We start from the raw sequence: 121,896 nt of genomic DNA, 5'->3' as shown, positions 1-121,896 counted from the left end.
ATATTGTATTTGTTTTGGGATTTGAGGTAGTACTAACCTCATTAGCTTCAAAATTTTGACCTAAATACCAACCGGAAATCATTTATGGGTTGCATCCGTAGGGAACAAATAGGATGAAGAGTTGTGCGATCACCTTCAAACCATCCTTACTTACTGATAATTTTAATTAGAGCCGTTTAATTAGAACAATAGAAGATTTTTTTTAAGTGCTTAAAAAACTTTAGCGTAAAGAGCGAGGTGTTGAGGAGGGGTAATCCCCTTAATACACATAATAATTTCTCCTCGTTCTAAGTTTTAATGTACCTCCTTACTTTCAGTTAAAAAAACTTACTTTCAGGTGATAAGTACCAAATCTTTCATTAGACAATGTGTAATATACATGATTTACATACATCACCCCTAGGGTGAGATGGGGGGGGGGGGTAGGGACATAATTTTCTATAGGGTAGGGAGAGGACAGGTCTTTACTTGAGCAGCCTAAACGAGCATCTAGTGGAAAAATAGCTACAAACTATTTTATTTAAGTTGCTCGTATTTAAATTTGTGTGTAAAAAAATGTTTAATGTATAGACTTGGTATTTTGGTTAGGTTAGGTATTTAATATATCGCGTCCTCGTCAGCCTGCTTTCCATAATTCTTTATATAAAAATAACTAAAAACCCATACCCATCCTGTGGAAAACAGGCCCCGTATCCAGGTTTTTTTTTTTTTTTTGGGGGGGGGTTGAAAAATATATTTTTGTGCGGGGGGGGGGGGGGGTACAAAAACATTAAAAAACAAACAAAAAATTTGTTTCTGCACATTTTTACGAGTTGAACAAACATTTCAGGGGGGAGGGGTTCAAACCCCCTTTGGATTCAGCTTTGTTTACATTGTTTTGTTCTAGACCCTTATATTACATTGTTACCCATATTATCAACAAGTTCAGCAGTGGTGTCAATTAAAGGGGGCAGGGGTCCCCAGCTATGTTTTTCGCCTCCACTAGATTGAAAAAACATTTTTCACACCCTTTTTGGTATTTTTGTTGAGATAATCGAAAAAATCCAAAACGGCCTCCGCTTAATTAAAAAATACAGTGTGCCCCTCCCTCAATTTTCATGATTCGGCTGAAGCTGAGACAAAAGTTGAATACAAATTGTGGTGGAAATTGAAAGCCATTAGTTCAGGACCGTATCCAGGGGGGTTTCTTACTGGCTTTGGACCCCCCTCTCCCACAAGAACAAAATTATCCCCACCTCCCGATCCCTAACAAAATTCTTGATAAATCCTTGCATTTGTCAGTTACGCAGGTTATATATTGTATTTTGTTTTGGGAGTTGAGGTAGTTCTAGCTTCATTAACTTCAAAATTTTGACCTAAATACGAACCAGAAATCCTTTATAGGTTGCATCCGTGGGGAGCTAATAGGATGAGGAGTTGTGCGATCACCTTAAAACCATCCTTAGCTACTGATTACTATTGCTATCAATTTGAATATGTCACTCTTTTAACACATCTATACCCATGAATTAAATTAATTGTTGCAGCTTTAAATAGACCCCTGAGCGATTTGGCAAAGGACTGCTAAAAATCGAGCATTTTAAGTTTTTTCGTCCATGTTTACCACTTTCTATTTAGTATTAATTGAACATTCGTTCGTGAAGTACTAGCTTATAGCTACAAAATGATTATAAGCCCTGTTGATTCCGATTTAAGTAAGAAAAATTCCCTATAGTTTGAACTGAAATTTTGCAATAAATTTCTATACCAGTGAAGTTTATGCCCTTTCTTCAACTAAGTAACGAAATTCAAAATATTCCTCTTTATTTGATTTAATGGGTCATTTCAAATAACTCGAAGTTGTAGTTGAAGTCATTATAATTTTATGCGATAAAGAAATAATCAGGGGCATAAGGAGAGTAAGGGCCACCACATATTTCTTACATCCCTAGATTTAAAAACAATACCTTTTTTGAGGTTTGTATTTTCATTAGTAAATGTCTTTCATAATTTTATTGAAAAAACTGAGTTTGGCAGGGGCGGGATGCTAGTGTTGAGGTCAGAAGAGAACATTAACATTTGATACCTTCAATTTAATGTACTACTCATTCTCCAAACAAGTAGTCGAATCTACGAGTTTTACTCACAGGGGTCTAGGCGGTTCCCTTGGATATTTCCCGGGATTGTTCTCCCCCCATTTCCCCCAGACGTGATCAATTAAAATGTTGAGGTAGCCTTTTTGTTAAATAGTCCAAAGGTTAAATTACCATGCCTCCGCGTTTAAAAACCCCCTTCCAGTCCCCTGGACAAAGGCTGTAGACTATGAAAGTTGTCTATTGTTAAGACATAAGGTTTTTATGGGAAGGATGGTCGTATCCTCTTTAGAGGGAGGCAGCTACCTCAAAGTGTCCATTTTACTACCGAACAACCTAACTCCCATTGAGGCAAGTAAATACAGAATTAGTTCTAAGGAAGGGGTGGGGGTGGAGTTAGCAGTTGATATTTAATTGCTATTGATTTCTGGGAATATTTTGGGCCTACACTATTATTATAAAAGTAAAGAGTAACATTAAACCCCCAAAATTAGCAAAATTTATTCTGTACTAGAGGTGAGCTGCCCATTCCTCATCCTCAACCTCCCCCTCTTGGTCGTAGAAAATTTGGAAGATACACATTTGATCGAAAATTGTAAGTTTAAGTCCTTTTTTAAGTCGAAAGTAATTGGAGACCAGCCAGCCTTTGTCCTAAAACTGTTTTTGATATTTGGTTTCCTTTTGTTACCCCTCAGGACATATGATCGACTTTTTGATGTACATATTTTGGACTTTCTCTGTGGCTACTCAATTTTGCGCCTAAAGGAATTTTAGGGGGGACTCAGGCTCCCATTCATAGACATATTAACTTGAACAAAAGTGTCATAATACTTTTGACTGTACTAGGCGTGCCCAAATTTATAGTTATTCTATGCTACCAATAACTACCAGCTATCAAACAATTTTAAGCTTTATAGGCTATATATATATATATATATATATATATATATATATATATATATATATATATATATATATATATATATAATAATCGCTTCTACCTTAAATTTAGGCACTTTTTTAGCTCTTAAAAATGACGAATTTCCAAAAAAATTATGACAGTTCATATAACTGACTTACTAATAAAGTGAAAATACCACTTGATGCTTATTTTTATGTTCTTTACGAATATAATAATCGCTTCTACTACAAATTCAAATTTAAGCACTTTTTTTAGCTCTTAAAAATGACGAATTTTCAATTAAAGTACGAATTATCCGTCGTTTCCGACAAAATAATACTTCGTTTTCTCAGTGCAAAAATTATTTATAATTTGGTTAGGTTAGGTTGAGTTAGGTTAAAAAGTGCTTAAATTTGAACTTAGGTAGAAGCGCTAATTATATCGTTAAGAGCATAAGAAAAGGCATCGAGTGGTATGTTCACTTTATACGAAAGCCAGTTATATGATTTGCTATAAATTTACCATAAAAAGTATCACATGAATCACCGTAGTGAAAACTCAAACTAAAAGACAGGCCTTAAGTAGTGGATGATTACCAGGTTTGAACCCCCATCCCCCTGGTATTACTGTCTGACTCATGAAAAGTAATAAAATGCGTCTTTATTTGCGATGCTTTTTGTAAGGTGATTTTTCACCAACCTTACCGAGCGACTGGGTACACCCTGGGCTGTAGAATCATATTCACTTATTTAGTTTCACCACCTAATTTAAACAATGATCTTTTTACAAGGTCAATGAACAAGGTTATGCTTGAAGTTACAAGGTTATTTACAAGGTTATGCTTGAAGTTACACAAAAACGATCATGACATCAATTCATTTTTTTACTGAAGTGAATAGCAATGGCGAAAACTTAAACTAACAAAAATTATTGTTACTTCACAGAATACACAAGACATATCTACAAAAATTGCGCAAATCAACTGAATCATAATAGTCTCAAACATCAGTAGGATACCAAACACTAGCGCTTTGCTGAAAACACAAAATCAAACCCACGAAAATGGATGTTTTCTTTAGAGCAAAAAAACATGAGTAAACAACAGAAAATAAAATACTAATTTATAAGTTTCTTGATAGTCTTTACCGACCATGGTATCGGTCAGTTTTAGTATATATCGAAATTCTCTATATAAGCTAAAGGAAGCTCAGTTTTATAGATACTTTAAAACCTTTTTAGTCAGTTGTTTAAAGGGATGACTTGGTTTTTCGGTGAGGCAGTAATTTTTATTCGTTTTAGGTTTCTACTTTTGTCTTTATTCCGTGACAAAAATTTCTTTTTTTCTCATTAAATTTATGTGCACAAATAAAAAAAAATATAGTATAAGAATGTTCTTTAAGGTAATGCTGAATTTATATAGGTCTGTTTTCAAGCTTGTCAACAAAAATGGGGAGGGGGGAATCAGGATGATTTCAGTCCTTTAGAAGAACAAAAATTATGAAGATATCAATCCTTATGATTGAAAATCCCTCTCCCCTTCCACCCTGAAATTTAAAATAAAACGATTATTTAAGAACTTCCACCCCAAAAAATTGTTTTTATGTTTTGACGAAAGACTCAAATTTTGCCTAAATTGTAATTACGACCCAAAAAACCCTTACAGAAATCTACATTGTAGACTCTATAGACATGTAAACTCTACAGAGTCTACATTTTTACATTTGAATTATTTTAGTTTATTATAAGTAGTTTCCCCTATTTTGTTTTAGTGATTCTTTCTTTCTATCCAGTGTACAATGATCAGCCCAGTTCAATCTAGTAAGATATATTTCTATTAAAAAGCAAATCATTCAATAAACAATCGTTGATCCCCATCGAGGCTCCATGATCTGTAAAGGAGGGGGACATGAAACAAGCTTTTAAACATAAAACTTCTTAGGTTTTTTTATTGTCAGATATATTGACCAAAACAAAAATTTTGTAATGTATTGATTTTGTAGCGTATTAAAGTGTATTGTTTTGTAGTGAATTACAAGTTTAAACACTTCGGCTTCAAATATAATTCGTCATACAAATATAACAAATATAACACTTGTCTATAATCGGTTTCAAATAAATAACCGATTTTAAGCCAGAGCAGTTCCTTATAATTCCAACTGAATTTTTTATTACCATATCAAATGTAAAAGCATAATCTGTTCCTAGCCGGGAACTTTTTTTTCAAACAGTTCGTGGTAACGAACTGTAGTAAGGAGCAACCCGGCTCAATAGTAAACGAAACTCTAAAAAAAAGGAATTTCGATGCTAAAACATATATCAAAAGAATCGGATTTTTATTTTGATTTTAAATATATAAGTTTCATCAAATTTAGTCTTTGTCATCAAAAATTACGAGCCTGAGAAAATTTGCTTATTTTGGAAAATAGGGGGAAACACCCCCTAAAAGTCATAGAATCTTAACGAAAATCACACCATCGCATTCAGCGTATCAGAGAACCCTATAGAATAAATCTCAAGGTCCAATCTACAAAAATGTGGGATTTCGTATTTTTTGCCAGAAGACAAATCACGGGTGCGTGTTTATTTGTTTGTTTGTTTGTTTTTTGTTTTTTTCCCCAGGGGTCATCGTATCGACCAAGTGGTCCTAGAATGTTGCAAGAGGGCTCATTCTAACGGAAATGAAAAGTTCTAGTGCCCTTTTTAAGTGACCAAAAAAATTGGAGGGCACCTAGGGCCCCTCCCACGCTCATTTTTTCCCAAAGTCAACGGATCAAAATTTTGAGATAACCATTTTGTTCCGCGTAGTCAAAAAATATAATAACTATGTCTTTGGGGATGACTTACCCCCCCTCCCACAGTCCCTGGGGGAGGGGCTGCAAGTTACAAACTTTGGCCAATGTTTGCATACAGTAATGGTTATTGGGAAGTGTACCGACGTTTTCAGGGGGATGTTTTTGGTATGGGTGTGGGGTTCAGGGGAGGGGGCTATATGGGAGGATCTTTCCTTGGAGGAATATTTCATGGGGGAAGAGAAATTCAATGAAAAGGGCGCAGGATTTCTAGCATTGCTATTTAAAAAAAAACAATGAAAATATAAACATGAATAAGTTTTTACAATTGAAAGTAAGGAGAAGCGTTAAAACTTAAAACGAACAGAGACTGTTACGCATATGAGGGGATCTAAAAATACTTTAGCATAAAGAGCGAGGTATTTAGGAGGAGATAAATACTTCGCTATTTATGCTAAATTATTTTTAGTAATTTCAACTATTTATTCTACGGCCTTTCTGATTCAGGGGTCATTCTTAAAGAATTGGGACAAAACTTAAGATTTAGTGTGAAGAGCGAGGTATTAACGAGGGGACAAACCCCCTCATATATATAATCAGAAATATAAGAATCTAAAAGTTTGTTACACTAAGTTAATTGTTAAATTACGTATATTTTTTACTAATAAAAACGTTCGTTAAAAATTAAAAGTTCTAGTTGCCTTTTTAAGTAACCGAAAAATTGGAGGGCAACTGGACCTCCTTCCCCACCTCTTATTTCTCAAAATCGTCTGATCAAAACTAAGAGAAAGCCATTTAGCCAAAAAAAGAATTAATATGCAAATTTCATTTTGATAATTTATGTACGGAGAGCAAAAATCAGACATGCATTAATTCAAAAACTTTCAGAAATTAAATAAAAAAAACAAGTTTTTTGAAATGAAAGTAAGGAGCGACATTAAAACTTAAAACGAACAGAAATTACTCTGTATATGAAAGGGGCTTTTTCTCCTCGACACCCCGCTCTTTGCGCTAAAGTTTGATTCTTTCTCGGACCTCAACTTTTTAAAAGAATAAAAAACTTTAGCGTAAAGAGCGGGGTGTCGAGGAGGAAAAGCCCCTTTCATATACAGAGTAATTTCTGTTCGTTTTGAGTTTTAATGTCACTCCTTACTTTCATTTCAAAAAACTTGTTTTTTTTATTTAATTGAATAGAAGAAACGAATTTGAGGACCAGTGCTTCCACTTTTCGATTTCAATTTTCCTTATTTTATATCAATTATCCCAAAAATTCCTTGTCGTTAGGTCTGATTTCTCCCTAAGAAAAAGGGATATTTTGCCTTAGATTTTCATATAATCTGCATGAAAAACATAACACAACATCAAGTTGTTACTTTTTACCTTAGATAACGATATACATAACATCTTTAACACTACCGGCAACACATAAAATAGTTCAAGTAAGCGTCATCTCCAGCGCTTCATCAGATTTTGTTGAGTTCTGCTTCTAGTGGGTTTGAAACATTTTGCATACCTGATTATGATTTTGATATCTATCATCAAAGAGGATAAAGTTTGACTCTTTCTCTTAATTCTTCTTTTTAAAACAATAAAAAACTTTAGCGTAAAGAGCGGAGGAAGCAGCCCTTTCATATACGAAGTAATTTCTGTTCGTTTTAAGTTTTAATGTCGCTCCTTACTTCCCGTTAAAAAAACTTGTTTTTTTATTTAATTTCTGAACGTTTTTGAATTAATGCATGTTTTGATTTTGGCTCTCCGCAGATGAATTATTAAAACGAAATTTGCATATTTTTTTTTTGGCTAACTGGGTTTTCTCGTAGTTTTGATCGAGTGATTTTGAAAAAAAAGGAGTGGGAGAGGAGGCCTATTTGCCCTCTGATTTTTTGGTTACTTAAAAAGACAACTAGAACTTTTAATTTTTTACGAATATTTATTAGTAAAAGATATACGTAACTTACAAATTAGCTTACGTAACGAACTTCTGTATTCTCATGTTTTTATTACATATATGAAGGGATTCATCCCCTCGTCAGTACCTCGCTCTTTACACTAAAGCTTAAATCTTGTCCCAATTTCTTAAGAATGACCCCTGAATCACAAAAGCTGTAGAATAAATAGTTGAAATTATTAAAAATGCTTTAGCGTAAAGAGCGAGGTATTAGGAGGAGTTGAGCCGATCATGCACGTAATAATTTCTGTTCGTTTTAAGTTTTAATGCTTCTCCTTACTTTCAGTTGAAAAAACTTTTTCATATTTATTTTGTCATTGTTTTTTTAATTATGCTAGAAAATCCTGCTCTCCCTTCATGAAACTCTTCTTCCCCCATGACAAATTCCTCCAAGAAAAGTTCCCCCAACATATCCCCCTCTTCTCAGCCCCCCCCCCAACCTAAAAATCCCCCAGAAAACGTCTGTACTCTTCCAAATAATCATTACCATATGTAAGCACTGGTCAAAGTTTGTAATTTGTTGCCCCTCCCACGGGAACTGTGGGGGAGTAAGTCGTCCCCAAAAACATAGTTATAAGTTTTTTTTTGACTACGCTGAATAAAATGGCTATCTCAAAATTTTGATCCGTTGACTTTGGAAAAAAATAAGCGTGGGAGGGGGCCTACATGCCCTCCAATTTTTTGGTCACTTAAAAGGGCACTAGAACTTTTCATTTCCGTTAGAATGAGCCCTCTTGCGACATTCTAGGACCACTTGGTCAATACGATGATCCCTGGAAAAAAACAAATAAACACGCGCCCATGATCTGTCTTCTGGCAAAAAATGTGAAATTCCACATTTTTGTAGATATGAGCTTGAAATTATTGCTATATGGTTCTCTGATACGCTGAATGCGATGGTGTGATTTTCGTTAAGATTCAATGACTTTTAGGGGTTGTTTCCCCCTATTTTCCAAAACAAGGCAAATATTCTCAGGCTCGTAACTTTTGGTGACAAAGACTAAATTTGATGAAACTTATATATTTAAAATCAGCATGAAAATTCGATTCTTTTGATGTATCTTTTATCATCAAAATTCCGTTTTTTAGAGTTTCGTTTACTATTGAGCCGGGTCGCTCCTTACCACGAACTGTTTGAAACGAACGTTTTACTTTTAACTTGGTCTCTACAATCACTTTATTGTGAAATAACAGGGACCATTAGAAACCGTCTATTAGATAAACGAACGTTTTACTTTTAACTTGGTCTCTACAATCACTTTATTGTGAAGTAACAGGGACAAATGAATACATATCAAACAGTTCGAAACATACTTATTCCTTGTTTTTCATTGCTTGAATCACCGCGTTTATTATATAAACGAACATTTTAATTTTAACTTGGTCTGTACAATCACTTTATTGTGAAATAACAGGGACAAACGAATACATATCAAACAGTTCGAAACATGCTTATTCGTTGTTTTTCATTGCTTGAATTACCGCGTCTATGAGATAAATGAACATTTTACTAATGAGCACCCTCCGAAGTTTCTGCAACCATGAGGTGGAGGTGTGGATAAGGAAGGGGCAGTTCACTTCCTGTGGGGATGAAATTCTGTTCATTTTGGAATTTAATGTCACACTTTAATTTCATACTAACAGTGTAGACCAGCAATCATAAGGGACCCCAACCCCTATTTCCCCGAAAGAATACCCCCATCCCAAAGAAGCCCGGTTACATCCCTGGGGAGTATGTATCAATTTCTACCTCCACTCTTCCCTCGTCTCTCCCTTAGAACTAATTCTGTATTTATCTGATGGCTCAATGAGAGCTGAGAAGTCTTGGCACTAAAATACACCCTTTCGGATATCTCCCTCCCTCCCTAACTACAAAACAATCAGGAACTCAATTTTAGAAGTTTAAGTGCCTTTTTAAGTTTACTAATTTGTCCATTGCTTACAGATAGCATTTGTTATTGGAAAACATACGGTTTTTTTTGCGGGGGGTGGGGGGATGCATCTGTGTGGGGAAATTTTCAGTGGGGAGAAAAATTTTTGGGAATAATTTCCTTTCAGCGACGATGTATTTTCGAGGAGGGGGTATATTCCGCAGGGGGGGGAGGTATTGTTCCGCCAAGGGTATTATCCACTGGGGTATTTCCGGGGAAGTGTTTTCTAGAGAAGGTGGGGGGGGGGTAAATGCCTAGAACCAGACCATGAGAAGGAAATGTTTTTATGCCATTTAAAAGTCACGGTTTGAGATATCAGTTAAACATGTTCCATTTCTAATTGAGCTACTTCGCATGCTAGCACGCAAGCTCATTGATAGTCTTTACTGGATATACACGCAAAATTTGTTAACGGGGCGGGGGAGAGGGTCAATAATATCTGCGTATTTTGGTGCAGAGCAATAACAGGAAAAATTATCTGATAACTAGAATAAAAAGTACCCTAAAAAGATAATTAGAACTTTGGAAGCCGAGGCCCTCAATTTCTCCTGGAAACGCTCCTGTGAAATTCATTAAGTTGTGCGCGTGAAATTTCAACTTTTTTCGTCTTAATGGGGGTGTTAGGGGGTAATTGTTACTCCTATTTCGGCCAGTGATATGTACAAGTGTGGAGTTCTTAGCAGGGACGTCAATTAGGGAGAGCCACATTTACTTCTAGATTCCCCCCAAATTTTGGAAAATTCCCGTTTTAGTACTTTAGTGACGAATCAAAAGATTAGATAATAAGCCCACTACTCTTAGATATTGCGAAATACTGTTTCTTTTTGGGCTTCAGCCTAAATGGTTGTGTGTTCAAGCCTCAAGTTGACATAAAATTAATGTGCAACCCTTTGCATTCTTTTTTCATATACCTGTCTAACCTTTAAACAGTTCTCACCTAAGATAAAGAGTTACCCTAGGATTCTCTTAGGATTTAACCCTCATAACAAGTTTTTTCTATCTACACCCCTTAAAGCAACCATGGCATTGACTTTTATCTAAACTGCTCTGTTGACGTTTGAAACCAAAAATCTCGTAATGAAATTACCAAGGGACTACACCTGTGGCATAACCAGTGGGGTAGACAGGTATGAAGGGATAGGACGCCTTTTGATCAGTTGCTCAAGAAACCTTAAGAATATTACGATTGTTCCTATGGTGTCTTATATTCGCATACTATGCTCTTCCAATCGAAATTGTGCCCCCGACCCCCGCATTCAAACATTCGATCCCCGCAAATAAATTCAGTTTACATATCTACAGATAATCGACGGAGTGTAAGGACCCCTCCTTCCCATCCCGGTAATATGAAAGTATAATGGAATTGTACATTGTTTGATGACACAATAATTGATAGACAAAGGAACATTTCCTAATATTGCCCTAGCGTGTAAACTAGTCGACGGCTCCTGTAGCACTTTTCTCTCAACCGTCAAAATGCCGAAACTTTGAAGATTTCCCCTGCACCTCAGCATATATTTTATACACAAATAATCTGTCCGGATTGGTTTTCTTTTCTAGCATGCTCCACTAAAAACATATTCTTGTTCATGTGCCTGGCTTAACCCCAGCCACCGCAAGAACCAGAAAGTCCTTTGTGTACAATTCTGGCTATGACCTGGCTTGTTGAATAGGTTAGTAGTTCCTAGATGGTATTAAATAAAAAAAACAAGTTTTTTTAACTGAAAGTAAGGAGCGACATTAAAACTTAAAACGAACAGAAATTACTTCGTATATGAAAGAGGCTGCTTCCTCATCAATGCCCCGCTCTTTACGCTAAAGTTTGACTCTGTCTCTCAATTCTTCTTTTTAAAACAGTAAAAAACTTTAGCGTAAAGAGCGGGGCGTTGATGAGGAAGCAGCCTCTTTCATATACGAAGTAATTTCTGTTCGTTTTAGTTTTAATGTCGCTCCTTACTTTCAGTTAAAAAAACTTGTTTTTTTTATTTAATTTCTGAACGTTTTTGAATCAATGCATGTTTTGATTTTGGCTCTCCGCAGAGGAATAATTAAAACGAAATTTGATTTTTTTTTTTTTTTGGCTAAATGGCTTTCTCATAATTTTGATCGAATGATTTTGAGAAAAAAGAGCGGGGGAGGAAGCCTAGGTGCCCTCCGATTTTTTGGTCAATTGAAAAGGCAACTAGAACTTTTAATTTTTTACGAATATTTTTATTAGTAAAAGATTTACGTAACTTATAAATTAGCTTACGTAAAGAACTTTTGTATTCTCATATTTTTATTACATATATGAGGGGGTTCGTCCCCTTGTCAGATCCTCGCTCTTTACATTAAAGCTTAAATTTTGTCCCAATTCATTAAGAATGACCCCAGAATCACAAAAGCCGTAGAATAAATAGTTAAAATTACTAAAAATACTTTAACGTAAAGAGCGAGGTATTAGGAGGAGGTGAGCCCCTCAAATGGGTAATAGTTTCTGTTTGTTTTAAGTTTTAATGCTGTTCCTTACTTCCAGCTGAACGAACTTTTTCATATTTATTTTCTCATTGTGTTTTTAAATAATGCTATTAAATCCTGCGCTCCCTTCATGGAGATTTTCTTCCCCCATGACAAATTATCGATGGAAAGTTCCCCCAGCATATCCCCCTCTTCTCAACCCCTCCCCCAACCAAAAAAATCCTCCTGAAAACGCCTGTACACTTCCCAATAACCATTACTATATGTAAGCATTGGTCAAAGTTTGTAACTTGTTGCCCCTCCCATGGGGACTGTGGGGGAGTAAGTCGTCCCCAAAGACATAGTTATAAGGTTTTTCGACTACGCTGAATAAAATGGCTATCTCAGAATTTTGATCCGTTGACTTTGGTAAAATAATTAGCGTGGGAGGGGGCCTAGGTGCCCTCCAATTTTTTTGGTCACTTAAAAAGGGCACTAGAACTTTTCATTTTCGTTAGAATGAGCCCTCTTGCAACATTCTAGGACAACTGGGTGGATACGATCACTCCTGGGAAAAAGAAAAAAAACAACAAAAAAACAAATAAACACGCATCCGTGATCTGCCTTCTGGCAAAAAATACAAAATTCCACATTTTTGTAGATAGGAGCTTGAAACTTCTACAGTAAGGTTCTCTGATACGCGGAATCTGATGGTGTGATTTTCGTTAAGATTCTAAGACTTCTAGGGGGCGTTTCCCCCTATTTTCTAAAATAACGCAAATTTTCTCAGGCTCGTAACTTTTGATGGGTAAGACTAAACTTGATTAAACTTATATATTTAAAATCAGCATTAAAATGCGATACTTTTGATGTAGGTATTGGTATCAAAATTCCATTTTTTAGAGTTTTGGTTACTACAGAGCCGGGTCGCTCCTTACTACAGTTCGTTACCACGAACTGTTTGATTAAGAGCATTACTTAATTCTAAATAAAGCTGTCAATTACTAAAATAGTTTTTGTTTCTTTTTATGGATAAAATGTTTTTTCATAAAGGAGTTTTGGAAGCATCACCTTAGCCCAGTGGGGTATGGGGTATGGATGCACAGATGCAGGGTTAGACGCGAAGATTTACTGCGGTAAGATAAAAAACCAGTCACTTGATCTAGTACCTTGGTTGTTTATTTTTTATTTTATTATCAAGATCCGATGAATAATTAAATAAATATTTGGTGATAATCCTAATAGATATTAAATAAAAAAAACAAGTTTTTTTAACTGAAAGTAAGGAGCGACATTAAAACTTAAAACGCACAGAAATTACTTCGTATATGAAAGAGGCTGCTTCCTCATCAACGCCCCGCTCTTTACGCTAAAGTTTGACTCTTTCTCTCAATTCTTCTTTTTAAAACAGTAAAAAACTTTAGCGTAAAGAGCGGGGCGTTGATGAGGAAGCAGCCTCTTTCATATACGAAGTAATTTCTGTGCGTTTTAAGTTTTAATGTCGCTCCTTACTTTCAGTTAAAAAAACTTGTTTTTTTTATTTAATTTCTGAACGTTTTTGAATCAATGCATGTTTTGATTTTGGCTCTCCGCAGAGGAATAATCAAAACGAAATTTGCATATTTTTTTTGGCTCAATGGCTTTCTCATAATTTTGATCGAATGATTTTGAGAAAAAAAAGAGCGGGGGACGAAGCCTCGTTGCCCCCCGATTTTTTGGTTAATTAAAAAGGCAACTAGAACTTTTAATTTTTTACGAATCTTTTTATTGGTAAAAGATTTACGTAACTTATAAATTAGCTTACGTAAAGAACTTTTGTATTCTCATGTTTTTATTACATATATGAGGGGATTCGCCCCATCGTCAGTACCTCGCTCTTTACACTAAAGCTTAAATTTTATCCCAATTCATTAAGAATGACCCCCTGAATCACAAAAGCCGTAGAATAAGTAGTTGAAATTACTGAAAATACTTTAGCGTAAAGAGCGAGGTATTAGAAGGAGGTGAGCCCCTCATATGGGTAATAATTTCTGTTTGTTTTAAGTTTTATTGCTGTTCCTTACTTCCAGCTGAAAAAGCTTTTTCACTTTTATTTTTTAATTGTTTTTTTTTTAAATAATGCTAGTAAATCCTGCTCTCCCTTCATGGAAATTTTCTTCTCCCATTACAAATTCTCAAAGGAAAGTTCCCCCAGCATATCCCCCTCTTCTCAACCCCTCCCCCAAACCAAAAAAAATCCTCCTGAAAACGCCTGTATACTTCCCAATAACCATTACTATATGTAAGCACAGGTCAAAGTTTGTAACTTGTTGCCCCTCCCACGGGGACTGTGGGGGAGTATGTCGTCCTCAAAGACATAGTTATAAGGTTTTTCGACTATGCTGAATAAAATGGCTATCTCAGAATTTTGATCCGTTGACCTTGGGAAAATAATTAGCGTGGGAGGGGGCCTAGGTGCCCTCCAATTTTTTTGGTCACTTAAAAAGGGCACTAGAACTTTTCATTTCCGTTAGAATGAGCCCTCTTGCAAAATTCTAGGACAACTGGGTCGATACGATCACCCCTGGGAAAAAAAAAAAAAAAAAAAAAAAAAACAAATAAACACGCATCCGTGATCTGCCTTCTGGCAAAAAATGCAAAATTCCACATTTTTGTAGATAGGAGCTCGAAACTTCTACAGTAGGGTTCTCTGATACGCTGAATCTGATGGTGTTATTTTCGTTAAGATTCTATGACTTTTAGGGGGAGTTTTCCCCTATTTTCTAAAATAACGCAAATTTTCTCAGGCTCGTAACTTTTGATGGGAAAGACAAACTTGATGAAACTTATATATTTAAAACCAGCATTAAAATGCGATTCTTTTGATGTAGCTATTGGTATCAAAATTCCATTTTTTAGAGTTTTGGTTACTATTGAGCCGGGTCGCTCCTTACTACAGTTCGTTACCACGAACTGTTTGATAACTTTTAATAAGTAAATTCACATATTTTGGCCTTGTTGGCTTTGTTCACATGTTCCACAGGTATTTTTGGCCTTGTTGGGGAAGAATTGTTGACTTGCAGGACAAAATGTCAGACATTAATTCTCTACTGTAGCATGATATCTTTTGTGACGAAAAAAGGGGGGAGTGGGGATACTATATCTTAAAATTCGAACGAGCCTTCTTCTGATATAGCTGTTTACCACTACCTATATACAATCAAACTTGAGAAAAATATGTGAAAGGTTTCACATATTTGAAATTAACCTGTGACGTAGATTCTTTCGATTTATGTTTGATAAAACCAAATTTGGGCCGAATTGAAGTCACATGGATGTTTCATTTACGTATGAAATCAAGAAAGGAAAGGATAATATAAATGAAAATTAAATTCAAATCGGTGGGAAAACGTAGATTTTGTCAGCCAGTAGCAAAATATGAAGACGAAAAACAAGCTAATATTTTGACAAGCTAATATTTGACAACTCATCCTCAGTGCTTAAAAAAAATCTAACCTTTCGAAGTGAATTTGACAGGAGGAGAAAAAATACTGAATCAAGAAACATGGCAGAAACCAATCAAAGAGAATTCACCAATTATCCGAGGGAAAAATCCTCGTTTTCTCACCTATTTGATTTTATTTTTCATTCAGTATATCCTTTCCTTTCTTAGTTTCATGCGTCATGTATAGCCAGTGTGGTCTTAGAATGTGTTTATGTTTAATTTGCCTGACTTGACAATTTTCAGATTTGCTCTTGTACTTTTTGCGCCTTGACGGAAAACATAGGTACTTGGTAAAGTGTCAGTTTCATAATTTTTCTTTGACACATACAATACAACCAGATTTGTTCTAGGTATAACTATAATATAGTATACTACCAGATTCTGCGACAGATTAAAGTGCATTAACCAACTGATGTGAGAGTTTTGACCCGTATATCTTTCCGTGTTTAGCGACAAAAAAGGAGAAAAATTTAAAGTCAACGCCCTTTTGAGCCGTTTATGTTTTTAACACTATGAAAAAATCTTACCCTTTTACCGCAGCTCCAGCACAGTAACCTCATAATGACTTGGCAACATTGAAAAATCACTGAAATTGACGTCAGTGATTGAAATGCCTAAAAGTCAAGAAGCCACAAAATATTTAAGATCCGAAATCTGTGTATGAAAGGAGAAAACAAGAAAGGAAAAGTGATTTAAATAGTTTACACAGGATCCAGCCCTGAGTAAAAATAAGTCAAGATCATAATCCTTAGCTCCACAGAAAACATCATATTTTCAAGGTGGTGGTACGAATTCAAAATCAGGGGGGGAATACGTAAAAAAAATGAGTTCCACCAACTTTTGTGAAATCCAGAATTGATCATAGAATACAGCGTAATGCCTAAAAGTTGAGAAGCCGCAAAATAATTTTTTTTTAATCTGAAATCCACTCATGAAAGAAGAAGGAGGAAAAAGAAAATTAATCTGAAGTGGTTTCAACAGGTCATCTAATCCCCAGGTTTCGGTCACAATCTGTCATTCATCTGACTTTGCAAAACATGTTAACCTCCCTATTGCGTTCGTGCAAGTTTGAGTTCTTATGTCCCAAGCTCCGTCCGCGGAATGCTAAAAGTTTTTTCTACTATTTCTATATTTTCATAAAGCTTGCCCTTTTTTGGGGAGGAGGTGGAGTAAACTCATGAGATTTAAGGTCCCATATTACTAATATAGGGGCTCTAAGAAACCGTGGTTTTGATTCTACTATAAATCGATTGCCCCCAAATTTTCACCACCGTTATTAACCACCGTTTGCCCCCAAATTTTCAAAATCACCAGGGGACTAGGTTGAACACAATATCTAGGAGAATTGCAGCAGTAGTAGTCACCAAGAGGATTATTTCGCATACAAGAACTTATTTGAATTTAGTTTATTTCATCCAGTCTCTTAGTGTTCTCATTGAAGCAACTTTATTTAGCTTCTGTGATGCTCAACCGCATAAGCGACAATTTTCTTGGTTTGGATTTTATTTAATTTTAGGTTACTTTAGTTTTTATCTTTGTTCCTTAGCGTTGAAGACGCCTGTTTTATATTGGCGAAATATCCGTGTCGCTTTACTTTTTTTCCTTTTCCTTTACTGACCGTACTCCCGTTTGTCTTCATCTTGAGATTTCTCTCTCCTTTTTTTGTCACATTTCCCTATCAACATTGTGTTGAATTTCTTATTTGGGCTCCAACCGACTATGGAGTTTGTTTTGGTAAACTCGTAACTCAGCGTACCCTCATAGGGAAAAGACAAATTTGGTGCTTTGATGCTGGCTTTAGTACCTCCACACGTATCTTCCTCTGGAAAACTGTTCTTCATTTGTAGTAATCCAAGGACTTGCATTCTGTATTATCAGAAAACCTTAGTAGCCCCCCCCCCAAAAAAAACCTATCCCCCCAACAGCTTACGAGCGATAAGGTAGAAAAGATGCATCTTATTTGAGCCAAATCGCACAACTATTCAAATTATATGATAGGTGGACCAATCATAACCCTGCTCAATTCGCCGGACACCATGTTTATACATAAGGGAAGAAAAGAAGAGAAAATATGAATAGGAGAACATTATGCTTAGCTTATCAGTAATTGGCAAATGATAATCATCGGTCCTTATCTGTGAGGTAGATAGACGGATTGGCTCCAATCTCTTGTTTAGAATGGCTTATGGCCAGCACTTTTATATTTAATATTTTTCTTCATTAGAAAACATTTTTCAATGAGAAAAGAATATAGACTTTTAGAACATATATAGTTTTTTTTTCTAAAATAGTTTATCCATTGGGAAAAGCATCAGAGAAAGAAAATATAAATTTGCTTTTCATGGCAAAATGTTTGTATAAACAAAACTATGGCTTTAGTATCCTTGTCAACTACAAAGAAAACGCTGTTTTCTTTAAATCTATAGGGGGGGGCAATTTTTTTTAGATTTTTTCTAAATCAAAAATAAAAAAAACAATCTCAAAATCTAGAGGGGTAATTCCTCCCCCCTAGAACTCCCCACACTATCCTAACCGCATTAGAAAATCTTATGAATACTGGCCCCTCCCCCCTCCATTGCATCACACTTAGATAAAAATCCATTACTGTGAAGGACACATTTTCTTTTCAAAAAACTGGGCCATTAAAACTGATCGTAGTAGTTGGAATAGGTTTATGGAAATTGTGCTTCTCATTCTGTGCTTTATACTATTCTTATATGTGCTTCCTCCTGTGGTTTCTTATCATTTTCAGGAACTTACCTGTTTTCTACTGTTTAAACGAATCTGCCCTCCCATTGGACTTTGCGTGCCTGTTTTAATTTTTATTTTTTTGGGCGGGGGGGGTGAATGTTTCATCAAAATATGTGCTAAGATTCCTTAAATTGGATAACTTTTAAAATCGATTGTTATGTTTACTGAATAACAGTTACACGCTTGTATTTTTATGACAGGTTTGAAAACGAAGGGGAAACCAAGGGGTCGATAAATAGGATTGACTTTCCTCCATTCTAATGTATAGTAAAATAAACAAAAAAATACAAAAAAAACAATTCATGGTTGAATTTTTATGACAGGTTTGACACTTGTATTGATGACAGGAGGCAAATAGGATTTGTCATTGATGACAAAACTGTCAATCATTGTATTGATTGACAGGTTTGACAGGTTATGACGCTTGTATTTTTATGACAGGTTTGAAAACGAAGGGGAAACCAAGGAGTCGATAAATAGGATTGACTTTCCTCCATTTTAATGTATAGTAAAATAAACAAAAAAATACAAAAAAAAAACAATTCATGGTTGAATCTACCTCCCCCCCAACATCAATCAGAATCCTAAGCACAGTAGTTGTGTTAACTACGTTGGAATGCTGAGGCAAATTTTACGAAATAGCCAAGAACATGAAAAACAAAACATTTTTATCTCCTGAAACCATTTGAAGTCTTTTCATGTATAAATACAGCGGTTTTCGAAGATTTTTCTTTTGGTTGAACAAGTTTTTCCAGTTTTTGGGCGATAACACATTTTCGCCAGTTTTTCCACGTTGAACCGTGTAAATCATTAATCAGAACTAATTAATTAAATTAATTAAATTTAACTAAATTCATTAAATTAATTAAATTTCGCAATGCTTTTTGTCCGCCAAAATTCCAACATTGATAATTTATTGATTCTAAAAAATAATCACCCCCTTCAAAAGAAAGCTAAGTCAAACATAAATAACTAAGTTTTCACTTGACAAATTCAAACAATGAAATTTCAGCTTCACCGTCCATGGTACTTCAAATGGCATGACATAAATGCACTATTGTTTTTAACTCTTGACCAAGTAGTCCGTTGGCTTATTATGTCACTATACAAATGGTTTCACTTTCAAACACTTCCTCAACAATTTTCTCAAGATAGTTATGCTGATTGCTCCACGGAACAGTAAGCATACCTTGCATAAAAATCCGGAATACGCTTTTTCAATTTATGATTTCAAATGCCGAGGTTTTTAACCCGAAAATCAAAGGCGGGCACTAGATTTTGAAAAAAAAACCTCTTCATATATGCCGGAAATAAACCCAAGGTTGTTCTATACCCCAGTTCAGGATTTATTTGTATGCTATTTGCGTATGTGGTTTTGACTGGAAAACTCTAATTTTTTTCAGGAAATCAAATCTGTGATTTTAGAAAGATGGAATCCGACCTAGGTGTGTACACTGTAAAGGATTTAAAGGAATCACTACGTCTTGCAGAGACCCTTGCCAAGATGTCTGTTTCTGTCAGAAGAAAAGCTGATATGAATAATAATAATAATGATGATAACAATGGGGTTTACGTACCTCCCAAACACCTACTTTTATATCTAGTCAGGTATATTTCTTTTTTAATTTTCTTTTATTGTTACTAAAAGCTTGTTGAAGCTTTTAATCACTTTAGGCAGAAATCCTGGAAACCATTTCCTCTCCATCTTAGTGTTTTTTTAACGACTGTTTTTGTCGTCTTTCCACGAACTTACTAATTTTGAGTCCTTTTATCACCTCAATCCAGTCTGTTCCAGGGCTTTCAGTATTCTCTAATAGCATATCTATACAAAAACGGACCTACCACGACAAATCAAAAGAAGAAAATCTTGAAATAACTTTATGGCAGGAAGAAAAAGACGAAGAATCAAATGTAAACGTAGACTATACAAATCAAGCTGTCCTTAGCGTTATCAAAGAACTAATTTAGATTATAACAACTTGAAAAACGAAGGTATCTGAAATAAAAAAAGAATAAAAACAATAGCAGGAGGTTAACAGATTTGAACCCCTATCTTCGAAATTCTTGTCTGAATCTTAAAAACCTAATATAAATGCATGTAAACAAGTTTCCAATGTATTTTTTTTGTGTAAAATAACCCCCTCCCCCCAAGAAACCCACCCCTAACAAAATCATGAACATGCCCTTGGTAATAATCAAGTGGGCACTACTACTGCAACACACACGCAACTTCAATTGCTTTCAGGAACAAAAGCGCAACCACTTTTCTCAGTTGATCTCATATTGTATTGCCTCCTCAAAAAAGCACCTCAAAAGTTAACAAGACAACTACAATAAAATGACTGAAAAAGTAGTCAATTCCCACGCTAAATTTTAGTCTCACTTTCTGTTTTCCCGATCTTAGCAATTTGTAACTGTAGACAATTCACTGAAGCCACAAACTAAAATAAATAATGAAACAGAAGCTAATTCTATGTCATACTCTTGACCATGAATTGCCAAAACTATTGTCAGAATGAACTGGAGAAAGTATATTGTAATTTCACTTTTTTGGCTCGCCGAGTTTATAGTCGTTTTACGCTCGTATGTCATCTGATGCAGCTATTAAACTCTTGTTTGAATCCTGCGTTTGACATATCGTCGCAGCCACGTCTCAAGGTTGTACATAACATCAATGCCGTTCAAAGGGGGAGGGGAGGGGGCAGCCGGGTAAACTGCCCTGGAAACTGCATAGGGGGGGATGCCCACCTTGATCAAATTTTTCATTTTGTTTCGGCTTTTGGCTAATATTTGAGGTAAAAGGGGGCATTGCAATTTATTTTTCCCCGGGTACCACCAACCCTGGGAACAGTTCTGCCTAACATTTTAATATTTTAATTATTTCAGTCACATCTGACTGAAATAATAACCAAAAATCGTTTTGTAGGCTGTTCTCAAAGGGACTATCAACAGAGACTGCAAATCAAGAGGATCAATGTGTAATTGGTCAGTATTTTCCTGCTGATTCTCCCTATGAGGACAGCTTAGCAAGCGGTGTTAGGCAACTATATCACAAATCTTAAATTTTTGGGCTGGACCTTAAGGTGTGCGATATGCTTCTTCCAAGATTCAATACCTTCCAGTCAGGGTGTCACGACATTTTGGGTCGTTCGGAGGTAGCATAAGCGTGTTTTAACCGTCATTCCCTTAACAACAATTTCTTGACTGACTCCGGTTTCAATGTTCTTAAAGAAACCTTGTCGAAAATGCTTATAATCATTGAATTTCCAACTTGTTGAGAAACAAAAATATTGGACTTGTAAAGCCAAATTGAAATACCAATTTGTTTACTGAATTTCCTGTAAAATCAGCCTATTTGGAGATGTTGCATAAACGGTGGCAACTCAAATTAATATAGAATGAATTAAAGCTGCATCTTATGCCCTTGGCAATCCGTGGTATCACATTGATTAACACTTCCACGACCATTTAGATTACATATAGACGTCAGGAACAGTCCTCCATAACTAAGTTCCAACATAAGCACGGTTGCCACTCCAAACAAATTTTGGGTGCTATTCAGGATCTGTAAAAGGTACTCCCACGGCATAAAAAGCACTACCTCCTAAAAAAATTGTCGCGTGTTGTGAAAAGCACAACACACCGCATATACTTCCCATGAATACATTCCACCGGACCCCATCCATAAGGGTGTCTGCCTTCGCATAGCGTGGCCCTGTTCACCAAAGATAAGTAAGCTTTCGTTTTATTGGATCCTTATTTTCGACATGGTACAGTTTCAAAAGGGGGATTTGGCGTTAGCACAGTTCAAGGGATTTCCCTTTTGGCCAATTCGGATTGTTAGCATTACTAGCCAGATCAATTTGCTATGGATCTCATGACTTTTAAAACGAGTTAAAAGCTTTCGGAGGATGAGGACATTCTAGTTGCTTTCGCTGATGACAGTACCATTGGTACTGCAGTAGGAACTGAGACTGAATGCCTTCCCAATGAGTGGACCTTTTTGAGAGAGTCGTTCTTTGGTTTGATGCAAATTGCCTCACCCTAAATGTTGTAAAGTTTTTGAATTTTGGGATCGGTATGTCCGATTTCTCGGAATTCTTCTCGATGAAAACCTTTGATTCAAGCATAATATTCAACTAATTAATATGAAAATTTCATAGAGTGTTGGAAATTTTGAGTATTAAAAATTCTCTTTCATTGCATAGTTCAGTCCTACGTCTCTTATGCCCCTACGTCTCTTACGCCCTAATGTATGGATGTCAGCTTCTTCTTCTTTTTTGAAACCACTATATAGGTTACATGATATGGCAAGAAGGCTTATACAGGAAACATTGTTCTACAACTATCCCACTATCCTTTAGAGTCTACATTTTTTCGTGTGCGTCATTCACTTTTCATCAACTTCATGGTGATGTTCCCACAGCCCTTCAAATTACTCCTTCTTTCATCACTGACAGGTCTACACATCACATTCGCAATCCAAGTAATATTATGATTTTATTTACTCCATTGGTGAGGTTTGACTTTGATCCATTAATTGCTTGTCATATCCTTTGGAATAGCCTAATTGAGACAGCTCAAGAATGTCACTCGTTTGGTATTTTCAAAGGAGTTTAAGAAATTTTTTAACATTTGATTTTTTTATGGTAGGGGGATGGGTGACACTACCCTGGGTTAGAAATGTTTGTTGTCAGGGGTTTTGAGTATGTTTAATGTTTCTTTTGGCCCGGTTTCAAATTATATACATATATATATATATATATATATATATATATATATATATATATATATATATATATATATATATATATATATATATATATATATATATATATATATATGTATATATATATATTTGGGGGGGGGTCTCTTAAAATCTCTTAATATTTGGGTCTTTTAATTATTGTTTTCTTTTTTTTGGGGGGGGGGTGTTGAGTCTTTGGATTGTTGAAACGTATTATATGGATTTCTTTTTTAGTATTTCTTTAAATTTTTTTCTCCCTTGTTTTTTCCTGGCCATAAAGCCTTGCGGGGGAGTCTATGTTGAAGTGTTTTTGTTGTAAATTTATTGGTTGAATAAATTGATTGATTGATCCATTTTACGGCTAACCAGGTGGGAAATGCATAAAAATTATATAGTTTTGGGTATATATTGGTATATTAGTGGGTTTTGGTGGTAAAATACAGTGGACGATCATCCAAATGTGTTAACTGTGAATTTTCTACATATTATGAAGTAAGAATTGTTTTTGTAACGTGTCTTCTTCCGAATATTCCCAATTATATCCCCAAAAATCGTTCTCTTTGGATTATCAGTCATCTCCGGTTAAATAAATGCCCAGGCGGATTTAAATGAGCTGGTACTTTTCTATTAGCTAGTACACACTCGAGAATTTCGATCTACAGGTACGGGGTTGAAACAACTAAGACGCTTGGGAGATAGATATGATATAAATGATTTGGGCTGTATATTTGCACACTATGGGGTGGGGGAGGGTGTGGGTTGAGTATAGCGGGACTACATACAAAATGTAACTTAACCTAAACAAACCAAAATACCAACTAAATATTTATTAAAATATAGCTGCAATGTAGTTTTTCACTGAGCTGAAGCTAATTGTCTCCGTATTCAAAAAGTAATAAACCGGTTACTGTCTGATTTCATGGATCCAATTCTTGAGTTTGTAGTGGCTGATAGATAAATACCAATTTACCAATTTAATTTTTTCACTGAATATACAAAGAAGATTTTTCACTAAATTATCCCTCAAAACATTTTCTTTCAAAATTTAAGGAAAAGTAAGAATCCAAGAAGGGGGTAGCCCATCAATTGATATTTGGCTTTTGTATGATCAAAAATTAACTCACTTTGACAGCCTCTGTCATTTTTAATGTTTCTAAGTAGTAGCTGTTTATAAATCCACTGAAAAACAACACACTTTTGCTTGTAAACTTATATTATGTTCAAGCATTGAGTTAGGGAGGGAGGGAGGTAAACAGTTAAACTGAAAGGGATTTTAAAAAATCTGGTAAAAGACTAAAGTCGAGAAAAACATTTCCTGAATAAAGGCAGTAATAATTTGATCAAACGTATCTGGTCAAGTAATGTTCGAAATATTTTGTAAAACATTCATCAACAAAACAAACAGCGGTATCCTATATAACTACTGGTTTCAGTATCTTTGATTTTAAGAAAGTGTCTTTTTAGTCTAGGATTTCAGGAAAAAGATGAGCATTGAAGCCCCCCCCCCCCCTAGTACTTAAATAATTGAGTGCGTATATTATAATTTTTTTTGAAATAACTTCTGACAGAGGCTGTCAAAGTGAGTTAATTTTCGATCATACAAAAGCCAAATATCAATTGATGGGCTACCCCCTTCTTGGATTCTTACTTTTCCTTAAATTTTGAAAGAAAATGTTTTGAGGGATAATTTAGTGAAAAATCTTCTTTGTATATTCAGTGAAAAAATTAAATTGGTAAATTGGTATTTATCTATCAGCCACTACAAACTCAAGAATTGGATCCATAAAATCAGACAGTAACCGGTTTATTACTTTTTGAATACGGAGACAATTAGCTTCAGCTCAGTGAAAAACTACATTGCAGCTATATTTTAATAAATATTTAGTTGGTATTTTGGTTTGTTTAGGTTAAGTTACATTTTGTATGTAGTCCCGCTATACTCAACCCACACCCTCCCCCACCCCATAGTGTGCAAATATACAGCCCAAATCATTTATATCATATCTATCTCCCAAGCGTCTTAGTTGTTTCAACCCCGTACCTGTAGATCAAAATTATCGAGTGTGTACTAGCTAATAGAAAAGTACCAGCTCATTTAAATCCGCCTGGGCATTTATTTAACCGGAGATGACTGATAATCCAAAGAGAACGATTTTTGGGGATATAATTGGGAATATTCGGAAGAAGACACGTTACAAAAACAATTCTTACTTCATAATATGTAGAAAATTCACAGTTAACACATTTGGATGATCGTCCACTGTATTTTACCACCAAAACCCACTAATATACCAATATATACCCAAAACTATATAATTTTTATGCATTTCCCACCTGGTTAGCCGTAAAATGGATCAATCAATCAATTTATTCAACCAATAAATTTACAACAAAAACACTTCAACATAGACTCTCCCGCAAGGCTTTATGGCCAGGAAAAAACAAGGGAGAAAAAAATTTAAAGAAATACTAAAAAAGAAATCCATATAATACGTTTCAACAATCCAAAGACTCAACACCCCCCCCCCCCCAAAAAAAAGAAAACAATAATTAAAAGACCCAAATATTAAGAGATTTTAAGAGACCCCCCCCCCAAATATATATATATACATATATATATATATATATATATATATATATATATATATATATATATATATATATATATATATATATATATATATATATATATGTATATATATATATTTGGGGGGGGGTCTCTTAAAATCTCTTAATATTTGGGTCTTTTAATTATTGTTTTCTTTTTTTTTGGGGGGGGGGGGGGGTGTTGAGTCTTTGGATTGTTGAAACGTATTATATGGATTTCTTTTTTAGTATTTCTTTAAATTTTTTTCTCCCTTGTTTTTTCCTGGCCATAAAGCCTTGCGGGGGAGTCTATGTTGAAGTGTTTTTGTTGTAAATTTATTGGTTGAATAAATTGATTGATTGATCCATTTTACGGCTAACCAGGTGGGAAATGCATAAAAATTATATAGTTTTGGGTATATATTGGTATATTAGTGGGTTTTGGTGGTAAAATACAGTGGACGATCATCCAAATGTGTTAACTGTGAATTTTCTACATATTATGAAGTAAGAATTGTTTTTGTAACGTGTCTTCTTCCGAATATTCCCAATTATATCCCCAAAAATCGTTCTCTTTGGATTATCAGTCATCTCCGGTTAAATAAATGCCCAGGCGGATTTAAATGAGTTGGTACTTTTCTATTAGCTAGTACACACTCGAGAATTTCGATCTACAGGTACGGGGTTGAAACAACTAAGACGCTTGGGAGATAGATATGATATAAATGATTTGGGCTGTATATTTGCACACTATGGGGTGGGGGAGGGTGTGGGTTGAGTATAGCGGGACTACATACAAAATGTAACTTAACCTAAACAAACCAAAATACCAACTAAATATTTATTAAAATATAGCTGCAATGTAGTTTTTCACTGAGCTGAAGCTAATTGTCTCCGTATTCAAAAAGTAATAAACCGGTTACTGTCTGATTTCATGGATCCAATTCTTGAGTTTGTAGTGGCTGATAGATAAATACCAATTTACCAATTTAATTTTTTCACTGAATATACAAAGAAGATTTTTCACTAAATTATCCCTCAAAACATTTTCTTTCAAAATTTAAGGAAAAGTAAGAATCCAAGAAGGGGGTAGCCCATCAATTGATATTTGGCTTTTGTATGATCGAAAATTAACTCACTTTGACAGCCTCTGTCATTTTTAATGTTTCTAAGTAGTAGCTGTTTATAAATCCACTGAAAAACAACACACTTTTGCTTGTAAACTTATATTATGTTCAAGCATTGAGTTAGGGAGGGAGGGAGGTAAACAGTTAAACTGAAAGGGATTTTAAAAAATCTGGTAAAAGACTAAAGTCGAGAAAAACATTTCCTGAATAAAGGCAGTAATAATTTGATCAAACGTATCTGGTCAAGTAATGTTCGAAATATTTTGTAAAACATTCATCAGCAAAACAAACAGCGGTATCCTATATAACTACTGGTTTCAATATCTTTGATTTTAAGAAAGTGTCTTTTTAGTCTAGGATTTCAGGAAAAAGATGAGCATTGAAGCCCCCCCCCCCCCTAGTACTTAAATAATTGAGTGCGTATATTATAATTTTTTTTTAAATAACTTCTTATAATCTACTTAAAAAAGGCGCTAGGTCTTAAAATAGTCATTTAAATGAGCCCTTTATTAATAATGAAAACTAAAGACTACAGATGGCTCCATGCGTGACCATCCTTCTCTGGAAAAGTAAAACATACCAAATTCTTTCAAAAATGGCTTTAGGGTTCTCGTTTATGCTGTGTTTCGTTAGTTGATTTCCATAAGGCCACACACCGTTTTGTGGGAGTTTAATTCTTATTTAAAAGACTATTAGCATAACTTTAATCAAAAATTCGTTTGTAGAGTTTTCATTTCTATTGACAAGATTCACTCTTTACTAAAAGTTTGTTACCACGAACTGCTACATCCAAGGCTCTCTTTAATGTGAGGCAGGCTACTACTCCCTCCGTCAATCGCAGATTTTTCAATTCGAGTTTAATATTCGACAATAATAGCAATGATTCGATAATGATAATCAACCCTGAAAAAACATACCCTCCGCTTTTTTTTTTTTTTTTGCCGTAAATTGAAAAGCCATGAAAAATTTGGTGCTTTTAAAGTATTTTTAGTGAGCCACTAAAAAAAACGTTGTTTCAGAGTTTGTATATTATTAGTGGTTGCAGTGTCGATGACCAGTAATGAGCGGTCGTTTATATTAGACTTTAGATACTTCAGAGCCAGGAAGGCGCATGGGCGTATACGAAACCTCACCAGACATCAAGGAACTGAGCTACAGCCTTGACCTCCTCCCACTGTGGTCGAGGAAATGTCCCCCCTCTACTTAGATCCTAATCCTACAGTTGTTGCACAGAGAATCTCCGTAGACGTCTTTTGTGCCTCTCTACAGGGTACCACTCATAACATGTACATGGGAGTCGATCCTCTCGTATACGAAGAACGTGGTCAAGGCACGTCCATCTCCTACGTTTCAGAAGGTCTGTAACTAATGGTAGACCGGTGAACTTCTATGTTCCGACCTTTTTCCTGCCATGATATGTTCAGTATCTTTTAAGGCGCATATTTTAAAAAGGTAGGACGCGTTTTTCTAGGGACATTTAATTTTCAGCATTCACTTGTATAGAGCAGAATGGATATCATGAATGGACATCATGGATATCAGAATGGACTATTGATACATGATATCATGTATAGATCATATGATATCATGGATATCATATGATACTATTGATACATGAGGCAGAGCTCCAAGGGCATAGAGTATTTCCTACTGTGCCAAATTGATTTCAACTGATTAAAAGCCGAAGTAGCTTGTGCAATCATCCTTTTGCTTTGGTTTGCTATTTCACCATTATAATTAATCTATGTCCTGAGACACCTAAATTCATTGACCTGTTCAACCGCTTTATCTTTGTATTTTAGTGTCAGCGGAGAGTCAGATGTATCTATGCTCTTTGTCTTACTGACATTCACTGTAAGCTACACTTTTTGGGCTTTTTATGGTGCTTGGTATTAACCAGGTGACATATAGCAATCGCAAATTCTGTCGGTCCGTCTGTCGGTCCCGGTTTTGCTACTTTAGGTACTTCCAGGTAAGCTAGGATAATGAAATTTGGCAGGCGTATCAGGGACCGGACCAGATTAAATTAGAAATTGCCGATTTGACCATCTGGGAGGGGGGAGTGGAGGGGCCGTTAATTCGGAAAAATAGAAAAATTGAAGTATTTTTAACTTACGAAGGGCTGATCAGATCTTAATGAAATTTGATGTTTGGAAGGATATCGTATCTCAGAGCTATTATTTTAAATTCCGACCGGATCTGGTGACATTGGGAGGGGGAGTTGGGAGGGGAAACCTAAAATCTTGGTAAACACTTAGAGTGGGGGGATCGGGATGAAACTTGGTGGAAAAATAAGCACAAGTCTTAGATACATGATTGGCATAACCGGAACGGATCCGCTCTCTTTGGGGTAGTTGGGGGGTGGGGTTAATTATGAAAAATTAGAAAAATTGGGTATTTTTAACTTACGAACGGGTGATCGGATCTCAATGAAGTTTGATATTTAGAAGGATATCGTGTCTCAGAGCTCTTATTTTAAATCCCGCTCGTATCTGGTGACATTGGGGGGGAGGGAAGTTGGGAGGGGAAAACCTAAAATCTTGGAAAACACTTAGAGTGGAGGGATCGGGATGAAACTTGGAGGGAAAAGTAAGCACAAATCCTAGATAAATGATTGACATAACTGTCAATCTCTTTGGGGTAGTTGGGGGGATGGGGTTAATTCAGAAAAATTAGAAAAAATGAGGTATTTTAACTTACGAACGGGTGATCGGATCTCAATGAAATTTGATATTTAGAAGGATTTCATGTCTCAAAGCACTTATTTCAAATCCCTACCAGATCTTTTGACATTGTGGGGGAGTTGGAGGAGGAAATCTTGGAAAACACTTGGAGTGGAGGAATCGGGATGGAGCTTGGAGGATAGAATAAGCAAATGTCCTTGATACGTGATTGACGTAACCGTACTCGATTCGCTCTCTTTGGGGGAATTGGGAGAGGGGTTCAGTCATTTGGCAAGTTTGGTGCTTCTGGACGTGCTAGGACGATGAAAATTGGTAGGCGTGTCAGGGAGCTGCACAAATTGACTCAATAAAGTCGTTTTCCTAGATTCGACCATCTGGGGATCTAAAGGGAGAGGAAAAATTAGGTATTTATAACTTACGAGTGGGTGATTGGATCTTAATGAATTTTGATATTTAGAAGGACATCCTGACTCAGAGCTCTTATTTTAAATCCTGACCGGCATTAAGCCTCTGTTTTTCCTTTTTAATCAATCTATTGATTCTTAGAATTTTGTTAGAGCCCATACCATATGAGCTCTTGGCTCTTAGGTCTTCTTGCCTCGTCACAAGTGCCATATGAGCACTTAGCCCTTGTTCATCTATGGTTTCGAGTAACAGCTGCAGTCGCTGTTTCGGCTCTTCGAGAGGAACAGTGTTGCTCTCGAAAAAATGAGCGTGGGAGGGGGCCTAGGTGCCCTCCAATTTTTTTGGTCACTTAAAAAGGGCACTAGAACTTTTCATTTCCTTAGGATGAGCCCTCTTGCAACACTCTAGGACCACTTGGTCTATATGATGACCCCCTGGGGAAAAAAAAACAAACAAATAAACACGCACGCGTGATTTGTCTTATGGCAAAAAATACGAAATTCCACATTTTTGTAGATTTGACCTTTAAATTTTTTCTATAGGGTTTTCTGATACGCTGAATACGATGGTGTTATTTTCGTTAAGATCCTATGACTTTTAGGGGGGGCTTCCTCCTATTTTCCAAAATAAGGCAAATTTTCTCAGGCTCGTGACTTTTGATGACAAAGACTAAATTCGATGAAACTTATATATTTAAAATCAGCATGAAAATCCAATTCTTCTGATATATCTTTTAGCATTTAAATTCCGTTTTTTAGAGTTCCGTTTACTATTGAGACGGGTCGCTCCTTACTACAGTTCTTTACAACGAACTGTTTGATATAATGATGCATCAAACTCTTCCTTTTTTATTCTTTTACACTTGTTAAGGACTACTGAATGGAATAAAAAAAATTAATTTGAGGCATTGACCTCTCAGGCAGAGAAGCGTCGTAAACTGTAAATAGTAATAAAACAAAAAATTAATATTGTTGGGTGTCGTAATTAAAAACTCTTGCACCGTTATTTGCAGTGCTGTAATATGTTGGGAAACCGTAAACATCGCGTTTTTTCCCATTAATTAGAATGAAATCGAGGATTCTGCTTATCTGCAACAAGTTTTCCTATCATATTATATTTAGGCTGGGGCGTCAGGAAGTGAGGCACGACGAGGCAATTGCTCCTGCCTTGATTTTGAGAGAGCCATTTTTTGTATTTTATTAAAAAAATCAGTAAAAGCTACTCTAGATTTAGATTTTTTTTTATCTGCATTAAAAAAAAGAATAATTTGCAAAATTCTTATTACAAACTAAAGTCATCAGGACGAATATCCGAAATTCTTTTTCAGCTTCCGATTGGCTATAAAAGGAAGACATAATAGTTGTCTGTTTGACTCGTATCAAACTGTTTTCCAATGTACGCCCAATAATGCTTATGCTGGTTTAAGAGCTCTGTTGGAACTTCACATGACTCATTAAAAATTGTTTGATCCAAAAAATGCCATCAGAGGATTGGTATCTTGAGCCGAATTTCAATATCTACCCCCTTGATCATTGACACACACTCTCGCATCCCTGAGAAAAGAAATGTTTTGCCAAACATTAACCTGCCATTCTGAACTCTTTTAGCTTATGATCACCGAGGGAAAATTTGTGGGGTGGTCCATAACAGTCAAGAGTCAATCATGAAAAATAATTATTGTTGCAGTACGACTGTTCTAAATCACAAACAGTGTTCTGTGAATTACAAAAATGAGGCTAAATTTGTGAAATGAAAATTCTAAAACATGTTTGCATATTCCGCAAAGGGCTTTCTAAGACAATTTGCATCAAAGGACTTTTTAGCATCTTGATAACAAATCAGAGGCTTTTATAGTAAAACGGAAATTGAAAGTTATTATATGATAACAGCATATTTTATAAACTGTATTTAAATTGCAACAGAGTTTGTATTCAAGAATGTTTGAGGTCATTGTATTCAAGTAAAGGCTGTCATTGCTATTTAAGCATCTTAAAACAAGGCAAAGTGTGCAGCATATACATGCTAAAGTGCCAGGTGGATTCTGCCGCCCCGCTCCCTATTCGAAAAAAGTGATTTTTAAAAACAACAAGAATTCCGTGGCAACTTATTAAATGTCAGATGTCTCCCAAGAATGACAGCAGGGAGTTCCATACCATCTCTCACTTTCATTACTTTTGGCTCATCAGTTGCGTTCTGTTCAGTGCTTCTACCATCCCCAAATTTTCTGGGATTTCCCCAAAAATCTCTCAAAAACGAAGTGGTGAAAACGCTTGGGCCTAGAACCGTCAAAGCTTTAAGTTTGGCCCTGAGCATGTTTTACTTGTTACATGGCTACCAATTTTAATCACAGCTTGTATCACAGAATGTCCTAGCTTGAATGAGTCGAAACCCTGGGAATGAAAAAAAAAATATAAATAAATGCACACTTAAGAAATCATGTTTTATTTCTACCGAATAGGAAGCTACAACTATCTTCACCGCCCTAAAATGAAATACAGTAGGTAGCCCATTTGTTTTTCTCAAATTTTCACCTAGGTTCAATTTGAAGGATATTCGAGATCTTTGATTTTAAATTTGTGGCTACTATTGCAATATAATAGCTACAGTATAGCACAACATATCAAGAACATAATTTACAAATGATGCTTAATATTTACCAAAGGTGAAATTAACATTTTGAGGTTACTAACTGCAATGGTAATTTGAGCGTTATACAACAAAAGACATTATTCAGCATAATGGTTTCACAGTTTTCCTATATTCACCATAATTTGTATCAAAGAAATTTTGCACTTTTTCATTTCTAATGTGAGACAAATATTACAACATTGAATTCCAGATGCAAAACGTGGATAGTAAGAAGTGGACTGATAGAGTTTTCTTCCCACCAAAGTTGGTAATTAAGAAAATGTTTAAAGCTAGCAATAAAAAGTATCAGGTTTAAATCGAAAAATGAGAATTATAGAACAAAAACAATACATTGGCTGCAACTTTCACAGATGGAATGAAATTTGTAACTACGAATTTCCAAGCTTGTTGACTAAAAACGAGTGAACAATAAGTGAATAATTAGATGGCTCTCCACTATCTATCTTGAAAGTCATCTACCGATTTTCGACCGAGAATTACCGAAGTTTTACAGATCGCTTGAAAAAAAAAAACGAAAACATCGATTCATTTGTTAGTCTACTTTTCCTTTTGTCAAATTATAGCAGTTCAAAAACAAGTTTCTAGAGGATTTTAGATCCTAAATTAAAATCAAGTTTATTCACTAGATAGAACAACTTTTATGTTTAGCAAAGAACGCTGCCGTGCTAGTAAGAACTGTCGAGCTCTTGCTGCTTGTAACGTGTATAATAGTATTATACACTGTTTTAAGCGATTTTCATGCATTTCTTCTTTGTGGTCAGAACACATTTCATTTACAAAGAAGACCTTAGAAGAAAGAAGAACAGCTAAAATATTCCTGTCCCCAGTGGAAATTAAATTTCTGTTATGAAATCACGGTATTCACGGAGAATGAAAAATCTGTCAGCTTTCTCTCTGTCAAAAACGTATCAATGATTCAAACACTTATTTTATTTTGTTTTCACCAGAGCTAGTCTCTGAGAGTTTTTCAACTAATTAATTTCAAAGGCTAGGCATACAATTCAGTTTGGGGCATAAAATTCTTAAAAAAACAGAACGTTTGAAAAAAAAATCAATATCTGTCACAATTTGTATTAAATTATTCCTTAGCTAATTAATATATATATATATATATATATATATATATATATATATATATATATATATATATATATATATATATATATATATATATATATATATATATATATATATATGTAATTTATATAAATACACATAATATATATAAATAATATAGGTTTAATTAATACAATCTGCTTGTTTCACCAGAGATAGGTCAAGTGAATGTACTTCATCTTCAGAAAGAAGATTGGTTTCTGCTTTGAAGTTTGTTGAAGTACTTTTTTAGGGTTTTTAAATTGTTTGCTAGAAAAACAATTCCGTAAAGTCAGTAAGCCCGAGTACTTGTCTCAGTGATCCTAATCCCTCTAGCGTGCAATACTTCGAAACCCTGGTTAATGGCTAGACAGATGTAGAATTTTTCAAACAAAAAATGACCGTGTTTATTCGATGCGGCTGTATTTTATGACAGTTTTTAAACTACCAGTTCCTTCCAGGCTGAAATTTATCTTTAGCGTTTTTAGACTAATTTGTTAGTGTGAAAGACTTTCTCTGTATGCTAGAGTAAATCGAACATAACATTTGTTGAGTTACTTACTAGTTCAATTGATATGATGCTTGATGGCCTAGTATTTATTATACTAAGCTATCATTGTCATTTATGTAGAATCTCCATGTCTTAAAAATGATTCGCCAAGAATCCCCTATCTTTTTTGTGAAAGCCATCTTATTATTCACACCTTTGGGCTCTTGAAACTATTAAAGAAAACGCTGTCTAGTCCATCTGTCTAGCCTTTTAACCCAGTACGACCTTACATCTTTTGACAGAAAACGATTTTAAGGAAATCTTGAGGACTCTGATCATGCTCCTTATGCCGTTCTTTTGTGAACATCTTTCTTCATTCTGCTTTAATCAGTAGTCTAATGACTTTGAATAGATTATCATCTCTTTAATATTCTATTTGACAGTGAGCTGTAAGATCTTAGCATTTTAATGGGTCAAAGAACGGGCTTTAACTCATATATTTTAGAATGAGTCAAATTACAAATTCTACGGATCTTTAGGCTTACTTTCAAACAGTTCGTGGTAACGAACTGTAGTAAGGAGCGACCCGGCTCAATAGTAACCAAAACTCTAAAAAATTAAATTTTGATATCAATAGCTACATCAAAAGAATTGCATTTTAATGCTGATTTTAAATATATAAGTTTCATCAAGTTTAGTCTTACCCATCAAAAGTTACGAGCCTGAGAAAATTTGCCTTATTTAAGAAAATAGGGGGAAACACCCCCTAAAAGTCATAGAATCTTAACGAAAATCACACCATCAGATTCAGCGTATTAGAGAGCCTTAATGTAGAAGTTTCAAGCTCCTATCTACATAAATGTGGAATTTTGTATTTTTTGCCAGAAGACAAATCACGGGTGCGTGTTTATTTGTTTGTTTTTTTTTTGTTCTTTTTTTCTTTTTCCCAGGGGTCATCTTATCGACCAAGCGGTCCTAGAATGTCGCAAGAGGGCTCATTTTAATACATTTCCTACATGCGAAAATAATCCTGTAATAAATAGTCTGCTTATATCTAATAAACAACAATGAATTATTTAGATACAGTGAAATTTTATTAAATAAATATTTCGGCCCTATATCTAAGAGCTGTCATCAATAAAATAAATGGATAAAAATAGAATTACTATAGAAAACTGAAAATCAAAACTAAAATTTAAATAGTCAATGTAAAGCCTGTATAAAGCTTAAATTTTCCGTTTCCTCTTAGTTTTTTTTTTGGTTGATTTGTTTTGCAAAACGGGCCATCAATTTCGGCAATTTCGCATTTCTTATGATTCGGCCGCGTTGCTCACCTAAAAAAAGATTTTTAAATGAGCCACGCGGGTTAGAAATTAGTAATTATAAGCCCAGTGACATGCTTCCTAAATATAAGAGTGCTAGAGAAATGCGTTTTAAAACAAGTAGCTCTCTAGCTAAACTCTCTTTTTCTATTACTATACATTCTGCTGATTATAAGACACAAAACTTGGGTGGTCTTGCTTGTATCTTATAGCCTAGGTCTGGTGCACAAATAAGACAAGAAAACAACTCGGAAGCTTTTCTTAATGATGTTTTTACTGATTTTACCAGAGGCAACACTTTAGTCGCCTATGTTAAAGAGCTCTAAGGCTTCAATGTATTGTTTAAGGATGTAGCCTAGGTCTATCATGGGGGGATGGGAAGATGGTTTGAATTTTAAAAAGTATATCCTTTATAGGTGATATCCTATTATCCTTATAGGCTATCCTATAAATTCTATCCTGTTCACAATCATTACTAAAGAACTACTTAGATTTCTATCTTTCTTGGTGGAGGAGAGTCCTCTAGCCATTGCACTGTAGTAGGCCTAACTGCTAATAGATGAGCTATTCTATGCTTGATGATATTATATATCTGGACATTACCCATGTGGCCTTATTTGTATTTGTCATTAACTATGGAAATATTCTGTTCTCTGTCAAATCTTTTCTTGGAGATTTCAGTTGATATTGCAATCATCTACTTTTCCTCATCTACTTTATTCTAATGATTTTTGACCCTTTGACTAAAAAATTCTTGTTGAATCTATTGTGTAAGAGAAAAATTTTGGAAACAGATCTGTAACAAATGATGAGGCCCAGAGACATACCTTCCATGCATGTTTCTAAACCTTAGAAATAGGGACAAAACATGTAGAAGTTTAAAATATATTCTTAAGGCATAATTTAGACCCTGATTTCATTCCTAAAAGTTTTATTCTCCTAACTCCACTATCCTACTTTATGACATAACAAAAAGTCCCCCATCTAGAACTTTAACCCATTTAACTCATCATTCTTCTCTAATCTTATTGTTGCTGCCATGATAATTGTTTCCCAGCCCCCCTAACCCCATGATGGAAGCAGCTTTTGCCCTATTCTGCAGCTAGGGCAAAGGTACTGATGATTTGACAGTTTTTGTAAAAAAAAGAAACATTTTCTACTCCAAAAAGCTTAATTTAAAGACTTTTGGTTTGAAAAAGATTTCAGTATGTAGGAAAAACAGCTATGAATCTAACTGCCTGATTAGAAGTTTTATCAGAAAAGGATACAAAATTTCAATTTTCTTAAATTAGAGCATTTTCACCTATAAATTTGACAGAACCAAAATGTTACATTTTTTCAATGTAAGTCAGAACCCAATTCAACACATTTTGAAATACTTGTGGGTGAACCCTAAGAACCCTAAGGCTAAGCAGAGTTGTCAAGTTTTGAAGGAAAATTTCAACAACGGTTCTGAAATTGCACTGTTGAATCATCAGTTTCTTTTTCCTATGTACAAAACTTCTGTTACTGTATGAAAAACAATATAATAACACAATTTTTAGTTTATAGAATGCAAAAAAAGTTCTATTAACCTCTTTTTCAGGGTCACCTTTACTTTCATTTGAAATTTGTCTACCATGTTTTCAAACTATTTGAAATGAAATTGTCTTCTGACTGTTCATTTCTATATGTTTTTATTTGAATTTCTTAAGCATTTCAGAGATTAAAGAGCTTGATAAAACTCTTGGAAGTTCTAAAATCTTTTGTAGTTATCTGTGAAAATGTAAGAGAAATAAGTATTTCAAATGCAAAGGCAGAATTGATAAATATGTTATCTCTAAGCTTCAACAAAATCAATAAAAACATCAATTAAAATGAAAGGGAACTTGAAAAGATGACTGATAGAGATTTTCTGTTTATTTTACAGTAACAGTTTTTCATCAGAGGCTAGTGTTTCCTTCATAGTTTTTGTATGGCGACTGGGGCTATATCTTGCTATATTAATGGAGAGGGTATGTGTAACTGTCATGGTAATAACTATTATGTTTAGAGAGAGGGATGAATAGGCAGTCAAATGGTACCACACTTTTGTTATTATATTGTTTCCTTAAAATTGGGAATGAATAGTGTAAATGAATTACACTATTGATTTCAAGCTACCATCCTCATTATGAAGAGCCATTCCTAGTGGGGAAGGGGAATGGGGTCAGCTGTGCTGGGCACCTCAGCTGGGGGATTACCTACTTAGATAAAATTTTTTATTTTGATTTGGCTTTTTTGCTTATATTTGAGTTGGGAGGGGGGCTGTATTTAATTTTTCCCCAGGCACCACCAACCCTAGGAGTAGCTCTGCCATCATGAGGCAGATATATTCTTAGACAGTATTAATTTTTATTTTATTTAGATTTGCTTTATTTGGTATGGTGAACCAATTGCTGATGAAAAACAAGTAAAAAAAAATGGTGTGACTAATTATTTGCTGTGATGTAAAACAATGCAGCAGCACAAGAATTTTAAAGCTGCTTATAAGATTTTTGTGGAATTTTAGAGGCTATAACTGTAACAATATTTGTCAGCTCCAAGAAGTGAGTAGAGAAGCCTCTATTTGCTCAAAATTCGATTGTAAATTAATTGCTATGAAAATTTTCAACAGAAAAATTGTCAAGTTGTCAAGAAAAAAAAAATGCTTGGATTTATTTTAATTTTGACCAAAAATCAAATTTGGCTTATACTCAAATTACACTAACTTGAATCACATGTCCAGCAACATAAGGCGGTGATGATTTTCCTGTAGAAGAGCTTGCTGGTTTTGTGACATGACTATGGTGTGGTATCTAAGGTTAGCCTCCCCTTTCATTTGCCCAGTCAAAATTGGCTCCTTTCTTGAACGCATCTATGGTTTGGGACTGGATAGTGGCTTCAGAGAGGCTGTTACAGTGAGGAATGGTGTATACAGAGAAGAAGCGCTGGCACTCACGTACATGGCAACAGGGGACTTGCAGCTTCTTTTTTAGACCTCTTGTTGTACTTGTGAGGGATGAGGAGAAAACTTGGCTTGAGAGGTCGTTTTCGAGCAGTTAGTGAATAGCGGTTTTGTCTCCTCTCTTCCTTTGATAGACTAGGTTGGGGAGTATGAGGGACAGAAGGTATTCCTCATACAGCTGTCTTGCAAAGCTGGTATGAGCTTTGTTGCTCATCTTTGGATACTCTCCAGTGCTTTGATGTCCATTTTATAATGGGAAGACACCAGGGTCATTCCAAATTCCAGATGTGGATGTATAATAGCTTCACACAGCTTCTTGACCACACACGGCTTCCTGGTGGTAAATGTTTGTTTTATAAGCCATAGGGCTTGGTTTGCTTAGGCAGCCTAAATCTTCTTGCGCTGTTGGGTGATTGGGGCTAATTTGGGCCTCTCCGAGAAGCTTGCAATCATCAGCATATAGTGTCAGTGAGTTGTAAAGTCATTAACATGCATGCTGAATAATGTGGCCCTAGGATTGTGTCCTGTGGAACTCCACCAATGACAGGAATTTCATCAGAATAAACAGTCTTACCAGTGGCATCATTAACTATTACCCTCTAAGTTTTTCCAGTAAGAAAGGCTTCAATCAAGGCAACTAAATCCTCATATGCCCTGTATGCTTCCAGTTTCAGAAGAGGTTGATGCTGTACTTTATCAAAGGCTTTTGCTTGATCAAGCAATATTACATCCACCAGAAGGCTGTCATCCAAGAGTCTGGTCACAAAGTTATATGATTCAATGAAGTTTTTGTTCAGTGACCTTTATGAAAACCATGCTGACTTTTTGAAAGTGACTGATTTCTTTCAAGGTGACAGACCAGTGCATCATCTATGATGCTCTCAAGGACCCTGTATACAACAGAAGTAAGACATGTAGGGCAATAACTACTGGCTCTGTCCTTTCTCCCTTTCTTGAAGATGGACTTGATGTTGGCTTGCTTCTAGTCACTTGGGAGCACTTTGGAAGTGAGTGGCATCTCAAATGGCACTGCTACTGGCTCAACAATGTGTTCATCTGCTTCTTTTAATAGTCTGGGTTGTAGATTATCTGTTCCAGCAGCTTTGTTTGCATCAAGTCTTTTAAGCCTTTTCAAAACATTCTTTATGCTTACAGTTTTCATGTACATTGGTTCTTGGATTAGTTGCTCTGGCAAAGTGGGCAGAGGGTTAGCTAGGGGCTGAGTGGAGAAATTTGTACCAAAGCTAGAGTTGAGCAAATCTACTTTTTCTTTAGCCTCTGAGGCCTTTGTGTCATCCTCTTTTGTGAGATCTGGGATATCACATCTAGAGAGATTAGGTGCTGAGACATGACACCAGAACCCCTTTGGATTCTGCTTCACATCAGCTGCAATTGCCTCCTCATGGTTTTCTATGATCTTCTGAGTCAAATTTCTTAACCTGTTTCTGCATTCCTTGAACATTTCATAAATTTGCACTTTTTGTATTTGGTCCATGATCTTTTTTTCTTCCTTCTAGCCCTTTTTATTTCTTAGGGTAGGAAGAGAAGTATTTTTGGCAGGGGTGACCAGTATACCCAGGTATGTTTATCATGGTAATAATGTTGCCAAGAGCAACCATCCTGTTCTAGCAGACTACCTACCCAATTTGATTTTTTCTTTTTAATTAAGACTGTTCGGTTGATTGACCTGTCTTCACAGAATCTTAAACCTTATAAGTTAGGGAAGGATGGAGACAGGATCTCAGTTGTTAAAGCTGTAGTTCAGCATATAAAAGTTCAGTTTTCAAATTCTGAAAACACTTCTAAGCCCCAAAAAAGTGAATGGACTATTTTCGATTCTGTGTAAATTCTATACAACCATTTGACAAGAAAAAAAAGCGTGGATTTATTTTGATTTTGACCAAAAATTAAATTTGGCTTATACTCAAATCATGGTAATAATGTTGCCAAGAGCAGCAGTCCTTTTGAAGCAGACTACCTACCCAATTTGATTTTTTTTCTTTTTAATTAAGCATGTTACGCTGATTGACCTGTTATCACAGAATCTTTAGTCTTATAAGTAAGGAAAGGATTGATACAGGAACTTTAAAATGCCTTCATGGGATGTAACATAAGCTAATGCCTTCATGGGACTCGACTGGTTTTCAGATAACAAAAAAAAATAATGTTGCTATTATTTAAAATTAAAAGTAGTAAAACTCTAGCAATGCAGCTCCAGGGGCAAGGGCCCTCAACCGTGTATTTAGTCCATTAGAGATTTTATAGATTAAGTTTGGTAAAAAGACAGGCATGTTTCATCTTTTTGAAATCAGACCTACAAAATAGTTCTCCAGCAATGCAACTAGAGGACCCACATTGAGGGCCCTCAGGTCCTTGTCTCTTTAAATTCCTTCCACATCAAATTTGCACATTTAGGCATACTATAGGCTCCCTTTTTCTCGCATTTTTTTATAGGATGTTAGTGAATGGCCTCATGTGATTGATAGTTAGTTATTAAAGATATTTGAGATCAAGGACTAAGTTTCCAAAATCAGATTCTACAATGTTTTTTAATTTCCTCAAAGCTTGTATAAGGCTGATAAAACTCATGATTATAAACCTAAGGCTAATATTACAACATTGTTGTCAAAAACAAATCTTGTTAAGCTTATTTGTAGCAATAATAGATGTATCTTACTTGGTTGAAATTATGGTCATGCAAGGATTTTCAATTTGCTAGAATTATGCTCATTCCTCCTCCCCCCACAAAACGTTACTTTGCACATATAGATGTTATACATATATACATGTAGGCTATACATATTTAGATATGTTGCATATCTTTCAACTTGCAATCAATCAGGGAATATATAGGGAAGTCTCCAAAGTGGCTAAGTATTAGTCAATAGACTGTAGTTACATACTAAATATACATATTTCGTATTACACACCAAACTTTCATATATACATATTACACAAATGATGATTGATTTCCACCACAATTGGTGTATAGGCTTGTCTGAACTTATTGATTAGAAATATTGCAAATATAAAGCTCAACAATAAAGTATACTAAATAAATATTTCATAAATTGTTTTTTAATGTTAAAAAATTTCTGGACTTATTGATGGTAAATCTTACACTAATTCTGCTAGAGATATGTCTGAAATTGAAAGACAGTTGAGGCCCATGCTCTCCTTGTTTGGTTTATGTCTGAAGCTACTATTGCAACATGGGACTCAAAACACATTTGTTATGTGAGTTGCAACTTTACATTCTAAATTAAAAACTGCTGCCCTGGGTTCTCACTGATGCCTTTTCATGCAACCAACAAATTGCATGAACCAAACAAAAATCCCTCTGGTTTTTTGCTGCAAGTTTGTCACAATATGTGTCACAATAGTTGAACAGTTTCATCAGAATATTTCTACTGAGCCATTGAAAGTCATTACCTTAAATTACCTTACCTTAAATTGCTACTAGGAGCAATTGAAGGATTTTCCATCCTGTAGCATTGCTCTTCATTTCTTCAAAAATTGCCATGTGGATCAATTTGGAATTGTTTTGAGTATTAAGTTGGTTTTATTGACTAGGGCTTATGCTCTGGTCTGGGACTCCAAGGTGTCCCAATCCAGCCTCCATTCCTTGTTGCTCCTCTCCCTGTCAAGTGAGACTTTGAATTCTTTGACGGTCTTACTGGATACAGTATGATCACTCAGGGAGTTCCATTGATCCACCCGGTTGGTTAGGAAGTGATGGCGTTCCCTCCTCTGAGCGTTACCTTTATGAGCTTCTTAGAATGACCCCTTGTCCGCTGTGATGAATCGATGAAGAAGAGACCATGAATTGGATTGTTTTGAATTAATTTGTAAGTGTTAATCTTGTCACCCCTTTTTCTTTGGTAAGTCATGCTGCATAAGTTCAGAGTTTGCAGTCTCATTGGGTAAGGATCATATCCATTATTCTGAATTGAAAGGTTTATAGAACCATAGATTGCAAGTAACTAAAAACTAATCATTTTAACTAGAAGTTTTCCATTAATATTTGACAATGAAAATGAGATTCATGTCTTTTTAATTCGAGATTTTAATCCATAGTGCCTGGAGGGATATTTCCAGGGAAATTAATATACAAATAAGCGCAATATTTTTAATTAGGCATAGCTAGCCTAGGCTAATGCAGCTAGCCCTTTTAATGTTGTTCTGGGCTCCTAGTACTTGATTTAGCCTATTACTATTTATTTACTGTTTAGATATCTCATAATATTTCTTGTGCTTCAATGGCTGCAGTGAAGTGTTTCAATGTGAACATTTTTGTGATTTACCTGCATCCATTATCCATGAGCTGTCTTAAAATTCTCCCTTGTTAGTTTTAATTTGTAGTTGTCCACTTTTCTAAAGAAGAAGTTTGTTTCGAATCTACCATTGAAATTTTCTTTCCCACAAATGATTCTAATTGAGATTCCATTTTACTACGTTTAAGCTGTTATCATCCACATTTTCAAAGTCTTCTTTTTTCAATACAACACTGATATTTTCTACCCAGAAGTGATATTTTCTACCCCTACGGTAGATATTTGCTACCCCAGAATTGGGATTTTATCTTGATTTGTTATCATCTAAAATTTAAAGAAACTTTTCTTTTTCAATCTACCATTGAAATTCATGTCCCAGGATTGATTTAACTGCGATTTTATTTATTAAATTTTTGTTGCACCAAAGCAATTTGCAAATTGGCCTACTAACTTGGATTTGCATTTACTTTTGGTAATAAATGAAACGAAAAACAACAAGTAATTTGGAAATAAGGAATCTTCGAAAAATATAAATGGAAATTAAAGTTAAGTAAATAATTTGGTCATGTGACCAAAACTGTCGTCAGTAAATTAGAAAGAAAAAAACTGAAAGGAACTAATAAAAGATGAAACTCATGATCAAAAAGCTCCTCAATAAAATGAAAAAAATAAAGAAAGTTGAAAAAACTCCTCATTTCATATAACTTCTTGTTCTTTTAATAATAGAGGCAGTGTAGTCTTTGTTGTTACTAATATATTCTTACGCTTATCTGTGATTCGTTATACAGGATTATTAAAATAAATTTGCTCTCTGTATTGTCAGTGTTAAAATCTAGGTGGATTTTGTAGCAATATTAGTATATAGAAATTAAAAGCCTAAATGTCAAATTATATTAAATTCCAATGCCTGATTGGCTGCTTATTCAGTTCTATACCTCACAGTATCTTTACCATCGAAATATATTTATAAATACCTTTAGTGAATCAGGATAGCTTATTTTAATTTTACATAGCTTTGAGAAATGAGAATTTGAATTCATGTTAATTTATATTTCCTATGGGTTTATATTATATTGTTTAGGTAATATCTATGAAAGATAGATGGTTTTTATTTATCTCCACTTAAAGTCCGGCTGGAAAACCTTATTCACCAATTTGGAAAATTCATCCTAGCCAATAAGAGCCACCGATCTTTACTACCCGAACCAGCCCCTCCCAATAGCCGAACTCGATTACGAAATAAACTTGTACCCCCTAAAGTACGAACCAATCGATACGCAAACTCATTTATGCCTTTTTTCACATCAGTTTTTAATGCTGAGTTGTAGTGTGTGATTTTTGTTTAAATGTATGATTTTTGTGAAAAAACTGAATTTAGCTCTATGCTACGATAGTTTTTAAATATCTCTCTCATATAGCAATCGCAAATTTAGCAATTTGCTAAGTGACATATAGCAATCGCAAATTTGGTCTGTCTGTCGGTCAGTCTGTCCATGTTTGCTAGTTTAGGCACTTCCAGATAAGCTAGGACGATGCAATTTAGCAGACGTATCAGGGACCAGACCAGATTAAATTAGAAATAGTCGTTTCCCCAATTCGACCCCCTGTGGGTGAGTGGGGGACGGTTAATTTGAAAAATTAGAAAAAATGAGGTATTTTAACTTACGAACGGGTGATCGAATCTTATTGAAATTTGATATTTATAAGGATATCGTGTCTTAGAGCTCTTGTTTAAAATCCTGACCAGATCCGATGACATTGGGGGAAGTTGGAGGCGGAAACCTAAAATCTTGGAAAACGCTTGGAAATCTTGGAGTGGAGGGATTGGAATGAAACTTGGTGGAAAAACTAAGCCTAGATATAAAACTTAGTCCTAGATACGTGATTGACATAACCGGAACGGACCCGTTCTCTGTGGGGGAGTTGGGGGGAGGGTTAATTCTGAAAAATTAGTAAAATGAGGTATTTTTAACTTATGAAGGAGTGATCGGATCTTAATGAAATTTCATATTTAGAAGGACCTCCTAACTCAGATCTCTTATTTAAGTCCTGACCGGATCCAGTGTCTTTGGGGGAGCTGGGGAGGGGGACCAGAAATCTTGGAAAATGGTTAGAGTGAGAGATCAGGATTCAACTTGGTGGGAAGAATAAGCACAGGTCGAAGATACGTGACTGACAAAACCGGACCGGACCCGCTCTCTTTAGGGGAGTTGGGGGGGGGGGTAATTAGGAAAAATTAGAAAAAATGAGGTATTTGTAACTTACAAACGGGTAACCAGATTCTAATGAAATTTGGTATTTAGAAGGATCTTGTACTTAAGAGCTCTCATTATAAATTCCGACCAGATCTGGTGACATTGGGGGGAGTCTGAGGGGGAAACCGGCAATCTTGGAAAATGTGAAAATTGAGGTATCTTTATCTTACGAATGTGTGATCGAATCTTAATGAAACTGGGCATATAGAAATAATTAATGTCTCAGATGTTCCATTTTAAATTAGAATCGCGTTTGGGGACATAGGGGACTGGGGGTGGGGGGTAAACAGAAATCTTGGAAACTGGAAATCTTGGAAAAAGCATAGAGTGGAGAAATCGGGATGAAACTTGATGGGAAGAATAAGTACAAGTTCTGGATGCGTGATTGACATAATTAGAACGGATCCGTTCTCTTTGGGGGAGTTAGGGGGGGGGGGGGGCTGTGTGTTAATAATTTTTTTTTTTAGAAAAACTGAGGTATTTTTAATTTAAGAACGGGTGACCAGATCTTAATGAAATTTGATATTTAGAAGGAACTCATGTCTCAGAGCTCTTATTTTAAATCCTGACCAGATCGGGTGACATTGGGGGAGTTGGAGGGGAACCATAAATCTTGGAAAACGCTTAGAGTGGAGAGATCGGGATGAAACTTGGTGGGTAGAATAAGCAAATGTCGTAGATACGTGATTGACGTAACCCAGCTGGATCTGCTCTCTTTGGGGGAAAGAGAGCAGATCCTCTCCTTTCAGCCCTTTTGGGGCTGAAAGGAGAGGAAAAATTAGAAAAAATGAGGTATTTTTAACTTATGAGTGGGTCATCGGATCTTAATGAATTTTGATATTTAGAAGGACCTTGTGTCTCAGAGCTTTTATTTTAAATCCCGACCAGCATTAAGCCTCTGATTTTCCTTTTAAACCAATCTATTGATTCTTAGAATTTTGCTAGAGCTCATGCCATATGAACTCTTGGCTCTAAGTATAATATGAAGTGTAGTAGTTTGATATAGGATTGTGTTAAAAATTTTATATGTGTTCACTATCGATTAAAAGGTTTCATCCCTATTTTTAACTGTATTATACTTTCGTCATGTGTATATATAAATATATATAAATAGAAATATTTCTTTTTAGAATGGGGAGCTTTCAATCAACGCCAAGATATATAAATGCCGATGCGCAAGATGACTCACTGATATTGGACCCGAAAACCACTTTTGAAAATTTGAAATTAATGTACAGAAAAGAACTTGAAGGTAGACCACCACTTATTGAAAGGAAGTTTGTATCTGTTTGTAACTCTTCTGGTACAAAAGACAAGAATTCTTTTAGGATTCTGCAGTGGAATATTCTGGCCCAAGGTACCATTATTTTTTATGTTGTAAATTTATTAATCTGTGTTTAAGTAAAGGTGATTTTAAAAATCGTTACTTAAGATCCTGATGAGCCCTTGTGTTGGGTAGTCGCCTTTGAACTATTTGTTTGATTTATAGTTTTAAATATTCGGTATAAGACGACTTATACTTACGACACGACTGCCTGTCCATGGATTATTCTTTGCGGTTGATTTTGTATGGCTATGCTGTTTGACCTATGTAATTGGATGGATGAGTAGGGTTAAGGCCTCATTCAAGTACTGATCTATATTAATTACTAAAGTAGGAAAACAGTCTTCCTTTCTCCTTCTGTCTTTTTTTGTTTATCTGATTAATTTTTTTTCTTTTTTTTATACTATCTATTATATATTATTCATTATTTATTATATTTTTGATTATTTAACATTTATTATTTTTTATGATTTTCTATAGTTTATATTTTTTATGTTTTGTTTCATGGTGTGCGTTTGTTTCTGTATTTGTGCTGTTGCACTGGTGATTTCTTTTTTCACTTTAATATAAATAGATGCTTCCTGACTGTTAAGAGGAGGGGGTGGTTTGATGCCTCAAAGGCTCACTCTTTAGCTAAAATCTACACAATAATTATCGGGGTTAGGATCATTTAACACACCTTTTGGGTGAATTCACTATTCCTTCTACGTGAAGGTATTCAACCACAGATAAGTTTTGGAAAAACAATCGGAGAAGTTTTAGAGTGTACCTGCTTCTGAAACCGTTTCTATCTTGTCCCCCATTCGCTGCTTTATCTCCAGATATAGAGGAAAGCCTTTGTCCCCTTCATTACAGAAAGATAAACAAAATATCCCGCTACTTTCTCCTTTTTTTATAGTGGTGCTTCCCAGGTTTTTGTATTTATTCGCTTTTTTTGCCCATTGTCTTAGCCTCCCCCCTTTTTAATGTCTCTTTTAACTTTTTTATAGTTATGCATTCATTCTTTTAGTTTAGTTTGATCAGTTTTTAACTTTTCAACTTTTTAATTGACTTTTCCCAGTTTAATTATTGACTGACGATTGATTATTCATTTTCATTTTGTTTTGTTTTTGCATTCTTTGCCAGTTCTCGAGTTTTTTTTTTTTTGTATTTTGACGCGAAATTCGAATTTGGTCCTTCAGGGCTTGTGATAGTGATTTTCAAAAATATTTATCTTGTGTAATGCATAAGAAAGTATTCTTTTGGTTCTAAGTTTTGATTTTCCTAGATTTCAATATGATTGGTCTTGAGTGCTGTTAGGTCAGAAGGTGGCTCTTAGCCGAGATACCTTCTGTCCTTTTGTAATGACGTGGACCTATATATTGATTTAATAGACCCATGTATAAATGGGGGTGCTTTCAAAAATTGATGAAAACTTCATATCTTCTATAGAAATTTTCTAACCATAGATTTACGTGCACATTTCGGTAAGGGAATTGGTCATATTTTACAAACGATCGACATTAGGCTGCCGGCACATCAGGCAATCCAACTGAAGGTAAACGAGAAATCAGACATCCACAAATGGAAAGAGGTTTTAGACAAGATGTAAGGGAATTGGCAATGTATGGTAGGGAATACATAGGACATCCACTGAGGATTTCTTAGAGAAGATGTAATGGAATCGGGAACATTATGGCAGGGAATACATGGGACATCCACAAATGCAAAGAGGTCTTAGAGAAAATGTAAGGGAATTAGGAATATTATGGTAGGAAATACATTGGACATCCACAAATTTAAAGAGGTCTTAGAGCAAATTTAAGGGAATGAGGAATGGTAGGGAATACGTAGGACATCTACAGATGGAAATATGTCTTTAGACAAGATGTCTTAGAATTGGGAACATTATAGTAGGATGTTATAGTAAGGAATACTTAGGACATCCACAAATTGAAAGAGGTTTTAGAGAAAATGTAACGAAACTAGGAATATTATGGTAGGGAATGTATAGGACATTAAAAAAAATGGAAAGAGGTCTTAGAGAAAATATAAGGGAAATAGGAATATTATGGTAGGGAATACACAGGACGTCCACTGATGGAAAGATGTCTTAGAGAAGATATAAGGGAATACATAGGACATTCAAAAATGGAAAGAGGTCTTAGAGAAGATGTAAGGGAATTGGGAACATTATGGAAGGATATATATATAGGGTATCCACAAATTGAAAGAGGTCTTAGAGAAAATATAAGCGAATTGGGAATATTATGGTAGGGAATACATATTACCTCCACTGATGAAGAGATGTCTTAGAGAAGATATAGGGGAATACATAGAACATCCAAAAATGGACAGAGGTCTTAGAGAAGAGGTAAGGGAATTGGGAACATTATGGCAGTGGATGCATAAGACATCTACAAATGGAATTAGGTATTAGTAAAGATATAAGAGAATTGGGAACATTACGGGAGGGAAGATATAAGACATACACAAATGGAAAGAGGTCTGAAATAAGATGTAAGGGAATTGAGAACATTATGGGAGGGAATACATAGGAAATCAACAAATGGAAAGAGGTCTTAGATAAGATGAAAGGGAATTGGGAACAGCCTTAGGACACCAAAAATGGAAATAGGTCTTAGAGAAGTTGTAAGGGAATTGGAAACATTATGGGAGGGAATACATAGGACATCCATAAATGAAAAGAGTTGCTAGAGACCATGTAAGAGGATTGGGAACAATATGGAAGGGAATATAGAGTAATTTTCTAAATAAAGTGGAATAGAAGATGCTCGCAGCTATATTTGCCTCAGTTGGGTTAATCTTCACTTTTTTCCATTTTCTCATTTTGCCTGCTTTAAACTTCTAAAAACCTCATATGCATCAGTCTAGGACTTTAGAGAGTTTATAGATCAGATTGTTGGTTGTAAAGCCAGCTATTACCTCTGATAAAAGAAAATTGGTGGGAAGCTTCTCAATGTGTTCTCACCACCCCCTGAAAGATTAGGTTTCGCCGTAGGTCAAGCAACTCGAAGAATAAGCGCGGGTATAGCTTGCTCTAATTACCTAGAATTCGTATATGGTTGAGTTTTTGTAAAGCAGCTTTGTTTGATAATTGGCATCGATTTAAAACAGTCTCCCTGAAGCAGCTTTTAGTTAAATGTTAAGTATCGTCAACCTATCCTGCACTTGATGTGTCTGTTCCTGAAAACATTTTTAGAAAAGAACAAGCTTATATACCACTCTATTCAGCCTTGTTCAGTTGTGGAAAGAAATCATTGTAAAAGGAATCCTTCACCTTATAGGTGGAAACATGTCAATCCTTCGGTGGGGAAGGATTCTCGAGGTGGACATCAGAAAGTATACAAGGACATTTTCAAGAGGAGGTTTTTCAATTTTTCTTGGAAAACGTAAAAATGTCCTAGACTTTGATTATGCTGATGGTTTAAGCATCCTGGGTGAATTTGTTAGCAAAATGAATTAATTTTTTTGAGGTTTTGAGAGTTCAGAGTCCAAGCATAGCTTTGAAAATTGTTTTAAATGACTAAGTTGCTAAGACTGGGACTAAGTGACTTTGAAGAGGTGATCCTGGGTAACGAGAAGGTCGATCAAGTGAACAGCTTCACTTATATCAGATCAGATGCTCAAATACAGGTTGAAAATATTGATCGGATGTGCATTTTCTCTAATACAAATAGCATTATTAGTAAAGTGAGTGGGTGCAGTGAAGATGCTAAAAATAGATTAGCCAAGGCCCAGTTTTTTTTTTCACAGTTGAAAAATGTTTGATAGAATAGGAAGATAAGTGCGAACCAAGATTAGAATATTTGAAATTACTATGGTCAAGTGTGATTCTGAAGCCTGGGCGCTCCGAAAGACGGAGGAAGACTTATCAGATATGTCCCAGGGAAATTGTCTACGGATTGTTATGGGTATCCGTCTGACTGACCGTATTTCAAACAGTAAGCTGTAGTAAAATATGGTTCAATCCTGCTTTCTAGGGCTATATTGAAAGAAAGGTTGAGATGCCCAGATCACGTTCTGCAGATAAAGAATGATAGATTGGCAAAGAACGTCCTAGTCGGCCAACCATGTTAGGCCAAACGAAAAGTAGGTTTTCGCCAAATGAGATGGGAGGAGATGGAAAAGAAAGATTTAAGGGAATTGGGAGTTTCTTTAGATGGTATAAAGAGGGGGTATTTGAATAGACAGGGGTTAGAGGCAGAGGAGTGTGCACAGCCATGCACCAAGCCTCAAGCGGCTGCGTGCTGCAGTGAGTTGTTGGTAGTAATAGTGATAAGTAAGGCTTTTGTTTATTTAATCTTTAACATAACACAAAGATAATATTTATGCTACAACTCCGTACTTCTATTTATATCTGTATTTGAAAAGGGGATACAGCGAATTTTGGAAAAAGAAAAATAGAAAGTTCAACCGATATGGGTAGAGTGTATTTCGTTTAATAGGATAGGCTCTAAATACAATTATGAAAAAAAGTGTTACATAACATCTTTTGAGGACATGCATCCGATTTTGCATTCCTCACTTATTCTATTGATTGTTAACGCTGTTTCTATGATATTTGTGATGAACGAAGACACTAGGTTTGGGGTATCTAAAAAGTTTTGATTGGAAATTTACGCCTTCTAAGTGTTTCCTGATTTCCTTTAGTCCTAAATGAAAGAGTTGACTTGAACACTGTGGGCTTGGGTGAGCATTTACTCTCAAATTAACAGTGGGACTATTTGTCAACAAAATTGTGGCTCAATTTTTCTTCTTCTTATTGGCTTAAAATTTTACAATGAAACACAAAAAAGCTAGTTAGGTTTGAAAAGGTGGTGTTGTTTTGCTTCTCTTTTTGGCATACGCTTAAGGAATAATGGTATTGCCGTGCGAAAATAGCCAAGACCAGTTAAATAAAAGGAAATTTTTTTTTTTACCTCGAAACTATATTATTTTTTTTTTTTACCTCGGAATGAAAGTGATGTTTCTATTTCGGTTATGTTTGCTTGTAGGGACTTGAAGTTTCAAGATTTCACTAGAAAACCTTTTTTTTTCGTGAGAATAGATTTTGGTCTTTGAAAATAGTACCAAAAATTTCTATTCTAATTAGACCCAAAACGTGCACATTTTTATTGAGCTTGGGCTTCCCAATCAAAATTAAAATACAAAATAATGATTCTCTAGAGAATCTCCTTTTTTTCAAAATATATCTTTTCCCTTCATTAATTCTTTTCACTAATTCAACTAAAGAAATCTAAAAAAAAGTTTTGCGTCACTAAAATTCATTTTTGAAGTTAGTTCAATAAAATATCTGTTGAACCTGTGGAACCAAAATTTTTCTCATAACATAAAAGCTTTATCAGATAGATCAATACGACGAATATTGGGTTAGAGGTTAATTATTTTTGTTTCTTTTTCGTTTTTTATTAGATGAAGTTCTCTCAGGAATACTTTAAATATTTTTTTTACATATTTGTTGATATCATTTTTTATATACGGCTTATTATTTATGACAAAGCTTTACATTTTATTATTTTGAACAATCTCTTTGTTCAGTTTGTTTCTTCCCTCTCTCTCCATTTATTCCTTTTTCCTCCCATTTCCAATTTTGATGTTTCTTCCCTTTTCAGTTTCTAGTCGAACCCTTTATTACCTATTACTTTTAAACGTATTTAATTTTTGATTAAACTTGAGTTAAAATTTAACTTTAATTAAAATAAACTTTTTACTTTTAAAATAAATCTTGTGTCATCAAACGAATTCTTTATATAATTTCAGAGAAGGTCAAGGCTTGAAAAGCTATTTCATTATTCAGTTATATTATATTATCCCCTACTTTTACCAAAACGGTACCGATGATTCATAGATACATTCACCGAGATTCTTGTAAAATTGAATTTCTCATATCAATTCATAAGTTGGAAAATTTACAGTTATACCTCGTTATTTACAGTTATACTAAAGTTGTACTTCGTTCATTAGTGTTACGAGGACGCGCGAACTTTCAAGAAAGGACAAAATATGACCATGGTACTGTTTATTGTAGTTGTATACCCATTATGATTCTTTTTTGATGTGCGTGTAGTTGAAGGTTCCGTTATCTAAGTAACATACAGTTATGTGACATTGACCGTGAATCTAATTTCAAAGAATCGTTATGATCTGATTGCCACAATGTTCTAAATTAAAAAAAAAAATCACGTATCTACTGTTCTTGGTATGGATGGTTACAGTTAAGAATTTCGACATCAAGAAAGGTAATGGGAAAAGAGAACTTACATCCCCTCCCTAAAACGTTCACTTTGTAGGAAATTGATCTAAAACTATAGAACTTTGTGTTCTGTTAATTATAATAATTCATTTTGATTTTTTACAAAATGAATGGACGTAGATTGACCCATTTTGTTTGCTTCTTCCCTCCAGAAAGCTCATCTCCGCCCTTAAAAAAAGTCAGTCTTAGCTCCTCCCTCAGTCTGCAGGTATGGGTAAAACCCTGTCCCTAGAGCGTTTTGCTTGCCCAAGTACTTTTTGCCCAATTGGGCAAGAATTGTTTGCCCAATTCGTTGAAAAGTCCTTGAAAACCTTGAAACCTTTTGCGTGAAAACAAAACAAGCATATCAAACCTTTGGTAGGTATAAGCTTGAGTCTGGGGGCCATGGATAGAGTAAATATAGCAGAAAAGAAATCTGAAGTCTCTTAATACAAATAATGGAAAAGCTAGTTAGAAAATTTCATTGTGTCACAATAAGTAGAGCCCGCGCCAAAGTAAAGCAGTGCCATCTTCATAAGGGTAATGATCGTGCTTCCACTTCCAGTGACGTTGGGTCTTGTGTTCAGTGTAAAAGGACTCGTGACCATTGCTCGTGCTTGGACAAAAATATTCGGAGCTGCGAAAGTAAATTGTAATTTGTTGTGGATAGCAAACTTTGGTAGCACTGTCTTGGTTTTGTAGGGAGGGTGTCATTTTGCCACCTGAAAAGATGTCCATTCATTTTTGAGCCACAAAAGATGATTTCTTCGGCAATTGTTATAAATAAGGATATTGTGTAAGTTGAATTTGTGCAATTTGCAAGAAAGCCTTAGACTTTTTTTCTAACAGAAAAAAAAAAAATCCGTACTTCAGTAAAATGATGATGGCCATATTCCCTCTCGATAATTAAATTTAGAATAGTCTTCCGAGCTCGTATGTTCTGGTCTTAACGTGAATACCAACGCACAGGTTGCCATCAAACGCAAAGATTAACGCCTTTGCAAGTGGAAGCATGGCAATCACCTTTATATAGATAGCGCTGTTTTTTTAAATTTTCTTTTCTTATACGTTCACTCTATACATGGGCTTATAAGGATTGAAACAGGTAGAAAAATATGTCCTCCATTAAAAAAAATGGAATGTTTATAAGTAAAAATAAAATTTGACTTAGAATAGGTCTCAAAACGTGGTAACCAACTTGACAAGACCTACAGTCCAAGAGAAACATACAAGCCTATAGTTATTCATTTATCAGGCATATTTTATTGGGCATAAAATATTTTATTAAGTATATTCTTAGACCGCCTTGTTATCACCTAATGAAAGAGCTTAAAAATATTTAATATGTGTTACAACTGATAGTAATCAGAGTTTTGTTTTCTAAATTTTTTATGACACATCCATCTCCCCCCGCCTTTTCCCACAATTTGGATTCTTACATCTCTTTAGTTGGTGACTGTCTAATCATAGCAAGGATAGGAATAATTTCTTAAGATTGAAATTAGAGCCACACAGTACGTTAACACGCCAAAAACGTTATGTGTCAAGTTTTGTGGAGAATGTAGTCAGTAGGAGAAGCTACAACGATTGTTCTCCTTATATTAACTCTAACTAAGACCAAATTGTTTGTAAAACTGATAAGAAAGTAAACTCACGTTTGCCTTGGAGAAAAACTAATGAACACCATCTAGGATTACCAAGAAAAATGGTACATTTAATTACAAAGAGAATAAGGTGGATACAATGATTTTCTTCATATCTCTTGCTTTTGTAACATGGTAAGAATTTAAAATAAGTATTTTGTGAAAAACCCACAATCAATGTATCTGTGCGATTTTTTTTTTACTTGTAGTTTCAGATTTTGCAAATTTATAGTGAACATTCTCTAATTTACGTTGAACCTTGAAAGTTTCTGTTCTTCGCCTTCTATTCTGTATAATCACCCAAACCTAAAATTTTGATTAGTAAGGGGAATCCATACTTTAAATTCCTCTTTCAAAATTACTGCACTAACGATTTTAAGTGTTTCTTTACTTCAATTTCTACTCTATACATGGGTTCAAACTCAATATTTCGCTTAGTAAGGGAGGAAGGGAGCACGGGCTACAAAATGAACATAATGCTAACAAAGTTTTGTTTTCTTGAATTTACTTGAATTAACCTTCCTAGCATAGGTTATTTTCTCCCTGAGACAATCTTTAAGGCGTTACTTCGAAAATATGTCGTATATATATGGGGAAAACGAGGAAGTGAAAGCTTTTTTTCTATTCCTTATTCCATATTCGAAAATACGGGGAAATTAGACCGACCGAAATGAGACCGACCCCCATAAAATATGGGGAAATGAGACCGATCGATCATATGGAATTATCGAATATTTTCATTTTCGAAAATATGGGGAAATGATACTGACCGAAATGAGACCGACCCCCATAAAATATGGGGAAATGGCACCGATCGACCATATGGAAATATCGAATGTTTCCATATTCGAAAACATAGGGAAATGAAACCGACCGATATGAGACCGACCCCCATAAAATATGGGGAAATGAGACCGATAGACCATATGGAAATATCGAATGTTTTCATATTCGGAAACATAGGGAAATGAGACCGACCCCCATAAAATATGGGGAAATGAGACCGATCGACCATATGGAAATATCGAATATTTCCTTTTTCGAAAGTATGGGGAAATGAGACCGACCGAAATGAGACCGACCCCCATAAAATATGGGGAAATGACACCGACCGACCATATGGAAATATCGAATATTTTAATGTTCGAAAATATGGGGAAATGAGACCGACCCCCGTAAAATATGGGGAAATGAGACCGATCGACCATATGGAAATATCGAATGTTTCCATACTCGAAAATATGGGAAGACGAGACCGACCGAAATGAGACCGACCCCATAAAATATGGGGAAATGAGACCGACAGATTATATGGAAATATTGAATATTTCCATGTTCGAAAGTATGGGGAAATGAGACCGACCCCCATAAAATATGGGGAAATGACACCGACTGACCATACGGAAATATCGAATATTTTAATGTTCGAAAATATGGGGAAATGAGACCGACCCCCATAAAATATGGGGAAATGAGACCGATCGACTATATGGAAATATCGAATGTTTCCATACTCGAAAATATGGGAAAATGAGACCGACCGAAATGAGACCGACCCCATAAAACTTGGGGAAATGAGACCGACCGATTATATGGAAATATCGAATATTTCCATTTTCGAAAGTATGGGGAAATGAGACCGACCGAAATGAAACCGACCCCCATAAAATATGGGGAAATGACACCGACCGACCATATGGAAATATCGAATATTTCAAGTTCAAAAATATGGGGAAATGAGACCGACCCCCATAAAATATGGGGAAATGAGACCGACCAAGTGAATATCTCTATGCTCAACATTTCGTTTTACAATTAGAAGAAACGAAAGACTTTGCCACTTTCATTGGAAATTTGTTTTACTTTTAGGCTCTATTAAAGAGGGAAATTTACATCAACACTTTGAATGAATTTTTCAATGAGCTGTCACTGGAAAATAATCCAGTGAATAATCCGGAAGCACGTTATTATGTGAATTACTCGAAAAGCTATTTATTTTTTGTGTGTATAAATATGCTAGTTTCAATTATATTAGTTTAGTAATGCTACTGATGACGATTGCTGTATATGTGATTGAAACACCTGGACTTTTGTACCTGTTTTTTTCACTGTCTAAATAAATGGATTTATCCCCATTTGAAAAAAAAATTGTTTTTTCACGATCATAGCTATTCACCCTTCTCGTTACATTAATTTAAGAAAGAATTCGAAAAGAATAAAATTGAATTTACGCTGAAACACTAGAATACGCGGGGGAATACTCAGAGAAGCTGTTGTTCTAGTTCATAAATCTGACACTTTCGTATAGAGTAGAGGAATTTTTAGCTGTTTCAAACTCTTTTTTTTCACCTATTCCTTCCAACTGATAATCACTAAAGAAAAAATCGAAAAAAGTTGTGTTTGTTGATCGTGAAAATTGTGTTGGGGATCGACGCTATCCCCATACTGATAAAGTGATACGGTTTCGTTATTACGTTGTCAAAGAGAAAACGTTCCAGAAACATTCCAAAAACGTTGACAGAAACAAGCTCTGTTGCACCGCTGTCAACGCTCGTCACTATTCGAAGGTTTGAACCACAGACAAATTGGCCCTATTCCAGTTCAGTGCCACTAATACTATTAATTAAGTACCGCTCATACTTCTTTCTGATTCTAAATTCTTTCTGATTAGCTCTTCTGTGTGGAATTTTGAGCCAGTGAAGGAATCGAAATACTTTTGAGGCTCGTGGTTTTTTATAGGTAGACCCTCTAGTTCTATGCGTAAACTTTTGCGATAGTATCCACTCCTTCTACAGAATTCACAGAGAACTTCAGTTGGCATAGCTGTCTGGATTTTCTTAATATATATATTACATTCAAGGGATAGCAAGTGGCCACATTTATCACAACTGTAATAAAGTGATTGCGTTGTACTCTGCGCAGCAACAAATTTAGTAATAGAGGGTTTCACTGATTCTTTGGTATACCAGCCAAAGTCTTCAATAGGGTAAAAGAAGATAAGTCGCGGGAATATGCACTCTTCATATTTACATTGTCAGTTTGTTGTGTGCCACCAGAGGTGGATACAGAAATATTGTCCAGGGGCACCAACAAAACTTGGGCCCCTTCATTAGTATTAATACTAATACATATGATACATATATATATATGTATATGTATATATATGTATATGTATATATATATATATATATATATATATATATATATATATATATATATATATATATATATATATATATATATATATATATATATATATATATATATATATATATATATATATATATATATATATATATATATATATATATATATATATATATATATATATATATATATATATATATATACATACATATATATATATATACATACATATATATATATATATACATACATATATACCTATATATACATATATATATATATATATATATATATATATATATATATATATATATATATATATATATATATATATATATATATATATATATATATGTATATACATATATATATATATATATATATATATATATATATATATATATATATATATATATATATATGTATATATATACATATACATATATATATATATATATATATATATATATATATATATATATATATATATATATATATATATATATATATATATATATATATATATATATATATATATGTGTTTGTATTGTCTGTCTGTGTCTGTCAGGTGACGTCATGTTTCTGTGTCGACTGACGTCATGAAGTTAGTTGTCGTCATTTTTGCTATGCCGGTGACGTCATTAAAGATATTTAAGACATATATGTTCACGTAGAAATCTATTAATGTTTAAGTTTAAAATGACTGACGAACTTACAATGGCAAAAGCCGATGAAGATGCTCAAAGAGTCTATGCCAAAAAACTTGCTGCTGATAGAGAAAGTCAGAAAAGAAAGCGTGCCGAGGAATCAAAAGAACAGCAAGGAAACAGGCTTGAAGCTAAAGAACGCAAAACCGCGCAGTTAGATGAAGATCCACCTGGACAGCGAGAGTCAAAACATATCAAAACTGAAAATGATAGCGATGATGATTGGGTTTGGGATTTTGACTTGGATAAGGTCATCAATGCCTACCAGATTTTAGTTAAAAAAACAAAGGTTCGGCGATATGTATTTCATAGTGAAGCTGAAAAATAAAGAAGAAAAAGAAAACTGAAAAAAGAAAAAATGTAAAAAACTAAAAAATACTAAAAAGAAAAAACACTCAAAGAGAAATTACAGACCGGGACACAATTGCGACCGGGACAGAGGGAATATAAATAACGACCGGGACACTCAAAGAGAAATTACAGACTGGGATACCGGGACATAAATGACGACCGGGGACACAGGGAATATAAATGACGACCAGGACACAGGTATTTAAGAATATCGTTCAAAGACAAATTTTTAATTGTAAGAAGACCGTTGAAAGAGAAATTTCTAATTGTAAAATGACTGAAGAACCTACAATGGCAACACCCGAGGAAGCTGCTCAAAACGAATGTATTCAAGCCGAAGTAGCTGAGTTGGTAAAGCGTTATGTTTCAGGTTCTAGGTCCGAGAGGCTCCAGGCTTGAACCTTGGCTTTAGCATTAATACAAAAGAAGAAAAAAACTAAAAAAGGTAAAAACTACAAAAAAACTAAAAAGAAAATATATATATATATATATATATATATATATATATATATATATATATATATATATATACACATATATATATATATCTTCTATATATATATAAATAAGTTGTCTGTCAGGTGACGTCATGTTTCTGTGTCGACTGACGTCATGAAGTTAGTTGTCGTCATTTTTGCTATGACGGTGACGTCATTAAAGATATTTAAGACATATATGTTCACGTAGAAATCTATTAATGTTTAAGTTTAAAATGACTGATGAACTTACAATGGCAAAAGCCGATGAAGATGGTCAAAGAGTCTATGCCAAAAAACTTGCTGCTGATAGAGAAAGTCAGAAAAGAAAGCGTGCCGAGGAATCAAAAGAACAGCAAGGAAACAGGCTTGAGGCTGATAGAGAAAGATAGAACAGAAAGCGTGCCGAGGAACTACCAGAGCAACGTGAAAGCAGACTTGCTGCTAAAAGAGAAAGTGAAAAAAGAAGGCGTGCCGAGGAATCACAAAAACAGCAAGAAATCAGGCTTGCTGCTGATAGAGAAAGTAAGAAAAGAAAGCGTGCCGAGGAATCACAAGAACAGCAAGAAACCAGGCTTGCTGCTGATAGAGAAAGTAAGAAAAGAAAGCGTGCCGAGGAATCAGAGCAACCTGAAAGTTATCGCCTGGCATTCAGGTACAGCCCAGTCGATGATTATAGCTTGAGTAGATGTGTTCAAATCGGGACAATGTCTAAAATTTGTCCCTATTGCAAGGCCTTGAAATTCAATGGTGAAACAATGGGAATGTGTTGCGCCTCAGGAAAAGTTAAACTTCCTCTATTGGCTGCACCACCAGAGCCATTGAAGACTTTCCTTACTGGAACTACGTCAGAATCTAAGCGTTTTTTTGTCACAAATAAGAAAATACAACTCATGTTTCCAAATGACGTCGTTTGGAGCCCAAATCGAAAATCCAGATCAATTTATGTCTACTTTCAAAGTAAAAGGGCAAATTTATCATAGAGCAGGGTCCCTTCTACCATTCTCAGGCGAGAATCATAAATTTTTACAATTGTACTTCATCAGTGATAGAAATTCTGAATTGAATGCACGTTGCGAAATTTCTCCCAACGTTGAAAGGACAATCGTTTCCCAATTGCAACATCTTTTCACGAAAATAATAATTTAGTGCGTCTGTTCAAAACAGCCATCGATTTGATGCCTACTGATACGCATAAAATTGTTACTTCCGCTGACAAAACGCCTCCTGGCCAACATGTGCGTAGATACAATGCTCCAACTATTGACGAAGTGGCAATCGCTATGGTCGGTGATCAGTTTTTACCTCGAGATATTATTCTTCATAAGCGAAACGCTCAGTTGTTAAGAATTGCTGAAACTCATCGATGCTACGATGCCCTACAATATCCTATCATTTTTTGGGATGGAGCCGACGGCTATCACTTTAATATTAAATTGATGAATCCAGCCACTAACAAAGAAATGAATAAGAAATGCAGTGCAATGCATTATTATTCCTATAGACTAATGGTTCGTCAGGATGAAGAAAATTATATTTTAAAATGCCGTGAATTGTTTTACCAATTTGTCGTTGATATGTATGCTAAAATTGAATCAGAACGTTTGCTATATATCCGCCTGAATCAGACCAAGCTCCGCTCTGAACAATACATTCATTTGCGAGATGCAGTTATAAATGACGGTAATTCTTATTCCTCGCATTCCCATGATTCCAACTGATCTGCCTTTTCAATTTAAAAGATTGCAATTCCCAATTCGATTAGCATTTGCAATCACCATTAACAAAGCTCAAGGTCAATCATTAGAAAAATGTGGTATAGATCTTAATACTGATTGTTGTTCCCATACGTTGCATGTTCGAGGGTCGGTAAACCTGACAATCTATTTATATGCAGCGACAATTGGACAGCGAAGAATGTTGTATATTCGCAAGTTTTACGCAGTTAATTTGTATTGTATCTATCTATCTATCTATCTATATAAAAACGAGTTGTGTGTATGCATGTTTGTTTGTTTGTAAAAAGAGCGTTTGCATATGACTTCATTATTAGTACATACGGCTTTGTATATGCACAGACAATGGGAAAGCCAAGAATGTTGTATATTCGCAATTTTTACGTAGTTTAACTCCTGCAGACGAAATGAATGCTTGCCTGAAAAATTCTAATGTATGGGCACACGTAAAAATATTAAAATTAACTACAAATATGCGTGTCCGATTGCAAAACGATGACTCTGGTCAAACATTTTCAGATCAATTGCTGGCAATTGGAAACGGAAAGCTCCCAGTAGTGGGAAAGCCAAGAATGTTGTATATTCGCAATTTTTACGTAGTTTAGCTCCTGCAGACGAAATGAATGCTTGCCTGAAAAATTCTAATTTATGGGCACACGTAAAAATATTAAAATTAACTACAAATATGCGTGTCCGATTGCAAAACGATGACTCTGGTCAAACATTTTCAGATCAATTGCTGGCAATTGGAAACGGAAAGCTCCCAGTAGTGGGAAAGCCAAGAATGTTGTATATTCGCAATTTTTACGTAGTTTGAAACACATATATAAATCTATCTATATTCACAGGTGGGATACAGGGACACAACTACAATGGCGCGTAACTAATATGGCGCGTAACGACTTACGCGCGCGGGGGGCTTGGGGTGGCACGAAGCGCCACCCCAACAGCTAGTTTATATATATATATATATATATATATATATATATATATATATATATATATATATATATATGTATATAACACACGTGTGGTTTTAGGACGGGAAATCGCCCCTCTCCCCTTTGAAGAATCTATACTTCTATGATTGTTCATATATTTCCTTGTATTTTATTCAAAAATCATTTGTTTTTGGAGATTTATCCCTCCTTATTATTTGGAAAAAAATCATACGCTTATGCCTGATCAAATATGTGTAGACGGGGCTTGCATATTTATTTTTAAATTTCTGACTTTGTTTTTTAGCTCTTGGTGAATATACCGACCGTTTTGTCTTATGTCCTCCTGAGGCTATGGAATGGAATTTCAGAAGATTCAGAATTCTTGAAGGAATATTAGAATATGATCCAGATATTGTTGTTATGCAAGTAAGTCGATTGTCAATTTATCCTGTTCCTAAGCTCTTTTTCAAAACTGGTATATTTTTTTGGGGAGAGGGGGATAAATTTACACACAGTATATGAAACAGAGTCTGTCATTGTAGTGTCTTCTTAGTTTATCTTTTTTTTATCCAAATGCTTCATCTATCTTTTTAACGGAAAATAATTTTTTGTAAAATTTCACTTTTGAGGTTGGGCTGTTCCAGGCACTTGGTAGAAAATATCTGCTAAGCATAAAAGAAGGGGAAAAAAGTTGAGAAACTAAAAATTTTGAAGAATGCCATTAGTAGGCATAGAATTTATTTGTGGAATCATCCTCAGTTTTGGGGCTGGGAGTCAACCAAAAACAGATTAAACCTTCATCTATTAAAGCAGGGAAGAAACCAAAGCTCATCCTCATGTGCCTCTGTACTTTGCTGGTTCTGACTTCCCTAGGTTTTATAGAATAACATTTTTTTTCTTACATTCCAAGACTTTAGATGGACATGCAACACCCCTTTAATTTACCATTTAATTAATATTAAATTATTATTCAAATTTCCGTTATTACCATTAAATCACCATTTAATTATAAATACCATTTAAATTGTTCTCGAGAGTAAAAAAGAATCCTTTGGACGTCAGTCAGATATGATAGTGCTCATTGGGTACATTAATTAATTAATTAATACTCATTGGGTAATTAATTAATTAAACACATTTTGGACTTTTTTGGACAAGGGCACTAAGTCATTTAAATTACCATTTAATTGATTTTAACTTACTATTTAAAATTTCCGTTAGTACCAATAAATCACCATTTAATTATAATTACCATTTAAATTGATCTCGAGAGTAAAGACGAATCCTTTGGACTTCAGTCAGACATGATAGTGCTCATTGAGTACATTAATTAATTAATTAATGCTCATTGGGTACATTAATTAATTAATTAATGCTCATTGGGTACATTGGGTAATTAATTAATTAAACACATTTTGGACATTTTTGGACAAGGGCACTATGTCATTTGAATTACCATTTAATTTATATTAAACCTCTATTTAAAGTTCCATTAGTACCATTAAATCATCCTTTAATTATAATTACTATTTGAATTGCTCTCGAGAGTAAAGATGAATCCTTTGGACGGCAGTCAGACATGATAGTGCACTTGGGTACATCCGAAGTTATTCGCTTTGGTTTGATACCCCACAACTGGTCGACAAGATCACTCCAGAGGTTTATACAGCATTCACTCAGATTACGGTGGCTTCAAGAAGTATAGACGAAGATGGGCTAAGTCCTGGCTCGAATTGATTGAACCGTACTTAATTGGTATGAACCGTACTTGCGAGTGATAACAATGAATCCTTTGGACGCCAGATTGTGAAGACGCCGGTTCTAGGCCCCCCCAAGACTGTTTTTTAAGTGCTGTTTTTCATATTTTTCCTCTGTCGGATTGATGTCAGTGTCCCTACGAGTTTGTCTTGTCGCCCTGACAACAGGTGACACAAGAGGAGAAATCTTCTGGGAAGGAGGCGAAGGGATGTACTCGTAAAAGAAAGTCAGTGACAGGATATCAACATTCTATTTAAAAGCACACCCTGTCATGGATGTGCATCCTGTCATGGATGTGCATCCTGTCATGGATGTGCATCCTGTCATGGATGTGCATCCTGTCATGGATGTGCATCCTGTCATGGATGTGCATCCTGTCATGGATGTGCATCCTGTCATGATTACCTCCTGCAGAATCCTCTGAGACGCTCAATGGGAACATTGCGATCTGTTTATCATGTTTTCTTGCACTGCTCTTTGTCGACAGAGGGTTCCAGGTGGCTATGTGGCACTCGCCTTAGATTACTGCTTATCACCTTGCCCGCGAGAAGGATGAATCCAATGGACGCCGATGAGTGAAGATAGTTGGCTCCAGTTTCCCCCAAAGCCTTTTTTAGTACTTATTTTTTTTTTATGTTCCCCCCTGTCGGACTGTTATCAATGTCTTTAAGAGTGTGTCTTGTTGTTCTGACAAACGTTGGCACAAGAAGAGAAATCTCCTCCGAAGGAGGTAAAGGGATGCATTTGTAAAAGACAGTCAGTGACAGCACATTAACATTTCATTTAAAAGTTCCAGTTGGTCTTTGTTATTGTTACATACTGTAATGATAACCTCCTTCGGAATCCTCTGAGACGCTTAACGGGAACATCCTGATCTGGATTCTCCTCGGAAGAAGGTGAAGGGATGCACTCGTAAAAGACAGTCAGTGACAGCACGTCCACATTTCATTTAAAAGTAGCAGTTGGTCTTTGGTATTGTTACATCCTGTCTGGATAAGCTCCTGCAGAATCCTCTGGGACGCTCAACGGGAACATCCCGATCTGTTTACCATGTTTTCTTGCACTGCTCTTTGTCGACAGAGGGTTCCAGGTGGGTATATAGCACTCGCCATAGATTACTGCAAATCAACTTGACCGTGAGAAGGATGAATCCTATGGACGCCAGTGAGTGAAGATAGTGGCTCCAGTTCCCCCTAAGCCTTCTTTTAGTACTTTTCTTATATTCCCCTCTGTCGGACTGTTATCAATGTCTCTAGAAGTTCGTCTTGCTGTTCTGACAAACGTTAGCACAAGAAGAGAAATCTCCTTGGAAGGAGGTGAAGGGAAGCACTCGTAAAAGACAGTCAGTCACTACACATCAACATTTCATTCAAAAGTAGCTGTTTGTCTTTGATCTTGATACATCCTGCCATATTAGCCCTCTGGAGAAAGATCTCGCGGTGTTGTAAAGTAATTTATGGAAGTCAGGAGCGAATCCAGGGGGGCCGGGGACCTCCCTCCGAGATTTTTCTGCTGCCCTCATCTATTTTCTTTTTTTTTTTAAATAAACCTGTCAATTCGGTCAGTTATTGGCGTCCTTGTCATATTCCTGCCCCCAAGATTTTGCTCTAGTTTTGCCTTTATTGGGAGCCCCCAATAAAGAAATGACTGAGTTGAATGAAAAAAAAACAACAACAAAAAAACAACTGATAATCTTTTCCAAAATGCGCATGAAGATCGGTTCTTATTTCACCAAAAATAAGGTGATTTAAGTGTCATACGTAAAACATTCCGGTTATCTACAGAGTATATCTCTAGCTTTTTCGGAGAGTTGAACATTCTTTTTTGCCATCTTTTCAGGGATAATAAAAATCACTCAAAACTTCTAAGAGAAGCTCATCAACAGTATTGAGAATTGGAGTTTATTCATCAAAAAATAAGGTGATTTTACCGCCATATATAAAACATTTTAGTTGTACCTACAGATCCATAAGTGGTATTTTTCTTTCGGAGAAGTGAATATTTTTTTGCCAACTTTTTAGAGGTGGAAATAATTACAAAAAATATCTACGAAAAGATCGTTAACAGTATTGAAGATCGGGCCTCACCCAAATAAAGTGATTTATTTGTCATATATGGAACGTTCTATTTGCACCTACAGATTCATAAGGGATTGAATTATCATTTTGTCGGAGAAGTGAACTTTTTTTCGCCAACTTTTCAGAAATGGAAATAATCGCCTGAAATTTCCAAAAGGAAAGTTCACTAACGATAACGGTAATATTCATATACAATTTCCAATATTTTTAACACCTTTACTACAAATTTCTCGAATGAACTATCTAAGAAAAGCGGTGATGTATTGGTAAAACCACAACGATAACGACTTCATAATTGTGTAATTTATTGAAATCCTGAGAAAAAACGAACTGTTCTTTCTTCTTTTGCGTCACAGCCACGTCCTTGGTAACCGGAATGTGACGTTTTTGATGTCAACACATACGGTTTAATTCTTCAATAAAGATGATTTTTTAATACCTGTGTTAAGTGGAACCTCAAGACACCCGAAAATTTCTCTGCCGTAGGGTATGCTCGTGCTTAGTGAAGGCTTTACTTTGTGGCACTCATTAAGATGACATTAAGATGACATTAAGATCATTAAGATGACACATGGACATGTTTATGTTTTGTGTCTTGCTATTTTAAAGATCTGGGATTTGTCACGGGGAGGGGGTCAAAAACACGAAAAGGATATGTTTTGTGGTTACATTGTTTTCTGCAATATGATTCCTTTAGCTCATTCTCTTTGGTAAATCTCCCCCGTCCGCATTTGTGGGTATATTTATTGAAAGGCAAATACGCAAGAGTTAATTTCTGGGGAAAGGGCGGCAAAACCTTCTATAAAGAGCCAACAGGGTTAGTTTTCAGAATTTGCTAAAAATGGTAAGGGAAACTCATTAAATTCTTTTTTTTTTTGGGGGGGGGGGCATAGACGTGGATGCGGGTTTCATCTATAACCAAGGATTTAACCTTCTCTGTGAGTAGTGGGGGCTTTTAAGGCCGGAAAACATTCCCATCCCTTCGAGTCCCGATCCCGACACTTTTTTAAGCTTCTTCAAGACCCAGGTGCATGTTGCGTCAAAGGGAATGTTTTATAAGAGACGCGGGTGCTTGTTATGTAATGAAAAATATTTTTTAGGAGTTGCAGGTGTCTGCTACGTAATAAGGAGGGTTCACTTTGGTTTTTACGTAATAGGGAGGGTTTAACTTGGTTCTTACGTTTGGAGGTTTGGAGTTTTATGTTTAGGGATTGGGGTGTTACATAATAGGGTTTGTTAGACTCCATTTGTCAAGCAGGGAAGTTTGTTTTAAGATATTTTTTCATGACGTTTCTAAGTATTTCAAAACGTTTTTTAACACATTTCTCTTCAAGACGTTTCAAGACATCCCAATATATTTATTAAAAAAAAAAAACTAAAAAGACGAAAGAATAAAAAAATAAAATTAAAAAACAAGGCATTACAAGAATTCAAAACCTTAAAAAAGAAAACCAAAACTTTGAAACTTAGTAGATATCATGGTCGGAAATTGGACTTGCCTTAATAATCAAATACCTTTGAAAAAACTGCAATAGAACACAAGGGACAATGAGAATCCATATATATATATATATATATATATATATATATATATATATATATATATATACTAGCTGTTGGGGTGGCGCTTCGCGCCACCCCAACACCTAGTTGGTGGGGGCGCTTCGCGCCCCCCCCAAGCCCCCCCGCGCGCGTAAGTCGTTACGCGCCATAATAGTTACGCGCCATTGTAGTTGTGTCCCTATGTCCCACCTGTGAATATAGATATATATATATATATATGGTTTTAACTACGTAAAACTTGCGAATATACAACATTCTTTGCTGTCCCATTGTCTTTGCATTTAAATAGATTGTCAGGTTATCCCCCTGTTTCCCCCGGTGTCCCCGTTGTAGTTGTGTCCCTGTGTCCCGGTCGTCATTTATATTCCCTGTGTCCCGGGTCCCGGTCATCATTTGTATCCCGGTGTCCCGGTCTGTATATACATTCGTTTTTTAGTTTTGTTTTTCTCCTTTATTTTTTTCCTTTTTTTTTCTTTTTTAGCTTATTTAGATTTTTAGATTTTTTAGTTTTTTATTAGTTTTTAGTTTTTATTTCTTTTTAGTTTTTTTGTCCCGGTCGTCATTTATATCCCCCTGTTTCCCCCGGTGTCCCCGTTGTAGTTGTGTCCCTGTGTCCCGGTCGTTATTTATATTCCCTGTGTCCCGGTCGTCATTTGTATCCCGGTGTACCGGTCTGTATATACATTCGTTTTTTAGTTTTGTTTTTCTCCTTTATTTTTTTCCTTTTTTTTTCTTTTTTAGTTTATTTAGATTTTTAGATTTTTTAGTTTTTTTATTAGTTTTTAGTTTTTTTTTCTTTTTAGTTTTTTTGTAGTTTTTACCTTCTTTTTAGTTTTGTTAATTTTTTTTTTTACTTGTGTCCTGGTCGTCATTTATACTCCCTGTGTCCCGGTGCTTTGTTGATTGCTAATCGAACATTCCTTTTGTCCTGGTCGCTTTCTCTTTGAGTGTCGTCATTTATTTTTTTCTTTTTTAGTTCTTTTAGTTTTTACCTTTTTTAGTTTTTTTTTAGTTTTTAGTTTTTTTAGTTTTTTACCTTTTTTTAGTTTTTTTAGTTTTTTAGCTTTTTTATTTTTTTTATTAGTTTTTAGTTTTTTTGTAGTTTTTGCCTTTTTTTTTAGTTTTTTGTCCTGGTCGCTTTCTCTTTGAGTGTCGTCATTTATTAGTTTTTTCCTTTTTTTTTTTAGTTTTTTATTGGTTTTTACCTTTATTTTAGCTTATTTTTCAGTTTTTTCCTTTTTTTTAGTTTTTTTTTATTTTTTATTTTTTTTAGTTTTTTACCTTTTTTTAGTTTTTTTAGTTTTTTTAGTTTTTTAGCTTTTTTACTTTTTTTATTAGTTTTTAGTTTTTTTTTGTAGTTTTTGCCTTTTTTTAGTTTTTTCAGTTTTTTTTTTAGTTTTTTATTGGTTTTTACCTTTATAGTTTTTTTAGTTTTTTAGCTTTTTTATTTTTTTTATTAGTTTTTAGTTTTTTTTGTAGTTTTTGCCTTTTTTTAGTTTTTTCAGTTTTGACGTCACCTAATCCAGTTTTTTCAGGTGACGTCACCTGACACATCCATCCACACATCCATCCACACATCCACAGACAGACAACTTATTTTTATATATATAGATATATATATATATATATATATATATATATATATATATATCTATATATATCTATATATATATATATATATATATATATATATATATATATATATATATATATATATATATATATATAAATAAGTTGTCTGTGTGTGTGTGTGTGTGTCGAGTGACGTCATGTTTGTGTGTCGACTGACGTCATGTTTGTCGACTGACGTCATTATAAGGATTGAGCTGTATGCGTCATGAAGTTGTTTGTTGACTGACGTCATGTTTGTCAACTGATGAAATTACATACCGGGACACAAATGACGACCGGGACACAGGGAATATAAATGACGACCGGGAACCTCAAAGAGAAATTACAGACTGGGACACCCGGACACAAATAACGACCGGGACACAGGGAATATAAATGACGACCGGGACATAGGGACACAACTACAACGGGGACGCCGGGGGCACAGGCGGGATATATAAATGACGACCGGGACACAGGGATTGTTCGAATAGAAATTACAGACTGGGACACAAATGACGACCGGGACACCGGGACACAGGGAATATAAATGACGACCGGGACACTCAAAGAGAAATTACAAACTGGGATACCGGGACACAATGACGACCGGGACACAGGGAATATAAATGACGACCGGGACACAGGGACACATCATTAGAATAATGAGGTATAGATCTGAATACAGATTGTTTTTCCCATGGACAATTATATGTTGCATGTTCAAGAGTCAGTTAACCTGACAATATATTTATATGCACAGACAATGGGATGCGCCTCAGCAACACGTGTGCAAGTTGCTTAATTTTTAACTGCATAAAACTTGCGGATATGGTAATTCCTCTGATATACTCTGGTAATTCCTCAACACGCTTATTTTTACTTTCTCTTTCAGCCGCAAGTCAGGTTTCTCGTTGCTCTCGTAATACGTCGATACACTTTCTTTTGGTAATTTCTCTCTAAGCCACAAGCCTAAGCCCCTCCCCCTAAAGCAACGCGTTTGCAAGGTGCTAATTTTTAGCTGCGTAAAACTTGTAAATATGCAACATTCTTCGCAGTCCCATTGTCTGTGCATATAAATAGATTGTCCGTTTACCGACTCTAGAACATGCAACATATAATTGTCCATGGGAAAAACAATCTGTATTAAGATCTATACCACATTTTCTAACGATTGCTCTTGAGTTTCGTTGGTGGTGATTGCATATGCTAATCGAATTGCAAATTGCAATCTTTTAAATTGAAAAGGCAGATCCGTTGGAATCATGGAAATGCGAGGAAAAAGAACAGTCTCACCCTCGGAAGGCCCTGTCAAGATTGTCACCTCTATTACTCGTAAAGCCGCAAGCCTGGTTTTGCGTTGGTCTGGTGATTCCTCGACACGCCTTCTTTTTTACTATCTCTGTCAGCTGGAAGCCTGGTTTCGCGTTGCTCTGGTGGTTCCTCGACACGCCTTCGTTGACGTAAAGCCGCGAGCCTGGTCCCGCGTTGCTCTGGTGATTCCTCGACACGCCTTCTTTTTACTATCTCTGTCAGCTGCAAGCCTGGTTTCGCGTTGCTCTGGTGGTTCCTCGACGTCATATTGTGACAGACAGCAGATAACAGACAACAGCCAGTACATATATATATATATATATATATATATATATATATATATATACATATATATATATATATATATATATATATATATATATAAATCTAAAGGGAACGGTGTGTGAAAGCACAGAATGGTTGGCCCCCAACCCCCCATTTCACTCTCTGGCTGAAGGGCCAAGTAACGGAGATCAGCACCGCCGGTAGGGTCTGTAAAGTCTAATGGCATATTTTTTACCTTTATATATATATATATATATATATATATATATATATATATATATATATATATATACTAGCTGTTGGGGTGGCGCTTCGCGCCACCCCAACACCTAGTTGGTGGGGGCGCTTCGCGCCCCCCCCAAGCCCCCCCGCGCGCGTAAGTCGTTACGCGCCATAATAGTTACGCGCCATTGTAGTTGTGTCCCTATGTCCCACCTGTGAATATAGATATATATATATATATGGTTTTAACTACGTAAAACTTGCGAATATACAACATTCTTTGCTGTCCCATTGTCTTTGCATATAAATAGATTGTCAGGTTATCCCCCTGTTTCCCCCGGTGTCCCCGTTGTAGTTGTGTCCCTGTGTCCCGGTCGTCATTTATATTCCCTGTGTCCCGGGTCCCGGTCATCATTTGTATCCCGGTGTCCCGGTCTGTATATACATTCGTTTTTTAGTTTTGTTTTTCTCCTTTATTTTTTTCCTTTTTTTTTCTTTTTTAGCTTATTTAGATTTTTAGATTTTTTAGTTTTTTTTATTAGTTTTTAGTTTTTATTTCTTTTTAGTTTTTTTGTCCCGGTCGTCATTTATATCCCCCTGTTTCCCCCGGTGTCCCCGTTGTAGTTGTGTCCCTGTGTCCCGGTCGTTATTTATTTTTTAGTTTTTTACCTTTTTTTAGTTTTTTTAGTTTTTTAGCTTTTTTATTTTTTTTATTAGTTTTTAGTTTTTTTGTAGTTTTTGCCTTTTTTTTAGTTTTTTTAGTTTTTTAGCTTTTTTATTAGTTTTTAGTTTTTTTTGTAGTTTTTGCCTTTTTTTAGTTTTTTTAGTTTTTTAGCTTTTTTATTTTTTTTATTAGTTTTTAGTTTTTTTTGTAGTTTTTGCCTTTTTTTAGTTTTTTCAGTTTTGACGTCACCTGATCCAGTTTTTTCAGGTGACGTCACCTGATCCACGATCCACAGATCCACAGACAACTTATTTTTATATATATAGATAGTTTTTTTTTTTTACTTATGTCCTGGTCGTCATTTATACTCCCTGTGTCCCGGTGCTTTGTTGATTGCTAATCGAACATTCCTTTTGTCCTGGTCGCTTTCTCTTTGAGTGTCGTCATTTATTAGTTTTTTCCTTTTTTTTTTTAGTTTTTTATTGGTTTTTACCTTTATTTTAGCTTATTTTTCAGTTTTTTCCTTTTTTTTAGTTTTTTTTTATTTTTTATTTTTTTTAGTTTTTTACCTTTTTTTAGTTTTTTTAGTTTTTTTAGTTTTTTAGCTTTTTTACTTTTTTTATTAGTTTTTAGTTTTTTTTGTAGTTTTTGCCTTTTTTTAGTTTTTTCAGTTTTTTTTTAGTTTTTTATTGGTTTTTACCTTTATAGTTTTTTTAGTTTTTTAGCTTTTTTATTTTTTTTATTAGTTTTTAGTTTTTTTTTGTAGTTTTTGCCTTTTTTTAGTTTTTTCAGTTTTGACGTCACCTAATCCAGTTTTTTCAGGTGACGTCACCTGACACATCCATCCATCCATCCACAGACAGACAACTTATTTTTATATATATAGATATATATATTTATATATATATATATACATATATATATATATATATATATATATATATATATATATATATATATATATATATATATATATATATATTTATATATATATATATATATATATATATATATATATATATATATATATATATATATATATATATATATATATATATATATATATATATATTTTGAATCAATAAACATTAGTTGTACTTGGGTGTATTGAATTATTATTTTCTCCGAAAAAATGATGTGGCATTACCCTGCTGGTTTGATAGTAAATTTGCTAATCGATTTATATATTGATATGAAATTTGGAGAAATAGACTGAACTTCGAAAGAGACCGAAATGTATACGACTTCAAAATAAAAATCAGTTATATAATTATTTTGCTTTTAACAACCATTGGAAAAAAATACAAAAGTATAAGGGATTAGGATATAAGTAAAATAGCTTATTACTTAAATAGAATTATTTAACTAATTTGAAAAATTCATCTCACCCGCTTATTGTAACACAATATTTAGTTAAATAAGTAGTGGAAAGTTAAAACAGGATTTGATATTAATTGCTTTTCCGACAACGTGGGGAATGAGAATCTTGAATGGAACAAAATGATTAGCTTTAGATAAAAATGAATTGTTTGGCACTTTATGGGGCTGGAGTGGCGCTTCCCACCACATCAACACCCAGTTGGTGGGGGCGCTTCACGCCCCCCCAAGCCCCCACGCGCGCGTAAGTCGATACGCGCCATATTAGTTATGCGCCATTGTAGTTGTGTCCCTGTGTCCCACCTGTGAATAGATCGTCAATCGTCAAGTTTTCTACTGTTTTAAAAAGTAGAGTTAAATAGTGTTAAAGTAGAGAGAAAGAGTCAAACTTTAGCGTAAAGAGTGGGGCGTTGATGAGGAAGCAGCCCCTTTCATATACGAAGTAATTTTTGTTCGTTTTAAGTTTTAATGCCGCTCCTTACTTTCCGTTAAAAAAACTTGTTTTTTTTTTTAATTAATAGCGTATCAAAGTATAGCAAAGGTATATTGCGTTATTGTGCACGCGTGAAAGAGGAGCCCATGAAGAAATGTTCCAAATGTTTTTTTTAAAATGGAGAATGTAGGAACAGGGTTGCCATTTTATGTCAAAAGGACATATTCCCATGAGCCGGAACACAATGACATTAAAGTGCCCAAAAGAAATAAATTTTTGAAATTTGGGGCATGAAAAGGCACAGAAGGGACAGATTGTGTAAATTAATGACATAAAACGAAACATTTCCCAACTGGGTGTATATTTTGGTAGAAATAACTTGTTAGTTTTTACCAAAGTAGTGCTTTTCTTATTTTTTCTAGCATCCAGGTTTTGCCAGAGATGTGCAAATGATTTTGTTAAAAGTAAAGGTATTTACATGTTTACACGAGTTTTGTGCTTACATACAAGTCATTGTGTATGAATGTTTATATATATATATATATATATATATATATATATATATATATATATATATATATATATATATATATATATATATATATATATATATATATATATGTTTTCGTTATATTTGATGTCAAACGGCCGGCTTGAAATAGGTTTACAAAATGTCTTTTGGTTAGTAATACAACTGATGAAAATAGGCTAACCTCTAGTTTTTTAGATTGTAAGATGGTCACATTTTAGCTAAAAATGACACATTTTTGGATGCTCAGGGGACATATTCATGGACCAAAAAGTTGGCAACCCTGAGCAGAAACCCTTCTTACTGTATAGATGCCTATGCTGCGGTCTATAGCAAAGAGTGCTGGTAACTTATTTGAGTGGAAACTGGCGCGAGTGTTAAAAAAAACATCACCCACCTCCATCTAGCGTTTGGTGCTTCTTGACGTTTGGTGTCAATGCAGTAATAAGGCAAAACGACTGTGATTCGATTAATTGGCAAAATTATTGCAAGAGCAAGGAAAAAAAAATCACGAAACGCCAAGTGCTAAATGGCGTTTGGTTATTTTCATTTACATTATCGCCAGTTTCCACTCTGATAGGGTACTTATACTTTCTGGTCTATAGTTTAAAGTTAAACTAACACGCGGTCGGGTAACTATATATTGTTTCCTACGTCTGATTACATCCGGGAAGTCAAAGTAAATTAATAATTCTTGCCAAACCGAAATTCTGCGTCAAGTTCAAGAACAAGAAGTTTTGGCAGTTGTTTTGTATGTCCAGTAGGCATCTGTAGTTAATTTCCTTTTAGTAAATACTTTTTGCTAAATTATACTTATACTTTACTATAATACTATTTGAATTATAGTTTTACTTATGTAATTTTTTATAATACTATTAAAATAATACTTTTACTTTTGATTTCCTATTAGTTAATAAAAAAGCAAATTTGTTCAACTGAAAGTAAGGAGCAACATTAAAACTTAAAATGAAAAGAAATCTATTACGTATATGAGAAGGTTCGCCCCTTCGTCAATACCTCGCTCTTTACGCTAAAGTTCAAATTTTTGTTCTAATTCTTTGAGAATGACCCCTGAATCACAAAGACCGTTTAATTCTCTTCAGACTTGTGTGATTCAGACCTCTGCTCACTTCACACCCGACCTGCGTTTATAATGATGGTTGTGTTTAAGCTCACTTTTAGATGTTTGATACGAATAAGAGGAGAGGATGGATTTTCATATCGAAAAGCGACCTTGTGGAATTTCGGTAAAAAAAAAAAAAAATGAGGCATCAGTTCAACCTCTGAAAAAATAGATGAATATTCAGATCAGCACACTTACAGCCCAGTTTTTGAAGCATAAAAGTAACTTATTTATTATCTACCATTATTATTATTATTTATTATAATTTTAATTATTTATTAGTTCCGTCTAAAAGTAACTTGTTTTCTTGGAAAGTTAAACTTCCTTAGTATGATTCAATTTCCCTAGATCTAAAATAGGTTTGGAGGCTAATGGCCGAGAATATATTCAGGATTTTTTTCTTTTTTTTTTAGGGGGGAGGGGTACATAAAACCTTTAAAAGCGCATTGAAAATTAGTCCACATTTTCTTTTGTTAAGTTTTTACGAGTCGGACAAAAATTTTATGGGAAGGGGCCAAAACCCCCTCCTCCCCTGGATACGGCCTTCCCCATGGTTTTTGGGAGATTTGGCCTTTAGGGATGTAAACTTCCAGGATTTTCACTTTTGTTATTTTCTTTCTTTCTTTATTTATAGCTGGAAAAAGACCTATTTTCTATTGTTAATTCCAAATATGTGTATACTGTTTGTTTTGGCCTTATTGAAGGGGTCAAATTTATAAAGAAATGTCATTGGCTGAAGCGCAGCGAAACTCTTGGGAGAAGGTGTGGTTTTATTTAATGAAGATATACATTAATACCTTTTAAAACTCAGGAGGGGAGGCAATTTTGCTTCTTTTTTTTTCAGTGAAATACCTAAAAAGTATTTTGCAAAATCTAGAGGAGCAATTAACCCCTACTCTACCTCGCAATCGGTGCCCATGGCTATTGGGAATTACCTTTTTTCATAGATAGTTTCTGATCTAGATTGTTTCTAATTGGTAAATTCTTACTTATGAAAAGTAAATATCTAGAATTTATTCTATTTTAAAGTCAAGTATAGTACCGTCTAGTGTAGTAATAAATAATGTTATTAATCCCTCTGGAATATTAAAATTGAATATATAGAACTAAATCTTTATTCACTAAAATGAAAAATCTAGATTTTTTTTTCTACTATTTGAAACCTAAAGTGGTGTTCCCCATAATATTTTCGACCAATTGGTAAAAACAACTAAAATTGTGTACTTATTTTACAGCAATTTTGCAAGTTTTTTCCCAATATTTTTACCAGAATTTGAAAAATTGTAAAAAATAGAAAATGTATGAAACTCTAGAACAGCATAAAGTAAGCATAAACACTTCAAATTTAAATATACATAAAATACTTAAATGGTATAGGTAAAAAATAATATTAAAAAACAAGAATTGACATATCATATAAGTCAATTAAGTCCAAACAAGGGAAAAAAGAAGGGATTATAATCTCATTTCTTATTTTTTATTTGCTTTTAGCAAGTTTTCTTAGGTATACATTTGCATTAATTTTTCTGTTTTTCAGGAAGTGGATCATTTCAACTTTTTTGCTAAAACGATGTCAACTCAAGGTTACGACGGCTATTTCTTCCCTAAACCTGATTCTCCTTGCGTCTACGTAAAAGGTAACAACGGACCTGACGGCTGTGCAATATTTTATCGCAAATCCAAATTTGAATTAATCAAAACTGCTACGCGAACAGTTGAAGTGTGGCATGTCCAAAGCAACCAAGTCCTTATCCTTCAAGTTTTACGGCATATTGCAACAGGTCGCGAAATTTGTGTCGCAACCACACACCTTAAAGCAAAACAGGGGGCGTTACTATCAAATCTTAGAAATGAGCAAGGAAAAGATATATTAGCCTTTTTGACAGACGAGTTCTCAAACAGACCAATAATCATAGCTGGTGATTTTAATGCCGAGCCGTGCGAGCCAGTTTATACAACTATGCGAACGCACCCTAGGATGCAACTTGATTCTGCCTATGCCAAATTAACTAATAACAATTCAGAGCCTGACTACACGACATGGAAGGTTCGAGAAGAAGGGGAAATAAGACATACTATAGATTATATTTTTTACAGTACGAGTAATTTAGATGTCGAAATGGTGTTGGAGATTCCCGATGAAGAAAAAATAGGGCAAGACCGCCTGCCATCTATGTCCTACCCGTCAGATCATCTTTCGTTGGCAGCTGATTTTAAATTCTTATGATTTACTAACCTATTTATTCGCTCTTTTTAAAGAATAATTACGATTACTTTTCTTAAAATCATTATTTACTTTATTGCAAGACTTTGAGTATGACCAAAATATAGCCAAACGGTTATAGAAGGTCTGAATAAAAAGGCATAGATAAAGTAAGTATAGCATGCTTATATTAATTGTTATGTACTTTTTGTTATTTCTTTAGAAAATTTTTCTACGAAAAAGAAACCGTCTCGATAAATATGTTCGTATTCTCTGTAATTTAATGGATTCTGGAGATTTTTTTTTACTCGTTTTACCTTCTAGTACATATTTCATTCAGTAATCAGACACAAAAAACGCGCGCTTTTTCCCACCTTTCAGGATGAAAGGATGATAGAAATGCTTGCACCTATCGAAAGAGTTTATGGGTCCGTGCCCCCTCCCTAGAAATTATTATATTGTGATTTTTCCTTCCCCCAACCAAAAAAAAATTCGCGATTGTGGCTGCTTTTAAAGAGAAGGAGTGGATAAATTAAAACAGAATTTATTTCTTTTTTTGTAAACTTCCATTTAAGGTCAGAATATATAAAGTACAATTTTGATCTATGACAAATTCACGTGATCATATAAATTGGGGGAAGGAGCTTAGTCCAAGACCATGGTAAATCAAGAAAAGATATGTTCTCAAGGGTGTATCCAGGGTTTTGTTTGGGGGGGGGGGCAAAAAGACTTTAAAAACTTATCAAAAATTTGTTTATATGCATTTTTGTTATATTCTGATGAGTCGGGCAATTTTTGTAGAGGAGAGGGGTCAAAACGTGTACCCCCTAGCCTTTAAGATTAGACTAACAAGTTTCGATTTTAAAAACTTGAAATCCCAAGTAGGAAAGCATATATATCCCGTTTGGAAGTTATGATTTTCCCCTAGATATTCTGACATTTTTTGTAAAATTTGCTTATTTTTTATAATTCTTGTCTTTCTTCCAACCAGAAAAATTCAGCGTACGTGGTTGACGTTCCAAACGAAAGTAGTGGAGGAAAAGTAGAATTTAGGTTTTTTTTATTGATAGGGGTAAAAGGATAAACGTTTAATATACCCTATTGTAGGAGAAAAGGATAGAACGTTTAGGCGGCAAAGGATAAATGTTGAATATAGAACCAGATAAACTATAATGAAACATCATAATAATTTAAGATCTTAAAAACAACGCACTGAATTTTCTTGTAAGCTTTTATTTAAAGTTAGAATGTGTATAATACAATCTTTGTCTATTTAAAATTGAGATAGCAGTGTATATCGGAGGAAGGCTTAGTTACTCCAAATATCATTTAATCAATTGAAACATTTAATTTCACTTGCTTTACTTGAAGATTCGAATAGAAGTAGGCTGGGGTATATCAAAACGTGAAACATCATACATTTACATGAAAGCTCAAAATATTTATGAATTTTGATTCGAATCTAAATATTGCGTAATATTTTGAATTTAACCAAGTAGTGTTTTCGCTAAATAGTAACTTTTCTCCAGTATAGAGGACGCGGGTTCGAATCCCAGTGTACCCAATTCTTCTGTTTGGGACGGGGGTCAGTGTCGTGACTCTGTAAGCTTAGCCAGAGTCGACCCAGCTCTAAATGGGTACCTGGAGAAATCTGGGGAAGGTAAACAGGAAGGGTGTGCGAAAGCACAGGATGGCTGGCCCCCAACCCCCCATTGCACTTCCTGGCTGAAGGGCCAAGAAACGGAGATCAGCACCGCCGGTACGGACCGTAAAGTCTAATGCCGTATCCTTTACTTTTTTTTTTACCTTTTTCTCCAGTATGGCTCGAAAAAATGTGCTATTGAAGACCTATTGAAGATTGTGCTATTGAAATTCGAAATATATTCTTTTTTTATTGCTTTTGACGAACGATTTTTTTTTTGTAAAAGAAAGATTTTTGTATGGCCTTGTAGATAAGACTAGAAGTTTACATTTTAAAAGCTGAAAATGTAGCGCATTTTAGAAAAAAAAAAATGAAAATTTTAAATTATCTTAGACCCAAATAAGTTACCGCAAATGCAACTGATCTATAGACCCTATTTCTTTTAATAGAATAGATTACAAAATACCCTTTTGACAACTTGTTTCGTATAACGCCTTTTAAATTACTGAAGTCGAAGTGTTGAAATAGGAAAACTAATAAATACGTCCAAAGTGATGAACCTACCTTGGGTTCTCACAGCTTCTTTTCCTGTTTTATGTCGTTCCATTTCAACTATTATGCTCACCTACATGTCCATGAGGCGGGTGGCCTTACTCAGAAGGTGGCATACTCACTCGTCGTTAGTATATCGACTTTTGAATGGGCTTGCAATTTTTTTTTTATAGTTGGACTAAGGGAAAATTCCACTTAAAGTTAAAATTGAAAATGGTCCAAAAAGCCCCGACCAACAATTAGACAACTGATGTTCGTAATATCTAACATAAATGTTAATTAAAAAAACTCCTAAATTTTTAATTTGTGAGTAATTGTTTCCCAAAAGTTAAGGCAAATATTTTTGAATCAGATTTTGTAAATCTTAACAGTTTATTTTCAAGTATACTAGCTCATCGTAGTTGGAATAAGTCTAAAATAAAAAAAAATACACCTTAAAAATAAGCTTTTTTTGTTGCTGAACATGGCAGAATTGGCCTGCATTTATGGAAAATATGAAATAATTTATTTTGTCCCAGAGGGGAGTGGCCTAACTCAGAAGGTGGTCTACGCACTCGTCGTTAGTGTATCAATCTACTACGTTCAGTTGAAGTATATTAGCGTCTTGGCTGCTTCTTGAACTATTTTAGAGCGAGCGGAAACGCAAACATTTTTGAGAAAAATAACGCATGTTTTAAGGATAGTTAGTTAAAAATGAAACTAAATTAAACTGATAAATTCGAAAATTTTTTAAACTTCAACGCTAAGAATAGAAAGATACCGAAAAATTACCTATATTTGTGACCAGTCATCTTACTGTCTGAATGTAGTAGAACTTTAGAATTGAATAAAAGAGAAATTAAATTAGCCAAGAATTAATAAAATCAAATTAGTACCTGCCATTTTCTTTAGTATAAATATGCAGCTTTTATTTTAAATACAAATTTGTTCATTATAAACAAAATTTTTTAAATATTTTAATTAATTAAAATTAAAATTAAATTTTTAAGACTTTTTTTAAATATTTAAATTTTACAATCTGAACACGTTTTTGACGTTGATACTGCCTTGAGAAACTGTGGAGCGAAAGTAGAGCGTAATTTCGGAGAAATAAATTTTGTATTTGGATTTCTTTTAAATTGACATTTATATCAATTTTAGAACCTTGTATCCCTACCTCTTTTTAGGAAAATGTCTTAGAAACGACATCTATGATTGCCACCTATTTTCACAATTATTGTCACCTTTGATTATCAGAATCCATTATATGCATCCATTATTGATAGGTTCTAGGAGTTGAGTTAAGTAATTGTTCTATGCAACCTTGATCATTGCCTGCAGTCATTTTTGAGAGTATATTCTGTTATTGGGAATTTTTCAGTTTTTTTCGTCTTATCAAATAACTGTATATGCTTAGGCTTGATAAATTCCTATGTCATTTGCAATTCTTGTAAATAATATGTACGTCTTAAGACATATATTATAGCGATACGTATAAGCGATGCGGTAATTATATATTGTGTGTAGGAGAATTGTTGATTGAGTATAGCATTATAGTGAGTTTGCGCATCGGTATATGTACCGATCGGTATATGTACCGATCGATATATGTCGGTATGTATTATATCAGGGACTTCAACCATTGGCTGCTTTAATTGCTCCTTATTGAATGAACCTGATCTCACGTGTATATTTTGTTATTTATTTACTTATTTCGACTGGTTTTGTTGATGTAAAACAATGTTCATGTTAAAAATGTATGAAAATGCTATAATTGAAATGATTTTCAATATTAACGAAGATTAATTATTAATGAAATATACAGATAAAAAATTAAAGTATATTACAATCTGAAAGCTGAAAAGCATACTGAAAGCATATCTGCATTTGTTTCATTTTTTTTTGTCAAAGCAAAAAAATTTTATTTTTGAGGAAATCAGAGTGTAATGTCTTTGAGTCTTGAATCTAAAAATCATGTATGAATACTCAAAAATAGAGTTCTAAATAAGTATTTGACAAGTTTTATTAAAAAAAAAGAACAAGAAAAAAAGTAATCTAATGAATAAGTTGTTATTATCATTGATTCGTAACTTAAATCCTGTCATCCTGTTTCTTAAGACGTTTTTCGTCAAGAAAAGTTACAGATAAATCTTTAAAGTGATGTGTCACATTCTTTATCCGGCACCAAGGTGAATGCCCCCCTCTAACCAAAAGTAAAAAAAAAACACAAGGAGATTGCTTTATAAATTAATGTTAATCATTAAAGGAATATGTCAGATAATAAACAGAATCATACTATAAACCGTAAACATAAATATTCTGCAAACAAAGGGCCTAACTTGAGGGGGAGAGGGTGGCAGATTTTGAAAATACCCTTTTCTGGTGTTTACATGGAAAAGAAATCGCTCCCCCCTGGATTTTACAATATATATTTTTTCTATCTTCATTAAAAAAAGGTTAGATACAAATTGCTCTCTGTCCCTCTACATTTTCGTACCAGCGCCCTTTCTAAAACATTTCTACATTTTTTGAAAAACAAAATGCTTGTTAAAACACACGTAATTCACATTTAATGTTCTTCCTTTTGGGGCTATTAAAGTGTAACTTCTCTGACTTTTGAATAAAAAGAGATATATTTGGAGTACATGTTCCAGAAAAAAACCCAAATAAGCACTACCAGCAAAAGCAAAAACCATCACACGAAAATCATTGCAGAAAAAAATTTGTCATTAATATGTAGATTTTAAATATTAACTTGAACATCGTTTGTATCTCTTAAAGTCCAATGATGATAATGCAGAGGCGTATGTAGATTTTAAATATTAACTTGAACATCGTTTGTATCTCTTAAAGTCCAATGATGATAATGCAGAGGCGTATGTAGATTTTAAATATTAACTTGAACATCGTTTGTATCTCTTAAAGTCCAATGATGATAATGCAGAGGCGTATGTAGATTTTAAATATTAACTTGAACATCGTTTGTATCTCTTAAAGTCCAATGATGATAATGCAGAGGCGTATGTAGATTTTAAATATTAACTTGAACATCGTTTGTATCTCTTAAAGTCCAATGATGATAATGCAGAGGCGTATGTAGATTTTAAATATTAACTTGAACATCGTTTGTATCTCTTAAAATCCAATGATGATAATGCAGAGGCGTACCTAGTTTCATTGCGCTTTTTTATGTTCTTCCTCTCAGAGGCAAAGAAATCAGAACCCTTTTTTGCCCCTCTAACGCCTCATTTCGTTATAATCAGATAAACACTGTCTGTGGGCGCATTCATGTAAGATATACATAGCATCCCTCGTGGGAAAGGGTATACCTTTCCCACCTCCGTGGGGGCATACCCCTGTGGGGGAATCTTTTTTTAGTGTTCCACTGGACCCTTATTAGGTCGCTTCAAACCAATATTGATTTTTCGAGGTGTAAAACTTATAATTATTATTATAAGTAGATTCAATTAGTGTAAATTTACTGCTGTATATTGTTGATTTTTCTTGTATATTTAAATATATATAATTTTGTTTATATTATGTTCAGTTCGTTGTCTAAATATAAATTGTATTTATTGTTAGTGTTTTTTAAAATAAAGGGAGTGACGGGAAAACATATTTTTTATAAAGAAACCACCAAAAGTTATAATTTTCATCTTTTTTCTTTTATAATGCCTGATATAGATCGTAAATAAAATATTGTGAAATAACTTGTTTGTCCCTGTACGTTTGTCAGTTTGAAAATGATTCTACTAACACTTATTTTACTGATCTTCCATAATGCAGGAAACTGTAGATTACAAATAGTCAACAACAACAGCAACAACAACTTGTTATTACAACTTCGAATTTGTTTATAAATTTTTATCCATTTTATTTATCTTTTGACCATCAGCGTGAGAGTATTAAGCTAAGTAATAATGCCAAAATTTTTGGAATAGCTTGGAGCTGTTCCATCGTTACAAGATGGTTTCGGCTCTCTATAAGAACCCTCCTCTGTCTGTATCCTCAGAAGGGAAACCATGCTTGGTGGGTGGGCCTTTCACGAGTTTTTCTAACCAGAACAGTGACTGCAAACAGTAGCCTAGCAACCCGCATATCATTACCCTGGATCTTGGTCAATGTCTAACTCTTCTGGGTTTGTTTATTTTGATGCGCTCAATAACCTCTTCCTAGCTATGCTATTTATTACGGTTTGCCTCTCCATTGTAGTGTAATATTTAAAGGCATAAATATATGACGAGTCTCTTGTAATAAGCATGAGATTGCTTGTGCAGGAAGTCGACTCTTGTTGATTGAAGAAGATCTCCAACTGCATGAAATCATATAGTGACCAAAATGGGCCCAGGACTATACAAGGCCTCCATTCAACTGGAGGTTCTGAACGCTTCTTGCTGTCCGGTTCTAAGCCGGTTTAACCATATTGCTTAGACGAAGAAATTCTTAGTCCTTGACTTTCAGGAGCGGGATTCTCTGCTTTTCTTGAGGGGAAGATCTAGAAAATGCAAATAGGCGACATGATAGTAAGATATTGTGTTGGTATTTAAAATTAAAAGAAAGCAGTCGATCGGGAAAAGCCGGAGTTAGATAAAAACGAGGCCTCAATTAATATTAAGGAAAGTGTTAGAGACGGGTAAAACGTTCCGATAATGGGTGAACTGGGATAAACTTGTAGGAAATTATACAGAAAAGAGTAAAAGTTTTCGACAATTTGAAAGTGAGGGATTATTTGTCAAACAATTTGTGATAACGAACTGTTAGTAAGAAGGGATGCGACGCAATAGTAGCCAGAACTCCAAGAAACAGTATTGATAACAATAAAAGCATCAAAAGAATCGAATTTTTATGTTTATTCAAAATATATAAAACTCATAAAAATTAATTTTACCCTTCAAAAGTTACGAGCCTGAGAAAATTTGCTCAATTTTTGAGAAAAGGGGAAATGTTTCAAGCTCCTATGTATAAAAATGTGGAATTTGGCATTTTTTTGCCACAAGCAAGATCCTGGATACGCTTTTATTTGTTATTAAAATTTGCCCAATTTTTGAGAAAAGGGGAGAGGCTCAAGCTCCTATGTACAAACATGTGGAATTTGGTATTCTTTGCCAGAAGTAAGATCACGGACACGTCTTTATTTGTTATTTTTTCCCCCGGGGATATTCTCGAACCGGTGATCCTAGATCGGGAGAGGAGTCAAGATTAAAAGTTCTAGTGTCCTTTTTAAGCGACCAAAACTTTGGAAGGGAGCTAGCCCTCCTTACATCCCCTTTTTCCCCAAAGTCGTCCGATCAAAACTTTGAGATAGCCATTTTTTCAGCATAGTCAAAAGACCAAATAACTATGTCTCTGAGGATAACTTGACTGGCCTACAGCCTCCGGGGAAGGGCTGCAAGCTATGAACTTTGCCCATTGCTTACATATAGTATTGGTAGTTGGGAAGTATGCCTATATTTTCCGGGAGGAGGGGGGTACGTTGGAGGATCTTTTCAAAGGATGAATTTTTCGTTGGGAAAGGAAATTTTCCTTGGAGGTGAGCTGGGTTTAACGATATGATTTAAAAAAAACGATCAGAAATTAAATAAGAAACAATTTTTTCAACTGAAAGTAATGAGCAACATTAAAACTTAAAACGGACAGGAATTGTTACGTATATGGGGGAGGAGGTACCACCTCCTCAATACTTCGCTCTTTATGGTGAATTTTTTTTTAAAGAATTTTTAAAAAAGCTTGTTATTGTAATGAAACCAACCTTTGTGTTTGATGAGTGATTCTTAAATAATTAGAACAAAAAGTCAAACTTTAGCGTAAAGAGCGAGATATTGAGGAGGAGGCAACCCTTAGGCACCGTTCACGCTAGTGAATAAGGCGTATAATTCGTAAAATTATGCGCGATAAAACTTATACAAGCTTCTCTCAGTGTGTTAACAATTAATACAATTGGGTCATATTTTCTGTGCTAAAAATTGTACGAGTACTATTCAAAGCCAACAGGCTGCCGACTTTCGCGTCACATGTGTATTTAAGAATGAAAAGAAGACGTTTTATATTTTATTTTTGCCAAAAACGAGTTAAGGAAATGACAAATCAATGGAATTTGGGAATTTTCTTTTATTAAAATTATAAGAAAGAGAGAACACCAACTCTGCTAATGTAACAAAATGGCAGTTGTAAAAGCCACAGCAACTTTAAACTTGCTGCGATAATTGAAAACCTTTGATATACACATTTTTTCAATTATGAACGGGCGCGGAGAATAAGGGCTATTTACGTACAGTTAATTTTTTTTATAGGTAAGCCTGACGTATTATCCTTTATATCGTATTAACGATTATCCTTTAGATAATCATTGGACTGGCTGTATATTATACAACAAGCGTAAGGAAGAAGTTGAAGGAAACCTGAATTTTGTCCGTGAAATTTTTTTTTTTAAATAGTTTCTTCATAAAAGGCAACGAGAAAGATTTGGAGTGGCTATTAAGTGTTATTTTCAGCTCCCATCAATTGAGAAGAGAAACAACCCCCCCCCACCCAAGCCACTTCTTCAATTGACTTCCAAAAGACGAAAATCAATGAGGATTAAATCGAGACTATATGGCGGGTGTTCAAAAATGCTCAACAATTAGACACACAAATCCCTCAAACAAATCAACAACATACACAGATGCGCCATTTGGGGAGGGGGGCAGGGGTGGGCAAATGCCCACCCCAGATTTTCCAGGGGGCCCAAGCTTCCACCAAAAAGGATCCTTTGCCAGCCATAATAATAACACTTTGCTATTAACCATTGTAAACTTTGAAAGCAAGATAGATACTTAATCTAATTCTCAAGTTCTGTCAAATGCCCGTTTCCTAGATGATTATATTAGTATTATAAATTCTGAATATTTGCAGCAATTCCTCTAAGTTGATAGACTAAAATAGGTCAGTTCCTGGCCTATCATTTCTTAATGGAATCGTTCCTTGTTATCTTCCGATTGCACTACATAGAAGCAATTACGCGAGCGACGAAATCGCTGTCTCAGCAACTCCATGCCGTCACCGTCGACTTGGTTATTTCTCGATCGCGCACCCTGATTCAGGCCACAAGAAGCAAACTCACCGACCTGCGTTCAGATGCTTCATTTGTATCGCTTTTCAAGAAGGCTAAAGAGTTTGCAACAGAACTCGAAATTGAAGTACCAGCTGTGAACGGACCCGCGACTAGACCCTCCTCTGTTGGTCAGAAAGGACGACCTTGAAGAATTCAAAAGATCACTAAGCATCGGAAACAATTTGTGACAACTTTGACGCTAGGAAAGAATTTCATCGAATCTGGAAATTGGACTACTACTTTGGCGGATGAAATGAAGCAAGAATACTTCAAAACTTTTGACCGTCTACTAGCCGAATTTGACAGAAGGTTCACATATAACTTGCCAGTGCTGAGTACGCTCGAAGCCTTGGATCCAAGCTCAACCAAGTTTATGGACACAGAGCTGCTCAAGCTTTTCTCTTCTCTTTACGGCGAGCTGGATATCGAGAGCATTCTTCTCGAATCTCAAGCTGGTATTGCCAAGCGTTTATTGCTCAATGAGGAGAAAAAGCCGGAAAAATTCCTAGACATTGTCGACCATCTTCAGGCATTACCAGTGGCTTACTCAGAAGTAATTAAAGTACTTCGTATTGCTGCCACACTTCCTGAGACAACAGCGAGCAATGAGCGTTTGTTCTCTAGCCTAGAAATAGTGAAAAACTACCTGCTGTCTACAACAGGAGATGATCGTCTCAGTCACCTCCTTTTGATATTTGCAGAGAAAGATTTAGTAAAAAATTTGGACTACAACCAGCTTGTTGACGATTTTGCAAAGATGAAAGCTCGGCGGTTCCCCTTGTTACCTTGAATGTTGTTAAATTTTTGTTTCTTGTTATGTTTTTCCTTTTTGTAAATATATTTGATCTGGAAGATTTCTGCTGAAGGGACACTGAGATTTTGGTTACAACCCTCAGCATAACAATGAAGGTTACTTTCACCGACGTATTGTTTACTTAAATAAGAAAGTTTCTCGCTGAGGAATGCCAGCCTGTAGTCTGGTTGAATTTTCCACTTTCAGTTTAAACACTTAACCTCGTTGATTGTATTTTTCGTTGTTATAATTAATCTTAGAGGTCAGTGTGGCCGAGTTCCACATTTGGTTACAGTACATTTCCAAGCAACACACGGGTGCTGAAAATGCATTTTTACTTAGAATATTCGATCAATGTGCTGCCAAAACCCGGATTTTTCTTACGCGACACAAAGTAAATCGGGAAAGGGGGGGGGGGCAGATGGAGTTCATGCCCACCCCAGGAATTTGGCCCAAATGGCGCCTCTGAACTTACAGTAACTTTTTTCATTTTTATTTGCCAAAAATATGTATTTTTGATAACTGTCCTAACCGAGTAGTTAGCGCGCTAGACTTGAGACTGTTTGTTCAAGAGGGTAGGAGTTCGAGGCCTGGTGCCACTAGTTATTTGGTTTGAACAGGGTCAGCGGCGTGACTGTAAGCTCAGCCAGAGTCTACCCAGCTCTGAATGGGTACCTGGAGAAATCTGGGAAAGGTAAGCAGGAAGGGTGTGCGAAAGCAAAAGATGCTGATCCCCGTTGGACTTCCTGGCCGAAAGGCCATGAAATGGAGATCATCACCGCTGCTAGGGATACGGCATTGAATAAAAATCCTATGTCGTAATCTTTATCTTTAAGAAGAAGTATTGCTTCCATAGTTTATGCCGCCAGGAACAATTAATACTACAGATTCTTTTTGACTTTTGTGACACCTACAAAGTGCTGCTTAAAACAGAAACTATTGCAAGTGACTTAAAATCATTGACGGCGTCGATTGAAAGCACTTGAAGAGACATTTACTCCATAAGAATCTTCATAATGGGCCATATGAAGACCTATTTTTAAAGCCTTAGTTTTCACTACATTACATAATTTGACTTACATTTCACTTACACCACCACTACAGGAAACTCGAAAAAAAAAACAGCACAAAAAAGCTAAAACTGGGATGACAAGGGTCAGCTATTTCATAGCGCTCACAGCGCCATCAATCACAAGTTACATGTTATTTGTGCATGCCCTTTTGCATTTAAATTGTATCATGATTCAAACATCCATAGATTCAAATTTACAGGCCAGGACAGGCGCACCACCACTGAACCACCAGGGCCATATGAAGACCTATTTTTAAAGCCTTAGTCTTCACTACATTACATAATTTCAGAATAGCATGAAGCAATACCCAGAAGACCCAGATAGTTTTGTACTTCTGTCGCATTTCATAATGAAAAAGAAGAAGGGAGCGATGATTACCAGGTTAATGAAAATGGGTAATGACCACCACGAACAAATATTTCAGTGTGTGTAGCTTCAAGACAACTTCAGTTCAAGACACTTCAGTGCGTGTAGCTTCAAGACAACCAAAACTTGGTTCAAGACAACCAATAACTCTTCACTTCAAGACAACTTCAGTGCGTGTAGCTTCAAGACACTTCACTTCAAGACAACTTCAGTGCGCGTAGCTTCAAGACAACCAAAATTTAAAATTTTGGTATATTTTGATTTAATACAAAACATACCAAAATGAGGCCACATTTTCAACTATAGAATTAGTTTAATTTAGATCCTGAATAAGTAACAAGATTCTCTCAGTAACCAAAAAAGCATTTAAAGAATGTATAGACATGTGCTCTTGATTAGGGAATTTCTGCATAATTTCTTTTTTTTGTGGGCTACACCACAAATAGGAGGGGGGCTACATCATCAAAAAACTAAACTAGGCAATGTACAAAAAACATACAGAACAATATGGATCTTAATTGAAAGACCTAGTCTTTCATCCTCCAAGTGTTTTTTCGTGTCATTTTAGACACGACATTGCTTGCAATTCTGTACACTAGACACGTTTATAAAGTCAATATTTGACACTAAGAAGATTGCTGTTGAACTGTGAAAGTATATGAATTGAAAGATATTGTGAAACAGAGCACGGTTAAGGTACCTCAAACCATATTTTATACACGAAAAAACCACACACACGCAACGACTACTCCAAAAATGAGTGTTTTTGTGCTTTCAGTTAATTAAATATTAGGGTAGGCACAAGAGGGACCAAGTCCCATCAGGCGTGGGGGAGGGGGTGGTGTATTCGGACCACTGTTTTCAATGTTCAATGGTGGAAGATATTTCAGGCTACTATCGGGGGGGGGGGGGGGTAAAGAACTATGTAGTTCATTAGTAAAAGTAATACTAAAATTTGTCAGTGTTTATAACATACTATGCAATGAATATAAATAAAAACAAACATTTATTTTCTCAGAAGGCAGAGAATATATAAAAATAACAAAACTCACTTTCAATCAACCCAAAATTAACCTATTTAATACTTTATCCACTTTTCTACCCTTAGATAAAAGATCATGTGAATTAAGATTCAAAGGGTCAATGTCAGTCAGCGTAAAAAATGTTAGCGATCCAGTGCTAGTTGTTAGAACTATTAAGACACTTTTGTCATTTAAGTATATTTAGCTAATAAAAAAAAGCTATAGGAAAACTAAAAATATTAAATTTTGATGTTACAAGTCTCCTTAAAAATAAGTTTAAAAAAAGAAAACCTGGAAACTGAACTTAAGGGTGTGACGATGTTTACTTTTTTTTTTTTTTTTAGCATGGCCTACTTTTGGACCTGATATTTTGCAACATTGACGACGAAATCATGTTTGGGTTGTAGATATAATCAGAAATATTTTCGGAAAGCTACTTTCTATTACATGACAAATAATGGAGGATAAAATGCCCCCTCTTCCCATTCCATTTCAACTGGCCCTATACTGGTACTTCTGTAATACATCAGATAATGCTTTTTAAAAACCTAGTTGTAAACAATTTCATGTTCGCGTTAGACAGTATTTTAGATCTATTTTATCTATCGTTTACTTGATTTTTCTATGATATATATTGGGTTGCCCTTCTGTTATTACAGATGGGCCAGTTGATATTGAATGGGAGGAGGGGGCACATCAGATAATGCTTGTTAAAAACCCAGTTGTAAACAGTTTCATGTTCGCGTTAGATAGTCATTTTAGATCTATTATTTAGTTGATTTTTCGATGATATATATTGGGTTTGCTAGATGGCAGAACTGGTGCTACATGACAGGTCATGTTCTTTTTTTCTTTTAAAGTTATTACTCTCATTACATGTAACTTGTGCTTGATTCTACATAGCTGGCTCTACAGAAACCACACTAAGGATTTCCAGGACAAATATGATAATATAGCACGAAATAAGAATTATAAAGCAGCTAAACTACTAAGACCCCCACCCAAATCCTCCTTCCTTTAATACCGAAAAAACTATAATTTCTATAAAGTTCACTTATTCCTTCAAAATTTCAAATAATATGCATTTTCCCTATTAAGAACTCGCCATTTGTGAGAGTCAAACCAAAAACCTTTTGCTAACTAGCTCAACCTACCCGCCCACTAATTTAATGTAGCAAATAACCATCATCCCTTAGTCCATCTGTTTAGTTAATTTAATTGTTGTGCATAACATGGTTAAATATGGAACGCTTATAGAGGATATTCCGCTTAGACTAGGGTGCTTACCATCGCCGTGTCAGTTTTTTTTGTGATAGTTGTTGTTAATGTTTTATTACTTGATCTTTACTTTTATTTTTTTTTAGTTTTATGTTAATGTTTCGTTTCTGGTTCTTCTTTTTTTTAATTAAGGTTCTCCTTTTAATTAAGGTAATTTAAAAGGTTCTCCTTTTAAGACATGAGTGTCTGACATTTTTGTATGAAGTGGGTTATGAATGAAATATCATATGTAATTTTGCTGCTCATAATAAGTAAACTGCAGCAAGCTTTAATAGACAGGAAAGTAATACTTAATTAATATTTAAATTAATATTTCATAGGAAATTAATATTTCAGTATATAGTTTTTTCTTTAAAGTAAACCGGAATACATCCTATATCAGATAAAATCATCAAGTAAAATTTTATTAGACTGGAATGACTTAAACACAAGCCAGGAAAGGTGTTATTCAGCTGTTAAATTCCGTTTATTAAAGGAAATAAATGAAAAATCAACAATTGGATTAGCTGAGTTTAAAAAACAAGTTGATTACGACAAGATATTCTAAATAATTAATTGAATATCATGCAAAGCGTGCTATATCCATATATATAAATGTGCCTGATTTGAAATTGAGTATGGCTTATCTTGAACTGTAACGTTTTTGGTCAAATGTCGACTTAACTACTCTTAAGTAGTTTTTTTGTGATATTGTTAATTGTGATTTTTGTGATCACAGTTAATTGTGATGTGTTGTGATCTTTATTTTTTTAGTTTTATGTTAAGGTCAAATGTCGGCTTAACTGCTCTAAGTCGGTAAACCAAGTTGCCCTGCCATAACAAAGAATAAAAAGTTGCAGATCGAGAATGTGGCTTAATAAGGCCAACAAAAATAATAAACGAATATTTCGGGAGGTAATATTCGTGAGTACTAGAAGTATTTGGAAACTTGGAGAAATATTTGTATATGTCTCCCAGAAAGGAAAGTTATTTGTGAATATTGGTGAGTGTATTTTTTATTGGTTAGGTTTTCCAGCATTGATAGCTTTTTTAACTGTTCCAATTAGATTTTTTAGTTCTTTTTGCTTTCTGCATTGTTTATTATATTTTATCTGGTTTATTTCGTTTGCATTTTCGCTTAGAAAACGTAAACACATTTCTTTGAAACTTGCTCTTATAGCGTTGAACAAGGGAAGCGGTTGTCTTCCTGGAAACTGTCTTGTATTTTGTTGATTTTATAGAACCTCAATGTCGATCCTAATTTCTGATTCCTTGTTTTACTACCCTCTATATAACATATGGGCATCAGTTAAGATAACAAAGCGCTGCTATTCTTCATCCATTATTTTGTTATTATTATAGAATATAAAAGAAGCAGAAGAAATTAAGGGGGAGGGAGTTTGATACAGCGTTGCGAACACATTAAATTTTTGACAGGGTTTGAAACAAAAATTTTCAAAGAAAAAACTTCCGACAAAGCCCATAAGACTTCATTTTTGCTCTCCTGTTAAATTTGAAAAACTTAAATGATCATCCTAACAATAATTTTTTTTCTGAACTAAATGCATTGAAAAGAAGCATCCAAGATACTATATGAATGAATAAAACTTCGAATGCAATATACACAATGATTAATAGCAGTTCCTAAAAAAAAAACATACACATGACGGAAAAGAGTTCCACAAGGACCATAAAGGAATCTATGTCACCATCAGATATTATGAAAGGTGAGTATCAAAATACCAATTTATGGATAAAATGATACATTAAAAAAATTGACAGACGGAGAGGGGTACTTCATTACCTGAAGACTGAAACTGTCCCGTGTAAGCTATGTTATCAAAGGGTTTCCAAGAGATTATTAAAAAAAAAAGAAATGTACAAACAAAAACCTCCAAAATAATATAATGGTCACATTAAAAGGTCTTTGTTTGGAAGTAGTATCTAGGAACAGTGACATTAAAACGTGTTTAAATTTCATAAGTTAGTGCTGGAGCTATTTTCAAGAAAAAAGAAACCTTAATAAAATGCGTCCCCTGTCTCAAAACTAATAATATATATATATATATATATATATATATATATATATATATATATATATATATATATATATATATATATATATATATATATATATATATATATATATACAAATAAATATTCACATTAGATAGCCACTTTAAATTGGTGTTTCATTTTACAACTTATCAAAAGTCGACCCTGTTTTTAAAAACAGAGCCTGGCAACAGTGACATCAACAAGTACTTGTATGGCACAGTTACCTCCCCTCCCCCCTCTTACCATTGTATCGACATGTATTGTTACTTGTTGGACATGACAGAAATTTTGATTCTTATTTAGTAACAATTGAACTATAAATATTTTCATTGAGTTGGTGATTGAGATGCTGGCATTAACATTCCAGACAGCCACTTTTAATTTATTTCAGTCTTGTCTGCCATTATGTCGTATTCGCTTTTTATACAAATCTAGCGTTGAAAAGCGATGCTAGACGAGCATACAATGCTACCATGGCAGACAACCATTACACAATGTTGCCATGGCAGACAACTATGAGAGATAATATTGCCATGGCAGACATGCATGACAAATTATATTGCAATGGGAGACAAACATGACAGATAGTATTGCCATGGCAGACAACCATGAGAGACAATATTGCCATGGCAGACAACCATGACAAATTATGTTGCAATGGCAGACAACCATTACAAACAATGTAGCCACGGCAAACGACCATGACAGATACTTTTGCCATGGCCGACAACAATGACAAACAATATTGCAGTGGTAGAAAACCATAACGGCAATGTCACCATGACTGACAACACTGACAAGCAATGTTAACATGGCAGAAAACCATAAAAAAACAATGTTGCCCTGGCCAATAAAACGGCAGACGATCATTTTAAATGTAAACAGCAGCACAAAACTATTTAACACAATATCTAGAAAATTTCCCATATCTGGTATTTAATGAAGATAGGGGATATTTATGAAGGGGATAATGAAGATAGGGGTATATAATGAAGGTAGAAGATATTTAATGTACATAGGGTCGCTTACAGGTAGATCCTTGAAGCAACATATAGCCTTGAAGTTTGTCTTCGATGTAGCTATTCACAGGTATGCAGACACAGAGTCTCTATCCTGAGTAAAGTGGATAAATAAAGTGTGTAAAGTGGAGTGTTTGAGTGAAGTGGATGAGTGGATGGAGTAGATAAAGTGGATGAGTAAAGTGTTGGTAAAGTGGATAAATATAAACTTGACTTAAAGAAGGAAGGGTATCAAACAAATGTACATATTAAAAAGTACATATGTGCATACAAAGTATGTAAAGTATGCATATACAAAGTCTATATATGTACATACACAAAGAAATGCAAATATTTTCCAGCAATTTTATAAAAGTCGACGAAAATGAAATATGATTGTTTGAATTGCTAAGTGGAATCTTACACAAACGTATTTGTCTTAAGAAATTCGACGAAAAATGGAAATAAATTTTTTAATGGAATAGACCTCCAAATGTATTTAAGTTTGAAGCCAGGTATCTAGTCAATCAATAATAAATCAAATTGAGAGGCGTCACTTTAATCTTCTAAAACGTCTAGACGTGCACAAGAACTTTGTTTCTAAGCCATCAATTTCAATTTTTTATTCCATGTCCCCTTCCCGGTAGGGGCATAAAATGTGAGTCTTGCACGCTCACAATTCGGTAATGGTGGGTACAAAAAAAAAGTGAGTAAACAATGCCTTTTTTATCATTTTGATATCCGTAATACTTTAAGAATGTCAAAATTTACATCGATTCAACCCCCCCCCCCCTGCTCTTCCCCAAGGCAAGCTTGTTTAATAATGCATCACATACAGCACATAAAAAAAATTATTGCACTGGTCTAAATCACCATGGCAACAAACTGATTTTACAAATAAAAAATACACCCTTAATTCATTTCTTGGTAAGATATCAGTTTGATAACAAGCAAGTACTCCAAAAGAACAAAAAACAAGACATTTATACATCATAAATACAATGATGTATTACATCATTTGTCATAAAAATGCCTAAATTCAAATTGGACGCCTTTCATCAAAAAAGCTTTTAACAATCCACACTTGTCCAACACTAACAACTAAAATAGCAACAGTTTCACCAATAGACCAAACCATGACTCTATCGTTGATAATCTCTGCTCTTTTTCGACCTTGAGATTCACGGAGTCGGTGGTGAGTTTGGTAATCAATTATGGTGTTCAGATTCTCATGCACGGATTGGGCTGACGTCTCCATCTGAAAAATGATAATATAATTCTTAATGATTCTTTTTTTACTGAGATTTATGCTGTTTTGTTAGACAAGTTGTGTTTGGTAAGAAATGACGTTCAGAATTTCATGCATAGACCTGATTTAAAACCAAGTACCCCCCCCCTCATGGCCACAGCACAAGGTTTCAATTTGCTTAACTTTTACACTATTCCATATTCATGTAATATCACGATACTACAATAGGAGGTGATGAAAATTTTGATTATAATACGTGAAAAACTATTTGAATCATGAGAAGTCTTCTTTGTCTAAATGTATAAATATATACACGTTACAATGAAAGAACGAAACCTAAAAATTACCAACTTTTGCTGGTGAATGTCAACATTAACATAGTTGCTTTGTGTATGTCTGCAATATTTGCCAAATACTGTTTTACTGGACTTAAGCCCACAGGCGTCAAAATTCACTACGCACAAATGGTCTATGTTCAACATGTTAGAGGTTTTTATCTTCTTCCCCATATTTCAGTGGTGATAAAACGTCACCCCCAACCAACCTGAATACTTCATCAAACAAGGTAAATCTTGCCATTTTACATCTCTCATAGCCTAAAATACTTTAAAAAGTAAATAAGTAAAAGAAACAATGATTCAAGTTAGTTTATGTTTGTAGCTTGGCATATGTTCGAATTTTGAAAACAATGACAGTTAATCACTGTCGTCGTATGAAAGCCTTTTCCCCTGGTCAAAATGTGTCAAAAAATTATTAAATGCATTTTTCAATATCTAGGGGGTAAATTTGTCATTATTTTCAATTTCTCCAATTGAAATATCAAAAAACAAATACTTGGAAATACCGCCTCTATGTGAAAAATGATAAATAATAAGCATTTTTGTTAAGTTTTGCTAAGGTTTTTTTATTCTTATAGTTAGTGTAATTTTGTTCATCAATTATACTGCTCAGGACTTCATGTATGGACTGGGCCAATGCTTCTATCTGAAAAATGACGAAGCAATCACAATTTTTTCGGTTCAGTTTTGTTGAAATTTTTTGTTGTTTTGTTAGACATGTTGAGTATGATTATCATTTATGATGTTCAGAATCTAACGCAATGCTTGGGCTGATGTCTCTGTCTGAATAATGATGCCTCTGCTAAGAATTTCTAAGTGGAGCTTACACTGCTTATACAACCATATATGTTTTAACAAATTTCATGGAATAGCTCTTGACTAAGTGAAATTGTACATATCTGAAAGAAGTTTTAAAGTTCAAGTTGGTGAGGAATCATCTCATATTTTTCCACTAGAAAATAAAGGGGCACCTCAGGGGTCTGCATTGGGGGTGATGTTTTTTTTAATTTTTATATATTATCTTCCAATTTGCATGCCTTCAGAAGAAGAATTACCAAAATTGTCTGCAGATGACACAGCAATTAGTCTGAAGGTGGGCAATGAGGAGGGCCTACAATTATTGCTCAAAACTGTTGCTTGGAATGTAAATTCTTGGTTTCATGACAATCAACTAATACCTAACCTAGAAAAGTCAGAATTTGTTGCTTTTGGCAGAATTTGAAGTCAGAGAGGCGTGTGTCATTTCAAACTATTAATGTATAAATAGTATTACTATTAACCATTATTAAGTCAAGACTATGGTCATATAATCAGTGTTTTTATCTCTTAAGTTTTGTTGATATTTTTGCTGTGTTTTTAGACACGCTGAGTTTGATAATTAATTATGGTGCTCAGACTTTCACACAGAGACTGAGCAGACATCACAGTCAACATAGCTGGGGGCGCCACTTCTGGAGCTTTTTTCATTTACGTTTGATTTGGAGTGAGGCCATGTAATTACTATTGCCCAGGACATCACCAACCCTAGGAACAGCCCTGTTCATAGGGCTGGTCTAGTCTATACTTAAATCTTTGTGAAGGTGTCATATATCCTGAATATATCAGCCTAGAAGAACGGGGAGAGGGGTTCAAGGCTTTCCCTAGAGGAATGGGGTGAAAAAAAGGTGCAATCTCAATCAATTTTTCTGAAGGCTGGGTGTTTTGGACAAATACCAGAAACGGGGAACTACTGCCTACACCCTACGTGTGCCCTCACATTTTAAATTTTTGGGTTATTTTACTTAGATGGGGGGGAGCAGAATTCTTAAGTGAGGATGGACAGATAAAGAGTGTTTGCCAATACAATAACCCTTGGTAGCTTTATACCATGACCTGTATATACTGTGACATTCAATAAATACCTGTGTCATTGCAGTTGGATTGGCCTCCATCCCTGGCAGTGGCTCCTCATTATTAACTTGCCAATCAACATAGACTAGCTTGTGAGAAAATGTAGAAAATTCATTGCTAAAACATGCAGAATATGTTCCCTCCATTCCAGCATTAAAAGTGTGTGAGTCATATTGTTTTTGAACAGCTTGAAATAATACCTCATCTTTGGGTGACTTCAGAGTCATGTCTATATCATAATGACCCCCAGTAACTACCTGCAAATACCAAAGATTAAAAAAGTGAAGCACCTAACTCATAGTTTAAAAAAGTGCCAATCAACCCCTCCCCCCAAGCGGATATAACCAGTCAATGAAATGGAATCAGAAAAAGACTTGAATACCCATCAATACTATAGCCTCTAATATCCACTAAAACAGTAAAATGTTCTCCTCTAACAGACACAGTTTAAACATCCAACATCATTATAAAACTTCAAACTTCATTCTTGTTCTGCTTTGATGACAGTAGGTGGCAAAAAAATTACCACTTCTTTATGCACTGAATCTTAAAAAGAGAAGAAGAAACTTTAAAGCTGTCTATATCATAATGACCTACAGAAACAACCTGCAAATACCAAAGATTAAAGAAGTGCAAAAAAGTAAAGAACATAACTCATAGTTTAAAAAAAGCTCTCATAAAGGCAAAAATTATAATTGTGGCTTGGTTTTATAACTAAATACAAATTCCCCACTGAGTAGACTACACTACAAAATATTCGACATAATTCTGGCTAACATTTATATACTGTAGTAGGTGAATTCTATATGACTTTCTAAAATATTCCAGTATATCCTTCCCCAAACTTCAAACCCCAGGGTTGTTACCCCCCCCCCTCCCTGTTAGTACCATCTCTACCTTAAGAGTATAAATCATAAAAAATTGAATTGAATCTGACTGTTTTAATTTGATGTTTTGACATATGAAATGTTTTTTTTCTGGATAATTTGCATAAAAACACAATTAGTTGAAAATCTCAATTGCTATTTTATTTACTGTTGGACTAAAACAAGCCAAAAATAAATTCAAGATCTTTGAGTGTTGGACCAACTTTCAAGCTAGCTAAGAAGCAGAAAAAATCAATTTTCTAATGTACAAAACCTGAAATAAATGTCATATCTACATTCAATTCATAATACCATTCTCAAAAATATGAAAAAGACATGAAGCACTCACGGACAGAATGATCATAAAAATTGTAGTAAAGTGGACCAGAGGCAGAACATTACAAAAGAATATTAATTATTGTCATGTTATGTGTAATTCTCAAATTTAATAGAAACCTTATTTGGTGATAAAAAGTTGGTGTTACAAAATTATGTAACAATATTATTTAGCATATTAAAGTTTCTTTTCACTGTTACTCACTTTTAAAAATCCTTTCAATTAATATTTTGAAAAATCATCTCAGGGAAAACAAGATTGCACCAAGTCAAGACTGCAGAAAGCCTGTTTCAACAAAGAACATATGTTGTGCTGTATGATGATATTCAATTATTAGGGAAAAATATGTTATTAGGGCTAGGAGTATATATGGGACCATCAGGAGTAGGGACTGGGTTGCATTGCAGGAAAAGGATGAATGCATATATTAAAAGAAATGTGATATTCATTTCTGTTGCAAACATAATTTTAAACTTTTTAATGAACTCAAAAATAATGCCTTTTTCTCTTATTTTAGGTGTGGCTCATACACCAATGTTAATTTAAATCTTGTCAAAATCTTGAATAATCTGTTTTAGCATATGTTTACTGGAAATATATCTTTTTCTCTTATTTTAGATATGGCTCATATACCTTTCTTAGTATAACCTAATCTTGGTAAAATTTTAGTTTAGCTACTTTTCACTATCTTGGAAAGTGTTTAGGTTAGGAAAAGGAAACTTTTAGGGGTAGGTTTACAGACTCAAGTATGTCCTAGGAAGGTATTTTGAAGCACCTATCCCAATCCTTCTCTCCCTAGAGGGCCCCAATCTTTGATGAACTTTAAAACTCTTTATGTTTTAAAAGTGAAACCTTGCAAAATATATCTTCTGCTTAGACAAAGCACAACAAAAATCTTTTCAGCTTTACTCAATTCTAATTTATAAGGTTTTAAAAATATGCAAATAGATTTCCTAAATTTTGAAAAAAAAAACTATTGATATGGCTCAAAATTCTACTCAAATAACAGGAACTGCATTTTCAGAAGTAAAGCCAGAGAAAAAAAAATTAATAACTGAAAATTAAGATAAAATGTTGTTTTTTCATAATTTCAATAAGTATAGATAGACCTGTCAAGGAGCCAATTTCTCAGACATAGAAATCACAAAAGGGTTAACATAGAAGCTTGGCAAAACCTTCCCACAGTATATTATTGGCCCTGGATTCATTACTAAAAGTTTTCATTTTTCTAATCAAAACCATTTCCAAGAGAGTAAAAAGTATGTAGACTAGAATGCTTAAATGGAGTACCCTACAACAAAACTGTTTTCAGCTTGACACCTTTGCTCAATCCTAATTTATAAGATTTTAAAGATATGCAAATACATTTCCTAAATTTAGAAAAAAAACCATTGATATGGCTTAAAATTCTATTCAAAATAACAACAATGGCATTTTTAGAACTAAAACTAGAGAAAAATGGATTTTTTCTTTTCGGAAGAAGTTGAGTGCCCCAGGGAACCATCTTAGAACTGACACAATTTAACATTTATATTAATGACACACCAACCAATCAAAAATAAAATAAGTCTTTATGCTGATGACTCCAAACTCATTGGATCTGCTGATACACTTGATAAGAGAGCTTCTATGCAGAATGAACTATGGGTGCTTTCCCAGTGGGTAACTTTGTAGAGGCTTTATTTCAATGTTAATAAATGTCAAACAATCCACTTTGGAAAGAAAAAATGAGAAATATCCTTATCATACGTTAGGGATGGATGGACCAAGACAAACTATCATCTCATCTGAAGTGGAGAGAAACTTGGGGGTCATAGTTGATAAAGAATTAAAATTCACTATGCACACACAGATTGCTATAGCCAAAGCACTCCAAACCCTTGGCATTATAAAAAGAACAATCACTAGTAGGTCACCTATGGCAATGACTAAATTATATAAGGCATTGGCCATGCCTAATTTGGAGTTTAGCATGCATGTTGCTAGCCCCCTCAACAAAGGTGATCAGCTGAAGTTAGAATCAGTTCTGAGATGGGCTACAAAAGCAATTGACAAATACAAATAATTATAATACTCATCCTGCCTGAAGAAAATGAAACTCCTCACTCTTGTCTACAGACATAAAAGGAATGATAGTATTATGATGTCTCCTGAATTATAACTCTCCATCAAATAAGCCATTTCTACTTGACCAATCTGCCAGAACTAGGGGGCATAGTTAGAAACTATATCAGAATGCATAGTCTAGAAGAGAGCTATTGGTGGAGAATGATCATTGAAGCCATGGCAAACTGAGATTGATATTGTTGAGATATCCAACCATCAGCACTCACTAACCAGCAATTCTAAGAATTTAATCCTCATTTTGCTAGACAATGAGATTTAAGTTAATTTAAGGTAAAAGACAGTGATAACTGAAAATTAAGATAAGATAGTATTTTGTCAAAATTTCAATAGGTCAACCTGTCAAGTAGGAAAATTTCTTAACTCTAGAAATCAGAAGAAGGTTAACATAAAAGCTTGGTAATATCTTCCCAGATTACGTTTTCTGGCCCAGGATTCATTACTAAAAGTTTCAGTGAGATTCTAGTTTAGTGACTTCTTGCTATCTCAGAAAGGGGTTAGGTTAGGAAAAAGAAACTTTCAGGGATGGTCTACAGCCTAAAGTATGTCATGGGAAGGTAATTTAAAGTACCCACCTCTACTCCTTCTCCCTCTGGAGGGCCCTGAAATTTGCCTACATGACAGGTTTATACCTATTGAAATTTTGACAAAACAATATTTTACCTTAATTTTCAGTTACCAGTTGCTTATTCTCTGCCTTTAGTTCTGAAAATGCAATTCCTGTTATTTGAGTAGAATTTTGAGCCATATCAATGTTTTTTTTTCAAAATTTAGGAAATGTATTTGCATATCTTTAAAACACTATAATTTTTTTTTTCAGTTCATATAATTGACTTACCAATAAAGTGAACATAGCACTTGATGCCCTTTTTTTTATGTTCTTTACAAACATAATAATTGCTTCTACTGCAAACTCAAATTTAAGCACTTATTGACCTAACCTTATTTTAAATAATTTTTGCACTGGGAAAATATAGTATTATTTTGCTGAAAACAACCAATAACTTATACTTTAACTGAAAATTTATCATTTTTAAGAGCTCAAAAAGGGCTTAAATTTGAATTTACAGTAGAAGCAATTATTATATTTGTAAAGAACATAGAAAAGTCATCAAGTGGTATTTTCACTTTATTGGTTTAAGTCAATTATATGAACTGCAAAAATTTTACCATTTTCCTAACCTAGCCCCTTTCCAAGATAGAAGAATTAGCTAAACTAGAATTTTACCTTATTTGGGCAATATCTGAGACAATCAGGAGGGTTGGGTGCATTGTCTGAAAAGTAACAATAATATTTGGGAAGAACATAAAACAAGGAATCTAATAGAAATTTATTATTTTGTTTTGATACCATGTTTGGTAAAATTCTAGTTGAATGACTTCTGGCTATCTAGGAAAGGGGTTAGGAAAATGAAACTTTCAGGGATGAGTCTAAAGGCTGAAGTATGTCCCAGGAAGGTATTTTGAAGTACCCACCTTCACTCATTCTCCCTCTAGAGGGCCCAGAAATTTGCCTACATGACAGGTCTATACCTATTGAAATTTTGACAAAACAACATTTTACCTTAATTTTCAGTTACCAGTTGCCTTTTCTCTATCTTTAGTTCTAAAAATGCAATTCCTGTTATTTGAGTAGAATTCTGAGCCATATCAATGTTTTTTCTTCAAAATTTAGGAAATGTATTTGTATAGTCTATCTTTAAAACCTTATAAATTGGGATTGAGCAAAGTTGTGAAGCTGAAAACAATTTTATTGTACTTCATTAAAGCAGAAGATCTATTTTGCAAGGTTTCACTTTTATAAGACACATATTTTTAAAGGTAATCAAAGGTCAGGGCACTCTAGAGGAAGAAGGAGGGGGCAAAATTGAAGCAAACAGTATTACTGGCTTTCATATAAAGTGAATATACCACTTGATGCCTTTTTGTATGTTCTTTACAAATATAATAATCACTTCTACTGGAATTTCTGATTTAAGCACTTTTTGACATCTTAAAATTGACCTATATATGGGGTCATTACAAATCTGTAATAGTTTAGAAACAAATTTGGGCTATATATTTGCACATTAGGGGGGTGGGGGTAAAGCATAGCATATATTAAATACATACCTAACCATTGCTGTATTTTTTTTTGTGTTTGTGCACATCAAATTTTAACTGAGAGGAGAAATCACCAGTGCAACAGCACAAACACATAAAAAAATATATCAATGGTTAGTTTATATATTTATTATGTATTTATATAATATTATATATATATATATTTATTTACTTATTATATATATATATATTTATATATATTTAATTAATAATATATAGTCCAAATTTGTTTCTAACTATTACAGATTTATAATGACCCCACATAGGCTATAGGTCATTTTTAAGAGGTCAAAAAGTGCTTAAATCTGAATTTCTGGTAGAAGCAATTATTATATTTGTAAAGAGCATAAAAAAGCCATCAAGTGGTATATTCACTTTATATGAAATCCAGTAATAATGTTTGCTCCAATTTTACCAAGGAGTGGAAGTGGGTACTTCAAAATACTTTCCCAGGATAAACTTTAGCATTAGACCCATCCCTGAAAGTTCCATTTTCCTAACCTAACCTCTTTCTGAGATAGCCAAAAGTCAATCAACTAGAATTTTACCCCATGTTTATGTTAGAAGTGCTTAACCACTAGTCTAAATAATTACCCAATGCCCCAGAAAAGGTGTGAAGGAGAAAGATTAACACAATTATTAGGCTAGGACCAGCCTATGTTTGGTAAGAGACTCAATGGACAATCAAATGGTGGCCTATATTTCTTTTTGAAGCTGTTAACAGTGGGTCATAAAATCAATTTGCTAAGATTCTTTTACTAGCCTACCTGAAATTCTATGGTACTTGATTCTCCCTTAGTTAAGTCTTGATAAAAACATTCAGAGCCTTTATCTTGTACTTCAAATGTCAGCTCTACAGAAAGGACAATTCCAAAAAGCCCCAGTAAAATTAGAAGCGGTAATTTCATCTTATCCCCTTTTTTCTCCTTTTATCTCGACTTCTTCCAATTAGAATTTATGCAGCGTTACAAAACCATAAATTTGTCGTTGGATTTTGTCGCTAGAGGAGAAAAAGGGCCGAATTAAAAGTTTCCACACAGACATCGAGGGGATTCAGGGGAACCTCCTTTTGAAAGAATTTGATTATTTGATTAAAGAATGTGCATTCTGTGATACCATCCTGGAGGTCTGAAATTTTTCTCATGTTTATTGCTTCTCAAAGAAGTAAGGCATGTTCTATTCCTTTGTCTTAATGTTATACCTCTATGCTAAAAAATAATTAACTTGTCCAGATATTATTAGTGAAAATGCAAATTTAAGCTGTTTTGATACTTTTGTTTTTCATCTGGCTTATTTATTTTTCTTTTCTTTTTTTACTTATGTTATTGTCAATTTACTCTGCTTTTTATAGATTCATAGGTATATTTATAGCAAACCATATAACTGGCTTTCGTATAAAGTGAATATACCACTCGATGCCTTTTCATATGTTTTTTAACGAATTTAATAATCGCTTCTACCTTAAATTCAAATTTAAGCACCTTTTTAGCTCTTAAAAATAACGAATTTTCAAAAAAATATGATAGTTCATATAACTGACACCATATAATCGAACATACCGCTTGATGCCTTTTTTAATGTTCTTTACAAATATAATAGTCGCTTCTACAACAATTTCAAATTTAAGCACTTTTAAGCTCTTAAAAATGACGAATTTCAAAATAAAGTACGTGTTATTCGTCATTTCCGACAAAATAATACTACGTTTTCTTCACACCATTTTTGACAAAATAATACTACATTTTCTCAGTGCTAAAATTATTTATAAAAGGTTAGTTTAGGTTAGGATAGGTTAAAAGTGCTTAAATCTGAATTTGAGGTAGAAGCGATTATTATATTCTTAACAGCATAAAAAAAAGCATTGAGTGGTATATTCACTTAATACGAAAGTCAGTTATATGGTTTGCTATAAATATACCGATTCATATAGAATGAAATATTCCGTTTTAGATTCATATTATGAATGAAAATTGCCATCTTTGCTTTTCTTTTCGTGTCCACCTTTGTTATGTTTTATTTTTGTTTTGACGGAATTGACATGAAATCGCTTTTATTTATTTGGGACTATTACTTAATAACGGGTAGACATAGTTGTGAATATACATTTTCAAAGTTGAAAATGTCTGTGCGAAATTCTTTTTCAATTCAGCCGATTCTTCCAAACATTGCTGCGTGGGAGAATGAAAATATTTATAGCAGTTTTAAGATCCTAGAAAATAGATATCTATTTTTAAATTAACTTGTGGAAAAAAATTTAGTATAAAGAAAGATTTTTTTTGGAATTGCTAGTACGGGGGGCCAGGAATATGAACTTTTAGAAAGAGTTTTCAACCGAAAATATATGTGTCAAAGGTAATCCATTTGTTTATGTTGTTTGGAATAAAAATGATATTGTCCTATAAAAATATGATATTTGAATTTTGTGTTGGTATAATATATAAACTTTTCCAAATAACTAAAAATTTAGAAATTACAGTTATATACCGTACTCTAAAGCATTCAAAATAACAAAGGTACTGACAGGTATTGTAATCACTTTAGCTGAAATAGCTATAGTGTGGCTCTCCTCTCATCAAGCATAGTCATTCTTTCATTTTGCCGATCCCCTTCCTGTTATATTGCACTTGAATTTTGTTCAGGGTTTCCATGGGTACTGAGAAAGTACTACTTTTTGGTAGAAGTACTGAGCAATGTTTATGAAAATAACACTGTTTAACGGTATTTAGTGAAATCAGTACTTTTCGGCAGTGGTTTCATCGAGGGAGGGGCAGCAGGGGTGGGCTAGTTGCCCCCAATAATTTAGGGAAAACAATTATTAAGTAACTTTAAAATGTGCATCTAAGACTCTAAAACAAGAATTTTCAATAACAATAAATATGTAAAAGGGATCTCTTTTTATAATGATTTCTGATTAGAAGTTCAATAAAATTTTCACAATGCAAAGAAAAAGTTATTAAAAGTTTTTAATTTTTCAAAAAGGATTATGAAGCACCCCCCCCCCCAAAAAAAAAGAAGAGCCTGATCATGCTGAAAATTGGAAGATCATTTTCAGGATATTCAAAAATCTATTTTTGAATGGATATTTTAAGCTTCTGTGTGCATAAATGAGAAATGTAGTCATTTTCTTTTATTAACTAATAATAAGTTAATTAATTATAAACAATTTCATTAAAGAAGTTCAAAAAAAAGTGAAGAGCGACATTATTACTTGTGGCAAGCAAAAAACAATCCATGCATAATTCAAACTTAATTCAGACAAAATACACCATAAATAAATAAATCAAATCCAAAACAAACAGAATTCTCCACAAACAAATGTACAGTTTCCACTCCTTACCTTTCTAAAGAACATTAATTGAGCCTTACTGAAAACGTTTTGTGTTTTGAACAATGTGATTTTCTTTTTTACATGTTATAAAATCAACCACAAGACAACAATGCAATCTCAATATCAGCAACAGTACAACAATGGAATAATATTTTAGGTTTCATCTAGAACTAAAAACGAGATTGATGCAATTGTCTCCCCTTTTCCTCTCAAAGATTCTAAGACAGCTTAAGTGTCATTAGCATTTCATTGAAAACGATATGAATTTTGAACAATATTTTCTTTTCGTTTAAAAATCAATATCTTTTCATTTAGGGATTTATTTATTTTTTTATGGAAGTACCTCTCTGTCTTCCTGATTACTTTGGTAGTTTATTCTAATTTCTTTAATATGGGTCATTCATTTTCTTAATTTTTTCCTAATCATTTTAAAAATTAATTGTTGCAAGTTTTAATTTACTTAGTTTTATTATTCGCTATGATTAAAAATACTTGTACAGTTTTTTTCTTTCAGTTTTTCTGTTCAATAATTAAAACATTCTATTGTAATTTAAATTTGAGACGAAATTTAGGTATTCACTCAATTTTTTGGATAAAATAGTTTTGTGAAGCCTTTTGCATCTTCTTCATGTAGAAAATCTTGAAAAATTCACGTAGGCTATCTTAATCTGTCATTTTATTAGAAGAAGCTTTATATGTTGTATTTTGCAACAATCATTTAATTGTCAAAGTAAAAGAACTTGTATGTCAATTTACAAAAAAGATCTATTCTATTGCCTTACAAAATGTAACGTAACAGATAAATGCTACCGATATCCGTTCATAACTTTTTTTTTTTTTATTTTCAAGACATTTCTTGGTTCAAAGAATTTTATTCTGAGAGCAGTCATAGATACTCGAAGAAAACATTAAACTCTAGGTAGGGGGAAAATTACCGAGTAACCCTGATATCAGAAACCTACTTTTTGTATCTTCGTTTATGGCAATACAAAAAATCTTTGCTCCCTAAAATTTTTGGTACTCATAAGTTTACCTAACAGTACGTGCTAACCCAGCAGAACGGGCTATTTTAATTGAAACTCTAAAGCGATTTCGATAATGAAATTTATGTCAAAATATATACTTTTTTTAGCATGATTATGAAAATACGAAAATCATTAACTTGTAATTTATCCATCAAAAGTTATGAGGCTCAAAAAGTTTGCTCTATTGTCGTAAAGGGCTGAAACATCCCCAGAGTGTGATGAATATTAATGAAAATTATACCCCCCAGTATAGCACATCCGTGAACCCAATAACTGTGTTTTCCATGTTCCAGATACAGAAACGGGAGTTTTGCAATTTTTACTGAGAAGAAACATTATAGAAGCGTGTTATTTATAGTTTTGTTTTCCGGGGGGTCTTTTTTCGAATCCCTATAAAATCAGGAAATAGCCTAAAGCGGCGTTTCTACCAGGTGGGAAATAAGATAACTAAATCTTATGAATAAAATCACAAAATTTTCTAACTTGACTGTTTTCTTCTCGAAAAGGGTCGAAGAAGCGTACTTTTTGATTATCTATGTCTTCAAAATAAGTTTAAAGATGTTTCTCATATGAATAGGAGATATTTTACGGTGGGCAGTTCGCCCATTTATTTTACGGTTTGCCCATGGCAGCACCTGTGGTGCTGCCATGGGCAAAGAGCATTGTGATTCAAAAAGGCAAGCGGAAAAATCATCACCGAACTGGGAAATATATACACCATCTCGTATGACTTATATCTATTTGAATTAAAATGGAGTAGTTGTGGGCATCAAATCATGATTGATTGTAGAAAAACCCAATACAAATAGTCCAATTGAGTCAGAAGCAAACCTGGCATTAATTCTCCCCTTATTAGGATTAAAAAAAAACAATAAGTTTTTTCAACTAAAGTAAGGAGCGACAGTAAAACTTAAAACGAACAGAAATTATTCCGTATATGGAAGCAGTTGCTCCCTTTTAAACGCCTCGCTCTTTGCGCTAAAGTTCGGCTCTTTCTCACGACTCTGCTTGTTAAAAAAAAAGAATTTTAGCGTAAAGAGCGGGGCATTGAAGAGGGAGCAACCCTTTCCATATACGGAATAATTTCTGTTCGTTTTAAGTTTTACTGTCGCTCCTTACTTTAGTTGAAAAAACTTGTTTTTTTTTAATTTCTGAAAGTTTTTGAATTAATACATGTTTTATTTTGGCTCTCCACATTTATCGAGCTATTGAGGAGAGGCAGTCCTCTTAAATACGTCTTATTTACTGTTCGTATTAAGTTTTGATGTTACTCCTTAACTAAAGTTAAGAAAAAACTATTTTTTTATGAAACAACTAATCGTTTTTTAAATAATGTCGTTAAATCCATCTCCCACGCCGAGGAAAATTTCATTTTCCCACAGGAAATTTCTCTACCGACAAATTTTCTCACGTAACTGAAGTGCGTAGAATTTTGAAAAATTAATTGTGCAAGGCATAGTAACAGAACGCGATAGAGGTAGAAATTTGTTATAAACTTGGTTAAAGGCCGACTTTCCTCTTTATCAGACAGTGCTCGAAAAGACGCTGCAGAAGAACAATGTACCATATAATCTCCTACAAGCCAACGTGCAAAGGAATATCCAAGAAACTAAAATACGGGTCAATAGCTTTTGTGCTGAATGAAAAGGCTGCTATTCCAGCTAGGGAAATTCGTAAACATATTGAAATCTCTGTGTTCTCAAAGAATCGAGAGCTAGTGAAATCGTGTCAAGATGCTAAGTTTTGGTTCTCGGTATGGAGGGAACGCGGACGTCCAAAATCCGGCGTGTTGAATTGTCTCCGTAAACACACAAAACGTAAATTTGAGAAAGCCCTCAAGCAGCATCGTACAAAAATGAAACATGAATATACAGAGAGAATAATCAACGATCCAAGTCGTCTATGGAAAGATCGTGTGAAAGACCACCAAGAAATGCCTAAGTCCATGCTTTGTGACCCAAACGACTGGCGAGCCTACTATACGAGCGGATTTAGTGCCCCAGATCCCAGTGTAGCAAGGCCATATATCGAGCAACTTGAATCTGTGCTATCAAATTCAAGTTTTCCAGACTTTACCGTAACTGTTTCAGGCGTGGAGTTGACGGTTTGTGTGCACTTCACCTTGTGAATGGTACTCGTCTTTTATATGAAATGTTAACATTATTGTACCAGATCATATTCGTAGTCGGTATTGTGCCCGATGTTTTCTGTAGAGGACAACTTACGCCCATCCTGAAAAAAGGGAAGCCAGCTAATATATGTTCCTCCTATCGCCCAATTACTGTGTCGCCAGTTTTATGTAAGGTTTTTGAAATGCTTATATTGCCAAATGTTAGAAACTGTTGCCAAATGCCAAACTACCAGTTTGGCTTTACGGTATGTCTTGGTTGCGCTGATGCTCTGTTCACCCTTGCTGCTATTTTGTCTGATTCTGAGGCAACGGGTGACCCATTAGTTACTGGTTCTTTTGATGTAAGCCGGGCGTTTGACTCGTCGGTGCATGCGCAGATCCTTTTAGAAGCGTATAAACAAGTGCTAAATCTGTGTATTGTAAGAGCTATGTATTATATGTACAATAACCTTAGAGTGCAAATTAAAATACCCTCATGTCCGACTGAATCCGTTATTGTACCAGTTCGTAAAGGGGTCAGGCAAGGCTCAGTTGTGTCTCTGACTTTGTATAACAATAGCGTTCTGCTGGCACAAGCCCAGGTAGCTACGTCTTGTGTTTCAAAAGGGATCGATGTTTCGTTGATGGCGTATGCTGACGACCTACTTAATTTGAACAGGTCTGCCGATCGACTATCGAAGAATTTTTGATGTTTTGAGTAGGGAATATAGTAAAATAGGTTTATCATTTAATGTGTCTAAATCGGCCGTACTGTTCTTCAAAGCGGGGTATTATGAGAATGAAATTCCTTTATTTGATTCAGCTGTTAAGCCATGTTAGAGCATTACCTACCTTGGTTTACCGATCGGTCGAAGCCTCTACTCGACAGGAACGTTGCTTTTACGACGCGTAGAGGCAAAAATCCGGATTGCTTACGGATCAATCATTGGTAACAGACATCGATTCTGCCGTACATTTCTTGCGTCGCTGTATAATACCATTGCCCTCCCACATGTACTGTATATAGCACCTTTTTGGAATTATTTGTCGTTCGCCCAATGTACAAAAGTAAGAGTTCTGTTTTTTCGATTCGCGAAGTTCCTTCTGAGACTTCCTCGGTGGACGAAGAACTCGTATATTATGCGTTAATACGGAGTGTCCGATCTAACAGTTTGCATTAACCGGTTCGTAGAGAATTTCCTGGGAAAGGCTAAGGGAAGGACGAACCCGTGGCTAGCTATCATGTGTCAGTAGTTTTATTAGTGTACATACTGTGTGTTTACTTATGGTTATGTTCGTAGTGTGATTTTCTTTTTTTTTCCATTCGTACTCCGATTTAATTCTAGTGAATTTTCGGGTAATAAAAGTACTTACTTACTTACTTACTATATGTATTCGTAATGCATAAATTTAACAATTCTCAATTGAATGAATAAACGAAAGAAAATATTTTCGACCTCAGCCATATCCAACTCATTTCAAGACTAGACGTTAATAAGTAAAGTTAGTGTACTTCATGGAAAAAATGGCTACCTTCAATTCAATGGTAATGTATTTTCAATTTATTGAGTGGCAGGGAAGTATTACAAAAAGAAATATTCAAGGAGTAAATAAATTTTAATGGAAAATACCAAAATATCATTGCGGAAATCACATCGTCAATTTTATTAGAAGTAATTTTATCAAGTAGCCAGATTAGTATAAGTGCGTGTGGCAATCATCGTTTTGCCATTCCACTGAGTACGTCCAGCATCGCACTGACCTAAACACTTTAACTTTTACTATGTAGTTTATCAGTGAAAAAAAAGAAGAAAAAAACTAAAAAGAAAACGTAAAAGACTAAAAAAAACTAAAAACTAAAAAACTAAAAAAAACTAAAAAAACCTTCCCTTATAGATTAAACCTTTTTTTTTTAAGGGCGAGGTGTAAAGAATTACAAGAAGACTATGTAGAAAAATAATAATAAAATGTCGTAAATCTTCAATGCTTTGAAAAGTTCAAACTGACCTTTTATATTAAGATTGTGTATCTGAAACGAAGCCTATTAGACATCGAAAATTATAATCTCTTACCCACTTTTTCAGCTTCTTTATACCTGTCAACGTTGTGGTACTTCGTCAAGAAACCTGGGTAGAAAAAAAAAATCATGCTATCTTGTATGACACACAAAAAATGATATTTACATTTAGTTTAGAGATTCATAGGGGTCATGTAAATATATTTCGATACATAGTTACTGCTAGAAAATTTTTTGACAATAGCAGGACTCAGGATGAAGTTGAGGCAAAGCTGTATCTGGAGGAAGAAATACCTGACTTTGAGCACCTTCCCACGACAATTATGTCGGACTCACAAAAAGGTATACATATAAACTAATTTCATTATGTTTTAAAGTTTTATTTTTGACAAAAGGATAAACACTGAATTATTCAATGTTTTAAACGATAAAATGCTACAAACTCTGTCACTTTGAGGAGATCGTTAGTAGGTAAGAGTTTTCTATAATAATCGCAATACAAAAAAAAAATCATTTATTATTCAATAATACAGATTTAACAATTTTTCCTCCAAAATTGTACCCCCTATCCACCTTTTCGTCTTTTCATTCAGTTAACAAAACATTTATATTTTTAGGCTAATTGTCTATCGTTCAATTCCGATTTTATTTTAATTATTAACGAAACCGATTCTATGCAACAAGGGCATTAAATTGTATACACCCCTACTACAAAAGAATCACCTCTTATTTATTTTACTTTTCCAAGCCTAATTTTATATTTCCTTCAAGTCAGGGTTTTGCTAATAAATTAGTGAAAACAAGCCTTTATCAATTCCCCTCCCTGCTGAATTCAGCCTTGCTAGTAGCAAGTGTGGAAGATCTAAGCAGACCTTTAATAGGATTAAAATTCCTGTTTGTTTTAAGTTTTAGTGTTTTAAGTTAGTTTTAATTTGAATTTTAACCTAAACCTGCTGGATATCTTCGGGCTCTCTTTGGGAACTCTACCTTCAGTTTGCATACCAGCCTGAGTTACTGAGACGCATGTGTCTCTTTTTAATAATCAAATATAAAAAAAACAAGTTTTTTTAACGGAAAGTAAGGAGCGGTATTGAAACTTAAAACGAACAGAAATTGCTTCGTATATTAAAGGAGCTGCTTCCTCATCAACGCCCCGCTCTTTACGCTAAAGTTTAACTCTTTTTTTAACTCTACTTTTTGAAACAGTAAAAAAATTTAGCGTAAAGAGCAGGGCGTTGATGAGGAAGCAGCCCCTTTCATCTACGAAGTAATTTTTGTTCGTTTTAAGTTTTAATGCCGCTCCTTACTTTCCGTTAAAAAAAAAACTTGGTTTTTTTATTTAATTTCTGATCGTTTTTGAATCACTGCATGTTTTGCTTTTGGCTGTCCGCAGATGAATAATTAAAACGAAATTTGCAAATTTATTTGTTTGGCTAAATGGCTTTCTCATAGTTTTGATCAAATGATTCTGAGAAAAAAAGGAGCGGGGGAGGAGGCCTAGTTGCTATACGATTTTTTGGTTACTTAAAAAGGTAACTAGAACTTTAAATTTTTTACGAATGTTTTTATTAGTAAAAGATATACGTAACTTACAAACTATTTTATGTAACGAACTTCTGTACTCTCATGTTTTTATTACGTATATGAGGGAGTTCAACCCCTCGTCAGTACCTCGCTTTTTACACTAAAACTTAAATTTTGTCCAAGTTTCTTGAGAATGATTCCTGAATCACAAAAGCTGTAGAATAAATAGTTGAAATTACTAAAAATACTTTAGCGTGAAGAACGGGGTATTAGGAGGAGGTAAGCCAAGCCCATCTTTTGCGTAATAATTTCTGTTCGTTTTAAGTTTTAATGCTTCTCCCTACTCCCAGTTGAAATAACATTTTCAAATTTATTTTTTCATTGTTTTTTTTAACTAATGCTAGAAAATCCTGCGCTCCCTTCATGAAAATTTTCTTTCCCCATGTCAAATTCCTCCAAGGAGAGTTCCCCCAAAATAACCCTCTCTTCTCAACCCCCCCCCCCCGCCCCCAACCTAAAAATTCCCCTGAAAATGTCTGTGCACTTATATGTCTGTGTTACTATATGTAAGCACTGGTCAAAGTTTGTAACTTGTAGCCCCTCCCAAGGGGACATTGGGGGAGTAAGTCGTCCCCAAAGACATAGTTATAAGGTTTTTCGACTACACTGAATAAAATTTCTATCTCAGAATTTTGATCTGGTGACTCTGGGAAAATAATTAGCGTGGGAGGGGGCCTAGGTGGCCTCCAATTTTTTTGGTCACTTAAAAAGGGCACTAGGACTTTCCATTTCCATGAGAATGAGTCCACTCGCAAGATTCTAGGACCACTGGGTCGATACGATCGCCCCTGAGAAAAAAAAAAACAAACAAACAAATTAACACGCATCCGTGATCTGCCTTCTGGCAAAAAATACAAATTCCACATTTTTGTAGATAGGAGCTTGAAACTTTTACATTAGGGTTCTTTAATACGCTGAATCTGATGATGTGATTTTCGTTCAGATTTGGAACCAAATTTTTAAAGCAATTTCCATTTTAAAACATTTTAAAAAACATTTTAACATTTTAAAAAACATTTTATAACAATTCACCAAACATTAAAAACAATTTCTTAAAGACTTGAGCAGACCAAGAATTGTATAACTGTTTTAAACATCATGCTTTTTAAAATATCTTAGCACTAGTCTCACAACTAATTCACAGAATGACAGGACTTCTTATCCGTGCAGAAGGGACTGGGATGGGGGTCACTCAAACCCTCTAGATCCGTGACTGTTACATTGTGTAAGATCTCTTTAAAATACTTGGTTGGGAAACCAAGGAAACCTTGGTTTCGGAAACACACTCCTTTGTGTAAAAGCCTTGGTATCCACTGCTTGAATTAGGTGATGCTACACAGACGTGATATCCAGAAAAATCTTGCTTCCTGAAAATAATATTGCTTAATTTCTTATATGTTTTAACATTTATACTGTCTTGAATATTTTTTTTACAAATTTAAGAATCACATTCCTTAAACGTTTATCATTGTTTGCATTGAACCAAACCCCAATTCATAAAAATGTATAGAAGGAGGGGACGAGGATTTTGTTCTCGGTTTTTACAAGTAAACATGTGGTGTTTTATGTCCAGTATGTGGGGGGGGGGAGAGAGGTAGAAAGTGTTTATTTTTAGATAAATTTTAGTTTATTTGTTGTCAAGTTTAATTGTTAATGTCTTAAAGCTAGTAAATGTTTTTTGTCTTTATTATTAGAATATTTTGATCATAAAACATAATTAGAAAGACTGCTTACAAAATAATAAGTTTTTTCAGAATTATTAGAATTAGTTTTTCAAATGAAACATTTTTTTTCCCTCTCAATATATGTTACCAAAATAAAGCCGACATTTTCTTGATTTCTACCTTATAACTCTTAAATTTCCAAGAGGCTTTATTCTTGAATGAATTTTCGTAGATTGGTGTTCATAAAAAAATTAACCATGAACTAATTCAGCACAGCATAAATACCATTTTGTATCCTTTAAAATCTGTTTTAAAAAAGGCAGCTGATATTGTTTTTTATTTCTACATCCTATCCTCTTTATATACTATTAATAGGGTCTGAATGTTTCATTACCAAACAACGTTGAAAATAAACTGACAGTGAACTAGATTTCCGAGGAGTATATAGCATTTTTCCCCTGCAGTATTGTTAAAAAAAACCCTATTATTTTGTTCTGTCTGTTTCCGAAAATTTTTGAATGTTTCTCTCTTGAATTATTTTTGTTTTTTATCTATTCTAAAATAGAAAATACTAGCAACCAACTAAATACAGATAAATAAATTACCAATAATAATAAAATACCAAATAATAATAAATAATATAATAATAAAATGATAAATAATAATAATAAAATACCAAATAATAAATTTCAAGTTACACTGTTTAATATTTGTTTTAAAAAAGAAATCTGTCTTATCTGTTTTTATTTAATATTTGTTTTTAAAAAAAGACTATTTTATTCAAATTTACTTTATATTTTTTTTGCTCCCGAGCATAATAAATAGATAAATAAATAATGCTTAACTTGATAACTAGAGAATGTTCACAATAATTTTCTTTTATATATTAAAACAAACCTACATTCCATGGTGTTTTTGTTTAAACATTCCATGATTATTTTCTGTTATTCTAACCATAGTCTAACTTTTGTCATAAAATAATTTCTGGTAATTCTATGATATACGCCCTACCGCTCCAGATGTTTATTCATTGCCGCATTGTAGAACTGGTTTTTTTAGTGTTTTTTTTTTCAGCTTAGCGTAAGATTAAATAATAAAAAAAAAACATGAAGGCACGGAATGACATTAAAACTTAAAACAAACATAAATTTTAATCCAAGTAATGGTCTGCTTAGATCTTCCGCACTTGCTACTAGCAAGGCTGAATTCAGCAGGGAGGGGAATTGATAAAGGCTTGTTTTCAGTAATTTATAAGCAAAACTCGGACTTGAAGGAAATATAAAATTAGGCTTGGAAAAGTAAAGTAAATAAGAGGTGATTCTTTTGTAGTAGGGGTGTATACAATCTAATTCCCTTGCTGCATAGAATGGTTTTCGTTAATAATTAAAATAAAATCGGAATTGAACAAAAGAAAATTAGCCTAAAAATATAAATATCATGTTAACTGAATGAAAAGACGAAAAGGTGGGTAGGGGGTACAATTTTGGAGGAAAAATTGTTAAATCTGTATTATTGAATAATAAAATGATTTTTTATATTGCTATTATTATAGAAAACTCTTACCTATTACCGATCTCCTCAAAGTGACAGAGTTTGTAGCATTTTATCGTTTAAAATATTGAATAATTCAGTGTTTACCCTTTAGTCAAAAATAAAACTTTAAAACATAATGAAATTAATTTATATGTATACCTTTTTGTGAGTCGGACGTAATTGTCGTGGAAATGTGCTCAAACTCAGGTATTTCTTCCTCCAGATACAGCTTTGCTTCACCTTCATCCTGGGTCCTGCTATTGTCAAAGAATTTTCTGGCAGTAACTACATACCGAAATATATTTACATGACCCCTATGAATCTCTAAACTTATTACAAGCATCATTTTTTGTTTGTCTTGCATGATAGCATGATTTTTTTTTTCTACCCAGATTTCTGGCGAAGTACGACAACGTTGACAGGTATAAAGAAGCTGAAAAAGTGGGCAAGAGATTATAATTTCCGATGTCTAATAGGCTTCGTTTCAGATAAATAATCTTAATATAAAAGGTCAGTTTGAACTTTTCAAAGCATTAAGGATTTACGACCTTTTATTATTATTTTTCTACATAGTCTTCTTGTAATTCTGTACACCTCGCCCTTAAAAAGAACAGGTGTAATATTAAGGAAAGTTTTCTTTAGTTTTTTTTTTAGTTTTTTACATATTTCTTTTAGTTTGTATTTCTATTTTCTTTTTTTCACTGATAAACTACATAATAAAACTTAAAAGTGTTTGGGTCAGTGCGATGCTGGATTTACTCAGTGGAATGGCAAAGAACACGCACATATACTAATCTGGCTATATGATAAAATTACTTCTAATGAAATTGACGATGTGACTTCCACTGAAATACTTGATGAAAATGTCAATAAGGGCTTATATGATATTGTGGTAAAAAATTTGATACATGGACCTTGCAGTGCACTAAATGAAAAATCACCATGCATGGCCAAAGGAAGGTGCACAAAGCAATATTCTCGACTTTTAGTACCCAACGCAATTCTCGGCAACCATGGTTACCCACTATAGAAGAAGATCTACTGAAGATGGCGGTAAAACAGCAATAATAATGAATCACAACGGTACCACCATCGAAGTAGATAACCAGTTGGTCGTTCCGTATTCACCTTTATTAACAAAAACATGTAATGCACCTATAAACGTTGAATAATGTAACTCCATAAAGGCAATCAAATGCATATGTAAATACGTCAACGAAGGCAGTGACATGGCAGTTTTTGGCTTGCAGTCCGAAATCAGTGATATCGATGAAATCGCGCAATATCAGGCTGGAAGATACATAAGCAGTGATGAAGCTGTTTGGCGAATTCTTTCATTTCCGATACATGAACGAAGTCCAGCTGTTGTTCACTTAGCGGTACATTTACAGAATGGTCAGTGTGTTTATTTTTCGGAATCCGACGTGCAGCAAAGAGCCCTGAATCTACCGGATACAACGTTAACTGCTTTCTTTTCGTTATGTCAAAATGATTCTTTTGCAAAAAACTGCTTTATACTGAAGTGCATTCGTATTACACGTGGAATGCTAAAAATAAATCATTTGGACGTCAAAAACAGGGTAAGTCAGTCGATGACCAGCCTACCGTCTTCAAAGATACTACGATAGAAAGACTCTACACCATTCACCCCAATCAACATGAATGCTTCTTTCTCTGCCTACTTTTGGTGAATGTACCCGGTCCGACGTCCTTTTAGTATTTGAGAATTGTAAACGGTACTATACATGACACTTACCGTAGTACATGCCAAGCTCTGAATTTATTGGAGAATGACCAACACTGGGATAACTGCATCAATGACCCATGCGAACTGTCAACTTCAAGTCAAATTCGTGCATTGTTTGGAATCATACCAACAACGCGCTCTCCTTCAGCTCTTACAGAGTTATGGGAGAATTTTAAGTTGAAAATGGCCGAGGATATACTCCATCGTAAACAGTTAGAGACGTCAGATATGAGCTTTGATTTTGCATGAGAAATTTATAACAACACTTTAGTTATTATTGAAGATTTGTTCGTATGTATGGCAAACAAACTGCTTCAGGATTTGGGAATGCCTTCACCTAATCGTAATTCTGCTGTTTTGACATGTGTAGAATTGGACCGTGCACAACACAAGTTACAACACAAATGATCTATTGTCGTCTGTACAAAATAATATTTCTAAGTTAACATCTGAGCAAAAACACATTTATGATAAGATAATACATTATGTAGATAACAACGTTGGAGAAATCTTCTTTTTGAATGCACCAGAAGGTACTGGAAAAACGTTTTCTGATAAAATTGATTCTGGCATCAATTTGATCAAAAATGACATAGTGTTGGCAATTGCGGTCGGTAAACCTGACAATGTATTTATATGCAGCGACAATTGGACAGCGAAGAATGTTGTATATTTGCAAGTTTTACGCAGTTAATTTGTATTGTATCTATCTATCTATCTATCTATATAAAAACGGGTTGTGTGTATGCATGTTTGTTTGTTTGTAAAAAGAGCGTTTGTATATGACGTCATTATTAGTACATAAGGCTTTGTATATGCACAGACCATGGGAAAGCCAAGAATGTTGTAAATTCGCAAGTTTTACGTAGTTCAAAACACATATATAAATCTATCTATGTTCATAGGTGGTACACAGGGACACAACTCTGGGATAACTGCATCAATGACGCGTGCCAAACGTCAACTCGTCGTCCGGAAAAGCCGCAACGTTGCTGCCTGGTGGAAGAACCGCTCTTTCCGCTATGAAATTGCCTCTGAATTTGCATTCTACAGAAACTCGCACGTGCAATATTTCCAAATCATCTGGGATGGGTAAAGTATTGCAGCAATGCAAACTTATTATTTGGGTCGAGTGCACAATGGCACACAAAAAATCGCTTGAGGCTCTGGATCAATGTTTGAAAGATTTGCGAGGGAATTCGAAACCCTTTGGCAGCACATTAATATTGCTTGCGGGAGATTTCAGGCAAACATTACCTATAATACCTAGATCAACCCCTGCAGACAAAATGAATGCTTGCCTGAAAAAGTCTAATTTATGGGCACACGTAAAAAAATTAAAATTAGTTACAAATATGCGTGTCCGATTGCAAAACGATGACTCTGGTCAAACATTTTCAGATCAATTGCTGGCAATTGGAAACGGAAAGCTCCCAGTAGACTCAATTTCAGGACGTATACAAAGTGGTACGAAGCGCCACACCAACAGCTAGTATATAAATATAGATATACTTGATGCACAAAAATGAAAGTATAATTTGAATTTTGTGTCAAAACCTGTTAGTTTGCTATCACAGTATCCTGAAAATTGCTTTACCTGTAAGTATGTAACATTGGTGCCACAGACACTGTCTTGGCTATTTTCCTAGCGACGCGCGGGATTGAACCTCGGTCCCTGTTATTCCCAACAGTGGCCTTATCCACTACGCTGTCATAAGGTGACAATTTAGGAAATTCGAAAAATATATGTTATGGATAAGAGATAACCTAAATAATAACCTAGGCATTATTACTAGTTTATCTCTTTTCACTTTTGGTATTTTACCAGGGGATTTGTAATTGAGAGTGGGGGTTATTCTTCATCCTGGTTCCCTGAAAATCTAATTGGATTAGTGTAAAATTTGGGGAATGTTTACCTTACTATGTTTACCTTACCTTTTGGGGAATGTTTTTCCTTTTTATTTCCAACCGTGGCTTTATCCACTACACTGTCACAAGGATCTAATTTAAGAAATTCAAAAAATATATGCTATGGAAAAGAGAAGGCTTAGATAATAACCTAGGCATTATTACTAGTTTATCTCTTTTTACTTTTGGTATTCTACCAGGGTATTTGTAATTAAGAGTGGGGGGGTAGTATTTTGATCCTGGTTTTCTGACAATCTAATTGGATTAGGGTAAAACTGTTTGGGAATGTTTATATTATTAAACCCAAACAAAGTACATGCAGGCTGTCGAAAGGGTGTGTCAGCAATATCTCAGGAGCGGCCGAAGGTATCAAGTTTGAACTTCCAGAGCTACTATTACTACTACTAATCCTACTACTAAAACTACCACTAACACTAATGCTGCTTCTACAACTTACTGTTACTGCAATTATTAGTAATTGTAGAGGGTAGACGATCCTGTACTAGACCCTTCAGCCCAAACTGGTGGTGGTGGTGCTATCAAACAGTTCGTGGTAACGAACTGTAGTAAGGAGCGACCCGGCTCAATAGTAACCAAAAGTCTAAAAAATAGAATTTGGTACCAATAGCTACATCAAAAGAATTGCATTTTAATGCTGATTTTAAATATGTAAGTTTCATCAAGTTTAGTCTTACCCATCAAAAGTTACGAGCCTGAGAAAATTTGCGTTATTTTAGAAAATGGGGGGAAACATCCCCTAAAAGTCATAGAATCTTAACGAAAATCACACCATCATGTTCAGCGTATTAGAGAACTTTACTGTAGAAGTTTCAAGCTCCTATCTACAAAAATGCAGAATTTTATATTTTTTGCCAGAAGGCAGATCAGGGATGTGTGTTTATTTGTTTTTTTTTGTTTTTTTGTTTTTTTCCCCAGGGGTGATTGTATCGACCCATTTGTCCTAGAATGTTGCGAGAGGGCTCATTCTAACGGAAATGAAAAGTTCTAGTGCCCTTTTTAAGTGACCAAAAAAATTAGAGAGCACCTAGGCCCCCTCCCACGCTAATCATTTTCCCATAGTCAATGGATCAAAATTCTGAGATAGCCGTTTTATTCAGCGTAGTCGACATACCTTGTAACTATGTCTTTGGGAACTACTTACACCCCACAGTCCCCGTGGGAGGGGTTACAAGTTCAAAACTTTAACCAGTCTTACATGTAGCAATGGCTATTGGGAAGTTTACAGGCGTTATCAGGAGGATTTTTTGGTTGAAGGTAGGGGTTGAGAAGAGGGAGATATGCTGGGGGAACTTTCCATCGAGGAATTTGTCACGGGGGAAGAAAATTTCGATGAAGGGAGCGCAGGATTTACTAGCATTACCTAAAAAAAAAAAAACAATGAAAAAATAAATATGAAAAAGTTTTTTTTTCAGCTGGAAGTAAGCAGCAGCATTAAAACTTAAAACGAACATATATTATTACCCATATGGGGGGGCTCACCTCCTCCTAATACCTCGGTCTTTACGCTAAAGTATTTTTAGTAATTTCAACTATTTATTCTGCGGCTTTTGTGATTCAGGGGTCATTCTTAATGAATTGGGACAAAATTTAAGCTTTAGTGTAAAGAGTGAGGTACTGACGACGGGGTGAACCCCCTCATATATGTAATAAAAACATGAGAGTACAAAAGTTCTTTGCGGAAGCTAATTTATAAGTTACGTGTATCTTTTACTTATAAAAAGCTTCGTAAAAAATTAAAAGTTCTAGTTTCCTTTTTAATTAACCGAAAATCGGAGGGCAACTAGGCTTCCTCCCCCGCTCTTTTTTCTCAAAATAATTTAATCAAAATTATGAGAAAGCCATTTAGCCAAAAAAAAATATACAAATTACGCTTTAATTATTCCTCTGCGGACAGCCAAAATCAAAACATGCATTGATTCAAAAAGGTTCAGAAATTAAATAAAAAAACAAGTTTTTTAAATGAAATTAAGGAGCGACATTAAAACTTAAAACGAACAGAAATTACTCCGTATATGAAAGGGGCTTTTCCTTCTCAACGTCCCGCTCTTTACGCTAAAGTTTTTTACTGTTTTAAAATGTAGAGTTAGTGTGTCGACTGACGTCATGTTTGTCGACTGACGAAATTAGAGACCGGGAAATCGGGACACAAATGACGACCGGACACCGAGACATAGGGAATATACATGATGACCGGGACACTCAAAGAGAAAGCGACCGGGACACAAGGAATGTTCGATTAGCAATCACCATCAACAAAGCACCGGAACACAAATGACGACCGGGACACAGGGAATATAAATGACGACTAGGACACTCAAAGAGAAATTACAGACTGGGACACCGGAACACAAATGACGACCGGGACAAAAATGACGACCGGGACACCAGGACACATGGAATATAAATGACGACCGTGACACTCAAAGAGAAATTACAGACTGGGACACCGGGACACAAATGACGACCGGGACAAAGGGAAACAACAACGGTGACGCCGGGGGGCACAGGGGGATATATAAATGACGACGGGGACACAGGGAATGTTCGATTAACAATCGCCATCAGCAAAGCTTAAGGGCAATCATTAGAAT

At 34.6% G+C, this 121,896-nt stretch overlaps 3 protein-coding genes across 6 annotated transcripts in view; 2 read left to right on the top strand and 1 right to left on the bottom strand.

Annotated features, from left to right (window-relative positions):
• Positions 1–1,615: 1,615 nt before the first annotated feature.
• LOC136038506 (nocturnin-like) lies at positions 1,616–81,034 on the top strand. Of its 4 annotated transcripts, none has more exons than XM_065721596.1 (5): positions 1,616–1,694; positions 19,716–19,920; positions 46,042–46,268; positions 61,776–61,897; positions 75,966–81,034. In XM_065721596.1, the coding sequence occupies exons 1-5, from the start codon at positions 1,664–1,666 to the stop codon at positions 76,653–76,655; spliced, it is 1,275 nt and encodes a 424-aa protein (XP_065577668.1). In that variant the 5' UTR covers positions 1,616–1,663; the 3' UTR covers positions 76,656–81,034. The 4 variants fall into 4 exon arrangements, with proteins under 4 accessions (XP_065577668.1, XP_065577669.1, XP_065577670.1 ...); XM_065721597.1 differs by lacking the exon at positions 1,616–1,694 and adding an exon at positions 17,654–17,703; XM_065721598.1 differs by lacking the exons at positions 1,616–1,694; positions 19,716–19,920 and adding an exon at positions 35,408–35,460.
• An 8,081-nt stretch (positions 81,035–89,115) lies between these two features.
• Positions 89,116–103,322, bottom strand: LOC136038507 (transmembrane emp24 domain-containing protein 7-like). Its single transcript, XM_065721601.1, has 3 exons — positions 103,136–103,322; positions 96,950–97,195; positions 89,116–94,719 (listed from the first exon to the last, which is right to left on the bottom strand). Exons 1-3 carry the CDS (start codon positions 103,274–103,276, stop codon positions 94,501–94,503), a joined length of 606 nt encoding a protein of 201 aa, XP_065577673.1. The 5' UTR covers positions 103,277–103,322; the 3' UTR covers positions 89,116–94,500.
• Positions 103,323–108,872: 5,550 nt separating this feature from the next.
• LOC136038982 (uncharacterized) overlaps positions 108,873–121,896 on the top strand; it is a 50,929-nt gene continuing 37,905 nt past the window's right edge. Inside the window, exon 1 of the mRNA XM_065722501.1 lies at positions 108,873–109,510. Coding sequence (XP_065578573.1) covers positions 108,873–109,510 — 638 coding nt within the window. The remainder of the gene's footprint in view (positions 109,511–121,896) is intronic.

This window comes from Artemia franciscana, chromosome 18 (genome assembly GCF_032884065.1).
Source record: "Artemia franciscana chromosome 18, ASM3288406v1, whole genome shotgun sequence".
Classification (NCBI taxonomy): Eukaryota; Metazoa; Arthropoda; class Branchiopoda; order Anostraca; family Artemiidae; genus Artemia; species Artemia franciscana.
The sequence above is the reverse complement of the archived record's forward strand: the minus strand, read 5'-3'. Positions and strand labels throughout refer to the sequence as shown.

Excerpts from the sequence above, each read along its gene's own strand:
- LOC136038507 (XM_065721601.1), bottom strand. The coding sequence starts at position 103,276 with ATGAAATTACCGCTTCTAATTTTACTGGGGCTTTTTGGAATTGTCCTT. Across the intron at positions 97,196-103,135 it reads CAAGTACCATAGAATTTCAG|GTAGTTACTGGGGGTCATTA; the intron begins GTAGGCTAGTAA and ends TGGTATTTGCAG. Across the intron at positions 94,720-96,949 it reads ATCCAACTGCAATGACACAG|ATGGAGACGTCAGCCCAATC; the intron begins GTATTTATTGAA and ends ATCATTTTTCAG.
- LOC136038506 (XM_065721596.1), top strand. The coding sequence starts at position 1,664 with ATGATTATAAGCCCTGTTGATTCCGATTTAA. Across the intron at positions 46,269-61,775 it reads GTGGAATATTCTGGCCCAAG|CTCTTGGTGAATATACCGAC; the intron begins GTACCATTATTT and ends TTTGTTTTTTAG. Across the intron at positions 61,898-75,965 it reads CAGATATTGTTGTTATGCAA|GAAGTGGATCATTTCAACTT; the intron begins GTAAGTCGATTG and ends TCTGTTTTTCAG.